Source organism: Ambystoma mexicanum, chromosome 3q (assembly GCF_040938575.1).
Source record: "Ambystoma mexicanum isolate Mex_15411 chromosome 3q, UKY_AmexF1_1, whole genome shotgun sequence".
Taxonomy (NCBI): domain Eukaryota; kingdom Metazoa; phylum Chordata; class Amphibia; order Caudata; family Ambystomatidae; genus Ambystoma; species Ambystoma mexicanum.
Window position 1 is genome coordinate 939640438 of NC_090926.1, and position 144179 is coordinate 939784616.

The following is a 144179-nucleotide window of genomic DNA, read 5'->3' on the forward strand; positions in this document are numbered from 1 at the left end:
CCCCTGTAATGAGCATCCGCTTGAAGCCCAAAGCCATGTGCAACTTCTGGTATGACTCTGACCTCGTCACCCTTAAACACAAGTGTAGGGTGGCTGAGACAACATGGCTAGCTTCCTGCACATCCTCTGACAAACTGGCCTGCCGCCTGCTCCAAAGGCAATACCGGCTCTCTGTCCATGCTAAGAAGAGAGCCCACATCCAAGCCCGTATCTCTATGGCATCTAACAACTTGGCCGAACTCTTCAAAATCAGCAAGGATCTGGCAAATCCTGCTGCAGTCCCTACTTCTCCTGTCCCCTTCAAGGCCCTCTGCATGGCCCTGGCTTCTCATTTCATCTCTAAAACCTGTGGAGTATTTTTATTTACGCCACTGCACCACACTGCATCTATTGCCAATGGGGAAAGGAAATTGCCAAGAATGGAGGCAATAACCCCTGTGCGCACTATGCAAAATTGTGCAGAGTTCATAACCCATCAATGAAGCTGCACGCCCTGCCAAATACAACGGCAAAGTGGTGTAAAAGCAGGCATCACTGCTGGTATCTGTCATCTGCCATCTGTCATCAGTCATCTGTCACTGGAAACAAGCCCACAGAATGGCTAAAATCCGAAGATGCCCCTAAATACAATTTCCTAATCAAGGGCAACCTTCAAAGTGCTTTTTTGGTGCTAAATTCAGTTATTTTCCCCCGTGAATTATTGAAAGGAGAGTGTACTGGAATCATGGATCCTCAAGGCAGTCAGAGGGATCCAGACATCACAGCCTGACAGCTGCCTAAAGAAATTGGCTGTGAAACGTAGCTTAAATGTATTTCTTTGTCCTGAAAAGTTACAAAATATACTATTTCAAGTATGTTGGTGAAGAGCTAATTCTTTCAAAATGGTTAAATCCTTTGTGCTCTGTACTTATATGTTATATGTGAACTAAAAAGAGTTTAATGTCACAGAGCCCAGTCGGAAGCCAATCCACAGTGGATTCTGCTCTGACAGGGCCTGACCTTGGAAAAATGACATCTCCTGCTAACACTTCCTTGAGAACAGGAAGACTAATGGCTGTTAATGGGTCATGCATAATCCCAGCAAGCCACTCAAAGGAGTTGCATTAGACATTTCTCTGCTGACTAATCAAAGAACAAAGGACATGCTGAGAATTGGCCTCTGCCAGGAGGAGCAGGATGTGGGGGAGGTTCCTCAGTGAACTTCAAAGGAGTGGCCATCTCTCACTTTGGGAAGCAAGAGAAAAAAAAAACCTGGACTGGATTTTGAATGGAAATTACTTGTTTTTGCCTAAGAATTTTATGACATTTAACATGACAGCCAAAATAAGTATACAAGTGAAAAATACAAACTTATAAGTCTGAATTCATGCTAGACAGTTGAAGCGGTCGTAGGAGTTTTTACTACACCAGGAACCAAAGATACACTAAAACACTGATTGTGGCATAACTATTAATGTTGAAAGCTTAAATCTGTATGTACACGATCCACTGATCAGTGCCCAGAGGTGTATCGAATTAGAAATGATGAATCCAAAGTGTTCTGGGTAAAATTGATGAAAATCCATAAAATGACCAATACAGCTCTCACAAAGATCGAAACTGGATGTAAATGTAGACAATCAAATGTGAAACATATGTGTCTAATCTTGTGGGGGTAAATAATGGAACAAATGTACATTTGTGCAAAAGTATGTTTTGAGTAAAAATCCAGGTGAGAGTTCCTAAATCCTGTCTGTTTAAGCTGCCAACCAAAACGAAGTGCACACCTGTAGCCACTCACAGATAGGGAGGTGTGTTCTGAAGTTCTGCCCATGCCGTAAAATTTATAATGGCTAAATATAGAAGGGCATTACACTCTAGGCCACACATTGCTTCCAGAACACCCTGCTTCCAGAACCCATCCAGATGTCCATGCAGCAACTTATTCCAGAACATTTTATTTTGCAGCTGACTCCAGAATACTTTGAGAGATCCAGACTGCATTGTAGAATCTAGACTCTAGCATTGCAAAATTATAGCTAGCCTGACCCAATTGCAAAAATCCCAAACTGGAAGGGATTTCATTTTAATTCAGCTTGGCCGGCAACCACTACGCTTGCCCAGTTAAAACTTGTATCCGGCTATCCACCGCGTCCAGCCACCAGAAGGGGCTCTTCCAAATCCAGTCTGAAGTGCAGTCCCAACCTGACCAGAGCCGCGTCGCTGACTCAAATCCCTCCAGAGGTGTCTGTTTGCCTGTGGACCTGCCAATCCCTGACCCGAACTGACGGTCCAATTTAATGAATTATTCTGTGAGTATTAATAGGCAGAAGAGTGACCCATAATATATTTGCATTGTATGATCCCTATTTTAAACCTATCCCATTCCTAATGCAGAAACATTGTGTTGCTAGAACTATCTTTGCACTGACTCTTTTCTCATCTGTGTTCCTTAAACCTAACTTTTTATTGATTGATTAAGAAAAGTAATTCCCAAACCAACTGAGTACTAGAGTATAACACATAACTGTTATGATCGGCCGTGAATGACCTTCCTGTGTGGCATTCTCCTTTTTGTAGTCTTTTATATAGCATAAGAAAATACATCTGTCATTTCTAAACCCGAATCTCTGTTTTCCATTTGCGTGTCTATTTTTACAAAAACGACCTTTAGTAAAACCTCTATAACTCCATCCGTTTTTATGATAGAAATGAAATTTAATCTCCTACTTGCACCAAACATCCGAAACAGTGTGATTCTCCGATTATTCGGAAAATCACACAAGGAAAAGTGTGGCGTGATTTATAAAATTTGAAAAGTTTTCCACGTGTGAAATAGCTTTAAATTGTTTCTTGCTTGGACTTTGAGATTCCAAATGCTTTCTTTGGACTAAATCATTGTTTTTGACTGTGTGCAACTGTTCAAAGCAGCTCCCATAGGAATTTATAACCATTTGTATTTTTGATCCCATTTGGTGTTTTTGCCCAGTCAATTCCTTAGACAATTTAAAAGCCAAACTGACAGCTGAAAAGTCAATTCTGTTTTTCTCTTGTGTTTGAAGGGGGAAGGTGGGACTGATTTTCTGTCTGATTTATGCTACTCCTGAATACCTGCTCTCTCCTCACATCTATTTAATTGCCTATTGCGGGGTTGAGGGGTGTTGCAGGGGGATCCTCTAACCATAGTGCCATCTGTCCAAACCAACACAAAAGTATTCATTTCTGTGCTGCATTTGTGTGTTCATTCCTTGATTCATAGTGTATTAAAGATATTATTCTGTGTACTGTCACCCCATTGGTGATTGTTGTTTACCTATTAAAATATATTGTGATTAAATTTGAATACATAAATAAACATTTACCTTTTCAAACTTGCCTGATTCCTGGTTCAGTGTGACCGGGGGGGTCTCAGGAGAAAGGTGTGATATGAGTGGTATATCGTTCAGACTACTGAACTTATAGATAAAAATCAATAAGGGTTTCAGTTGCGCACTACATGCTGGGTGAGACTTGGGTGCGTGCCAGATTGAAATCACTTACAGCTTGGGGGCTCGTCGCGAGATCCTGAATTAGACATACCACTCGTGACAGTCTATCATAGCCTGCTAGCTGACGGGGTACATACACCCTGTTGGGTTACCACACTGCGCTACACTGTACAAGCACTGCTCAAAAGAAATACTGAAATGAGTTTGGCCTGTTTGCAAAAGTAAAGTAACCCTGAGATAAGCCAGAAGGAAATTCATATTTCCAGAATGGCGACCCCAGTGGAAATTAATATTGCAAGGGAACACTCACTGCACAAATTGTTTGTCAGGGGTGAATGGCTAGAACAGGACAAACAGGTATGGTTGCAGGGAATAAAACAAGAAATCACTGAAATCAACTTTAATACCTGGCAGGATAAGAGTGAGCTGTACATGGCCCCAAAAATAAAAGAGGAGCAGTGCAAAGTGCCCAAAATCACGGCCTACCTGTACCTCCTCATAGGAGTCATACAGGAAAAGTACACAGACCATGTAGATTTCACAAAGAGGCATGGGGAAGCCCTGCAGAAAATCCAGAGTAATCTGGACTCTGCAGAGCAAAGGCTCCAGGGTAGCCAAGTATCTGAAACAGAGGCTAGGCAGTATACCATCACACTCCAAGAAGATCTGGCTCTCTTACTGCAAAAGAATCCAGAGCAAGGTACACAGGTACAGACACTGCAAAAAGAGTATCAGGAAAGGTTGGACTCTTTAAAATGGAGTCAACAAAAGGTGGCAAAACAATTAACTTTTAAAAGAGTCTGTGCACAACAGTTCAACGTCTTACAAGACCAGATAGACAAATTAAAAGAGGAAAACAATACATTCATTATTTAAGACCTAGAATCCCAAGCAGTGTTTGATGAGGAGCGCAAGAAAGCTGGTGCATTAAAAAAACAGAGGGACGACCTGGCTGAGAAAATCACCCAGCCCTTCAGGAACTTGGTGAAATCAAAATGGATTACAAAAAGCTACTAGAGCACACCAGGTGGGTGGAGGATGCCTTGGAAAAGAACAATCAGACCGGTAATGACCAAACTCAGGAGGTGAGTCTCCTGCAGCAAAAATTGGCCCAATACTCCCAATTCAGGCAGGAAGCACAAAGAGGCAATGAGGCTCTCTGTGAAAAGAATGACATGCTCCACAAACAGATAGCCATGCAGAAACAACTCATAGAGACTAGTAAGGCCTTAATAGAGGAGCAAAAAGATCATATATCGGCATGTCATCAGGAAATAGGGGCTGAAAAAGATGAGGTAAAATGGGAGAGAGAAACCCCTGAGCATAACCTCAGGAGTCCTGGCATCAGGGAATGTAATCCCTTCAGTTCCTTGGACTCTGCCACCCTCATGTCCAATGGGTCATATGAACCAAGTGCCATGGGGATGGCACAATGGGAAATATGGGACTGACAGATCAACGCCTCCCAGAAATGGATGAGCGGAAATCAATGTACAGGTTCCCAAATGCTAGGACCAGCTTCTCTGATCAGGGAGCCTCCTTTGAGGGAGAATCAGAGAACTAGATCTTCAGGAATATCAGCTACCAAGAGATCAGTTAGTCAAATTTGGTGGGGAATTCCATGAAAATAGACCCACAAAGAGCATCTTAACAACCTCTTCCCAGCTGAGACAGTGTGTGGGGGGGGGGGTACTCAGCCAATCCTGGGAGCAAGGGAGAGTCAGAAGACTCTTCTGAGAGCCACAGGTCTCAAGCGACTAGGCCCCCACATTCTGACAGCCATTCCCAAGCATGCAGAATCAGGGAAATGTATCACGCCCTACCATAAAAATGCCAAATATTCAGTTTGGGAGCATCTCGAGTTGTTTGAGCAAATGATGGAAACGTTCCACCTGAAGGACAGTCAAAGTTATATTCAGTATCTCAAGTGGACATTTTCACCACAATACTCCAGCTTCTTTGCGGGGCTGGAGGATCAGAACCACTTAAGATGGTCCACATATAGGGTGGTCATCTTAAAGCATTTTTCAATCCATAGAAACCCTCAAGAGGCCCGCAAGGCAGCCTACAACCTGCAATGTGGGGAAGACCAGGCCCCAGAAGAATTTGTTCAAGAGCTGAAACGTGCCTTTGCGCAGACCACCAGGAGGGTGCGCACAGACAGTAGGGAGTTTGTCAATACCTTCTTTCATGCCCTCCCTAAATACATTATGACCCAGCTGGTGAGGGACTTTCATGAGAAAAGATCACTAGACTGGGCCATTGAACAAGCAACCCGCATTTACGAAGTGCTGAAGCCATTAGAGAGTAAAAGTGCTAATAAAAGCCCAAAACCAACCAACACACCTGCTGCTGCTAAGGTGGCGGAGGTGAAGGTTGCCCCCATTTTAGATCTGGAGGTGGGGCGGGGCCTAGAAACATTCCTGTGCAGAATCCTACTAACCCAAGACCCAGAAGGCTCTCTGGCCAATCCCAAACAGGGAGTCAGGGAGGTAACCTCACAAATGGGACCCCTAACTCCCTGCACTACATCAGCTCCCATTACAAGGGCAACAGACCCATCCTGGGCTATGAGTGGACTCCTCCAGCCCTGGGGGGATCCAATCAGGCAGCTGCCAACCCAGGAAACTTCCCTTCTCACTTTCCTCAGGAGGGCCGTAATCCCCCAAATACCGGGTGAGATTCTTTCCCCGGTACCTGCCAAATATCAACCCCCAAAACAACCCTACTTTAAAGAATAATTCTTCCAAAAGAACATGAGTACTTATTTCCCCACTTTCCTGAGCCCAGACAGCCCAATTTGGGAGAGGGGAGGCCAAGGGTGGAGGGGTACGAAAACTACCCCAACCAAGGGTCTTATGGAAGAAGGGATAGTTACCCTTCCCGTGATGAACCCAGTGTAACGCTCACCTGATTCCCGTAGAGGCGCCGGTCTTGACTGGGCATATACCGTATCTTCAAAGGTGATGTGTAACACATGGCTGGCTCTTTGGGCTGGACCTCTGTGCACTGTATGTTTGACTCGAAGGGTAAGATGTCTGCAGATAGAAAATATGGGATTAATGAACTGGGTTATTGAATGTCTCTCTCTTCTTCCCTTTCTCTTCTCCTGTAGAACCCCGAAGGTTAACGCTCTCACCTTAGGTAAGTGAACGCCGTGCTCTCCATCTGCCTCGGGGCAGGGTGCTGTAACCAGTTTCTTTACTGGATAAGGGGAGCAGGCCTCTTGACTTCAGAGGACTGCTGTCCATCGTTTACTGCACGAACGGTAAGTTTCGAGTAATTCTAATGTCTTTAAAGTCTTTAGTAATGATGTCTCTTGTTTTGCAGGGTTCCGGCGATGGTGGATGACGGGCTGAAGTGAGTTGAAGATGGAGCCCGTGTGATGAATAGAAGCGCCTGGAAGCACGTAAGTAAGCGCTTGTTGCCTGCTTCACGATGCGCTCTAACTGTCTTTTTATTTTGCAGGTACAAGTTCGGAGCGGCTGCAGGGTGCCGGAATACCCACTGGGTTAGATGCGGAAAGGAGTAATGGCACGTGAGTATTAAAGTTCCCCAATGTCTTTAAACGCACCTTGTTTTGTCTTTCAGATGCGGGATGCAGCGCCGAAGGCCTCCGGAGCGTGCGAAGAGTTGGTAAGCTTTTGTCTTTCAGATGCCGGAATGCAGAGTGAAGACCTCCGGAGCGCACGAAGAGTAGGTAAGCCTTTGTCTTTCAGAATGCAGCGCGAGGCGTTGGTGACAGCCGATGGCCCAGGTAAGTGAAGAGCTGTCACTGAAGACCGTAATGCTAACCTGTTCTTTCTTGTCTTTATAGGTGTTGCTGAAGACTGGATTCAGGATGGTAAGCCTTTTTCCTTAGGCCCAGGATCAGATGCAGAAGACACGATGAGCGTTCTGCTGCAGAGGATGCAGAATAACGCAAAGCAAGATTCATCCATCGGGTGTGGTTTAAATAGCCTCCTGTAGTGCTTAGGTGTCTCCTTCCACAGCCACGCCTAGGTAAGAAAAGAGTTCCTGCTTTCCAGAAGAGTTCCAGTGTTCTGAACCTAGGGAGTGGCTCCTGCCCCACCCAACAGGAAAAGTAGTTCCAAACAGAAGAGGATCAGAGGCTCAACTGGCAGGCATGTAAGCAGCATGGTCTGCTGCAGGTAAGTCCACCCAAGCATTATGAGCCCGCCGCTTCCAGCGCTGGGACTGGGCATATTTATGAGCCTGGTGCCACTGGCGCCAGGACTGGGTCCAAAAGGTCCCAATTGGGACTGGTTGGCACTCGGAACCTGGGTTATGAATCTGCTTCCAAGGGAGTTGGGAAAACCCTGACCTTTTGGAAGCAGAGATCATGACATTACGCCCCCTCAAGGCCCCTCCCAAACCGGGCTTCTCCGGGGGTTTTGGCTTGTCAGGAAATGTTCGGTGAAATCGTTTGATTAGGCGAGGAGCGTGGACATATTCAGCAGGTTCCCAGGATCTCTCTTGGGGGCCGTAGCCTTTCCAGTCAATTAGGTAAAATAGTTTAGATTTGGAGATCTTGGAGTCCAGAATGCTTTTGACTTCAAACTCGAGTTCCCCATCAACTAGGATAGGTTTTGGAGATTTAGTTAGTCGGGTTTGAGGTTGCACGGGTTTTAATAGAGAGACGTGGAAGACCGGATGTATCTTCATGTGCGGGGGCAAGTCCAACTTGACCGCTACTGGGTTTACTATGGTAGTGATGGAATAGGGACCAAGGTATCTTGGGTTGAATGTGCGTGGCCCTTTTAGAGGTAGATATTTGGTGGATAACCAGACTTGATCCCCTACTCGATATTGAGGGGCTTCCTTCCGATGTTGATCTGCTCCTTTCTTGTATTGTTCTTTAGCCCTTTGAAGGTGAGAAACAGCTTCCTTAAAGGCTTGGGTGATTGTAGAATGCAAGTAGTCTACTGCTGGTGTTTCAAGAACTTGGAGGGGATCCAACTCCGAGGTTCGAGGGTGACTGCCGTACAAAAGAAAAAACGGGGTTTTCCCAGTTCCCGAATGGACAGAGTTATTGTAGGCATATTCGGCTATCCAAAGGATGTCTTTCCACGTTTTTTCAGTTTGTTGCAGCATGCAGCGTAAATACTGTTCCAGAGTTTGATTGGTCCTCTCGGTTTGTCCGTCGGTCTGAGGGTGGTGACTGGTCGATAGTCTCACATCAATTTGAGCCGACCGACAGCAACTTCGCCAAAAATGAGAAATAAATTGACTACCTCGATCCGAAATTAGAACCGAAGGAAAACCGTGCAGTCGGACGATGTTTTCGAGAAATTCTCGGGCCAGAGTTGCTGCTGTTGGCAAGCCTTTGAGCGGAATGAAATGCGCCATCTTGGAGAATAAGTCCACGATTACTAGAATCGTATTGTATCCGGAGCATGGAGGTAGATCGGTGATGAAGTCCATAGAAAGCGTATGCCAAGGGTGAGGTGGGATGTCAATAGGGTGTAAGAGGCCTGCTGGTCTTTCCTTTTGACTCTTGTTTTGGGCGCATACTCCACAGGACATTATAAAGTCTCTGATATCTTTTTTCCAAGACGGCCACCAGAAGTAGCGCTTGATCTTTTCTGAGGTCTTGGCTATACCGGGATGTCCTTCCTTTAAAGAATCGTGATAACAAGAGATTACTTCTTTCTGTAAATCTGTGCTGGGTAGGTATAATCGTTCTTGGAAATACAATAAGTTGTCCTTTACTGCAAAGTCCTTTCCTTGCAGATGCCAATTCTGTATGTCTGCTGGAGTTACAAGTTGCCTGGCTTTATCCTTAACTTCCTCTATGGATTGTGTGGTGATTACACCCAGAATTCTTTGTTAGGGAATGATTGGTACAGGTTTAGGGTTGATCAAGTGTTCTTCCACTCCCATCCGAGAAAGGGCATCAGCTTTACCGTTTTTTGTACCAGGTCGATAGGTAATTATGAAGTCAAACTCGGCAAAGAATAATGCTCAACGGAGTTGTCTAGAGGATTGGGCTTTTGCGGTTTTCAAATATTGCAGGTTTCGGTGATCCGTAATCACAGTAACGGTGTGTCGGGCCCCCAGCAGATAATGCCGCCAAGCCTTAAAGGCAGACTTGATAGCCAGAAGTTCCTTGTCAGTAATCGTGTAATTGATTTCAGGAGGCGAGAATTTTCGGGACCAAAATGCCACGGGATGCAACTGATTGGTTACCGGGTCCTTTGTGATAGAACTGCCCCCATGGCAAGGCTTGAAGCATCAGTTTCCACGATGTAGGGGAGTTCGGGGCAAAGGTGTTTTAAGATTGGTGCAGAGATAAATTTAGTCTTCAAATCCTGGAAAGCTTGTTCCGCCTCGGTAGACCATTCAAAACGTTTGTTTTTCTTTAACAAGGCAGTGATGGGCTGGACTATTCGAGAGAATTCGGGGATAAACCTGCGGTAAAAGTTAGCGAAGCCTAACATGCTTTGCACACCTTTTACGGAGGATGGTGATGGCCATTTGAGAACTGCATCGACCTTCTTTGAATCCATACGCACTCCGCCAGGTGATAATATGAATCCCAAGAATTCAACTTCAGTCACATTGAAAACACATTTTTCCAACTTAGCGAAAGGTTTGTGTTGATGCAATCTTTCGAGGACCATTTTCACGTGTTTCTGATGTTCAGATTCCGATGAAGAATAAACGAGGATGTCGTCAATGTAAACAACAACACACACATCTATGAGCTCTCTGAGGACATCGTTCATAAAATATTGAAAGTCGGCCGGGGCATTGCAAAGTCCGAAGGGCATGACCTGATATTCAAATAGCCCATACTTGGTGCGGAAGGCCGTCTTCCATTCATCGCCCTCTTTTACTCGTACCAAGTGGTAAGCTCCTCTAAGATCCAGCTTTGTATATATGCATGCTTTTCTGACTTGGTCCAGGAGTTCAGGGATCAAAGGTAACGGATATCTATTCTTAACAGTGATCTGGTTCAGGGAGCGATAATCTATACAAGTTCTAAGGTCTCCTTCCTTTTTTGGAACGAAGAACAAAGCTGAAGAAGCAGGGGACTTGGAAGGACGAATAAACCCATTTGCCAGGTATTGATCCAGGTATTGTCGAAGGTGAAGGTTCTCAGGCTCGGTGAGGGCATAAATTCTACTACAAGGAGGAGTAGATCCAGGTATCAGGTCTATCTGGCAGTCATAAGACCTATGAGGAGGTAGAGAGTTAGCCTGATCCTTCCGGAAAACATCTTGGTATTCTAGGTATTCGGGAGGTAACTGGGGAGTCTCTGAAGAAATTGCTGCCAGTGCAGCACCAGGTGGAGGATGACAAGTAGAGACACATTCTGGAAACTGGACCGTTCTTGCTCGCCAATCGATCAGAGGATTGTGTTTCTCTAACCAAGGTATTCCTAGAATAATCTGAAACTGAGGGGCCTTGATCACATCGAACACGATCTTCTCATGGTGTCCATCTTGACTTACTAGCGTCACCTCTTGAGTGGTATGCGTTACTGGCCCGGAGGCTATCTCCGTACCATCCACCGTAGTAATGACGTCCTTTACAGCCTTGGGACAAAGAGTTAGATTCATCCTCAAAACCATTTCATGATCCACATAATTGCCGATGGCACCGCTGTCGACGTAAGCTTCAATTGCATGTAATCGATCCGGGTTATCAGGGCTAATGAGGACCATAGGTATCACGAAATGCGAGGTCACGGAACTGGTTTTCACGCTCGGCAAGAGGACCTCTATTCTTGTCGGGCGAGGTCGTTTCCCTGCTCAGAGTTTGTAACTTTGGTAACTGCAGCTCCTACTGCCTTCTTAGCAGGTTTCACCGGACAGTCTCGAAGAAAGTGCCCTGAGTTTCCGCAATAGAGGCATAATTGCAACTGTTTTCTCCTTTCCCGCTCCTTTTGTGTTAGAGGACCTTTCAGACCCCCTATTTGCATGGGTTCCCCGGAGTCTACTCCTTTGGAAGGAGTTGGCGGTTTGGAAAATACTCGAGCATCAAACTTGGAACGATCGGCCTTCCTGTTCTGCAGTCTGTGATCTATTTGAACGACTAAGTCTATATAGTCGGAACAATCTTGTGGGGGATTCACTACTTGGGCTAACACATCTTTGAGCTCTCCACGTAGACCTCTATAAAACAGCGTAATCCTTTTGTCCTCAGGCCATTGAGTTTCCACTATCAGTCTATTGAAAGCCGCAATATAAGCCAAAAGGTCTTGATTACCTTGTCGCAACGAAAGAAGCTCATTGTCCAAGGCCTGCCCCTGTGAATGTCTTGCGAACAGTTTTTCCATACTGAGCTGAAAAGCTTGAAAATCATGGAGGACCGGATCATCTTGATTTACTAGAGGGATCGACCAGTCTGCCGCATTGCCACTAAGGTACGAAAGCACGAAAGCTACTTTAGCTTGATCAGTTGGAAAGGCTGCTGGCCGGCATAAGAAATGCAACCGGCACTGATTGATAAATACTGCAAACCTCTTTGGGTCACCAGAAAATCATTCGGGCGGAGCCAGAGGTACATTCCCAGGTAGGTTGATCTGCACTGGATTCATAGAGGATGTAGAAGGAATATTTCCCCCAGATGCGGGTAACGGGGTCTGTCCGGCTTGTGACTGTAGCAATTGTCTAGCGAGATCATCTGTTCGCTCCTTGGAAATACTCAGTTCCCTTCTTAGAGCGTTTGTTTCCTGACGGGCTGCATGCACTTCTGCCCTTAGTTCCCCAAGTAACTGGGCTAGTTGGTCGGTATCCGAGGTTTCCATAGCACCTGGATGGGAGTTTTGTGGTAGGCTTTGCGTTCTGTAACGCTCACCTGATTCCCGTAGAGGCGCCGGTCTTGACTGGGCGTATACCGTATCTTCAAAGGTGATGTGTAACACACGGCTGGCTCTTTGGGCTGGACCTCTGTGCACTATATGTTTGACTCGAAGGGTAAGATGTCTGCAGATAGAAAATATGGGATTAATGAACTGGGTTATTGAATGTCTCTCTCTTCTTCCCTTTCTCTTCTCCTGTAGAACCCCGAAGGTTAACGCTCTCACCTTAGGTAAGTGAACGCCGTGCTCTCCATCTGCCTCGGGGCAGGGTGCTGTAACCAGTTTCTTCACTGGATAAGGGGAGCAGGCCTCTTGACTTCAGAGGACTGCTGTCCATCGTTTACTGCGCGAACGGTAAGTTTCGAGTAATTCTAATGTCGTTGAAGTCTTTAGTAATGATGTCTCTTGTTTTGCAGGGTTCCGGCGATGGTGGATGACGGGCTGAAGTGAGTTGAAGATGGAGCCCGTGTGATGAATAGAAGCGCCTGGAAGCACGTAAGTAAGCGCTTGTTGCCTGCTTCACGATGCGCTCTAACTGTCTTTTTATTTTGCAGGTACAAGTTCGGAGCAGCTGCAGGGTGCCGGAATACCCACTGGGTTAGATGTGGAAAGGAGTAATGGCACGTGAGTATTAAAGTTCCCCAATGTCTTTAAACGCACCTTGTTTTGTCTTTCAGATGCGGGATGCAGCGCCGAAGGCCTCCGGAGCGTGCGAAGAGTTGGTAAGCTTTTGTCTTTCAGATGCCGGAATGCAGAGTGAAGACCTCCGGAGCGCATGAAGAGTAGGTAAGCCTTTGTCTTTCAGAATGCAGCGCGAGGCGTTGGTGACAGCCGATGGCCCAGGTAAGTGAAGAGCTGTGACTGAAGACCGTAATGCTAACCTGTTCTTTCTTGTCTTTATAGGTGTTGCTGAAGACTGGATTCAGGATGGTAAGCCTTTTTCCTTAGGCCCAGGATGAGATGCAGAAGACACGATGAGCGTTCTGCTGCAGAGGATGCAGAATAACGCAAAGCAAGATTCATCCATCGGGTGTGGTTTAAATAGCCTCCTGTAGTGCTTAGGTGTCTCCTTCCACAGCCACACCTAGGTAAGAAAAGAGTTCCTGCTTTCCAGAAGAGTTCCAGTGTTCTGAACCTAGGGAGTGGCTCCTGCCCCACCCAACAGGAAAAGTAGTTCCAAACAGAAGAGGATCAGAGGCTCAACTGGCAGGCAAGTAAGCAGCATGGTCTGCTGCAGGTAAGTCCAACCAAGCATTATGAGCCCGGCGCTTCCAGCGCTGGGACTGGGCATATTTATGAGCCTGGTGCCACTGGCGCCAGGACTGGGTCCAAAAGGTCCCAATTGGGACTGGTTGGCACTCGGAACCTGGGTTATGAATCTGCTTCCAAGGGAGTTGGGAAAACCCTGACCTTTTGGAAGCAGAGATCATGACACCCAGGTTAGACTAGAGGACCCCATACCAGCCAGAGTAGGTGTCCCATCTGGAGCGCCAGGTCCAGAACTTGGTACAGGATCTGGGTTGCATGTTGGGGGCTCAGCAGAACCCTCAGATGAACATGGCGACTCAGAACCCCTCAAATCAAGGGTCTGGTGCTCTCAGAGCAATGACGGGGAGAGAACCCCTGACAACCCACTGGTTCCCAGGGAGGAGGCACAGGGGGAAGGGGCGTGTAAAGTCTTAGAGGAAGCTTCCTTCCCCACTGGTGAAAAGCCCCTGGAAACCCACCTGTAAGGCTAAGAACCTCGGGTCATCTTCGACTCCACACTCTCCTTTTCTTGTCAAATCTCTGACATCTCTAGTAAGTCAAACTACAAAATGCACCTCCTCAGAGGTATTCTTCCTTTCCTTTCCTTCCCCCATAAGCTCACTGCCTCTAGAGCTCTGTTTCCATGTAGGCTGGAATACTGCAACAGCCTGTTTCTAAACCTGCTTGCTTATACTCTCCGCCCTCTGCAACTCATCCAGAAGTGGACTGTGAACCTTGTCTTTTGCCTCAAACCCAGGGATCGTAGCTTTCCAGCAATGAAATCTCTGCATTGGCTCCCAGTGGCTGCAAGGATTAAGTTCAAGACTCTTTGCATTGTCCACAAGCCCTTCTGGGGCCTTGGTCCTCAATACCTCAAACTCTCTCTTCGTAATTACATTCCTACTCGGGGCTCTTTACTCCTCCACCTCCAACTCCCTCAGGGTCAGTCACTTCTCCAAGCAACGAGTTGGTGGTGGACTAGGAAAAGGACAGGTCCAACAACCAGAAAGAATGAAAACATCAAATTATATATCCAAAGACCCTTCTACATTTTTTGTTGAAATACCAGAAGAATACAGGCTTTTTAGCTCAGCAGAATCCTTTTTAGCGTCTTTACTCTTGCTGGGAGTGTAGACCGCCGCGAATGTCAAATGGTTGCAAATAGTAAGGTGGCAATTGGTCCAGCCTGCGAATGAGGGAGAGAATGGGTTCAACGTGATCAAGATCGAGTTTCGGGCATTGAGACTTATGACAATGCAAAATCGTTACATGCTGGACATGTTCCCAGCGATGGAAGGTGGGGTTTCTAAAACATTTGGCGATTCCTGATGTACATTCGTTCCTCCAGTGGAAGCAAATAATGCATTATTATCCCACATTATTGTAGAGTCCGTGGCATGGGTCTTTGCATGAAGGAGGAGGGAGGAATACAGGACAGTGATTCGCTGACTTTGGCATTTAACTGGGCCCCTTCATTTTTCGGAGCAGTTGTCAAGATGTACCCATCATTGTGTTCATCCTGGTCATTAGCACAAGAGTGATGGTTTCAATTGGGGTTTCAAAAGCACCTTGCAAAACAAAAAATACTGAAGTACAAACTGATATTTTACAGGATGTCCCGAAGTATGACATGTTCCCCATTCCATATGGAGCTGAAGTTGATCCTCTATACAACACTATTATTTGCCAACAATTCCCAACTAGTATTTTTTCCAGCCTCCTGACCCATAACATTTCCCAGATGTTTGGGTAGATTTGGCATGGGAGGGGTGATGTATTTATATGACTTGCTCACCTGAAGAGTACACGCATAAGGGGGGAGAGTTTGAAAATAGTGTTTAGGGCCTGGGTGCCAATAAAGGACACTCAGCCATATGTTAATGTGGAAACGGGGGAGCAGCAGCGCATAAGCATTCCAGAGTTTGTTACTGTAGAAGTAACAAAAGGGGGGATGTTGGAGAGGAGACAGCCCTGCCACTCCCCCCTAGGCACTTTAAAGTGAGGCGAGATGCATTTTAGGAACTGTGATGCGCCAGAGGGGAGGGGTGACAGTGAGGGGTATGCTTCCCATCTAACAGGATCCCATTTTATATATAACCAATTACAGTCTAACTACATAATATAGCCCAAGGCACGAGCAGCATTGCCATTTTTGTAGAGATATTAGTAAGTAGAATAGAAGGCCTGCACAGTAAATGCAACACTGAAGACCTACGCCCATATTCACGAGACCACACAAATCTCAAGCCATGCCCGAACTCCTATGAGGACAGTTCGCACCCCATAACTCCAAAATGTCTGTACATTGTTCTAACAGTGTTGCAAAGATGTGTTTTCTACCCAAGAGGAATGTGCCCTACAAGGCTGAAATCAGAGGCCGGCGTCTGGTGGCCAAACCCATTCCCGGGTGACCACGAGTTATACCCTATATAATTGACTACACCTTAAGATCCCTGAATTCCATGGCACCAGGTGCCCTTTGACCGCAAACTCCAATGTAACAAGTTCCAAAATGTTCAAAGAGAATGGACAGGGTATATCATTGAAGTGACAATCGTGTGATTTGTATTGCGAGGTGCTGCGAGGGACAAATTATAGTTGAAAACGAGGTTGGTGACCTTGGAGCCGGATGGTGTGGAGGGGAGTGAGTGAAATGTGTGTGTGAAGGTTAGAGTGCCCCAGAACCTCCTTGTGTGCCCCATTAAAGGCCTGCCAAGTGCACAGCATGAGTGATAACATATTCATAAATAATTTGTTTTCTGACCTTTGACGTGAGAAGAAGATGTGCACCACAGCACCCACGTGATAAAGGATGGATGGACTGGGCTGGGTCCAATACACCAGCACCCCCAATGAGTAAAGGTCTAATATGTATAGGGTCCATCCAATAAGCTGGGCAAGTGTTTACTGTATGTTGTTGAATCATTATGATGCTGTGAATCTGTAAGGGTTTCTGTTTGTACCTCTTTTCGGCAGAACGTTCTACAGCACCCACGTGATGGAGGATGGATAGACTGGGCTGGGACCAATAGACCGGCTCCCCTTATGAGTAAAGGTGTAATATGTATAGGGTCCAGCCAATAAGCTGGGCAAGTTTTTACTGTATGTTGTTGAATCATTATGATGCTGTGAATTTCTAAAGGTTTTTGTTTGTACCTCTTTTCGGCAGAACGTTCTTGACAACAGTATTGTTTGCTGTTGCTCTCATCTGCGTGTGAGATTAAAACTTGTTATCCTTACAATATCGACTTGGGCCTTTCTTCCCTAGTGGGTTGCATTCTCTCTGGTGTGAGCGTTTAGGGGCGTGCCTTCAGTGCTGTGTGGGAAAAAGTGGCATTAAATTGTTTCCGTTACTTTTTCTCCAACTCCAAATTACAACTTTGGCAGAATTAACACAGGACGAATTAATGAGTGGTAATTCGACAATTTTTTGGAGGAGCTCCACTTTTCCTCTAAAATTCCATCGAATTACTGAACCCGTAGACCTTGGACCCTTTGAGACGAGGTGGCAATACTGAGATGGATGGGAATTCAGCATTTACTTAAACATCAATAATCAAACCGACTCAGGAAGTTGGCAAAACTTGGTCTGTTTTATTTACAATTGCAATTGTCTAAAACAGGGAGTTACAACGGACAACAACAGGCGTTCGCTTGGTTTCTCTCAGCACATATTATAAAAAAACAACATTTTTATAGTCAATACTCATCATAAGTGACGACACACTACATGGCAAACTACGAAAACCTACCTGGGGATGTGATAGGGTTACAGTGTACATCTAATTATGCATTCCATACTGACGGGGGAAGTGGTTGGTTCTCTACTGTCAGGTTGGTAACGAAGCCCATCCCAAGTGCACGTCATCTTTCGTGTCACACTAATACTAGACAATATATACGGGGGAAGTGGTTGGTTCTCTACTGTCAGGTTGGTAACTAAGCCCATCCCAAGTGCACGTCATCATTCGTGTCACACTAATACTCAACAATATATTGGTTACACAAACTATAGGGCTCTTTGAAACATGACCCTCTATTATTGGTTTGGCACCATTGTACCCTTCTGTAATATTCCACATGCTAGCAGCACACATACTGTACCAGTTAGCCCAACATATATCATCACTCTTGCAGTCTGCCAGTCAATTAAGGCTTTGAACTTGGCCTTGTAAAAGCTCTCTGTGCCTGAGAATAAAAGGAGTATCTTCTTGTTTTCGGTGTAGCTCGACCCAATGGGCCTCATTCCGAGTACAGCGCTAACCAATGGCGCTATTAACGCCTTGGTTGACGCCGTACCCGGACCGGCAGCTCCTTGGTGGATGGCGGAATTACCGCCCCATTCCAAGGTTGGCGGGGCGGTAATTCCCCATTCACCAAGGCTCTTCCCCATTCCCAAATGAGCCCCCATAGGGCTCAATGGGAATGGGGAAGATGCAAATAACGGTGACCGTTCATTACGGTCACCGTTATTGGCTTGGAGGCCCCTTTGCGCCCTCGACTTTAACACCTGCTCAAAGCTGGAGTTAAGGGCGAGGGCGCAAAGGGAACTCGGAGTATGGCGGTAAGGGATCACCGCCACCGGTCTCGTTACCAGTGGCCGCTATCCCTTAACGCCATACTCGGAATGAGGCCCAATATCTACTTTGATCAGACCATTTGAGTTGGAAACTGCATTTTTGAGCTCTTTGCATCATTGAATTCTATTAAATAATTAACTTTTGACGCATTAAGTGTTTTTCCATTCCACCTCAAACAGAAGTTTGTTTCTTTCTCATGTTCAGTTAACTACTGGTTGGACAAACAGGCTCACGGTGGCCTCGACTTCTTGGTGCTGGACCAGGCAAGACTTCTTAAATTTTACCATCGCCTTTATTATTTTCCAACTGTGCCACACTGAAAAACCATTTCCAATCACAGGGTTTCAAGCCTTGCTTAAAGTGCATTGTGGAATATCCAGGTGCTATACATTCCTATGTATTATACATTGGTGCATCACCGCAACTATTCACTAAATAGCCATTCTTAAGATCACTTTGTCTACGTGAGTTACTGCATCTGTTCAAGTGTAAACTGATTTGTATTTTCTTCAGCTTTTCTGGAGCATGAGCATCTTCATCTTCATCTTGAGCCCAAAATGCTGCCCACCTTTACCATCTCATCTCATACCAACGTTCTGTCTCCTAAACCTCCTGAACCATCCCTCCATTTATCTCTTTCTTCCTCTGACTTTCCTAGTTACTTTACATTTAAAGTTGCTAATCTTCGTTCTGCTTTTGCTTCTTCCCCACTACTCCTCCGTCCGCTTCTTCCAGTTTACCATCATACTGTTTATCCTCATTCTCTCCTCTTACCGATTCCAATGTTTCATCCAACAGCGTCTCCTTCTGACCCTCTTCTCTCTTAACCCTCATGTCTATCCCTATATTCTTCCTTACCTTACTTCACTCATTAATTTGTCTCTTTCTAACTCATGTTTCCCTGCTACCTTTAAGCGTGTTCTTATTCTTCCGATACTGATTAAAAGACTCTTGACCCTTCCACTCCTGTTCATTTTCGCTCAATTTCACTTCTTCCCTTTCTCACTAAAATTCTTGAGCGGACAGCAAATGCCCAGATTGCTAGATTAATAAACCTTAATTCTCTTCTACTACCTCTTTAATCTGTATCCTTCCTTCTCATTCTAGTGAGAATGCTCTTTTGCATATCTCGAACTCCCTTCTCATCATTATAACCTTTCCTCTATACTTATTCTTCTTGATCTATCTGCAGGTTTCGATATTGTTGATCAGATCACACTCTTCTTATTTCCACCCTTTATTATTTAGGTATAACTGGGTCTGTAGTTGAATGGTTCTGTGGCTATCTAGCTATAGGAAGACTTGTGTATGTGCACGATATAAATAAAATATCATTTCATTTAATTTAATTTCATTTCTCAGCGGTCCAATTAAGTAACGTGGGCTGGACACACCTCTTCCTCGCTTCCTCTTCTCTATCGTGTCCCTCAAGGTTCTGTATGTGGTCTGCTCCTACACTGCCCCACTCTCTGCTCTTATTTCTTCATTTAATCGTTCCTTTAATCTTTACACAGATGATAAACACATCTTTCTCTCTTTTTCTTCCTTTTGTCTATTCTGCACTCCAATGTATCAACTTGCCTTTCTAATATCCAAACATGGATGTCTTCTCATTTTCTATGCCTCGATCCATCTAAGTCTGAGGTTCTGTTTATTCTGGCTTCCACTATTCTGTCTACCCTTCCTACTCTGTTTCTCTGTTTTCCTCCTTCCTCTCTGCCCTTTTACTCTTCCACACACAATTTGGGGGTTATCTTTGATCCCTCCATTTCCTTTAAACTACATATCTCTTCTATTGCTCACTCCTGTTGTTATGCCTTTTTTAACATCTATCGTGCTCACCCCTATCTCCAATTCATATGCTACCAACCTTCTTCTGTTCTGCCTGGTCTTGTCTCGTATCAGCTACTGCTCTTCTCTTCTTCTTGGCCTTCCTGCCTCACATCTTCTTCCTCTCTGATCTGTTTATAATTCTTCATTTCAGCTACTCTTCTCTTAAACATTTTGCTCCCCTATCACATCTTCTTTACTGTCTATTTGATTGCTTTCCTTTGAATCATGTCTTCTCTACCATTTTCTTACTATTGTTTTTAAATGTACTCACTGCTTGGCTCCTCCTTATATTTCTTAACTAGTCTCATTCTATTCTCCCTTTCTGCTTCTCTGATCACACAATCTGTTTCTTTTTGTTGTCCCATATCTCCCTGTGTTCTTCCTGTTTCCTATATTTTGCCCTCTTAACCTCTAAACACTGAAATTCTCTCCCTCTCTCTTTCCACTGTTCTTCATCTCTTCTTATTTTTCAACGTAACCTGAAAGCTCATTGTCTCTATATTCTTTCTACTTAGTGACTTTCTGTTTCTCTCCCCCACCTGTTTTTAGTTGTTTATCATTATTATAACATTTTGTAATATTGCTTTTGCTGAAAAGCGCTTTATAAATTCAATACATGAAAACATGAAATGAAATGAAATAATGAAATGGATTCAATGTTGTCAATAAAATCACATCATAAGTTACAGAGAAAAGTGCAAGGGGAAAACGTAACCAATAAGAAGGAGCAGGGCGAGCCATTTATTGAAATAACAAATGAGGAGTCCATACATGTAGCGATCAGACCAAAGAATGCATGTAAAAAAGTGTGTCAGCCTCTTAAACGGGCAAAAAAGAAATCTGGTAATCTGACCTTGTGGCTACTGACATGTGAACAAAAATGAAAAAAGGTGAAAATGTGAACCTCTTGCAAAAAGAAGTACAAATCCCTGCAATCCAATGAGGACTCTTGTGAATCAACATTCATAGGGCTCCATTACAAGTCAGGTGGAATGGGTTAACGGGGTCCGCCAATGGGTGCGGACCCGTTATTCCAATTCCGCCTGATTATGAGGTCCCCTCGCGGGACCTAGGAAGGACGCCTGGTAAAACCAGGCGTTGTTACCGGGTCCCGCGAGGGGACCAGGGAGCTAACAACAGGCCTGTCACAATCGGCCCGTTGTTAGCTCCCTCTCCAATTCCCATTGAGCCCTATGGGGATTCGAATGGCATGGGGAAGGTCCAGACCCGGGTTCACTGAGGGAGGAATTACCGGGCCCTCCGAACTCGGAGCCCGGACCCGGTTTTGGAGGCAGCCATGCCGCCAATAGCGGCATGGCTAACGCCAAACCCGCAATGAGGCCCATAGAGTCTCTGGACACTTGTATAAGAAAGTTATTAAGAAGACAAAAAACAATCTTTTTCCAAAGTTGCAACCTACCTCTCATTAATTTTCCCATAGATAAATAAGGTACATTTTAGTTTGCAAAGAGCACAGCCCAAACTGCTGGACGGATATGGGCCAAGTCCAAAACAACTTGGGCATGAAATGTTGTTTTACGATCCATGCAAGATTTGCAGTTATATAGTTCAGTAGTTATTTAAATATTTGACAGAGACAGAGAAGGGGGTGCCCCCTTCTAAAAAATTGATAGTTATATCTCCCATTGTGCATTGCAGGATCATAGTTTTCAGGAATGAAAAAGCTGCCATCTTGTTTTTCTCTCAATGAGAGAGATATTCAAGGGTGTAGCCGAGGAAATGGAAAAATGAAACGCAGGAAGAAAGCTATTTGCGGGTCAAAAGACATGCAAATGCCAACAGGCTGGAGGTGGGGGTTGGCTAGAGGGCACCAAGTGAAATTTGAGAATCGGAGGGGGTCTATGGTTGAGTTTTCAACATAAAGCTTTCTGTAGCCTCGGCTATAGCCACAAATAGCTGACATCTCAAACTAAACTGCATCACAGAAACAGCAAGTGTTGTGGGGGAAGGAAGAGGACAGGGGAGGTGAGGAGGCCATCTGGGGAGCTGGACAGGCACTTGATGAGGCGCTGGAGGGGTGGGGGGGCAGGAAATCATTTTTTTAAATATTCTGGCCGTTTTCCTGTGGGATGTGGTTGTGGGTTTTTGTTTTCTTTCAGTTTGAATACATGATACATCTTCTTCCTTATCCCAGTTATCTGGATTCTTACTGTCCATTAATTGTCTTACATTTTGAATGCCCTTTTATTGACTGTACTTCTTTTTGAACATTATTTAATATTTGTTTTAATTCTTTTAACACATTCATGATTAGTTTTGTGGGTGGTTCTTTTTGTGCTTCTTGTTTAATTCCTTGTGAACCTTGCATAACTTCTTCATCTGTTTGAAAATATTTGGAATATTTTTAAACTATTGAAGATATAATACAATGAAAAATATTTCTGTAGGTTTCATAGATATTTAAAAGTAGTTAGATAAACTATATTTGTTTGGTGACTGACATTTGTTCAATAACATATTAATGTTAGTCTCATTTTACATAAATATAAATAATGGACTTTCCGAGTATTTTCTTCTGGATCCTTTTCTTCTTTTTTAATGTCTTCTTCTGTAGGATAATACTCCTCCAGCCGTTCCATGTAGTTTTCCATTGTACTGTCATAGAAAGAAATGCTGCTTGTCACCTCAGATATTAGAATTAGAAATGGAGGAAGATTACATGAGGAGAGATGGTGGAATTCCTTTTTTTAATCTGATTGATAGTTTATTGTTTGTGTGGTTAGTTAGCTGCCAATAGGATGTCAAGTGCATCAGATGTGATTCAACTGTTGTACCTATCTAAGAATGTACTTTTTATGAGTGATGTTTACATGTGCCAATACAACTGTAGATTATATTGCAAGAGTTTTTATATATATTCCCATAGGAAGAACACTTTTTGGGCGCCTTATAACTTTGTTCCCCCTGGACGAATCCTCACCAGACTTTTGCAAAAAAAGTATATGGGACACTCTGAATTTCTCTACAAAACTTTGCGTACGCCTACAGCTCAAACAGCTGGACAGAGTTTCACCAAATTTGCGGCAGGAGCAGCGACATCGTCCCGAAAGCGTGATTTTTATTAATTTGGTGAAAATCCGTCCAGTAGATTTTTTTCTAAAAATATCAAAAATTAGGCCTCAAAAAATTAGTGATATCTATGTCCACTCTGGGGACATACTTTCCTGTTCGCTCCGCGGGCAGGACACCGATTGGCTAATCGGCTCGCGTCATGTCCGCTGACACGCAACCTCTCTGCCGATTGGCTGGAGTGAGGCGTGATGTGCGTCAGATTGTTCTGATGCGCCAGCCATCTTGGATCCGTCGACAGCACGTCGGCGAACAGGGGTGAAATTCAATTTTGGGGAGTGTTTTGGTTTGCAAGATTGCTTGGGGAGATTTGGGGAGTAAGAGATGGGTGAAATACTGTATTTGTTTAGATGGCAGGTTCTACTGATATATTCGCCATGCCCGAGCTGTCCAGGATGTTCATAATTAGTGAAATTGAGGGGTGTCCTAAGGATCGTATTTATAAGCACTGAAGTTATAAGGCACCATGGGTGTGATATGCTGCGGTGGTTGTGGCCAAGACTGAAGTTATAAGCAGCAAACTTATAAGTCACCATGGGTGTGATATGGTGTGGTGGTTGTGTGCAGGGCCTAGAGTCTTGGGTGCATGGCCAAAGGCCATGCACCCAAGACCAAAGTTATAAGTACTGAAGTTATAAGCCAACATGGGTGGCTTATAACTTCGCTTTCCTGGATAAATTCTCACCAAACTTTGCAGAAAGTGTGATATGGGTGGGCTCATATAGACAGTTAAAATGTTTGATTATATGGGTGTGATCTATGGGTGTGATATACTGCGGTGGTTGTGGCCAGGGCCTGGAGTCGTGGGTGCATGGCCGCAGGCTGTAGGCCGTAGTCCATGCACCCAAGACTCTAGGCCCTAGCCACAACCACTGCAGCATATCACACCCATAGATCACACCCATAAAATCGAATATCTATCAAATGTTTGCAAATCTAGTTTGTGTACTGTTTGATTTGTATAGTTTATATGTGAAGTTTTGGCTACGTCATGTCATTAAGATTGTAGAGTTTGGTAACAAGCAGTGTAGTATAACATATCAATGGAAGTGAACATTTTGTATTATGGTGTATGGTTAGATGTTTGCTTCAATGGTTCTGTTATGCAGCAGTATTTATGTGTTCTATTAGAATATACTTACTGTTTGATTTTTTGAGATTGGATACATTGTGTTCATGAGTTGGGTAACTGGAGCACATATTCTTTTTCAATATCTGTAATAAAAGAAAAAAACATGTTAGTGTATGTATTTTATAAAACTTATTACATTGCATAATAGATATTTCAGCTTTTTTTTCCGACCCTCATATTTAGTAGTTTACAAACCAGGGTACTGTGCAATTTCCTCAGTTTCTGTGTTTGTTTTTCAAATCATTGGGTCTGTGGGAAAAAAATCCATGTCGGATTAAAAAAAAAAACTTTTTTTGTTATGCTACAGTCTGTTTGTTTTCAGTGTTCACTTGTTGTTTCTGGCTAATGTTCTATCTGTTGGCTTGTTGCAGATTTTTGGAGCAGTTAGATACCTTTTGGCATATTCTAGCTGTCTATTTTATGTTATAATATAGTTGTATTGAATTATCTGTTTGGTTGTTGCAAAATCTTGGGGCAGTTAGATACCTGTTTGAGTATTCTAACTGTTTATTTCTTGTTATAATTTAGTGGTAATAATTTTTCTGTTTGGTTGTTATAGAATCTTGGGGCAGTTAGATACGTGTTGGCGTATTCTAACAGTTTATAGTTTTTTAATTGAAGTTTTGTTAATGTTTAAGCACAGATTCGTTATTACATTTTGGTTTTAAAAAGATAAATAAGTGTTTGTAAGATTTGATGGTAATCTCTGCTTTAGAGTAATGGTACTATCATTACATTCGAACCATCCACATTTCTTTTTTGTACATGCAGTGTAGAGACCTCTATTGGTTGTGGCTCCTGCGTGGTAGATTATACCTATTGTTGTGAAGGTTTTCTTACCAAGTGGTACTTGACCATGTGTGAATCCAGTCAAGTTGCAGTTGTTTTTGGAACCATCTGCATTGTAACGTAGAAACATTAGTATTACGTATTTAGTATGTGTTTGTATTAGTAAGGTGGAGCTATTATCTGAATTGCAGCTAGTACATAATCTATCATGGTTTGCATTTTGTACAAGTTGCTGAAATGGAACAGATTCACAAAGGTATGGATACATACACGAAGCGCTCATTAGGGATTGGTTCCTGTGTCACATTGTTGCAGAGAGTGCATGTATGTTTCCACATATATGAAATCTGCAAGATTTCATTTATAGGTATGCTTTTGTTTTCCAGTACTTGTCGTAAGTACATTAGAAATTCTTGTGGATCTTCTTGTGAGTTTATAGTGAATTTCACCATTCCAGCACAGTAGTCCAATTCTTGTCTTATTCCATAAACACTATACGTGTTGTCAGGATTGGTGGTAATTGAAATAAAATATTCATGGCTACATTTGCGTAACAACTTACACCAGTTATATTTGAAAATTTGAATGGACCAGATAGTTCTGTGTCCAAGTCATTTTTTCGGGGTGTATGTTTCTTCTTTGAAGAAGTACCTGAGTTACTTTGAGTAATAGGTTCTTCTTTGGTTGTGGTAATTGATGAAGTATTAGCTTCTTTTACTCTCTTTGGAGGATTTGCAGTCAGATCCTGTTGCATTTCTGTTTGAATTTGTTTTCTTTTACGTTTTCCTTTTTGTGGAACAGGATATGTTTTTAGATGGGGGGTGTATAGTGAACGCAGTCTATCATATTCTAAAATGCAAGGAATATCAGCGTTTACTTTACTTTGATTAAAGTTGATTAGAAATAGTAAGTGTGATAGTGCTACGCAGCTCATGCCTTCTTTAAAGACTGTCTTACCAATATCTATTAATGCTTTGTCTAGGGCAAGACCTTGTGATTTATGAATGGTGACTGCGTATGCTAGAGTTAGAGAAAATTGTTCTCTGCGTACATACATGTCTTTGAAGAGAAGGAATCGAGCTGTTGAGCGCCCTATCCTTTTTACTTCTGAAAGTGTGTCAAAGAGAATATAGACAAACTGAATGTTATTGTCATGTGGGTACGTTTGAAAGCCAACAACTGTACCCAGTGCTCCATTAACTAGTCCCTGCTCCACGTCAATGTTACGTTTAAGCATTACTCTACAGTTTAACTATAATTTTAATATTTTCTCCAAACCAGCTGTGTTGGAGATAGAATTTTCTAAGGTATGTTGTCTTGTTGTTGCTTGTTGACACATGGGTAGTGTCATACCATGTACGTCCACTTTCTCCTTGGAGCAAATTACAATTATTGATTGCATTTCTTTTTTCATCCTTGTTTCATTGAATTTGGAACAGCTTGCAAGAGTTGGCATAGGACATACAATTGACATTTTTGTGCGCTAATTGTTCCATAACATCAGTAGCACATGAGTAATGGCCATAAAGTGCATGGATGTGCCAGGTTTTTAATAATGATTGTGCTTCTTGAGATAGTACACCAACTCTAATACTTTTTTTAAATGTTGGCATAAGTGAGGTCTGCAGATTGGCACTTGTTTTCTGTTAATTCTCTGTACTGGAAATGTAGCCAAAGGTTGACATTTCCTATGCTGCCAACAGTTTTACAGCAGAGTTTGTGTCCTAAGGTTTAAAAAATAGGTTCACCTTTCACTGGTGTCAATTCAAGAAGATCTCCGAAAACAATAATGTGTTTTCCTCCAAAGAGCTCTTCGTAGTTTGTTTTAAGTTCTTCTTGCAATCTGAGGTGAATCAAAGGCAACATTAGGTTGGAGACCATGCTCACTTCGTCTATTAGTAGCATTTTCATGTGTGTTACCACTCTGCGTAGTTCCATTGCAGCTTCTGTAGAAAGTTTGTAATAGTCTAATTTGTATTGGTGTTCTACTGGAAGGAGTAGTAATCGGTATGAAGTGACAGTGCCTGTGTTGTAGGCAGCTAAACCTGTGGGGGCAGTTACAACAGCTGACAGTTTGTTGTTTGTCAATTGTTGAAGGAACTTGCTGATGATTTTGATTAAGAATGTTTTGCCTGAACCAGCTTCACCACTGACGTATAGTAGTATAGGTTTGTAATTTTGGCAGGCACATTCTTTATTTTCATGTTGTACACCATGTGCAATTTCTGTTGTTACTTCTTGAAAAAAGGTGCGCTGCTCTTTGTTCAGTTTTGATTGTAGTGCAGTTAAGTCTTCTGTATCTTCTTCATAGTGACACATGGTGTTCTCTACTTCTGTCATAGCTAATTCTGCCTTATTTGCTATTAGTGGCTGTCCCAGTGGTTCTTGACTTCCTGTTACAGAAGGTTGACTACTCTCGGGAGTGTCCTAATCTAGTTGGGCCTGGAGTTCTTCTTCGTGTTGCTGTTCATTGTGCACCATTGTTTTGTACTGAATAAAGCTTATATTGGTGATAGTGCTTTCATTTGCTTTGAAAGTGTCTTAATAGGAGTCATAGTTTTCTAGTATCGCTTCTTCTTTTCTCCATGGTTTAAAAAGTTGTAGCAGGGACATGTAATATAGTTATTTCTGTTGAGGAGTTTTTAAAGACTATCTGATATGATTAATTAAGCTTTGTTTGGTAAGTTTCACTAAGCTGCCTTCACAATCTGTCACTCTATATCTACCTTTTTTTCATCGTTTTTTATATTATTTTTGTACGTGACGTTTTGGTCTATGTGGTATAGACACATGGTTTCCAAAGTGGTACTCCTGTTCAGGTAGTATGTGTCTAGTAAATTGTTTTTCAAAATGTCTTGTCTGTTGGGATCATTTTTGGCTATTGTTTCTATGTCCTCAGATGATTTGAGAACTCTTTTTCTAGATTTAGCAGGGCCAAGACTTAGCCATACTATATTTTTAGATTTTCCATACAAAGCAGTACCAGTTAAACGATCTGCAGCTTCATAGGAGCCACATTCTCTATGAGAGAGCATTTTTATGCCTAAACTGTACAATTTCTGAGATAGTGTTTGTCTGATGATAGGTCATTCCAGAGGTCTTGAAGCTCTGTTTTTTTCTGCTTTAGTTAAGTAGGCTGTAACATATCATGCAACTGCAGTGGAATTGTCTGCAATGTACTGCACATCTATGTTTGCATTCCATAAGAGGGCAATGATTGCATTGCAGTCATTGATATATTTTGATTCGTCTGTTCTTTTTATGCAATACGTGTTCTTAGATGATTTACCTTTAACACGATGTCTAACTGAAGTCATGCAGTTGTTCACTTCACCTGTTTGTGTAACTGGTCTGGGGAAACCAAAGCGGCATTTGGTGTAGTATTTCCCTTTGTTTTAGTATTTTTGATGACAATATTTGCCATATTTGTGTCTTTGAAATTGTATAATTTGTGCATGAAGATCACTATTTGTTGCTTTTAATGGAATTTCACAAGTGACATATTTTTTGATAAACTGTAAAACAGTGGAATCACTGTCTTGACCAAATTTATGTGCATCTTTAATCCATAAAAGCATGTGGATATGTGGATATGTGGTGCTGCTCTGGCTTGGTATTCTTTTCTCCAAAAGAAGTGTTGCACTTCTCCGAGGGGAGGAACAGTTTTATTACAAATAAAGTGTAGTATAGCAATGAAACGATGATGGAAATATCTTGAAACATTAACAGGATCTAGAGAGCAAAGTTCTCCAGGTGTTAGTATGTCTATGTTTGTTTTGTTTTTGTTTGATATGCATAGGAAATCATGTAAATCTTCCCGAGCATATTGTGCCAAGTTAATGTAACAAACCAAGTGGGTGGGCCAAGGTTTCTTATCATACAACGTACATCTCCGTGACGTCGTAACCAGTACTCTTTCATACCACGCATGTTTGCTAACAGATTTGTAATGCTTGATTGTAAAACCTCATCTTTTTCTTGCACTTTTTGTATTAATTGCGTAGCTGACATATTTTGAAAGTGGGTTCCTGATTTCAATATTTGTGCAACTCCGTAACATAGAGTTGCTAGTTCACTTTGAAAGAGTAGGTGGAATATGTATTCCACATTTTGTCTAAATCTGGGATCTTCAGAATACATTCGTAACAAGCGGTATTCTGATGCTGTTATCTGAGTGGGTCTATCATCGTACATTCCTCCTTTTCCATAGGAAAGAGTAGAGGAAAGGCATGTGCTTCTATACTTTTTTCCCATATGCTGATTGGTGATTCTTTGGTTTGTCGCATTTTGTACGTTTCTAGTGCATCATCTATGTTGTCATTAGAGTGTAATGGATGAATTGTATAATGGTCTAAAATATTGGATACATGCTGTTTTGGAATGTAAGGGTTTCTTTGGAGAAGGTTATGTGAAGATTTTAGTTGTGAAGTAAGAAGAAGAAGGCCCCCAAAAAAATTAAAAATAACAGATGTCTGTCAGGCTAAAACACGTCTCTTTTCAGAGCCCACCTCAAAGGGGAAAAGGGGCACACTATTTAAAAGCCCCCTTTTAAGTAACAATCTGGAACTGCAGCTATACAAAAACATCAATGAACTCTAGCCCTGGGGGGGTTATACTAAAATAAAATGTTGAGTATTATTTAATTTGTGTATTTATATGTGTATTTATATGTGCATGGATACTGATGTATGGGGCTAATAATAATAATAATTCTTTAATGTGGTATAGGTTGAAAATAAATTCAAACTTTACACATATTACAAATTGCATATATAAATAAATAAAAATATTTATATATAATAAGTAGTCCTTAAAATGACTGTTTTGGCATACACTGAGTATAGTACTTTAGAACATTTGAAGTATTGTTTTGATGATATGAACAAACTCCGCATTTCCCTCATCAGTTAGGTGCACTCAATCATGTCTATAGAAATTGGCCATGTAGAACTGCATGTTGTTGTTTGAAATCCATAATTGGTTATGGTCTCTTGAATGCTCAATCTATTTTATTGACATTTCTCTGTGATTTTTTCAATTTTACCATTTAATCTGGTGGTCCATCTCCATTTTTGCCTCTGAGTCAGACTGGAAAGGATAAAGATGGTGTGTGGAAAATGTTCCATCCGTTTGCCATGTCTTGTTTCATCATTAAAGTAAGGAAAACACCTTGTACATTTCCCAAATCATTGACTCCACAATGAAGAAGTATGACTTCTGGCTGCCCTGTACTTCTCAGACGAACAATTTTAGAAAAACTTAGAACCAACGCATTCCCCACCAATATAAGCCATTTATTTGCAAACTTAGGTCTATTTTAATATTTAGGCCCATATTCTCAGAGTGTTTTACAATGGGGATTTGCCATTATAAAACAGCCAACTGTCTCCGATCAGCCACACAGTTTTCAAACTAGGCATGATATCTGCAGTCTTTCTCTTTTTCCAGGAAAATGTTTCCTAGTTTGGATTTCTAGTAAATTACATGATGTGTCTGATTTGGTGTTTGTAATTGGTTGATGTTACTGTTGTAATTCTGTGTTTGTCTGTGGTAGGGTACACTCAAAATGTGTCGGCCATTTTAGTATTTTGGTTAGTAAATATAGTCCTCTTTTTGTGGGTTGGATTTTTGGAAAGGGGAGCAGGAGTGGGGGAGGAGGGAGGGTGGTGGAGATCAAGGACAGGATATCCTGAGTTGTAGATGTGAAATGGGAGGCCAAAGCAGTGTCGAGAACCTGTGAGGGGAGGAGAGATGTGGAGACTGCAGTTGGATTGGTGAGGACCTTGCAGATTTTTAAAAGTTCAGTCGTATTGTTAGTGGCTCCAGAGATAAGGGCATGAATGTTGGGCTTCTTCTTGGAGTGGACAGAGACATGATTTTGTCTTTGGAGCAGGCAACAGGCCAGTTTGTCAGAGGATGAACCCGAAGATTTCCACTTCTGATCAGCAACTCAGCACCTACATTCAGAAAAGCTAGATCAGAGTCATACCCTCTGTTGTATTTGGAGACAGGCTTCAGGTACATCCTCATGCCAGAGGCAAGGATGTCAAGGTTGTTAGAGATGGATAGGTGAAGGTTAGCGAGGGGGAGTCTGAAGCAGGGGTCAGTGGGGGGATGAAAGTGGAGGCCAAAGCAGCGACTGGCACTACATTCATCTGTTGAATGACAGCAAAGAAGGCTGGCTCAGGAGGTGGCTTAGACATAGGGCTGAGGGGTCGAAAACTCGGAAGAGAGGAGAGAGTGGCAGGACCAGGAGTCAGGGTGGTGACCTTGTTAGAGATAGGGATGTTACCAGAGATGAAGGCCCCCAGAGTGTTTTCCTGGCTGTGTGTATTGCACCTGAAGGAAGAAGTAAGAGAGAGGGAGTTACAGAGGTCAAATAACCATAAAGTGGCTGATTCAGGAGAGTCAAGAAGGATGTTGAAGTCACTGAGGAGAAGGAGTTTGGAAGTAAAGGTCAAGAAGGAGGAGGCGAGGTTGGCCAATTCAGAGAGAAAGAGAGGAGTAGGGCCAGGGGGCCTATAGATGGTAGTGAAGGTGAGTGAAAGAGTAGGAGAGACCCAAAGCCCAAAGATGAGGCATTCAAAAGAGGTTTTCGATTGAGTAGGTATGATAGAAGCAGGGACCCAATCAGGGAAAATTAGGGTCACTCCACCGCCAGGCAAGTTGGGCCTGGGTATGGAGAAGAGTGTGTAGCCCACAGGGAGGATAGTGTCAAGAGCAGTGGCAGAGCTAGCATTGAAGCAGGTCTCAGTAAGGGTGAGGACGTTGAGTTCAAAGTCTTCAAGAAAGAGACAGATGTCAGAGGAGTGTTTGACAGCAGAGCGAACATACAAGGTAGCTAAATGAAGTTGATTACCACCTTTGAAAGTTTTCTGAGGAGGTTTACAGGGGCGTGGTACTCAAGTTGGTGGTGGTGGAGAGTTTAGAGAGGAGGAAGGAGCGGTAGCAGAAGAAGGGAGGAAGTTAACAAGAGAGGGCAGATGCCAGTCAACAAGGAGAAGAGTGGGTTGAAAATAATGGGCCATGATAGTGCCATTGTGATAAACATTAATGATGCACCTAGATAATGCAAAGTATGTTAAGAGTACATCCCATCTAGTGCAACCATTAATGGGTGAATAGGAGAAAGGCGAAATAGTGGAAACCAAGCGTGGAGTCCAAAGGTCTGGGATGGGACAGAAAAGAGGATGTCAGTAATAGTCTGCCTGGAAGTAGCATTGACGTGGGTGTCAGAGATAGGTAGGACTGGTTTAGAGGCCAGGAGAGATTTTTAAAGCTTTTTTCTTCCAGACTTTGTGAGAGAGGTAGGATAGATGATAGAGTAGCAGTTAGAGTTGATAGGGGAGATAGAGAGCACCATGTGAGTGATCGGGAATGAGGGAGGAGGGAGAGAGACAATCAGGGGAGCTGCACAGTGCAGAACAAAAACTCACCAAGTGGCCTAGCAGCCAACAGGCACATGAATAAGGTCCTTAGAGTAGAATTTAGTCAAGGTTAACATAATTAAGAACACAAAGGTGAAACTCAGATGTACAGGGAAGTACCATCTTTTCAACAGGGCAGCAGAGGTCAAAGAATCCTGGATCTGAAAATATAGTCAAAATGCAACTTTCAATAAGGCTTCCAGTTAAACAGTACCTATTAAGCAGAGCCAGCACGTTAAAAAGACAGTTGGATTCGAAATTTTACACAATGCAGCTGACAAGCACCTTTTAAACAGAGCCAGCAGGTTAAAAGGACAGTTAGATTCAAATTGTACACAGTCCAAAAAGTACCTATTAAGCAGAGCCAGCAGGTTAAAAAGACAGCTAGATTCGAATTTTACACAATGCAGTTGACACATACCCTTTAAGCAGAGTCTGCAGCTTAAAGAGACTGCTAGATTCATATTTACACAATGCAGTAAAAACGCACCTTTTAAAAAACACATAGATTTGAGTTTCCTCAACAGTCACAAAAAGTATGCAGTTCAAGCCTAAGGCACGTGGAGAAACACACTTTTAAAAATACACAGCGAGCAAACAGGGACTGGCAGATTCAACATTCCCACCTGTGGGATGTATTGACCCACTCAACTATGCTATGCGGAATCACCCTGCCAGTTATGGTGAAAGAAACAGCAACAATGGCAGAAAAACCCTTGTGCGCGAAAAACCTACAAAAACCATGTGCTGCAACACAACAAAAAGATGGATGCACAACCTGCCACCCATGATGCATATGTGGTGCAGAGAGAGAAGGAGCGCTTTGCAAGGGAAACCCCAAAATGCGCCTAGAAATTACATTTGCTGTGTTGCTAAAAAATCCAAAATGCCTATAACACAACACTTCTCAACATTGAAAATCTTGCCTGGTGCTAAAATTCATGTATCTAATGAAGTATTGTAAACATACAAAGTCCTAATATGAAGAGCAAAACATTCTTCAGACTAACTGGATTGTCTTTATACTGACAGCCCATGCCAAAATCTGGGTAGAGTACCCTGGACTATCTGAATGACAGCTGTCAGATGATTTACTGATGAATCTTGAGCTAAAACTAAAAGTCTGCTGGATTAGCAAACATAAAAAGGATTGTTGCCAAAAAGGAATTCAGATCTTAGTTGTGTTTTTGATCCCACAGAATTTAAGGCTAAGAAAGTCATGTATTTATGGTTGATGCAACAACTTTGTTTTTTGCTGGATTTAAGAAGTTAATTAGCCTGGCTGAGCTGCAAGAACTGGAAAAGCAGATTTCTCCGAGAAGGAGGAACTTCCTCTCAGCAGAAACTCACTGGGAGATGTTAATTGCGGGGTGGAACAGACTCTTGTCTACAGAAAGAGAAGGAACAATGACGAGCCTTTCAGCCCAGGAAGCAGAGGTGTGAAGGTGGTCGTAAATGGCTCCTGGAAGGAACAGACAAGGAGGGGGATGCTTCTGGACTGCAGGGAGACAAAAAGGCATGTTCAAAGATAATCCCACAACAGCGGCTTCCTCCCTTTAAGCTAGAAGGTTGTGCCTAATATCCACCTGACACATACACACACTTTTTCTATTCAACACAATTCCAGAGACAACTCATATTTATCAAAAATAACATACATATTTTAATATTTATACATTTATAAAACATATTCATGGTAAAACCATACTTATAAAAATAATTGTACAAGTGGTTCACACAATCAAAACATTTTTCTCAAAACACTATTTCATTATTAGTGTATATGCATCAGAACCCAAAATGTTTTTGTAACTAAATGTGCCAACATCAGATCTAAAGATAATTTTAAAGCCATACTGACAGCTGAAACGTCAACTCCGTTTTTTTCTTGTGTTTGATGGGGGAAGGGGGGACTGATATTCTGTTTGATTTGTGCTATTCCTGAATACCTGCTCTCCCCTCCCATCTCTTTACATTGCCTAATGGGGGTTGAGGGGTGTTGTAGGGGTAACTTTTAACCATAGTGCCATCTGTCCAAACCAACACAAAGCATATTTTTCTGTGCTGCATATGTTTTTGGTGCTCATTACTTGAATCATAGTGTATTAAAGATATTATTCTGTGTTCAATCACCCCATTGGTGATTGTTGTTTATCTATTAAAACATATTGTGATTACATTTTAAATACATAAACAAATATTTACCTTTGCAAATTAGCCTGATTACTGGTTCAGTGTGACTGGGGGGGTTCCAGGACAAGGGTGTGATATGAGTAGTATATCGTTCAGAATAGTGAACTTATAGACAAAAATAAATAAGGGCTTCAATTGCGTACTACATGCTGGGCGAGACTTGGGTGTGGGCCGGATTGAAACTTTGCTAACATCGTGAGTGGTAATTGCGAGGCATAGTAATTGCCGTAGATGGGTAGAGGGCACACAAAGTACAGCTGGTTTTGGGCAGCTAGTGAAGGGGGAGGTAGGATGTGGTAGAACCCCGAGGTGAGGAGAGTCAGGTGGCAGTGTGTCACGAGAAAAGTGAACAACTCAGCCTGGGAAGCACGCAGAGAGAGGGAAGCTCAGCAGAGAGTAAGGTGCACAAGTGCAGGTGAGTGGTGTTGCACAGGAGGTTAAATGTGCACAGAGCCTGGGAGGTGAAACTTTCATTAAGGCTTCCAGTTAAAAAGTACCTATTAAGCAGAGCTAGCAGGTGCAATAGATTAGGAGCCTTAAGCATAGGCATAGGACTATCTGCGTTTCCCCCTTATGTCCATGTCAATGGCAGTACTGTGTGTGGAGATTGGGGAGGAAGGGAGGGCTTACCCAGGCAGCGGTCCGAGAGGAGCCCCAGGCAACAGGGGTAAGTGTTCAAATTTTGTAACACAGGGGTAATGAGTTGAATTATGACTTCAGATGCAAGTAGCAGAAGATTCCATGATATAACCATAGTCTTCATGGGTTTGTTCAATTTGTGACGAATAGGCATAGTAATTTCAAAATGTGTAAACACATGATCAGATGATAGCCATGATAGCACATCTACTTCATTAATATTGATGTTAATCAGTGAAGGATGTTTCCTTTAACATATGTTGGTTGCTGAACATGTTGAATAAAACCTAAATCTGCCAGAGTGGATTATGTCGCTGCAGCAGATAATTCTGCATTTTTAAAAAGCCAGAGATTGAAGTTATCATACAAGGTGAATCTGGATGTGGGTTTGAATAATGGAATCAACATAGTTAACAGCTGTCGCTGAAAGACCAGTATAGTAGATAGTGGTCTATATAATAGCAATAGATTTTTAGTTGTGTTTGGTTCTGTCATGATTTTGTAAAGAATGATCTCACAACCCAATATTCCATGTGTTTTTACTTCATGAATATTGAGTGAAGTTCTAAATATCATGGCAACTCCCCACTGCCCCTGTATTGTCAGCTCTATCTGCTCATAAAATGTTAAAACCTATAGACAGCTGCACTGTGCAGCCAGGTTTCTGATATAGCAAAAATATCCACCTCATAAGTGAAAATATAGTCAGCATTCAGAAATGTGTATTGTCAGTGTGTTCAAAATTACACACTTATAGTATCCATAGATGTTAATGTAGTGTTGAGTTCTGATATCTGATTGGTCCCAGGAATATGTTTTTGATCATTCAGCAATGCCTTCGGAGCATCCTAATCTTGATCTACATTGTTACTATCCACAGACAATTTATGACTGACTTGACTAGGTATTTTATTATTCTTATTTGTTTTGCCTGTTCAGCGCGTTGCCTTGGAACTCACCGGTAAAAATTACAAAGTTAGTCTAATAAGGAAGGTACAGCGGTCAAGAAGTAACGAAATTTATTCTAGACCCAGTCGCAGCTGGGAAAGCAAAATTCAAACAGAATGCGGAACAGAACTGAGTGACGAGTGCTGTCAAAGATATGCCTCAAAAACAAAAGCTCTTATAATCTCATAAACTAACTGGCATTAAAACACATTGCACCATTAGGACATTGCTCCATGGGCAATTAATTGGCGGGATTGTGCCATTCCCCTATAGAGGTACATACATTATCTCTAAATTATTGAGTCTCACAAACCTTACCACACTACCCTTGTCCACCCTTGTGATGTCATAATCCAGCCCCCAATTCCCACATTGGTAGTGCCAATTTATTGAAACATTTGAAAAATTTGGGATATGATGTGAAATGATGAGTCATTATTAACACGCCTGTACACAAGTGTTTCTAGGTGCAACAAGACAATGGAGAAAGGACAGAGGGAGAACAAAACAACAATCTTACTAGGCCTTGTGTCATTCAGATTGTGCAAGTGCATGGGGAATGGGAAGGAAGTGCCAGGGGGGACCGAGGGGTAGGGAAGAGTGCAAAGTAACTAGTAAGTGCAGATGGGAGGTGGCTCATAAGTGCAGAGAATCAGGGTATTGTAGGGTTGCAGATACAGTCCCTTTAGTGGTTGGGAGGCCCAGAGGCATTGCAAGGGCATCCGGTCGTGCAGGATCCTGGTCCCGTAAATTCACTGGGTGGCCAGGTAACCAGTTTGCACAGCAGACAGGGACATCAGCAAGGGAGAGGGAGATAGAAAGCGGCATCAAAAAGGAAGGTCTTGAGATGCTTTCGGAACCTTTGGTGGTCATGCTCAAGTTTGAGAGAGGCAGGTAGACTTTTCCATAGGGAGGCCCCAGCCGAGGACAAATCTACCCCACTCTCTGCTAGGAGATGCATCTGACCCTTAGAGAGTTGGAGGTGGATTTGATATGATATGATATAGCATTTGTAACACGCCTATACACAAGTGTTTCAAGGCACGACGAGGCAAGGGGGGGAAACAAAGGGAGACAGACAACGATCCTACTAGGCCAGGTGTAATTCAGATTGCGCAAGTGCAAGGGTAGAGGGGAAAGGGAGAGGGGAAAGTGCATTACAGGGTCAATAGCATACGGGAAATAACAAGGGCCAACTAGTGGCAGTGCAAGTAAGATAAGTGCTGAGAAGGGGGGGCTGTGGGATACAGACACAGTCCCGTAGTGCAGGGAGTGCCAGGGAGGCAGTGCATGGGAGAGTGGCTGGGCCAAGGACCGAGAACGGCGAGTGGCCCAGTTGCAGATCCAGTAACTTTAGCAGGGGAGAGGGGGAGAGAAAGCGGAGGCGAAGAGGAAGGTTTTGAGGTGCTTCCGGAACCGGAAATGGGCAGAGGGCTCGAGAAGGAAGATGCCTAGGAAGAGAGAGTTGGATGTAGTGTGAATCCCGGCCCCAGAAAGCCTTGTGGATGATGCTGAGGGTCTTGAAATTGATCCTTACAGCCACAGTGAGCCAGTGTAGAGATTTCAGGGCAGGAGAGATATGATCCCAGGGCTGGAGGCCCAGGACAAGTCTTGCGGTCCTGTTCTGGATGACCAGTGGATCTTTATTCAACTGCTGCCGATCATCCCCAGCTGTCTTCTCACGGGAAGGCATTTGATCATCACACTGCTAGAGCCTTGAACCACCAACAAGTTACCATTTAATGTTGCATCTTAGGAACTCTTTGAACTTCTTCTCCGGCTACAATGTGCTAAGGGGCAATTTGAGACTGCCATAGGCATTTTGAAACCATCAGTAGACCAGCTACAAAACTAATATGCCGAATTATAAAATGATTGTTCATTCATTGCTTTTTCCAAGGGACCCATAAGCTCTGCTTTCTAACCACGAAAGTAACAAAGACTTAGCTTCCTACCGCGTGATCCTGGGAATACGTCATGTTCAATGTGCTGTCAGCCTCTGTGGCTACTAAGCAAATTAATGTAATGTGAACATGTTTCTAAAGAAAATGTATGCTTCGAGGCCTGTTCACCGCACCTCATATTAATGTTACCTTGTATTCATACCTCTAACTTAACTCTATTGCCTATGTGTTGTTAGCGTAAAACACAAGTAATTAGGGCATTGTCCAGCCTAGTGCATATAACGGTGTGGCTATCAATGAAGCCTCCTCCCCTTTTAGTGGGCTAATCCCGCAGCTGGTAAATTCATGCCTTTTTACCATGCTGAATGAGCCGTGTCTATGTCAGATAGTTTAGAAGAAATAGCAATGTGGAGTATAACAGGACTTGTCATTTCCCTCTGAATACACAATGATATTGTCTGGTTCATTAGCATATTTTGTTTAAAGGTGCCACAAGAGTTAAGCTCATCATGACATGAGTTATACCTTGTAACTATTAGGATATCTGGCATATACATGCAGACCTTCGTTGTATGATTACATGCCATCTACATAGGTTTTCGGATGCCTGCATTGCTTTATATTTCAGAGTGTGTGCTTACAGTACGGTTGAAGCATTTGTTAACTTGACTAGCTTCTGTTGATTCGGGAATAGGAAACCCCAATTAACTAATATCATTACTGATCTTACACTCTCGTGCCTCTTCAGACTTAAGTCCCGAGATACTCATCATGTTTATTGTGACTGCTGGACTTGGGAGTTCTTCTCCTGTAAAGGTGCAGTGAGAAATTCCAGGGAGAGATATCGCTGTAGGATATCAGTTGTTCGACTATTAATCAAGCGTAAGGTCATTGATTTCTCCTTTTTTTTATTTAGGAGATCTAGTAGATTATTAAGAATGCTCACGAGATTACCATTGGTACCCTGAAACATGTTTAAGCAGAGGCGGGACTAAATATATTAAATATATCAAGAGCAAGAAAGAAGACAAAAAACAGCTACTTACTATACTAGCTCTCACTAACTCCGGCCACTTACTGGATCATTTCCGGACCTACAACACCCATAGCTAACGCACCACCACTATTGGGCCTGGAACGTAGATGAGAGGGCTCAAGAGTCCCTGGGAATTGTAGTTTCAAGAAGCAATAATAAGCTTTATAATGAAAAACATGCTCGTTCAGTATATAAAATTCAATTCAATTCAGGTTGTGGATTTAAATTGCAATGTATAAAAAAAACAACTCTAACAAGGATTTTGATCTCCATGCTTTAAATTTGCCATGCTAACGAACGGCTGACACACAGCAGTGTTTTTCAATCACGCGAGTACATTCAATCTAACCTGAGCATCCTTTAAAGTGGGCTTTACAAAAAAAACTCCGGTGCACACCAGCACAAATAGGCTTGCCAACGCGCCTGCAACGTAGATAAGAGGGCTCAGGCATCCTTGGGAACTGTAGTTTCAAGAAGCAATAATAAGCTTTAGAATAAAAAACATGGTCGTTCAGTACACACATTCAATTCAGGTTGTGGATTCAAATTGCAGTGTATAAAAAGGCAGATCTAACGAGCATTGTGATCTTGTCATTTAAACTTTGTCATGCCACGCAACGCGCGACACACATTCGTGTTTTTCAATCTCACGAGTGCATTGAATCTAACCTGAACAGCTTAAAAATTGGGCTGTATAAACCTCGAATGCACAACAGCACAAACCAGCTCGCCAACGAGGCTTTGCAATATGTTCTTTATAGAAATGTTTACAATGCCAGTGTGAATTATCACCTGCAACAGAAGCTTTGTGTGGATTCCTTACTGATGGTGTAACTAAGCAACTGTGCAAATAGTCCGGCAACACTGTTAGTGATTAACCCGCAGACGCGTTTTGTGGTCTCTTGAGCTGCGTAAACAGTTGTGATTTTGTACAATGAATAGTTTTCTAGGTTAACTGATGCACTTTTACAATTAACAGCTGGCTCTGTTTAAAGGCTGATGTTGAAAATCATCTCAAACCGGCCACTGCAAGCTACTTCTGTTATAAGCAATGGAAATAATCTTCATTTTTACGCAGGTGCATTTGTATATATATCTGGCAAGGCATGGCGCTGTCCAGGTGCTGATTGAGATTTAAGCCGTTTGTTCAGGATGCTGCACAGACCCGAAGTGTCTATCTTCTCTCAGAATTCACTTATATTTTAGGAAATGCTCATAGACATAAGCGTTTCTAAATCTAAGGATCTGTGTTTAAGACAATGGGCCTCATTACGGGTCTGGCGGTAACCCTGCAGGTGATACAGAGGGCTTGCCACCAGACCTGAAAAAAATGACTGGCGTCTGACTTCTCGGTAAAATGGGGGTATTACAACCCCAGCGCCCGGGAAGACAGGCGCCGGTAATTCTGTTAATCCCCATTCCCACTCTATGGGATTGGGGACCACGGAAGCAACGGCACCATTATTAACGGTGCCAGTGTTTCTGTTACGGTCTGCCTACCGTGGCCACTGTGCCCCGCAGGGTATGACCTGCCAGGCACAGCAACTCCGACAGGCAGACCCGTAGCGTGCTGGTCCAGTAACAACCGTGCAAGTAGGCTTACCGGCACCATTGTTACCAGACCGGCACACTTGTAATGAGGTACAATGTGTGAGCCCGTGGTTGGTTGTACTCCTCCAAATGCAAAAGCATCTTATTATAGGATGTGAAAGAATAATATTTGCATACTTTTTTCTAGCTTCAATATCCAAATGTATGATCACAAAAAATGTCCAACATTAAAAGTGAAATAAGTGAAAATGGGCCCGCATTTTTTTACTAATACAATTTATGGAGGATGCACACAAGATATTTTTATTTTATTTTAATTTGATTTAGTTGATAGACAACTTTTAAAATATATACAGAAATACACAATTATACAAAAGCAGTAAAAAGGAGAAAAGAAAAGAAAATCCCAGGGGTACAAGAGATAAACATATTATACACAAACAATGAATAAAAACAGAATGCTTTACATTTCTTGTACCTTGCAGATCATTTGAATACAATATCAAAAGAACAAAAAAAGAAAAAATAATAAAGGATAAAATGACCAAACAAAACGCCTCTCACAAAATTAATTTGAGGCAGCTACAACAGGCAGAACCATTCTTAAGTATTGAACAATATCGATCTGTACTTTTTCTCTTGAGGTAGAAAACATAATTTGCCATTTGTAGTCACTTGAAGTGCATGTGTGAAAGGTGATAATGTTCTGAAAGTATCTTTCTCTCACCAACATTAAAGACGGACAATCCACTAGCAGATGTTGCAGAGTTCCTTTTGCTGTAAATCAATACAATATCTGCAATAGTTCTGTTCCTGCGGGATCAGTTTCCGTCTAGATAATACATCTCTCGTACCCCATAGATTAAATCTAAACCGTTGGAATTCGGATCGTATAGCTGGAGATGGACATTTCAGCAGGTACTGAGCAATGATACTGTAAGGCTTGAGACCAAACACCCAAACATTGAAATCTTTATAGAGTGAGCACTTCGCTAAAGTCCCCGCCCAATCGGCGCGATAGAATATTACTTAAGCACGGTCAGGGTTCTGGAGTAACAGCTCTATTGTTACATTTGCCTCACTCATATGGCTAAATACACACTTCCGCCATTTCTTCAGTATGTATTACATGATTTTAGCAAGGCCGAGGCTAAGACCTCTAGAATTGTCCCACTAATTATACCCAACAGGCACTTCTGTAGCAGAGCACACTGTCTCCACCTTGCCTGTGCATACAAAGACACCAACCCCAACTCATATCGCACCATAGTGATCGAGGTCGCTTTAGGTAAGCCTAAGATAGCCTTCCAATACTTGGCCTCTAAGGCCTCCCAAGGTGAGCCTTTGTCTAACACCATACTCTCCACACCATACAATACAATTGGGACGACTTTCATTTTGTAAAAATCCACTGCATGTTTCAGGGAGAATTTGCCAATTTTTTTAATGATGATTCTGGACTGTGAGGTCAATTGGAGTAACTTACTCTGTACCATTGTTCCTATGTCGCCCTTGGATTGCCTCTTTGAGATTTCTATCCCCAAATATTTGTATTCCGGCACTTTTCCAACCTGATGTCTTGTATCGACCATGTGTGTAATGGGGGACCTCCTTTTACTTCCCCACTTGGGGGGACAGGTAATTACTTGTGATTTACATTAATTACCAATCTATTTTCGTGGGTGTATTCCCCAAGCCTGACAAGCAACCGCTGTAGACCTTGTGGGGTCTGGGACAAGAGCACAAGGTCGTCTGCATACAACAAGTATGGGATCTGCTGGGCCCCAAGCTTTGGCGGATCGCCATTACAATTCAAACATTAATTTCCAAGATCTAAAATGAAAAAGTTAAACAAGAATGCAGCCAACGCACAGCCCTGTTTCAAGCCACGTGATGTTTCAATTTCTGGAGACAGCTTCCCATCTAAGCTCATACGAACCCGCATTGATGTATTAGAGTGGAACAAGATGATCAGGGACAGTAGGGATATCGGGCACTCATACGCTTTCAATTTGTTAAACAGCAGAACGCGATCCACAGAATCAAATGCTGCCTTGAAATCTATAAAGCCCATATATAGAGGTTGAGACCTCTCTAGCTGCTGTGCCTGGAGGAGATTGAGTAACATTATGTTAGGAATTGTTCCTAGACCCTTTACAAAGCTGGATTGTAATGGATCGACCAGTTTTTTTGATGAAACCCAAGCTTGCAGTTCCTTCAGAATTAGCTGACAATATAATTTTCCCGGGACATCGAGCAGCGAGATTGGCCTATAGCTGCTCGGTTCCAGTCTATCTCCTTTTTTTTAAATGGGGATAGTTATTGCTTGTGTCCACGAGCTTGGGAGACACTGCAATGCATTTATGGTCTTGAAGATTTTATAAAGGACTGTCGCCCATGTTTTAGGGAATTTTTTTAACTCGAAGTTTGACAGACCGTCAGGACCACAAGCTTCTGAGTTAGAGACAGTAACAATCAGATATATAATATCATCTAAATCAAATGCTAGATGAAAGGGCGCCAAGGGCCTGGTGACTTCGCTAATGAACGCAGGGGAGGGGCAGGCATAAAGAAGGGAGAAGTAATCAATCCATTTCTGGGTAGACACTCCATTCACCTGTAAGCTTATCTGGGAACCTGTGGTTGCATGACTTATGGTTGACCACATTTTCGCTATGTTCTTACTTGCTAAGGTTTTCAGCATGCTGGCCCCATCCTCCTGGTACAGGATCGCACGATGTCTTCTGCCCTAATTTCTATACCTTGTTTTCAATCTTATAATCAGCATTTTCCTGATCAGGAGAGGTGCATTATGGGCTACTCTTAGTTCATAACGGAGTCTTGATTTCATTTCTTTTACATCTTTGTCAAAGACATGAAGATGTAGCGATGATTGCTTCGATTCGGTGCCTTGTTTTCGGGGCATTTGTATTAAATCTGGATGTTCCTTCAACCCGTTTCTAAGCAATACGGTGTAGTCATGGTGGCCTTTCTCTAACAAACAATCAAGGGTAGTTACATCATTCTCTGACCATCATAGTTTTTTCCCCCCTGCATAGACTGTACAGACTGAGCCCTTGTATTTATCTACTTTTGAGCCCTTTAGCGGATTCCATCTCCATTGGGTCTCCAGTTTATTATGGTCGCTCGCCTCTGTTTTTGACACACAAACATTCATTACCACAGGCGAGAGATCCATGCTTACATAGATTTAACCAATAACCGATTTACTGTCTCCTTTTTTCCATGTCGGGGCCGGATGTATATCAGATGGGAAGGCACCATTAAGGAGAATCAAACTTCTATCCTTAACGAGGGAGCCCCATCTTTTCCTTCTGTTTTTATTTTTGCTACCCGCCATACTCAAACAGTTTAAATTTAAATCACCCACCACTATAATTCCCCTTATTTTTGGGTACAACACCACGAGATCTAGAATATTATTTAGATCTTTAAAAAAGGCATGGCGATGGGGTTCCAGTAAATATTCACAAGAGCATAAACCTCTATCCCAGCCGTTAATTCTGCCAACAACATGTAGCTATTTGGAATGGCCCAAATCTCAGAGCTTATGCCTCTGTCCCTTTTCACAGCTATCAACAGTCCCATTTGGGGTTTCACTGCGGGATTTAGGTGTAGGTCATAATTATCCCATAGTTAGACATGTGTGAGCCACGTCTCCTGTAAGAATACAATGTCATATTTACACAACTCTTCCTGGTCGTTGTTTATGAGGTGGGAAACACCTCTGGTGTTCCAGCTTACCATTGACAACAACTCCTCCCTCCCCCCATCCTCACACTAGTTCGGTCCAGTGGCCTTAGACCTCAAACCATGGGGCAGGCCCTCGTTTGGTGTGTTCAATAGCGGCTCAACCACAAATCCCAGTACGAACAACTCATCCTTGGCCTGCCAGGTCACATTTTGTACCACTCTTGATTTGAACCACAAAATTACTGAATTCAAATTGGCGCGCACAGGGAACTCCACTAATGATAAGTCCGATGAGACTATATCCTGTAGTTGATGGATTTCTGAGAAGATAGCCATCCCCGCCCTCCTATTAAGATCATACTGCGTGCAAGGAGGACTTCTGCATGATAACCTCAAGGGAAACGAAGTAGGCAGATTTTTCACAGGCGGTTTAAATTGGGTATTTTTCATCTGCTTTCCCCTAACCTGCATGGGCTTTTCTTCTATATGAGCTTGAGGACCCTGCAGTCTCTTAAGGGCACTTTCAATCAAAGAAATGATCAGCCCCGTTATTTGTGTCAGATCCCCAATATTATCTTTCTGGGCCATATTTCCTTGGGGTTGATCTGGCAGGCCAATCACTTGGGGGTAATTCGCTTCCACGGCCCTTTTAGGGCTATGGGGGGCTCTAGCCTGACTTACTTTTTCTAAACTCAGATTCCGCGGTTGAAATGGCTCAGCACCCACAGCTCTTTCCAAGGCCAATTTACTTTGCCCACTGTCAGTCTTTTCAATTGCACTCACCAAGCTCGGTTTATCAGGTGGCAATAGTGTAGCGTGTGATGCTTTCGCCATATAGGCATCTACCGCTTTCCTGATCTCTGCCCGGTGTACACTAAGGGCCAGATCCTTGGCTTACAACTCTGACAAAGAATTAAGGGGCGGGTTGACTGAGTTGGGTTCCCGGGAAGTCAATTTTTATTCTATACCTTTATCCGAGATTGCCAACTCCCCCACTAGATCGTCTAAGGGTGGGTAGTCCAAGGCTTGAAGGGGGCGAACATTTAAAGTCCTATTGTTTCGAACAAGGGCTTGGGCTAAGTATTTTTGTTTAATGGCCTCTGATGCAGCTATAGTAGGGCTTTTGGGGAGTGAAATTACCTTAAAAAAATGTTTGACTGACGATTTTCCTATCGTTTTAGGGGTCTGCTAGTTTTTGGTAATTTTTTCTCAGGTATTTTTGGGGTCTGTTTTCCTCGCTTGCTTTTCTGTTTGTCGGGGGATATATCTACTTCAGGCATTTTAGCTTTCGGCTGTTCCCCCTGAATTTCCTCAGTGGATGATTTTAGCATTTTTAAGCTATCTTCCCCTTGAGCCAACTGCCCACCTCCCCGCCTCGAGGATAGATATATAACATCATCAAAGTACGGAATCACTGATTCAACCACATTTGATTTTAAGGTCACATTTCTAGCATGATTCTCTCCTGTGTTGAAGTCGGTAGGTGTGTCAGTTTGAATCGCTACAGAGATTACTTGTGGTTTCAATTCCCTTGCAGCTACCGAAAAGTCCCAAATTTTGGTTAAGACAGCCTCATTCAGGACTTGCCTTTTCATAATTATTTCCATACATGTACTCTGGAGGTTTCATTTCTGTTCACCTGCTAACAAAGAACTTGACATTGTGGCTAAAGCAAGGTTCATAGCCTGTAAAGCGATCCCCCAGCCATTTTCCGACTGCACAACTACCACCGACGTGTTCATACTCTGATTGTGGGTTGACTGAGTTTACACTTCTTGTTCATCATTGATGGTATTAGAGTCTCTTACTGACATTGCTGACTCATTTTCCCAAGCTTGTTCCTCACTCCTAGAGTGGGCTGCACTTATAGAACTCTCCGAGAACATTACCGGGGAGGCTGATAAGTTCTCAGGGAGTAGACTGTTTGAGAATACAGAGTCGTTTTGCAGTAACCGGGTGCCAGGGCACCAGTTGCCGGTATTGATTCCAATAGGGCTGTACCTGATATGGAGGAATCCTTCGGCGGGCACTCAATAGGCGGCTTCAACAGTTGGTCATGTGTTTGAAAATCGACAGGGTTATAATTTAATCTGTAATTCGGGCCAGCTAGGTTACCACTCTCACCACCATCCTTCTCCGTAGGTTTAGGTGTCGAGGACCCAGATTGTGCCCGAAAGGCAGATAGTGACCCATTTCAGAATTTACGTATATCTGTCTTCCCTGGTGCCGGGTCTCTTGAGCCTCTCCGCCTCGGGGTGGAACAAGACAGGCCAGTGTCACCCTGTTTTCTGGTGCCCCCAATATTCATACTCTTTAGTGGGTTCCGTTCTGGCATACCCGATTTTAGGGATTTGAGGGATATGCGCATCCTGGGTCACCTGTTCCTCTCGGATGAATCTAGTCAAGTTGGGGCTAGGACCCCCCCCTCGTCAGGGATGAGCACAATTAAGTAGCCCCTCCCAGCAGTGACTAACAAAAAGCTTGCTGGAAGTTAAAAACTGTGGGAATCGGAGAACAGCTCTGGATAGATCCACGTAAAAAAGGTTCCCCGGATAGATCTTTCTATTGACCTCCGGTCAAGCCAGCTATTGGGTCAAAGGCTTCGAGGCCCGCAGTCCCCAATGAATGGCTACAGTTGTGCCGGAGATCTGGGTACTAAGGCGCCAATGAGCCACAAGACAGGGACAGCCAAGTTTTGTCAGGCAGTGTGTGTGGCACTCCCCTCACAGGCACCTAACCCACCCCTAGCCTTCACTCTTAAAGCACGAGGCAGGAGGCAGAAGGCAGGTGGCAGGAAACTCTCCTCAACTCACCTGTTGCACACCCGTTACACTCTCATACTCCCCCACTATTGGGTGGCCGGCGCTGAGGGGAGATCGCTAATGGGTCCTGGGCACTTGTATGCCCTCATATGCCCTCCAGTGCTCAAGCGCAATCCAACGCAGGGCCTGCCGAGGTGGAGCTGATGGAGCTGATGGAGGCTCTTCTCTCGTCACCCGCCCCCTCAGCTTTCGGCTCACAGCTCGCAGCTCCGTCTCCGCTGCGTATCCGCTGGTCTCACGCCCCCGAACCAGGAAACAGAGGAATGGACCCTCTAGCGTAGGGAATCGCAAGGAGATGTGTCCCACCCCACTGTGTCAAGCCGCACCTCCACCTCCGCCACGACTCACAGACTCACAGAGGCCGCTTCCGACACTGCACAAGATATAGAGACATAACAGATATAATATTTCCAGGCTTTCATAAGCTCTCAAATCACCACTTACATGTGGAAGGCCTTACCAAGCATGCACCAAGCCAAGCACCTGGAATCACTGATTTTCCGCAAACTCTGCCTTTCTTCTGTAACAACGCTAAATCGAGGACATCTATGCAAACTTGAGCAAGTTTGATTCACTTAGAGATTGCTCCGCCTCCCATAACGTGAATCTACAAAAAGCAGATTGTCCACGCACCAGCCCGCGTGCACCAAGCGAAGCACAAAGGGAAGCACCTGGATGTACTGCGTTGCCGCTTCGCCACAGCGTCGTGGCTGAGCGGTGCTGGTGTCTTCAGTAACATTTAGTAAATTGTAATACAGGCTTTGGCAGTTAGTTTTGTGTGGTATTTTGGAGTGTATGAGGCATGGTCCCTATACACTGCGCTCCGATATGCCGCCAATGGAGCCGGGTCTATCCCTCGGCACCAAGAGAAAGTTTACTGTTTCTGCTCTTTGAAAACGAGACATAACTCAATCTTGCTCAACTCCAATATCTCGTACCACCAGATGGAGGATTGCAGACAAAAACAAAGGATCACTAAGTACAGATATGCGGTCATTCTGTCATGATAAGAGTGATAACGCTGCCGTGGCTGTGAGCCAGGTACAGACTTTGAAAACCAATGCCCACATTGTGGGGCCTCTTGAGACTGTGGATGTCACCCTCTAAGGCATTGCAACGAAGAAGGCTCTGCCACCGTTCTTGAAAGGTCCTTCTGCTGATGCTGCAGTAAGTGCCATGATCTCTAAACTACCTGTAAGTGCAAAGGCAGGTGGAAGTATTTGCAATGTGGATTTGGGAAAACTAAATACAGTGTCATATAATGTTTCTCTGTCAGAGAAAATGGTACTCCAAGGGGAGTCCATGGCACCTGAGTTGACTAATGATGATGTGAATTCCCAAGAGATAATAAGTGATATGGCTGTGATTGATCTTGAGTCCAACAAATCTGGCTTCTCCGCACAGGAACATTCGGAAAAACTATCTTTGAGCCCGGACTTGTTTCCGAATATAAACCAGGCTGAATCGGCAATAGACATCTCATATGTCGCCCCAACACCGCAAAAAATGTAATCATTCTATTATTCCAATCCCAGTTGACTCTTCAAACAAGCTAATTGAAATTAGGTCAAATGCAGTGAATATGACTTTACATACCTTAGTCAAGCTTTTCAAGTCACTTAATGACAAGATGATATATCAAGCTTCACAAATAGCTTCAATCCTGGCCTGGCAAAATGACCGTGAGTGATGCTCTGAACGAATTAGAGGAACAGCTTTGGTGGGATCGAGATCAGTACAACAGCCAATCTAATATTATTACGTCGACAGTGTGAATTCAGAAACAATGGAGTGTTTTCCTAACTCCTTGAAGCCGACTTCTCCAACTAAACGAGCTTATACCATCTTTTCTAATGTGACCTCTTGCCCAACGAATGATCATATTAAAATAAAATCTAAAGACTCTTTCAAGGGGAAGAAAACCAAAAACCACAGATCCATTAACAATATTGCTACTTCGGCTAACAAGCAATTTTTTAAAGCTGTAAAATTACCAACAAAAGGCGCTATAAAAGCATCTAATGCGGTGTCCAAAAAATACACACTTTTGGATCATGCACGCAGGCAAAAGGCTCCTAATTGCACTGATCCAAATATTCAGCTCTAGGCTCCCTTGGACGATTTAATTAGGGCTGTTAATGAGCAACATGACATATTAAATGGAAAAACAACACCTTTAAAAAAAAGTTGCTTGACATGATGCACACAGCGCCCAATACTGCAGCAGAGCATGCAGCTATTGATCTTCACCAACAGGAAATTAGAAAAGAAGTGGATGCATATATTGCAGGATTTAAGCCTCCCATGTTGCATAATGCGCCAATTCTAACTAAGAGATGTGTGAAGAATAACAGCACACTTCTTCCTATTCAAGAGGAACCACCAACTACATTTGGTACACCTGCGACTAAGACGAATGGTATGACTGTGTCCTCACAAACAATAGGTCCGGAGACTCTAGATCATAATCATATGATCATGAGCTTACAAACGTCAGGAAGGGGTGGCAAGGCAATACAAAATTCCACTTCTCCTGCTAATAATGTCATGAAACATAATCGTTTTAAGGGAACACTGCGTCCTCCTATAGAAGAGGATTGACAGGCTCAAAGTGTCACCCTGAAAGTTATGCATTCATTAACCAAAAACGACATTGAGTGCAATCCCCTGCTTCCCTTAAAAGTAGATCAAGGACGAACCTTTAAAGAACAATCTAAAACCCAGTTCAATCTACTTTCTCATGGGGCTTCTTCCTTTTCGCTCATACTTGGCTGCAGGCCAGCTCCATACTCTCAATATGATCTGTATCGTCAGAGCATTATGGAGTTATTCTCTGACGTACCAGCATTGGAGGATGTCGGAACCTTTGACATTGAGCAAGTTGAATTTATAAATGATAAAGTTTTGAGTAACATCAGAGTATGGTTAAAATCACGGGTGTTGCTGAATACCATTTGGCTAGCCAAAACTCAACTGTTTGATTTGGGATTGATTCTTGTTGGATTCTGCCACAACCACAAAAATAAACTAGAGCAATTTGATGTGGTGATGTTACAAGAAACGTGGTTAACTGTGGCTCCTGTGTGGGACGATCATGATATTTATATGACCCCGCCAGAAAGGGGGTGAGAGGGCATCCCACATCAAGGCTTTTGACTAGTAGTAGAATCAGCTCGAACATGCGATTGAGTCCTTTGGCTGCGCCGAATGCATTCATGCAGTTAACTACTATACAAGATGGTGATACTCTCTATTCATTGGTAAATTTGTATTGGAATCCAGTGGGGATTAATGAAGAACAATTATTCCATGATTTAACTGAGATACTGGATAAAATCATTGTAACTTCTTGACTCTTGCATACCATTGTTGCCAGCAATTTGAATCTACACTGTTTGGATCACGATTATGTGCAAAATAGGGCAAGACTTCTGCAATAGGTTCATCTCATGAAATCTCACAATCTGTTTATGGTGAACGGTGCATTTCTGGAAGACATCCCGCCTCACCATGCGTGGCAAAGAGGTAATTTAAAAGTCATCATTGAGTATATTTATGTTGATGCAGACCTTTTTTCGCAAATTGTACAGTTTCAAGTTCAGTTAACTGAATACAGTGACCATCAAATGCTAACACTGAAATGGACTGCCGATGATTATCACACATTGCCCCATTATTCTTCTCTATTAGGGACTGTGAGCATCAATATCAGCCTAAATCGTATTACCTGGTCCGAGAAATCGCTGATGCAGTTTAGCTATTCCCTGGTTTCAGCTTTTCATAAATCGCCATAGGGCTTACTAAACTGTGATGTGACTTATTACGATCTATTGCAATTGCGTTGTTGTAATAATCCCTGCAATTCCATTGGACCAGAAACCTTGTATTTCTTTGATTCAGAAATTAAAACAAACAAAGCGCTGTTTGGGACCCACAAACGTGAGGCACTGAAACTACCCTTATCCTTGAGATTCTCTTTATTACGCAAGATCAAAACAGCCCATAAAATTTGGATGCAAGGACAAAAGGCCTGACTATTCCAGAGAGATGGGGAAAAGATGTTAAAGCTAATATATTCTACAAACACGGCTAAGATATGGCTAACCCCTAATCTCCTTAAACAATGATTCAATCAAATGGTGTGGCAGAGAAAGTATGGATAAAACATTTTCCCAAATGTATGTAAAACCAGTCTCTTTATGGGGGTTAGTAGTAGCACATAAGATGACACCTTTCCATCTTGTATTCGATAGAGAGGATATTTTGTACTTTATTAATAATGTGAGTCAATCTAGAGCCCCTGGACCTGATGGTCTATCAAATAGGATTTTAAAACAGAATCCAGAAATGTGGGCAACTATTTTGTTTAATATCTTCATGCACATAAACCTTGCTCAATGAATACCACAGTCTTGGAAACACTCAATTTTTCTGCCAATTTATAAAAAGGGTGACCATAAAAATTCTGAGAGTTATTGGCCAATAGCCTTACTTGATGTGACAAGCAAAACCTTTAGTCACGTCATGCTGAAAGAATTAAATACTTGAGTGCAGACAAAAGGGATCCTTTTCAGTCGGGATTTGTTTCAAGCCTTGGTGCTTCCCCAAATATCATCACATTGAACATGTTAAAATCTAAATATCTCAGGCGGAATCAATCTATATGGCTTTCATTCATTTCCGCGTAGCCTTCGATTCAATCGATCATGGATTAATGAATGTTAACCTGCGAAGATATGACCGTCCATCCTCACTTTTAACTCTTATAAAAAAATTGCACACAGGTACTTCTATGCAGGTTAGGCTCACGCTGGAGGGTCTTGTATCTGCATCCTTTGGTACAGAATGAGGTTTGAAACAGGGATGCATATTGGCCTCCACACTTTTCAACCTATTTAACCTATTTATCTTGGATGCAGGTGAGAAATTTGTGGACGCGATAGCCGACGCCCCTAAACTGGGCTGTCAGAAAATAATGTGGTTGCTATATGCAGATGAGTTTGTCCTCTATTGAAAAAGCTAAATGAATATGCCAATGAAAACAACCTAATTATAAATACAGAAAAAACACAAATTCTGATCTGAGGGAAACGAGGAGGAGACAAGATGTCTACATTTCTGTGGTCCTTACAGAATTCCAAACTTATGTTAGTGGAACAATATAAATATCTGGGAATTTCTTTTAGTGGTTCTTCAACTAATAATGCCTATCTGTTAGGTTTGGATGTCAAACTTAGGAATTTGACATCTCAAGGGAAAAATTTGACATATTAATAATACACCTATACGCATATACAGGCCGATTCATGGAATTAATGTGCGCTGAAAATATCGGCGCAAGCGTGCGAAAACGTGCGAATCGCAGTGAAAGTGCGAAAATCGCAGTGCAAGTGCGAATATTGCAGGGAAACCAGCGCACATCTATTCATGGAAGTCCGTGCGTGAGTAAAATCTGGGATGTGCGCTGAAAAAGTGAGCAGCGCACAGGTCATCTAACGGCGTGCGCTGAGGCCACAGCGAAAGATCACATAGCGCGGCGCACATAACAAAAGTAGGCCAAACACGGGGCGTGACACACGGAATGGGGAACAACTCGTGAAAATGTGGGCGTCACAGGGGAAGTACAGGAGGCAAGTGCGCGGAACGCCCACACGCTCGCCTACAACACGTATTCATGGAATCGAATAGGGCAAAACAGCGCACGGGCAAAGACGCGCACAGGCCTAAACACGTCCGCCACACGAAGGCAGGTGGTCGCGTCCCTGCGCATGAAAAAAATGTGCGCCAAAATGTGCGCCCACAAAAAGCAGGTATATACAGCTATGTAGAATGTCCCATACTGTGAGTCTCTAGGACAAATGACGTGCAACGGGGTACGCGCAAACTCGGACACCCACTGTGTGAAAAATAGCGTGTGCGTGTATTTCGGGGGTTCGCATGAAGTTTCACACGCGATAGGCCTTGGTCGAGCGGGGTACATGTAAATCTGGGGTTCGCGGGAAGTTTCACACACGATTGGCCTCAGTATGTGTATTTCAGGGGTGCGCCTGAAGTTTCACACGCGATTGGGCCTTGGCGAGCGTGGTACGACTCACCCTCTGCCTTGCGTGTAGAAGAACGCGTAACCAACACCCACCCGCTGTGAAGTAATAGTTTGTGAACCCCAACGCCTGGAAAACACACGCACCGCACCCCACCAAAAGCACGTACAGGCCCGTGCGTGATACGTCACAGACGCGCTTACGCGCTGTTAGGCAGAAACCCATCAGTTCCCTTAGGGAACACTGCAAAAGATTTAGGACTACAGGTGTTAGCAGTAAACCCACTTAGTAGCAGTCTGTACCACCCAGAATTACTTGGTAGCTGTGGCTGAGCAGTCAGACTTCTCTCAAGAAGAGTTAGGCAGTATGCAAAGTATACACAATAGGCACTCAGACACACCAATACAAGCAAACACTGACCAGAGCTTTGGTATCAAAGTATATCATTATTTATTTAAAAAAACACTGTTTGAAACACTCCAGCACTCTTGTTGTAAAATATTCTAAACACAGTTACTATTGTAATATATACACCCCTTTTTCCTTATCAGATAAGCCTTAGTAAAACACCACTTATTTTCATACAGATGTGAGCGCTTGACTAGCACTCCAATAAGTTTGTGAAAAAGGGAGGGAAAAAGACAGAATATGGAAAGGTACACCACTCTAAGATTCAGGAACACTGTTAGCAAGACAGAAGAGCAAAAAGTCACTGGTGAGCCAAAATCCAAAGGCTGGGCCCACTCTTAGAGAGATCAGAGCACAAATGCGCCCAATATCACACAGTTACACTAGGCTTAGAAAGTCTTGCAGAGAGTTCAAAAAGAGTTTAGAGAGGCTCAGGAAAGTTTAGCCATGGTGTCCCAGGCTAACCCAGGTTCGAAAGCCGGGGGCTAAATCTACCCCGTACAGTCGGTAGCAAGGGAAGACAGGAGGGACACAATACCTTAAGTGGGAAGGATCCTCCAGCGGTGGCAGTTGTTCCTGGCAGTGGGTGCAAGTCACGTCGTCATCCAGGGGAAGAGAAGATCTCGACTTGGAGGAAAGATGAAGGTCGTTGCACTGCCAGGGAAGAAACCAGCCGCAGAGTTTTCCGGTTAAAGGTGGTACCTTTTATTCGCGGTCGTGGTAAAACGTGGTATCCCGGTTGCCGGGGTGCTTGGCACAGGCAAGGCGGCCACGAGGTACGTCGGGAAGGCAAAAAGACAGTGAAACTGGTTATCCCCACCAGTCAAAGGAAGAAGACTCTCCAGCGGGAGATCTCCTCTGTCGTTGGGAAAAGTGGTGTTGTCGTGGCAGGTTGGGTCAGCTTCTCCCTCGCCGGATTCTTAGGTCCTGTGGCGACTTCTGAAGTTCCAGTCCCCAAAGCCCTGCTTTTATGCAGAAAACCCCCATTCACTCAGCCTAGCTGTCACTCAAACTTGCTAAGTAGTGAGCCGGCCGGCTCACCACTTGGACCAATCAGGATGGAGTGCGACTTGAGTTGCCTAGGCAACTCAGTCCCGGGTGGCTAAATCCCCCTCCACCCCTCCATAGTACCCCAGAGAGAGTGGCACCACTTTGGAGGGCTTCTGTGGAGAAACTCCTCTTCTGGGTTGGAGTCACAGAAGAGAACACAAACGCCATTTTATAATCAAGTTTTGGCAAAAAATACCAACCGGAGAATTATTATTAATGAAATAAACCAGCGGTATGTTCGAGGCTACCGTAAATAATTAAATAAAGATAGTAGCCTAAAACAATGGGAAATCCCATAGGAAAATATTCGCGGTTGAATATAAAAAGTAGTATCCACTGCCACCAGCCAAAACTCGATCAGGGGGGACGGAGACGTGCCCCCTCGACTAACAGACCCCAGGGCAATTGAATTGCCCCAGCCAGTACGTCCACAATATGATTGTTTGTACTGGTTTTGTTCAGAATTTAAGACTAGTAAAGTCAATGGTGACTTTACATGCCCTGGGAGACAGTAGTCAGTCCCAGGGTATGGAGTCTATACTGGGGGGTCACTATGACAAACCCTGTGTTACTGCACTGAGGGTGCTGTGTAACACACATCACAAAAACACATGAAGCCCTATGGGGTAAAAGACGCCATAGCCCATTAAACACATCTAGATTCAAAGAAACACACTCAAATCATGCCCAAGAGTGAGGGTAAAAGAGTCTCACTCTTGGCAGGAGACAAAAATAAACCCCAAAAATCCAGCAAAGCTGCTGGGGGACTCACTAGGTTAGGAAATTCAGCCTAAACAGAGAATTCTCCCTAACACGCGCTGAGGGTCTTTGGTCCAATGAAATCCCGTATGCGTGCTGACACGCTTACGCGCTAAGGGCCTTTCCTCGAATTACACGCTGACGTGCAAGAATTTCACCTGCCAAATGACTCTGTATCAAGCTGGCCACGCGAAAACACACGGAAGACCACGCTCCTGCCCAAAAGGCCGAATTACTGCCCCCCAGATCCCCGAGCAGCCTCCCACGAGCCATCTGCTGCTGCCTGCCTGCTGCCATCGTGCCCTGCCATTTTGTGCCTGCACATCTGCCATCTGCAGGGGTCCAGTTGTTGTGTCCACCCCTGCTGGAACAGAAGACTCCCGACTGGAATACCATCGCTCCACAGCCCAGCCCCAGGACCCAGTTGCCCACCCACGCCTGCCTCGGGGGTCGCCATGTCAGGGCAAACACCATCTGAGAACACTGGCGACCCCCAGCCAGAGGGGCAGAGGGCCACCATCTTCAGTCAGAAGGAAGTTGGTGTCCTGGTGGAGCTTGTCCTGGGACATTATGATGATCCCTCTTCGGATCATCACGCGCCAACAAGGAAGGACGGGACAGGATCTGGCATTACTTTGTGGTTGCCATCAACGCGGAGGGGGTGGCAACCCGCAACATCAAGCAAGTCAAGAAGCGCTGGGAGGACTTGAGGTCCAGGACCCTCTTAAAGGCCCGGCGCCTCCTGGAGGGGGGCCGGAGCCGCATGAGTACCATCCAGCTGAGGGTCCTGGAACGCGTACGCCCAGCACTCCACGCCCAGATCCTTGAGAGGCAGACCCGCCTGGAGTTGAGCAGTAAGTGGCCAGGCATTGCTGTGTGAGACAGGGCATCTTGCAGTGTGCTGGTTGTCTGATACTTGCCTGTATGTGTGACATCGGCCATGTACGTATGTGTGTGTGCAGGGACATCATGGTCATGCATGTGAGACCAGTAATGTGTGAACCACATGCTTGGTGCATGTGTTTAAATGCAACATGGGGAGCTCTATGCGGATGGACACATGAGAGCATGCCAGTCTCTGTTCCTGGACATGGGTGGGGGTGAGGGATGGGTGCTGATGCCATGTACATGTATGGTGTCCATGTCTGTGTGTCTGACCTGCATGTCTGTGAAATGTGAATGCCATGGATGCATGACACATGTCTGTGACAATGTTCAGATTCACTGATGCAGCCTAGTCATCCTTGTATCCACTGTGTATGGGGTGTACGAGGCCAGATGGATGAAACTACGGTGAAGTGTGTGCATGTGATAGGCATGACCCATGATGCATGTGAGTCTCAAACCAACATTGTATGTTTCAAGAGCCCCTTGTCCATAGCATGTGCCATGCCTGTTACTGCATGTGTTTTGCCTGCACTGACCCATGTGTTGTGGAGGGACATGATGGAAGTGATGTTTGACAGTGCCACTCATCTGCTATTGCTTCCTGTCTAGGGGACCATTGTACAGTACCCTGATGCTTGTGTTCTATGTCTCCCTCTACACAGCAGAAAGTGAAGAAGAGGGCGGAGACGGCGCTGTGGAGCAAAGCGGCGGGGATGCCCCCACGGCTGCAGCGGAAGGGGTGGGTGAGCCCCCACAGGGGCTTGCAACGGCGGGAGACGGTGTGGAGCCATCCAGGTGGGTGGTTTCCACAGAGGAGGAGGAGGCCGCTACTGAGCTGCACATGGGGCCTGGTGGGGGTGGTACCACTGGTGAAAGTGGTGCAGTCCAGGGGCAGGGGCAGGAGGCAGCACAGGTCGCCGTGGATGCACCAGCAGGGATGCCCCATCCCAGGCTCGTCCGCAGGTAGGGGGATGTCATGTCATCTGACACTCCTCTACCTGCGGACGAGGGGACCCCTGGCTGCATGGAAAAGGTCCTGATTGGTGTCGCGTTGCGCACGGGTGTCATTCGTGATGACGTGCATGCTTTCCGGGGGGAGCACACACGTCATCACGAAGAGCAGCGTGCCAACGTGGCCCAGTTGGGAGCGACCATGGTCATAGGTTTTGTACATGTGTCGGCCACTCTGGCCACTCTGGCCTCTGTGGAGGCTATGCGCCAGTCATTCTCCATGCCGTCTTCCAGTCCAGATGCCACCAGGGCCCCCTGTGGACCTGCCCCGACCAATGCAGCCAGCTCGGTGGGGCTCCCATCCATGCCACAGTTGGGAGTCGGAGGTCCAGCAGGGGTGGACACACCAGCAACTGGACCCCAGCAGATGGAGGATGTGCCGGCATCATCGGGCAGGGCACGTGCACGACGGCGTTGGTGGATTCCATCAGCTTGGATGCCGTCATGCTGGCAGAGGCAGTTGTGTCAGAGGCAGCGGCAGGCTCGACGTGAGAGGCATCATGGCTCGGGGCAATCTACATCAGAGGGGAAGGCATCGGCCGGAGGGCAGGAGAACCCTGGAATGGGAGTGTCTTCCGTGTGGCAGTGGTTGGGCCAGCAGATAGGTGCGGAGCGGCGGCGGGCAGAGGAGGAACGGCTCACAATGGTCAGGGCGGAGAACTCCATGCACAGGGCGCTGAGGCTGGCTGAGTGCCTCGAGGGTATTCGCAGGGAGTTGGAGCTGGACACCGCATTATCCCTGCGAGACCTCAGGGCCAGTGAACATGCCCGCCTCCAAGCCATTGATCAGGAGTTTGATGATGCCCTAGCCCATGACATCAACCAGTGAGCCGTTGGACTTGCCCGCTGCCATTGTATATAGTTCATTAGTGTTAAGTTTCTGTTCTTTTTTTCTTTCCTTTGGGGCACATGGACTATGCCCCTCATTTTTGTACATAGTTGTTTCTTCTGTATGCTTTTTTGTAGGTTTCCTTTGGACAGTTGGGCTCATGGACCCAGGATTTCATCCTTGTAAATAGTTGGAGTGTGCATTTGTCGGCTTTTTCTTTTTTGACTTTTCCATGGAGCAATGGATTTCACTTTTTATTTTCCCTTGGATTTGATTTTTTGAACTGTGACTTTGGACATTTCTTTTTGGATTTCTTATGCTTATGTTTACTTGATTTTCATAATTTATGGGACATGGACCATTTCTTTTGTTATTCCCATTGTTGTGTGTTTATTTTGATTTACGTTCATTTTATCTTTAATATATATTTTTTTATACTTCCATTTGTGGTATCATCACATTGGTTTCATGCATGTCATGATATGTGTTTTGACATTCACTTGCACCCATTGTGTGTGTGTGACGGACGTGTGTTCATTTACATACTTGCCATTGGGGTTGTATCATGTAATTTGCATTTCTATGTGGGTAGATGCAATACTTGGGTGGGTCTTTAGCATGTGGAGGCTGGCCATAAGGGCCAGGGATCTAGATTGTGATGATGTGTTGGCTGGAGGACATGTGTCGGGGCCTGCTGGCAGGTGGCCCGCACTGCTGGAGGGTGGGGGTGCAAGGGGACATGAGTGGGGGCCTGCTGGTAGGTGCCCTGCACTGCTGTGGGGTGGTGGTGCAAGGGGGTAATGCTCTGGTGATCACTAGTGCAAGGTGACATGTGGCTTGGCTGGGGGGCATGCCCATGGTGGATGGGCTGCCTGCGGGACATGCTCAGGGGTGCAGGGTAGTCCCCTGTGGTGTGGTCTGCCTGCAGGGGCCGTAGAGGGTGTAGAGGGAACACCTGGGAGTACCCACACTGCCAATTCACGTGTAGGACTCCCCTGTACCCCCAAAATACACGTATCTCACTCGCACAGGGCCTATCGCGTGTTAAACTTCCCTGCACCCCAGAAATACACATACCCTGATGAAATCGCGCGTGGAACTTCCCACGCACCCCTGTAATACATGTACCCTGCTGGAATCGCATGTAAAACTTCCCTGCATCCCAGAAATACACGTACCCTGATGAAATTGCGTGTGGAACTTCCTGCGCACCCCTGTCATACACGTACCCTGCTGAAATCCCGTGTTAAACTTCCCTGCACCCCAGAAATACACGTACCCTGATGAAATCACATGTGGAACTTCCCGCGCACCCCAGTAATACACGTACCCTGCTGAAATCGCATGTAAAACTTCGCCGCACCCCAGAAATACACGTACCCTGATGAAATCGCGTGTGGAACTTCCCGCGCACCCCTGTAATACACGTACCCTCCTGGAATTGCGTGTAAAACTTCCCCGCACCCCAGAAATACACGTACCCTGATGAAATCGCGTGTGGAACTACCCGCGAACCTCTGTAATACACGTACCCTGCTGGAATCGCGTGTTAAACTTCCCCGCACCCCAGAAATACACGTACCCTGGTGAAATTGTGTGTGTAACTTCCTGCGCACCCCTGTAATACACGTACCCTGCTGGAATCGCCTGTAAAACTTCCCCGCACCCCAGAAATACACGTACCCTGCAGAAATCACATGTGGAACTTCCCACGCACCCCAGTAATACACCTACCCTGCTGAAATCGCGTGTTAAACTTCCCCACACCCCAGAAATACACGTACCCTGCTGAAATCGCGTGTGGAACATCCCGTGCACCCCTGTAATACACGTACCATGCTGAAATCACGTGTTAAACTTCCCCGCACCCCAGAAATACACGTACCCTGCTGAATCGTGTGTTAAACTTCCCCGCACACCAGAAATACACGTACCCTGCTGAAATCGCTGAATAGGGAATTTTGATGGCTTTTCCTTGCGCGAGGGCGTTCTTGGGGGCGTAACTGGTGCTGCTGCAGGGTCGCTGCGCCACTCTGTGCCACGGCTGGTTTTGGAGGCTAAAATCCATGGATACGCTGTGCGCGGATATCGATTTTAACACACGCGGCTGGCACAGACATTCGCACGCGCACACTGTGTGCCAGCCGCGTGCGCCACTTTTGTGCGAAATTCTATGAATTACCCTGTAAATCTATATCCAACTATTGAAATTTTAGCAAGGAGACATATCATACCTAAAGATCAAAACTTTTGTCGGTTTTGCAAAGATTTGACACGAAAAGAAACTCTGCTGCATATAGTGGTAGAATGTTGTGCCTTAAATGAAAAGCGAGAAAGATATTTGAACTTGAACACTATTTGGATGCAGTGTTGCCGAAACCTCTTAATGTGGTATAGGCAGAATTCCTGAATAATTGTTTATGCTCTTGCTATGTTTTGAGTAATTTGTTTTATTGTTGTTCTTTCTGGTGTCTTTTTTTATTCTGATGTTCAAGATAGAAATATGAAGGTCCTGCCATTATTCATCTTGTCTTAACAAATCACTGAGGATCTTGTACATATAAATGTATATATTTCAATGTAAAGAATGTAATTAATCTGTTGATAATTGAATTTGAAAGGTTGATTAAATCAGCCAACCAAATAAAAAAATAAAGAAATATGATTTTGTTTTAATGTTTTGCTGCCGCAAGTTGTTAAGTTAATAGCATATTATTACAAGAGATTCAAAGTCAATTGATTCAAATTCTGGGTTCCCATGCTTCATGTTTTCTGAAGGATCAGGCAGATTAAATTAGCTGGTTATGGGAAGGCTTCATTATGTATGTACGACGAGGTTTGCAGTATATGCCTGATTTTTGTGCACATCAGCATTACCTGCTGGACAGAAAATGACAATGCAGGGAAGTTGGCAGAGCATAGTATATGCCTAGTGGGCATTGTGACAAAGTCAGCACACTGACTTTATCCCAATGTCATGAAAATAGTATTTGCAGCCTCTGAAATGGAAGCAGAGGAGAACTACGAGCGAGTTGTGGAGAAGACCAGTTGCTTTTGATTACCTTTGACAGCAGCATCGATGATCCCCACAGAGCCTGTAATGGTTTAAACGCTCTAGCGCCTCTTTGCGTGAGCACGTTTTGATACTAGTGGGTGCAGTCTATGCTGTCTCTGAGTTGAAAGCAGAGGAGATCTACGAGCAAGTTGTGGAGAAGCCTATCTCTTTTTAGTTACCTTTCACTGCTGTGTCAGCAATTCTCATAGAGCCTGGAAAGTTTTAAACCCTCTAGTGTCATGCATATGTGCAAGCGCGTTTGGCAACAAGTGGGTGCAGTCTCTGCAGTCTGGCAGGATGGCAGTCATGGTCGGGCAATGAAGTAATCAAGGACCTGCCAGAAAAATTGGAAGTAAGTGAGCTTATATTTGGGTAGAGAAACCTTGCAGACATATGTTGCTGAAAGAGCTGACCATGTAAAAGATGAAAGATATGACGAACGCCAATCACACAAAGAAGGGAAAATACAACCTGCGGTCTAGCTGCAGGGACAAGAAGAAAGAGGTAAAGAACTATCCATGCTGGGCGGTGATGCTAGCAAATGCCCAGCTCATAGAGACAGTGCATAAAGGTAAAATCACTTGCTTTTTTGTGCTGAATAGATTGGTTGAAGGCAATAAAGATGACATAGAAGCCGTCTGGTATGATGGAAACACTCCTGGTGATGAAGGTACAGGTAAGTTTATTGGCAGGAGAACCATGTAACATAGGATGCCCCGCAATTTCCTCTCATCAACTGCTGTCCTGTTTCATTCTCAAACCCAAAGGGGAGTTCCAAAACCACATGGGAGATCAAACCAAAACATCTACCCCACATAGTAATACATACACTAAAAAATGTACATTGCAGCTGGGGAACAGAAATGGGGAATGGGTCGGAGAGCAGGGGAAGGACAAATTTCACAAAAGTATATAGTAAAATAATTGATGTCTTGAAGATAACAGACAGTTCATTGCTCCATATTGAATAAGATTACTGAAAATGTCATTGCTCAATAAAAAATAAAGTCACTCTTGTGTTTGTGGATAATCCTTCTGTTTCTGAAAGGCATCTCACTTGTCGGATTATTACTGCTCGTTGAATGTTAATCAACCCTCCTGGATGATAGTCCAGGTTTGGAAAACAGTCTTGTATTTTCAGAGGAATGTACACTATCAACAGCCCATCTCTTCCCATCATCCAGTGTAACACATTTCCTTCCTACCTTTTTGACCCTCTGTGTACATCTGAATTTGGAAATACCCTTGAGGACTCACCGGGTTACTTCACACATACCAAATCTCCTTCCTCAAATTTAACATCCTGTGTACCTGCATTTGTAGTTCATTTGTCTTTCCCTCACTTTCCTGAGCACATGCTTCATATTGATTCTCTTGATATTCCTCATAGATAACCATGTCAGACACAATCTGTTGCATGGCAACCTATCCCTCATCCTAACAAATGGTTCCACATTTCTGTTGGAATGGGGGAGTCACCCTATTTGCATTTAGAACTTCCTTGAGAGTGTCTTTCCATGGAAATCAGTTTGTGGCTGCTAGTTAAATTATGCTTTTTACAAAACATTCATGCGCTCTACTAATCCATTCACCATTGGATGGTAAAGTGATGCTTACCTGTGCTCAATCACTCAGTCTTTCCAAAAGGACTGAATTTTCTCAGAAATAAATTGAACACCATTTATTTGTAACTATTTCTTGAGAATCTCCTTCCCTGGTGAAAATCCCTTCCAAAAATCTCACAATTATGGTTGACGTTACCATGTCCTCCATTGCTCCCCATTCAACCCACTTAGAGGTATAGTCCATTAACACAACTATGTATATTGTATGTGCTTCCAAATTTTCATAAGGTCCGGAATGTACATGGCTAGTTTCCTCCAGACAGGGGGCCTCATTATGAGGTTGGCTGCAACCCACCAATGCTACCGCGAATTGACGCCAACTGCGTAACACCCAGGATATCCCATAGGACTCCATGGAAATGGCGACATGGAAGCACCAGCACTGTTTCTAACAGTGCTGGTGCTTCCATGACAACCATGCTGGTAGGGGACTGAACTCTGGTCAGGTCAGGCCTACCGGGGTATTAGTGGCTCCTACCAGTATCATTGTAGTATGGCTGTCCAGAAAGGGTGCCAGTATGTTGCACACATTTGTCTGGACCACCATACTTGGAAGGAGGGCCAGTGTCAGGAATGTCCACCAGTTGTAGAGGTGTAATATGAGCCTTCTTGCTCTTATCATTAATAGCACATGCTTGGCAGTATTTCACTATTTTCTCAACATCATCCAGCATCCAAAGCCACCAATACATCTCTCTAGGTCATCTTTTCATAAGATTCCTTCCTAGGTGACCTTCATGCACCAGGCTCATGATCTTTTCTCTGAGACAAACTGGGGGAATCATACAATCTTCTCTAAATGTGCAGATTGTGTTCGCTGATATTTCAACATGAATCTTGCCATATTGATTGAGGATATTCCCCACTGCCTCCCATACCACATGGATGGCCTGCCATAGAAGCTTCTGCTCTGGGACATCTTTATATGCTCTGATCCATTCTTCCTTAGATATTCCTGGTTCAATGCGTGCAACAAAACATTTCCCTTTGGTTTGGGCACACTGTCCATATTCCACACTTTCCCAAGGCAATCCAGAAAAATAGTCAGCAATTATGTTACCTCTACCTAGAGTATACACCACTCTTATATATTACTGCATTATGTCCATAATCCATCTGCATATGTGTGGCTAATCTAAGTGTGGGTTCTGAAAATTCAGGATGTGAATTAAGGGCTTGTGGTCTGTCTTTAAGATTAATGGTAAGCCCCCAATTAAAGTCCAGAAGTTTTCCAAAATCCACTTCACTCCTAATTCTTCTTTCTCTATAGTCAAGTAATTCAACTTTGCTGACTATAAATCATGAGAGCCAAACACATTTGGTAACGTCCCATTTTCCTGCACTTGTGCCAGCACACCACCCAAACTTGCATTGCTGGCATCAACTCTGATGATGTTCGAGGCAATGCAGTAGAACTTCTTTAGGGTTGGTGCCCCATTTATAGGTCTTTTAACTCACTGACTTTTTAATTAATTCTCTCATATGTTGAGTTTTGTCAGTGAAGCATGGAACAAATTTAGAATAGTACAATGCCATGTTCAGAAAACTTTGCAACAGATCCTTGTTGCTGGGAGCCGGCATGTTAGATATTGTTGCTACCAAATTTTTCCTTGGTTTGCTCCTTTATGCATTAATGATGTGTCTTAGATATGACACTTCCTCCACTTTGATCCTGCATTTCTCAATCTTTAGTGTGAGACCCCCTCATGTTGTATCATATGTATTACCCCCAAATGTTTGGTCTCATGTTCATCCTCTGCCAGGGATGCTATGAGAATATTGTCCTGAAAGTTTCAAGCTCCCCCCAAAATGTGCTGCATGAGTCCCTGGAATGCAGCTGCTGCTGATGCCAGGCCAAAAGGCACATGTTTGTATCTGAATGCACAGAGGGGTGTAATAAACAAGGCCAGGTTATTTGAGTCCTAGTCCAATACTATCTGGTGGTATGCCAATGATAGGTCAAGAGATGTGAAGTATCTGGTTGGTTTCATAGTCACTAGAATCTCATTTATGTTTGGCAACTGATGTCTTTCTACCCAAATGTTGGCATGTAAGTCCTCTAGGTCCATACAAATTCTTATCAAATTGTCAGGGTTGTGCACTATGACAATCGAAGATAGCCACTTTGTATATTCAATGGGTTCAATGATACCATGTACAAATAGTTTTGCCAGTTCCTTTTGTAAAGCATCCTTTGTACCAATGGGACAACTTCTCACTTTCTGTATGACTGGTGTGGCACCCCTCTTCAGTACAATGCAATGCTTAAACCCCTTGAGAATTCCTATTTGTCCACTGAACACCATAGAAAATGAAATGGCAAACCCTTCTTTGGAGTTGAAATTCTGGTTTATCACATAAAGAGTTGGTCTCCGTTCACCTGGATGTATTTTATTTCAGGATCTGCCTGCTCTCCTCATACCACAAAAGAGTTAAATTTTCAGCCATGTATATTTTGCACAACGTTTCTCTGTCCTTAAATTTGAGATGAACCCACGTGTACCTAAGGATATTGTTAGGCAAAATTATACACAGTACAGAAAAATGTGTCTGATGAAAAGCTTTCACCAGAACTTGGGTCGCCAATGCTGTAGTAAAAATGACCGAAACATATTTCACTCTTTCATTTGATACTTAATGGAACAAATGATAATTGTTAGACTTCCATCTAAAAAGATAGGCAATGATCCTTTATGGTTTTGCGTGTGGCTTTTTTAAATTTGCAAAAGTTCATTTTAGTTGAGGAAGCAGAACTCCAAACAATTGCCAATGTGTTTCGGACCTAACATAATGGTCCTTCATCAGGATAAATTCTACAGTACAAAAGAAGACAAAAAAACAAAAAAACAAGTTTTTTTGTTAGTAATAAGTTTTGACCATTCTTACAACAACTATTTCCAAACAAAAGGATTATACATGCTGCTCGAGTTCAATATGGTACACTTGAAATTAATTTCAATTACCTGTGATTAGATGAACCTTTGCCACAAGTCTTTATGCGGTATAAAGCTGCTCCAAAACATTTACAACTTGAGGGCTGACTTGATTCCTACTCAGTCAATACACAATTAAACAATTATGTTCACCCATGATCCTAATGCAGGTTTCACTGACACCCTCTGTCTGAAAAATATACAGATAAGTAGTGTGTTGCCCATGTAACCATTAATAAGTAAAATGCATTGCTTATATCTTATTACATCTGGTTGACACGCTCCTTTCAAACAAACAATGCATTCTGGGATTGCAAGTATTTAGGTATATATGTACATTTGTGACTCACTGAGATTTCAATGATAGATCAGAAACCATAACGTCTCTACGGGTCAGTCAATCACGCTATTTATCAACAATACTACCCAAAACAGCAACCTTGTTAACAAAGAGCTCCAGGTTGAGCCGTGACATAAGGTATTCATAGTTCATAACTGGCCTTCATATGTTCTGATCAAAGTTTGAGATGAGTCCAGATTTAGTAATATTGTTATTCATGCTCAATCACAGGTTGTTTATGTACAAGTACCATCTCTTCATCCTTACTTCATAGAAGAGATCAACAAGTCTGACAACAAGTCTGACAACAATCTAACACACTCCTAATCCTTCATTAGATGCGAACAGTCTGACTGTACCAATACCTTAAACAATTTCAAGTCTACATGATTATTTGTGAATATGATTCATAAAACACAATGTAAGTCCAGTTCTTCAATTAATCCTTGAGGGGATACTGTATCTGGCCTCTCAATCTAGTATGCCCCTCGTTGTTCAAGTTTCTTTGTCACACTGGTCCTGATCGTCATAGTTTCTATGACTTCCAAGATCTGGAAACACATTTGCGAAACTTGATGTTTGTCTTCATTAAAATAATTATATGCAGCACACTTTGGGAACACACACACAATTAGGACTACAAGTGACATTACAAATTCACCTTTGGTACAAGCCTGTACTACACAGTAAAGTGGTAGTGATGGCTGAGCAGCCAGACGTATCTCAAGAGTAAAGTGAGCAGTATCAATAGTTACACAAAGGACAGCAATTACTATGATTCAAACAAACACTGACTCAAGGTTTCTGAGTAAAAGAATATACTTTTATTTACAGATCAGTTATTAAATATGTCACTATTATCAAGCAGTTGAAAAATCACAATTCTAATAAACTACACCACACCCAATACATTCTGGACAAGTTAGGCTCAGAATGAAGTGTGAGCAAAATGGCACTCCAGTAATTTAAAAGGGAGGGAAAGACAAAGTTAGACAGAAGTTGAGCATCACAACACGTAAGTAAGCAGGGCAATCTAGAAAAAGGAACTACAGTGAGGAAATCAAATCAAGAGACCAGGCCAAAGTCAATGGACCAAAGTCTTTGCAGAGGATCACACAGTTCAGGGTAGTTCAAGGTTAAGTCTTTGCCAAGAGTTCATAACAAAGTTGGTCGGATGAAAAGTTACTTTAAAGAATAGAGAAAGACAAGCTCTTGGATTGGCGAAAGATTTCACACACTTTCACTGTGGCTGGACGAAACGAACAACCGGTTTAGCACAGTACCTTTAGAGAAGAAGAATGATGTAGCTAAGGCAGATGTTCCTGGCAGGTCCTGCAGGCTCACAGCTCCTGAAGTCGGACTGACAAGAATGAGGGAGACTGGAGGGTCCTGCACTTCCCAGGGAAGAAAACAGCAGTGGAGCAAAGCGACAAATAAAAGGTGTGCTTCTTAAAACCCAAGCAGGGTCCAACCTTCCTGGCTATCCAGTTAACTGTAGCTATGCACAGCAAATTCGACAGAGGAGGGAGCCTGGCTTGCAGTTTGGCAAACTGGTTGTTCCCACCAACTCAAGGGGAGAAGATTCCTTGCAGATCTTCCCTGTCGTCGGAGTTTGAAAATTCGGATCCACAGCAGGGCTTAACCGGGAGGTTCATTCATGGTAGAGGTCCTCTTCTGTCAGCTTCTCTTTGGTTCTCTCAATCCAGTGGTGACTCTGCCTTCTCAGTCCCAGCCTGGCTGTCAATCACACATCGGTTGGCTGTCCCGCCTGAACAGTCACCACAGCCAATCATACGACATGGGTCTCCAGAGGTCTCAGACATTCAGGTACCTAAGGAGGACTTCTGTGCAGAAGCCTGCCAAAGTTTGGTGAACAAAGGAATCAAACCTGTTTTGGCCCACAGAGTAAAACACGAGAAAAACTTTTACAAAAAGAAATGGCGAATAAACCCATCCAGAACTGTATACAAGTAAAAATGGGCCAGTGGGTTTAAGTTCGAGGCTATTAAAATATGATATGATATGATAGTTTATTTATATAGCGCCTATACACAATGTGTTTCAAAGCGCTTCAAGGAGGGAAGGGACATAGGAAAATACAGTTACATTCAGCAAGAGTCCTTGAAACAATACAGAATGTGAAAATAACTATCATAATAGGCCTGTCGACATTTCTGATAGTGCAAGTGCACAGACAAGTAAGGCAAGAGGTAATGGATAGGAAGGAGAACAAAGCAAGCAGTAACATTACTATGTCTGACGACAATTTACGCAGTGAAGGTGGTAACAAGAGGCGGGCGGGAGGGGGGAGGCAAGGGGACGGAGGGGGGAAGGAGAACAAGGCACGCTACTGAGCAAAAATGTCGGTGACAAATTTGAAAAGAATGGGAGGCGGAGGAGGGAGAGAACAAGGGGGAGGAGGGGAGACAGACAAGCTGCTATCAAGAGTCACGGAACAGATGATAGGAGTAAATGCTAGAAGGGGGAAGTCTGAGAGGAGGGAGAATAAGAAGGGGGGAGTAGGAAGGTAATGGAAGAGGATGGAAGTGAGGAGGGGGGAAGGGAAGGAGGCAGGAAGGGGGGGTGAAGGGCAGAGCAAAAGAGGGGGAGGAGAAGCAAGGGTGGGGGCGAAGAGACACTCACAGAGGGGCAGGGGGGCACACAGACACTCACTGAGGGGCAGGGGGGCACACAGACACTCACATGGGGGCAGGGGGCACACAGACACTCACGGGGGGCAGAGGGGCACACAGACACTCACGGAGGGGCAGGGGGGCACCAGACACTCACGGGGGGGCATGGGGGCACACAGACACTCACGGGGTTGCAGGGGGCACACAGATACTCACGGGGGCAGGGGGGCACACAGACACTCACAGGGGGCAGGGGGCTCACAGACACTCACGGAGGGGCAAGGGGGCACACAGACACTCACAGAGGGGCAGTTGGGCACACAGACACTCACGGAGGGGCAGGGGGGCACACAGACACTCACGGAGGGCCCGGCGATCCGGCATACCGCGGTGGGCCTTCGGTAGTGTGGCCGGCTTCTGCCTCCCGGTAGCTGCCATTGGCTAAAGGGGGCCAAGGCAACCAATGGGAGAGGGAGGCAGGAGCTGGCCCAGAAAAAGAAAGCACAAAGACAAATACAGCATCAACAACGTGCAAATGGCCATCTTGGAAAGGCCTTCTGGCAGCAGGCACGAATAGGGCATAGCACATATGAATCCCAAGTGGGATGTGCCCTGAGCGCAACAAGCAGATGGAAGAAAGCAGCGTGCACGCACGACCGAAAAGTGCATTTCCAGTCATTTTAGATGGTCGCTCGCAGCATCAGCAATAAATGTCAAAGTGTCTTTTTCCTTACCCCCAGCCATACGCAGCAATGATGGCAGTCCGGCGCAGGTGGAAAAAGCTGGGGAGCAGAGGGAAAGGGGCTCCATCCGGGTCAGGAGATAGGCAGAGATTGAAAGTGGATCTTAGAGAGCCTAAAACAATACCAAGGCTATTTAAAATAACTGCGGAAGGAATAATCGGGTAGTTACCACTGCCAACAGACAAATCTTAATGAAAAGGGAATAAAACAATGTTCCATGAGACACAGGGCCTCATTACACGGTAGGCGGTAAACATGGCGCTATTAGCGCCATGGTTGGCGCTGGTATTTTACTGTGTCCGCCTTGGTGGATGGCGGAATTACTGCCCTATTCCAAGGTGAGCGGGGGCGGTAATTCCCCATTCACCAAGGCACTTCCCCATTCCCATTTTTGCCCCCGTAGGGCTCAATGGGAACGGGGAGGAGCTAATTACGGTACCGCAAATTGTGGTACCGTAATTAGCACCAAGGTCCCTTTGCAGGCCCGTTAAAACCAGCCGTTAAGGTCGGGTCCCGCAAAGGGACCTCGTAGTAAGGCGGTAAGGGTTTACTGGTACCGGTGCCCTTACCAGTACCGGTAAACCCTTACCGCCTACCGTGTAATGAGCCCCACAGACAAAAAGGGATACGTATTAACCCTTTCCAGAACTCTATGTAAGATAGTTTGTACTGGGTCTGTGAGTTTTAGAAAGACTAATAAAGTCAAGGTCAACGTTACATGTTCTGGGAGACAGTAGTCAGTCCCAGAAAATGGAGTCTGAGTTGGGAAGTCTAAAACAGACAACCCTGTGTCACTGCACTGAAGGTGGTGTGTAACACATAATAAAAAGATGATGCCTATGGAGAAGGTGAGGCTCTAAAGTCTATGAACACTAACAAATGCCAAACACACAAAGCAAAACACATGTAGAAGTGGGAAAAAATGGCTCACACTCTTACCAGGTGAAAGAAATAAATCCTAGAAATCCAGCAAAGCTGCTGAGGGACTCAGTAGGTAAGGGAAATTAGCCATTCTGGAGAATTCTCCTTAACACTCACTCTCCCCCCCCTCCCAACTAAGGGACAGGAGGATTGAATCCACTCCTGGATGAATCTCATCACTCTAGTCAGTTATAAACATCCTAGAGGGACCATCAGCATTTTGGTGACATCCTGCTATGTGCTCAATGGTGAATTCAAACCCTTGCAGGCAGATTGACCATTTTAGAAGTTTTGGGTTCTCACCTTTCATTCTCATTAACCATCATCTCAAGGGTTGGTGGTCAGTTTGAATTTCAAAAGTAGATCCATACAAGTATGGCCTAAACTTCTTCAAAGACCACACAATGGCAAAACATTCATGCTCTATGGTTGCCCACCTTGTTTCTGGTTCATTCTGTTTCCAACTGATGAAGCAAATTGGGTGCTCCCTACCTTTTGCATCCAGTTGACTAAGGACTGCACCTATACCTGCATTGGATGCATCTGTCTGCACAATAAAGTGTTGGTGATAATCAGGACATTTTGTAGAGGAGATCACATTCAAGGGAGAAGCTATGGTCCCATAGTTCTCTATGGAATTCCTGTAGTACCCAGTTAGACCTATGAAGGCTCTCACTTGGGATTGAGTAGTAGGGGTGGCCCAGTTTTGTACAACTTGTACTTTTATAGGCAATGGCCTTATTTCACCTCCTCCTACCTCATGACCAAGGTAGACCACTTTGCTCTGTCCAATTTCACATTTGCTTGCCTTTATGGTCAGATGGGCCTGCTCAAGAGACTGCAAAACATATCCTAAGTGATCAATGTGTTCTTTCCAAGTAGGGCTGAACACTGCATTGCCATCCAAGTATGCCATGCAGAAGTCCTCCACCCAATTCAGAACTTGATTGATCATCCTTTGGAATGTAGAAGGTGAATTTTTTAATCCAAAAGGCATAACCTTAAACTGGTAGAGGCCTGCTGGAGTTGAGAATGCAGTTTTCTCCTTGGCATGGTCTTTCAAGGCTATTTACCAATAGCCTGATGGCAGATCAAATGTGCTGAGGTACGTGGCTGCACCCAGTTTGTCCACCGGTTCATCTGTCCTTGGCAAAGGATCAGCATCAATCTTAGTGACTGCATTTAGAGCTCTATAGTCCACACAGAATCTCAACTCCTTGGATTCTGCCTTTGGTATTAGAACAACTGGACTAGACCATGGACTTGTAGAGGGCTCTATAACCCAGAGATCAAGCATCTTGTTGACCTCTCCTTTGATGTGGGATCTCACATGTTCTGACATTCTGTAACCCCTGCTTTTCACAGGTAAACATTCACCAGTGGGAATATCATGCTGGCCTCAAGGGGTCAAGCCTGGTGAAAGTGAAAACAGGGAGGCAAACTGATTTAATAGAACTTTGCACTCCTCCTGTTGTTCAGATGACAGTTGAGACGAGAGATTGCCTCCTTCTATGTTCCCATCTAAAGGTTGGTCTCTGAGGAGGTCAGGTAGAGGTTCACTCTCCTCCTCCTCCTGAGCTGAAGCTAGAAGCAAAGCTCCCACTTCTGGTCTCGAGACATATGCCTTCAAATGGTTGGTGTGAAACACTCTGGGAGCCTCCTTAGGTCTGCCTAAATCCACCAAATAGTTCACCTTTCCAAGTTTCTCCACAACCTTGAAGGGTCCTATCCATTTGTCCAGCAAGGCCCTCTGCCTTGTTGGCACCATAACTATTACAAGCTGGTCTTGAGTAAACTCAACCATGCTGGAGTTCTGGTCATGCCAATGTTTGACTAGGGCCTGACCTTCTTTTAAGTTGTCACTAGCTTCTGCCATCATGTGTGACATTCTCCTCTGGAGACCTATCACATAGTCAGTCACCCTGACTGGCTTGGGGGAAGGAACACTCTCCAACCCCTCCTTAATCAGGGCCAAGGGACCTCTGACTGGATGGCCATAGAGAAGTTCAAAGGGACTGTAACCAACTACCTCCTGAGGGACTTCTCTATAAGCAAATAGAAGGCATGGCAGTAGAAGGTCCCACTTTCTTTTAAGGGGTCCCTCTAAATCACCTATCATGCTCTTCATAGTACAATTAAACCTCCCTACCAATCCATTTGTCTGTGGATGGTAGGCTGTAGAGAACTTGTAAGTGACACCACAGTTTTTCCACATGGCGTGCATGTAGTGGGACATAAAATTGGATTCCCTGTTGGATATTACATCCTTAGGAAACCCTACACTGATAAAAAATACCAAGTAGAGCCTTAGGCACAGCATGAGCCATAACAGTCCTCATATGTATTGCTTCAGGATACCTAGTAGCATGGTCTACTACAATCAGGATAAACCTGTTCCCTGAAAATGTTGGAGGGTCAAGGGGACCAACAATGTTGATGCCCACCCTCTCAAGAGGAACTCCCACCACTGGGAAAGGCACCAGGTGTGCCACATTCTTGGCTCCACTCTTCCCAAAGGTTTGGCAAGTGTGACAGCTCCTACAGAACTTGTGCTCTTCTGAACCCATTTTAGGCCAGAAGAAGTATGAGGAGAGCCTTTCATTGGTCTTTTTGAAACTCAAATGACCAGCTGCAGGACATGGAGTCTGTTTGCTAGGGGCACTACAATTATTTTGCAGTCCCCAGGGATAGACTCAGTCGGTTCACTGTAGAAGAGGTCATCTTCCCAGCTCAACCTATGCTTTCCAACTTCTTGCCCATCAAGTTGAGAAGCAGCCTGTTGTCGAAGACCTTCGAGAGTAGGGCACTCTCTTTGTCCTCTGCTGAAGTCCGCCCTGTTGAGTTCACCTTCTGCCAGTAAAGACTGCAGCTCAGGATGGTCAACAGGGTCAAGATCCCCAACCAAAACACTGTCTTCTTCCAGGTCTGACTCTTCAGAAACTTTCTTATCCACACATGGTTGTACCTCACACTCTGCCTCAGTAGGTGGAGAGGTCAAAGGTGTGACTTTGGACAATCTTGGGGATGTCCTTGTTGGTAGCACAGGTGTGCCATCTGACTTTTACTTGGAGGTCTTGGGTTCCTCCTTTGACTCTTTCTTTCCAGAAATAGCAGTGAGCAACTCCTATGGAGTGAGGGTGATAGCTTCCTCTATGAACTCCTCTGGAAAGCCTCTCGAGGTCCTCTCCCTTGCCGGCCTTGTGAGCTCCTGTTTCCTTTTACTGGGAGGCCTGGGGGTACGAGACACAACTCCAAGAACTTTCAGGTAATTACTCAACAGGACTCTCCCAGGCACTTCACTCTGCACACTAACAGTTATTTTGACAGTCATATTATTACACTGGATGAGAGCTGGTAGCTGGGGAATCATTTGCACAGGGCCGCCAGCTAACTTGGTGAGGCATTTGGGTGCCTTAGCAATATCCTCCACTTTGAAAAATTATTCATCCACCACAGTTATGCTGGCTCCAGTGTCTCTGAAAGCAGGAGTCTCATGGCCATTCACAAGAACACTATCTTTATAATACTCTTTTGTATTATCTGGGATGGAATTATAGACATCTAAGTTCTGTTGTTCCCACAAGTCCAGGGACACTAAAAAAACACTAGATGAGACTCTCATGGGTTCATCACCCAGTAGGTGAAAGTTTCCACTTTCCATAGGTACTCCTCCCTTTGAGGAGAAGGCTAAGGAGACAATGCGGACCCCTGAAGGTTTACCCTTACATCTGGGATCCCCTTTCACATGGTCAGTTGACCCACAAACATAACATTTCCCAGATGTCTTTATGAATGGGGGTTTGTGCCGAACTCCATCTGGTTTGGGTCCAGATGGTACACTAGCCTGAATGTGGCTTAACCTTATGTTGCAGTTTGTGGCCCTCTTTTGGATTGGAGGTATTGGAATTCTCCTTGTTATCTTTCTTTGGCTGTTTTCCCTCATCCTTCTTCTGAGTTGTCCCAGAATCCGTGTGAGTAGCCCTGTTGGCAACCCACAAGTCAGCAGCCTTAGTTAACTTCTTAGGATCTATCTCCTTAGAATCAGCCAAGTGCTGCCTGAGCTCAGGAGAGCAGGCATCATAAATTGACTCCAACATAACAAGATTTCTCATACCTTCATAAGTGTTCTGTTACTCACCACACTTGACATCTCGGGGCAATGAGTAAACAACCCAGCAAGGAGTGTAGCACCAGAAACGATAACCAGTCTTCAGTACACCAGTACTCCTGAATACAAAGATTCAGGCTTCCTCTAAAAGGGGCTCTTCTTTACAACACACCTCTCTGCTATTCCAATGTGGACAGACAGAGGAGTTCACCATACAAAAGAGCGGGGAAAATGCGCACCGCCAAACTAATGCTGCAAGAAACAAGGTAATGGGTTAACAAAAGTAATTGTTGCTGGTTATTTACTATCAAGAAAACCCACAACCTTGAATACCTGAATGAAAGACAGCTATGGCTAGGAAGGTAGATTACTGACTCGGTTCAGGACCTAGAATAGAAACCCCACACTATAAGCTGGACAACAGGTAAGATTAGATTCTTTAAGAAATGCCTATTGATGTTCACTAACCTGAGGTTCAACTGAGTTTGTATTAGTAAATACTAGGTTAAGCAATGACAAGGAAAAAATAATAAACAGGAAGGTTAGTATGGGGTAATAACCCGACTGGCACGAGGGACGCACTAGTCACGGGATGGTGCATGTATCAGCAGAGCGTTCGAATATGCACAAAGGAGCTGGGAGATCACAATGCAGGTCTGGGTTGAATCTGCAGTCAGAAGTACAAGTTCTCAAATAACGATCTTTAGATATGAGATGGATAGACAGAGTCTCACGGTAGAAAGGACAACTCTCTGTGTATAAGCGAACAAGAAGTAACACATAGAAATGATAAGAATGACTTACTTAGGTGCAGTGAAGTCGGAGGCGGTCCAGGAACATTCCGCATCAGATGCCAGGTGAACAGAGACAAAGCAGGAAGGACAGAGGCAGTCCAGGGACATTCCACGTCAGATGCCAGGTGAACAGAGACCAAGCAGGAAGGACGGAGGCAGTCCAGGGATGTTCCGCGTCAGAACGCTAGGTAAGCAGAGTTCAATCAGGAAATGGACGAAGGCAGGGAAGTTCCGCGTCAGAAACCATGATTGGCAGAAAGAGTTCTTCCGATAAGGAAATCGGAGGATGCGTCAAAAGTTAATGACTAACACCACAATTAGCAGCGCCGAGCTCCTCAACAAAGCCAAACTTAAACCCCAAGGGGAGGAGCTAACGCGTATGTCCGTTTGCAGTATGCACGTGATGTGTTACGTGACGCTGAAGCATCTTTCTTGTAAACAATCTCCACGTCAACCGATGCCTGTGCCAGATGGATGCATTGGTGCAACGTTTCCAGCGTAAAAAGGAGGTAGGCCACAAAGCACTGGAGGAAGCTTGTGCCCGAAGTGTAACATGTTCACTTTGTAACCCTTAACCCAACCATCTAAGGTTTTCAAACATTCACATACCCAGGTAGCCCAAGGGGTACCATCTTGCTTTTTGAGGGTCCTAAACCTGGTAAGGTACTGGGAAGGGGTATTCCCATATCTAGCAATTAAAGCTAGCTTCACACACTCATAATCCATCCTATCCACCTCCCCCAACTCCATCACAACATCAGATGCAACAGTGGGTAGCCTAGAGAAGAGCCAAGGAAGCAACTGATTCCCTGTAACGTCTTGAATCCCATGGTTATATTCAAACATTGCCAACCAATACAAAATATCACGCTTAACCTCATACATAGCCACAATTTCTTTAGGCATACAGGGTCTCTTAGGACTGGAAGACCTAGAAAACTCTGGGAGAGAAGCATTTTCCAAAGACAACTTTTTCATTTCTAAGGCATGGTTCATCTACATTTCTCTGAGCTTAAGTTTTTGATGCTTTTGTTCAGTTTGAACATTTAAACATTTAAATTCCAATTCAAGCCTCATCTTTTCTAGAGCAACACATTCAGTATTGAATGTAGGACCTGTAGGGATCCCAGTGGACAAAGGTTGAGGTTGCTGAGCAGGTAACGGGGCAGTGAGGCCTACATTGTGGGACACACCTGTTTCATCTAACTCATCAATAATATCATCCTCATCATGTTCCACATTTGCTGAGGGGTTAGGTATTTCAGACCCATCCTCCAGACTTTGTTTCTCTAACAACTTTTCAATCAATGCAGACCTTTTGCCTTTAACAGAGAGATTCCTATCTCTACACAGATTTTTCAGATAATCCACAGTTCAACTAAGGAGGGTCTCCTGACTGTAGCTTTCCATATCAGACATGATTAATATTGCTTTTTAGTGATGTTTAGCCTTGTGGTTAGTTTATCCAAGGTAATAGCAGCACTCTAAGTATAATCACTATACTTGATCCTCACTGCTGTACACCACTGTTAGGCAGAATTATATGCAGTACCCTTTGGGAACACCACACACAATTAGGACTACAGGTGACAGTACAAATATACCTTTGGTACAAGCCTGTACTACACAGTAAAGTGGCAGCAATGGCTGATCAGCCAGATATATCTCAAGAGTAAAGTGAGCAGTATCAATAGTTACAAAAGGACAGCAATTACTATGATTCAAACAGACACTGACTCAAGAGTAAAAGAATATACATTTATTTACACATCAATTATTAAACATTTCGCTATTATCAATAAGTTGAAAAATCATGATTCTAATACACTACACCACACCCAATAGATTCTGGACAAGTTAGGCTCAAAATGAAGTGTGAGCAAAATGGCACTCCAGTCATTTAAAAGGGAGGGAAAGACAAAGTTAGACAGAAGTTGAGCAGCAGCAACAAGTAAGTATCAGGGCAATCTAGAAAAAGGAACTAAAGTGAGGAAATCAAATCAAGAGGACAGGGTCAAAGTCAATGGACCAAAGTCTTTGCAGATGATCACACAGTTCATGGTATTTCACGGTTAAGTCAGATTGGCGAAAGATTTCACACACTTTCACTGTGGCTGGATGAAATGAACAACCGGGTTAGCACAGTACCTTTAGAGCAGAAGAATGCTGCAGCTGAGGCAGACGCCCCTGGCAGGTCCTGCAGGCTCACGGTTCCTGAAGTGACTGTCGGACTGACAAGAAGGAGGAAGACTGGAAGGTCCTGCACTGCCCAGGGAAGAAACCAGCAGCGGAGCAAAGCGACGAATAAAAGGTGCACTCCTTAAAACCCAAGCAGGGCCGACCTTCCTGGCTATCCGGTTCACTGTAGCTGTGCACAGCAAATTCGACCAGAGGATGGAGGCCTGGCTTGCAGTTTGGCAAACTGGTTGTTCTCACCAGCTCAAGGGGAGAAGATTCCCTGTCGTCGAAGTTTGGATATTCAGACCTGCACCAAGGTTTCACCGGGAGGTACAGTCATGGTAGAGGTCCTCTTCTGTCAGCTTCTCTTCGTTTCTTTCGATCCAGTGGCGACTCTGCCTTTTCAGTCTCAGAGATCTGCTTGTTGTGCAGTTTTCCCCCAGGCTGTCAATCACACATCAGGGTGGCTGTCCCGCCTGGACAGTCACCACAGCCAATCATACCAGAGTGCAACATGGGTCTTCAAAGAGACCCTGTGCAGGTAGTCTCAAACCCCTCCCTCACTTCCTGTCCCCCACAGACATTCAGGCGCCTAAGGAGGGTTTCTGTGCAGAAGCCTGCCAAAGGCCGGTGAACAAAGGAATCAAACCTGGTTTGGCACTCAGAGTAAAACACGAGAAATACTTTTACAAAAAGAAATGGCAAATAAACCCAGCCAGAACCATATAAAAGTAAATATGATCCAGCGGGTTTAATTTCGAGGCTACTAAGACAGCTTAAAACAATACTGAGGTTATTTAAAATAACAGTGGTAGGAGAAATAGGGTAGTTACCACTGCCACCAGCCAAATCTTAATGAAAGATGCAGGAGTCAATCGACCTACAGGGGGCACAAAAAGGGCCAGAAGGAAAGATAAAAGAAAACAAAAAATGCAAGCAGGAAATATGTAACGCTCACCAGTTGGTTTATAATGGCTGGTGAGAACTCTAATGATAATAAGGAGCCTACTGATAACGACCCAACCCTGGATGAGGTTCCCATAGAGTTGGAAAACTGCTGTACACTCGACAAAACCTTACAGTTCAAGGCTTTGGCCCATCAGAATTTATTAGTTAATTCCATTGATGAGAATCCAATAAGAGAACGAGTTGAGAAGGACTATAACAAGTTTATTAGAATACATTTGTTCTCAGCTAATAAAGATGCTCTGTTAAACAGATATTATACAATCACGACACTATATCCTGCAACTTCGTGTTTTAAAATCTAGTGATTTTGAATGTATTGAGTTAATTGAGAACATGTATGTCCCTACCTCGAAGGTCCGCTGCTTCGCATGTGCGACATTCGATCCAGTTTTTTTAAAGATGGGTTATGATGTTGATATAGTAACCCGTAGGATAGAAGAGTGTTGAGTGGTACCTGCAGGCGATAATCACTGGGGAAGGGTTGGCCGACAAGCCTTTAACCACTCTTTCTGCCTGGTGAGGATATTCCCTCTAGCAGAAATAAATTGGAGTACAATAACTACGACTAGGACGGGGAGGAAATTTGTGAGTGAGAACATGGAGGAATAGCATATGGCTGGAGCCCAAGATAGCGATTGGCTCACTGGCTTCCTACCCAGGAACCCAATTAACAGATTATGATTTCTATCCGTTCTATCATGGAACAGTAGGGTCTACAGCCATCTTTGTAATGCCTTTCGTGGACACACAATCCTGCATGACAGCAATGTTTTTCTTATACAAGTGAGTTGGCTGTTAGCCCCTACTTATATGGATGGATGTTTCAAGTCAAGGTGACTCAGGGAACAGTGGGGAGTCCATTGGGTGGGACGTGTGCACACCTATTGGAGGTCCTGGATAATCAATATTATATTATGGTGGTAGTGGTTGCCTATAATGATAAGGAGGGCCAGGAGAAGATTTTAATACTGAATGTCTATTATACTCTGGGGGGATTACTCATGTGAGAGATCCAGGGTATCATATACAAAACACTTGCAGAGTGGAATACAATTCATGTAGACATGCCAGTGTTAATTGGATGCGACTATAACGCTCATTGCGTGAATGATGCAATAACTGATGACAATGTTAACATCATGGCAATTTGTACTATGAAACAGCATAACTCCAATGAACAGGGGAGACGATGGTGTGGTTTCATGAAAGAGTGGGGCTATGTCATGCTGAATGGTAGGAAAAAGGATGATTCTCTCAGTCATTTTTCTTGGCAGATGGGAAATAAGCCGCCCACGTTAGATTATTTATTTATAAATAGTTGTATTGATTTTGTGGAGACTTTAAACATAAAATTCAATCAATATAGTGATCATGCATCTTTGAAGTTGATTCTGAAGTTGGAACGGACATTGCCTTGGCAAACAAGTATTGGGTATATCAAGAAAAACATGACGTAATGAACACCCTGGTGCTGGGTAAGGAAGCTACGCACATATGTAATTGATCTGCTACCTCGGCGACTGACATAATAAACTGGTACACAGAATTAAAATTAAAGTTTACTGTCTCATGTAATAGATATATTCATAGAGAAGGCATTGAAGTGTATATGACCCTCCGATAAGTGTGGCTAAGTGCCAGCTAAGAAATGGCCAGTGGTAGCGTAAGCTAGGCATTATTCAAAATGGTGACTATAATAGACTGTGGAGAAACTTTAAGCAAATCACAGAGTCCAAGACAGGAATAGTCATCAACCCCATAGATGAGGCTACATGCAGAGACTATAGAAAGAAAAAACATGTGGAGGAAACAGTTGTATGAATGAAGGCAGTGTTTAAAATATTACATTCTCCCTTTAATCTCAATTTTGATAAAGCAACAATAGAAATAATAATGAAAAAGCTAAAAAGATCTAGAGTGCCAGGACCAGATGGCCTTGCAAATCCGGTCTTGATAAATAACCCTGTGGTTTGGGTTGATGTCCTATTTTCACTATTTGGGAGAGTATGTGAGGAAGGCCCCATCCAGGACTCATGGAGACAGGCAGTATTAATTGCCATTTATAAAACAAATGTGCGTCCAGAGCCCGAAAATTGCAGGCTAATATTATTACTAGACATGCCAGGCAACATTTTCACCAGAATTGTCTCGAAAGAAATAACCAGTTGGGTAGAAGACAGACAGATTTTGGGGCCTTTTCAAACTGACTTTAGTGCTGGTTCCACAACGTCCCGAAATATATTATTAATGAACAGCTTGAAATGTATGGATTTACAACGTGATGCTCCCCCACTGCACATACTAAGTAGCATTTGATTTTTTTGAAAGGCAATGGGCCTCATTATGACCCAGGCGGTAAAGGGTTAATGGCGCTGATAGAGTTGCCGGCGCCGTTAACCCTCTACCGCCTCATTACGAGGTCTGCTCGCGGGTCCCGCTAAGGACGTCTGGTAAAACCAGGCGTCCTTAGCGGGACCTGCTAGCAGACTAGGATGCTAACAACGGGCCCGTCATTAAGCCCTATGGGGGCTCAAATGGGAATGGGGATGTACCGGGTCCGGGTCCCGGGAAAGGGAATTACCGGGCCCTCCGTGGTTGGAATGGCCCGGTAATTCCCCATTCCAGGAACCCGGACCCAGTACCCGGTATGGGAGTAGCCATGCCGCTAAAAGCGTACATAATGAGGCCCAATGTCTGTGGTTCGCACTGGAACCTTGGGGGATCCCTCCCAATTAGTTATACATCTTAAAACAGTTCCATGAAGATACTTGGGGCAGGGTCAGGTTAGACAGCCTGGGGCCTGCACAAATGAAATAACAACATCTAAAGAACTGCGGCTATGTGCAGTCTCTGGCAGTCTGCTTCGTGCCATTTTGCTGTGCTTTTGGATTGTTTAAAGCTGCTGGATAAGACTGTGTTCCCCCTGCAACGTGAAGGACCTTACTGTGTGAAACATTGTGCGGAGGTCTGCAGCGCGAGAAATATCATTACTGCTGCTTTAAGAAAACTGTCGTGGAAGCAGGCACTCCGCCTCTCTTGAAATCTCTTCTGCTCTTAAGCCTTCTTCCTTCGTGAAGCGACACGAAGTGAGGCTAAGTGCAGTCTCTGGCAGTCTGCTTCGTGCCATTTTGCTGTGCTTTTGGATTGTTTAAAGCTGCTGGATAAGACTGTGTTCCCCCTGCAACGTGAAGGACCTTACTGTGTGAAACATTGTGCGGAGGTCTACAGCGCATGAAATATAATTACTGCTGCTTTAAGAAAACTGGCATGGAAGCGGGCGCTCCACCTCTCTTGAAATCTCTACTGCTCTTAAGCCTTCTTCCTTTGCGAAGCGACGCGAAGTGCGGCTAAGTGCAGTCTCTGGCAGTCTGCGGCAGGAAGGCAGAGAGGCAGCAAGGTCATTTTGAGACCCCTTTTTTTTCTCAACTACTCGTCAAACACGAAAGTTCACACGCATTACTTATTGAAAGACTTGCATATCAACCTGGTACCTCTGAAATTCCAGTAAATTTGGCCAGGTTCTATTGACTAACTGCTTACAATGGTCGACTCCCCGGTTCTAAAGCCTTCGCCACACAGGACAGTGGGGGGTTGCTACCCCGAAGTAGCCATTGCATGCAGTACTGCTTCGCATGAAAACATTTTACAAATGAATGTGGAAACGGCTGAGGAGGTGGTGAAAGGAATTAGTTCAGGAGAAGGGGAAGGCTCCCATACACAGCTACATTCACAGCTCCAACACCCTTTACAGATCCCGGAAATATCGGTGCCACCCAAAGAAACTGGAATTTGTGGACTTTCAAATAGTATGGTGGCCATTGAAGACATGGGTCAGAGTACGGAACCACAAATGGGACCGCCCCCTAAGGATACAGCGCGGGAGGTTTCCCCTAATTTGACTCCCTTAAATTCTACTCCCTCCTCTCCAAAGGACTCGGGTGAAACTTATGATGATGAGACGGGCTCTCCAAGGTCAACCCCCTCTTCAGATGTGAACCCCTTTGTCTTTCGTTCTTTAAATAGGACCAAAAGAAATCTGCCCCTTGCAAAAAAGCGGGATAACGGCTGGAAACCCTTTGGGATTTCCTTACTGAACACCAAATTCCACACAAACTACTCTAGTGTGGACCAGCAAAACAGGGTGACCACTCGAAATGAACATTTCAGGGTATTATACATTTGTCCCCGAGCGCAAGGGGTCACCATCAAATAAATGGGGGGGGGGCTCTTGCCTCAGTTAACAAAACTCTACCTCTGGGACCCTCACAAAGATTCCACAAAGGAGTATTCCCCCAGCAAGCGCCGTTTCCAAGTAAACGGCAAAGAAGACAACCTTCTCCTACAGACGAGGACCTCCTGTCCATCTTGGAATCTACCCAAGGAGATGCCCCTTCTAAAAAGGATCCTCAAATCGATCCTGGAATGATTACAGCATTTGCTCTCGTAATGGCCCCCTTGAAACTTATAGAGTCGCAAAATGATCAGCTTTGGGACCATACGACAACAATTGCAATGCTATTTTCTAAAATGATCTTTATAGAAGGCTTCGTCTCTGCAATTCAGTCGAAACTCGAAAAAAAATTACAAACATACGACTGAAATTTTGAAAAGTATCATCGAGCCGATTATAAAAGAAAAAGAAATAAGGAGATCGGAAAGGTCAAGTCTTCGGTTAGGGGGTGCAGGTGGCCCAGAAAGTGGTCCGTCAACTCTGGAGCTGTCTCAAAACCCGCAGGTGGTTTTGCCTACAAAGAGTACTTTTGAGGAAATTTCCTCTATTAAATACATGGACACTTCTACCAACATGGACTCTTCTGTGTGGGCAATTAGCCCAGCAGTGAAGGAGGGTAGGCGAGTACCGAAAGAAGGAAGTTCAGTGACTTCCACTGCAACAAATACTTTGCCCCAGGTTACACTGGATCAGCCCAAGGCTCCACTGCCAACTAACAACATCAAATTGTTTGACTTATTTAGGAAACCCAAATCAGGTCTATCCGCTTTGAAGGAAGGTTCACTCAAAGTAAACAAGAAAGGGGACAAAAACTATGGGAAAATGGTTACATTAACGGAAAAACCTATAGGACAGAGGCCTTTGCCTATTAGGAAACCCACAATGAGATCCAAAATTGTTACTGGTCTACCCCTTCCAAGGAACTTGGCATTTCCCTGCAAACTGCCAATTTACCAGAGACCATTAAAAAAAACAGACAATGCTTCCGCCACCCACCCAAAAGTGTGTCCTGACGAGTCCCCTCGCCCTCTGGACATCAAGACGGCGAATGAAAATATGGATATTTCTCTTATGGACGTATCTGTTTACTCGGACATGAACACCTCATGGGAGGGGAGGTCGGGATCAAACACTTCTGAAATAGAAAGTGGTACAGAGGATGAAGACCCAGAAATATACAACAAGATCAAAGGTGTCGACTCTAAAGGGGAGACGAAGGGTCAGATGGCTAAAGACAGGGTGGAGCGGCAAGTGTCTTTCAAAAAGCCCTAATGCCTACGTTGTCGATCCCGAACCCGGATTTCGACAAAAAATTCAAGTGGAAATCCAGAGTGCACTCTGGTAGAGAAGAATCGGCCAGCCCCCCAGAAAAAGAAAGGATAGCCACATGTCCATTCAATGGCTTGGCCTACACAACATTGGAAGACAGAAGGAACTTCCTTGTCCAGAGATACTTGGAAACTAACAGTAGCAAAGGAGTTAGCCCAGATGCGACAAAAGAAATTAAAAGAACAGTGTCATGGGCAGAAACGATTGAGAGTAAGCCGGTACGTGGGCCTACCAACCAGAACGCTCACAAAGGATCTGGGGCAAAAAATGCCAACGAACACTACAGAGTTCTACTGGAAAGAACTCTAGGTTATGAAGACAACTTAACTATGAATCGGGCAAATGTTATGAGGCTCTTACAATCCCTGGACCATCCCGATAAATTAAAATCAAGGGATTTAGATTGGATTGAATTCCACAATGAACAGCGACACGACAGTGTGATTCTCCACACAGGTGATCAAAACACCAAAAACTCACTCTTAGAGCTGGGTCCAAAACTCAACCTATGTGGATTCGTGCTTAAGGAGTTGGAGGAGGAAATTAGAACTGATCGTGAAGGTCCAAAGGATTTGAAACATCCACTAAGTAACTCTTTAATCTCCACTACCAAACCCAATAAGGAACAGGCGATGAAAGTGGGAAATAGTGGTAGGGGGACCCGAGAGGTTGACAGTAGAAGAGACCAAGTGCACATTCAATCAGACAAAGCAGGATTAAACCTGGGGAACAGTCAAGAGGATTGGAGTTGGCTGGCAAGGGCTCTATCTGCTAAATCATAACGCCAACATCTATCTAAGAGTGCCCAATCCAACTCCCCGCCAAAAGGGATAAAGATCATGAGTTGGAACACAAGGGGTTACTCGCATTTACTTGGAAATTCAGCAACACATCTGTCCTCCTACGATCTTTTTTGCTTGCAGGAAACCTGGTCGTGTTATCTACCTCTTTTGGACAGGTTTGAGCTATACTTAAACCCTGCAATAAAGGGCACGAAAGGTAGACCGAGTTCCAGTTTATTGTTAGGGGTAAAGCGCACTAGTGACATAAAAGTGCTCTCTTCTCTAAACAGAAACCGCTGGATCCAACTCACTAGGATTTCATCCATGACTAAATCCTCTTTCTTTATCCCTGATTGACAGTTGCTCATATGCAATGTATATTGGGGCCCAACAGCTCGAGAAGAGGACAAATTCATGGAAGTTCTACTGGAAGGCATAGATGATGCGAGGATCGAATGCTCGTCACTTGAAATTCTGCTATGTGGAGACTTTAACATGGAATGCTACGACAAGAAGCAGAGGAAAATAGAGCTCCTGCCTCTGAATGCCTCCAAAAATATAACGAGAGGAGTGACCATGGAGAAGGAACTAATAGCCAGGAACATACACATGGTAAACGGGAACTTGGCGGGTGACAAACCGGCCACCCCTACATGGAAACGGGCAGCCAAAATGAGCACATTGGACTACATTTTTGCATCAGAAAACCTCTTTGGAAAACTAACATCGTTGGAAGTGATCCCCACGATGCAGAGTGACCATAATATTCTGCAACTCAAAACTGAGGCCTGGGATAAGTTCTCATTTGCACCAGGTAAACATCTATCAAACCAGCTTCTTGAGTTAACTTCCGGGGGCAATAGACTACGTATGGGAAGAAAAGAGATGGCCCTGGCATTGGATTCCTTAATCAAGGACCAAGGTCCCAATTTGATAGAATATGCTGAAGCACTGAAGATCTTTCACCCAAAGGTAGTTGCCAAGGGAAACTATGAATGCAAGCGGCACTGTTACGATAATCAAGTAGTGACAAAAAAAAAGTGGTAAGAAAAGCCAGGAGGTTATACTTCAAAACCAGTGCACCAGCCGACCTAGTCCTGTATAATAAAGCTAGAAACAAATACAGGAACTGGCTTAAGCAACATAAACATCAAATAATCCAACACGACAGTGAGAAGATGCTTCATCTACTATCTACCAAAAACATCACTGGTATTTGGAAATTGTTTAATGAAATAAACATCCCTTCTGATTCAAAAATGGCGAACCCCATAGCCTCAGAAGTTTGGGAAACTCACTTTCGGAACCTTTATTCTATGGGGAAAATCTGTGGTCCCACCTCATTCTTACCATCGAATGAGTCCCGGGACTTCAAATTTGGAAAACAAGATATCCTAGACCTCATTAAACACTCCAATTCTTCAAGGGCCGCAGGACCAGATGGTCTTACTAACGGCATCCTTAAAAGGGACCCGGAAAAATGGGCTTCATTTATGTTGGTTTTGTTCAACGACATAACAAGATTAAAAAAGTTAACTAAATCTTGGACGACGTCCATAATTGTGCCGATTTTTAAGAAGGGAGACAGGTCCGCAGCCAAGAACTACAGACTGATCGCCCTTTTGGATGTCGTCAGCAAAATATTTGCAGCAATTATCTTGAAACATCTGAATGATTGGAGTCGGTTGGCAGACCATTTGGACCCTTGGCAATCAGGCTTTCGAAAGTGCATTGGAACATCCCTAAATGTGCTTATCATAAATATAATTAAATGTATGGTTAAGGACAAGAAATACAAGAACATCTACATCGCGTCAATAGACTTGGAACAGGCATTCAATTCTTTTGACCGCGGAATTCTATGGCAAAAACTGAGGAAATGGGGTTGTCCGAACAACCTGAGAGAACCTGAGTCTGCACACTGGGACAACCCTCAAAGTGAGGTAGGACAGACAGGGCAACCTTTGAAACAATGTGGAGGCCTTCAATGGTCTGAAACAGGGCTGTCGGTTGGCTCCTGCTGTTTTTTGTCTTTTCATATCCGATATGCAGGAAGCTTTCGAAGCAGTGAGATGTTTCCCCCCAAAGATCGCGGAGACCTCTGTGGGAAGGCTGTTGTTTGCGGACGACCTCCTGCTGCTAGACCAGACGGCTGTCGGATTACAGCAGCAATTAAAGGCACTCGAGTTATACATACAAGGAAACGGCCTCCGTATAAATCCGAAAAAATCAAAGATCTTGAGGCTAGGACCTATCATTGGTGTGAAAAATCTAAGGTGGTTCCTATCAGGGGAAGAGGTACCAGTGGTCTCGACCATGGTATACCTTGGAGTAACCTTAAACAACAGCATCCAAGATGGTCCGGGTATCGTCAGGCTTAGAAGTACAGTTACAAACTTAGCTTCACAAGCATTGTTAATTAAGCGACGATACAGTTCCTTCTCCCTTCGTCCTCTGATAGATTTTTACAAACTGAAAGTTATGCCTCTTCTCACTTATGCGGCGGAGGCGAATTTCTTCATTAATTCAGAGGTTTGGAAACTGTTGGAGGGTCTATTCTGGAAAAGAGTATTGGGCTTACCGACATCAATTCCAATGGAAAGTGTGCGCAAAGAACTGGGCCTATCCTCCCTTTACATATCCATGGTCTGGAATTCCTTGACACTCCTTGGCAAATGTCTGAACCCACAGGAAAGAAGCGGATTTGTGGCAATTAATGAAGCAATCAAAAGAAAACTGATCCCGGTTCTAACCAAGTGGCAATTAATCTGCTCAGAAATTCTGAATACCATAGCATTAAAACTAGACAATCTTATGTTAAACCCGCTCATGGTAAAGAGGAAACTCTTGGATTGGGATTGGACAGTCACTCTGGACAGGCTTAGTGCTTTGCCATCAATAACTCAGGGTATGGACGAGCACTACTGCAGAGGTACCGTTCACCCGTATTTGGATAAATTTCCTTCAAATACGGAAAGGCAGCGGTTTCTAAAATTGAGATTAAACTTTTTCCACACAAGAGAAGTCCTAGGGAGAAGAAACAAACAAGAGGAAAAACCTAGTCTACTGTGTCGAGGCTGTGGGCAGGAGGCTGAAACCTTACAGCATCTGGTGATGAACTGCGTTACCTTATCTAAGCCCAGAGAGAAATGGTTGGGGTTGCACCTTTTAAACCTAAGTACTTTAACCTTGCAGGATAGGTGGTCAATCCTGAGAAGGGGAGAAAAAGTATCTATGACTTTGGCTTTGTTGAATTTCGTGAGAGAAATCTTTACAATTCTGGATATTTAGTCATTCTTGCTTAGTTATACTGTTTTCTCCCCTATATATAATTGATGTAATTGTGTGTTTTTAATTTTTATTCTTTTACTTCCATTATGCATTTAAAGTTTCCTTTGGTAACTAATTGATGCAATAAAATAAAAATAAAAAAAAAATAAAAAAAAGAACTGAAACAAGGTTGTGTCATAGCTCCCTTGCTCTTTAATCTGTACCTGGCTTTCCTTCCAGAACCATTGTCTGGGATAAGGAGTTTCCCACCTTGTGTAGGAGATCAACATACACTGTGGCTGTAATAAGCTGATGATGTGATGAAGATGGGCCACACGCTGGGCGGGCTTATAAGAGCTGCAAATGTGGTAAATTGATTATCAAAGGACAAATTATTGATCATAAACTATGACAAAACAAGTTTCTGAGGGTGGGACAGGGCCAGAAGATAGGGCATAACCTTCACCTGGAGGAAGGCTGTATAGAATAGGTAGCTGCAGACAAATAGCTGGGCCTTCATGTGAGTAATGATAAACAAAATCTGGATATGATGTAAACAAAAAAGAACACCCTTTGCCTCAATGCTATGGAAAAAGAAATTGCTGCTAGAACTGCTGCCTATAGACTGTGTGGAGTTATGTTAATATATAAACAAAGTCTCATCCCTGTGCTTATATATGGGCTAGAAGGGGGGTAGATTATTCACACAAAATGGATGAAACTGATTGAAGTTATAATCTACAGGCACCTTTTGGGGTTACCCCAGTGCGTGCCCATTTAGGCTATAATATTGGAGTTGGGGTTGACTGCTGTAATGGGACATCTTTACTTTAGAAGTGGTATCTTATACTTAAAAGCATTAAAATCTCCTTAGTGTCATTTACTCACACTATTAGGGGCCAATATGAAGCCGCAGAATGGATGTGCAGCAAGAGAGTTCATAACACTGAATACAGATATACTTAATATGATCAAGTGCAGTCCGACTTCCATCAGTTATCTAAAGAATTCTCCAGCAATCGAATAGGACTGGAGATACCATCATAAATGCCCGAGTAATCTAAAACGTACACAGATTATCTGGGATATCAAACGACATTCCTACAGCCACAACAATATCTCAAACTCTCCCCTTCTCTCACGTTACATAGGTTTGTTCTTTTGATGTGCCTCAATCAGATACCAATTCTTGGGGTACAGGGACCTAGAAAGGGGATACTCCAGCCCCCACCCAGGGGAGATGGTGCAGGATGTGCAAGCTTAGTCACTGTAGCAACCACGATTAACAGGCAACAGCCTCATGAACATATACTGACCAACTTCAGACCTATGCCATCCGGCATTACAACTTTGTCAATGGGACATTACACTCCCCCACATACCCGACCCTCTGGAGTTAAAACACGTGTCGGCTGACCACTGTTTCTAGACAATTTTGTCTACACAACAAATAAAAACATACTGCACAGCAACAAGTGTCAGAACCTTACTAAAGAGTCATCGAAACAACTATATAGTTGCAAGCTAACCATGACTTTTCTCTCATTATGAGTATGGTGGTGTGGGAACAAAGTGGTGGTAATGGAGTTTGGCCATTGAGTGGGGTTTTACCTCCAGCGGTAAGTCTGCCGAAATCCCCAATGGAGTCCTATGGATTCCAAATTAATAGGGACTAACACTGCCATCGCCACTTGTAATCCGGCAGTAAATCCCCCGGATCACGTGGTGCTGGTGGTAATTCTGTTGGGTGGTATTCCAGCAGATTTACTGCCAGAATATCACCCAACTCGTAATGAGGCCACATATGTCTTATTAAGAGTGTGAATGGTAACAAATATCTTACTGATTGTGAGGGCACACAATCAATTACTGAGAGTTACATGTTCAGCCTATCCCTCAGTGGTCCTTAGAAGAAGTAGACCCGTCCATATCCTCCTGGTTAATTAAAAACATTAATCCGGGTGTAATATCCCTGTGACGAGGAAGTATGGCAAAGACGCAGCTGGCTGCTATACACATTTGTGCGTCTTCAGTTTAGAGAACCAGGGGTAGACCAGGATCCCCATAAGGACGCAAACCTTCACTTAGTGTGGAAAGTGGATTGTTGGCCAAACACTGAATGTGAGAATGAGTTGGAAACTTCTTTAAATGGCACATTGTGAGCACATGTCTAGAAAGCGCTCTGTGCTTAATCTGGTATCCAATATGTTTTTCCATTGGATTTAGAGTCTGGCGTGGCGTACTTTACCATTAGTTGGATGTCTGTGCAAGAAAGTGTTACAGACCTGGTGAGCTCTTAGTATATGCCAGAAAGAGTCTCGCATTGGTATGAGGAGATGCATGTGAGAGGGTATACTGACGACAAAAAAACATAACAATTAAATTCTTTGGGGATACTCTTAGTGTGAACCTCCAGAGTCCATGCCAGTAACTTGAGGGGGATTTCACTATATATGAATGCTAGGTGAATTTGTTTCCTAGTTAGCTAGGATTGGTAAAGAAACCATTGGAGCTTTAAGTAGTAACTAGTCTTTCGAATGTGCTATTCTGAAAAATACTGAAATATTTGGCACACAACATTTGTTGGTGGAATGGATGAAAAAAAGATGTAGGTAATCAACCAAAACATTTCGTCAGGGAATCCTATGCTGCATGCGTAACTCTCCATCCAATCCCATGTACATTTTTAATTGGCAAAGTAGCTGGGTCAACTTTTTATTTATGTATCAAACCCGGAGGCACCAGGGCGCTGTTGTGAACCAGTTACATGATACATAAGCTTACCCCGGCAGTGTATGAGCACACCGGGAACATGCAGACAAACAAACCGTCAGTGTAGGTAATGAAACAGCAATAGTCAGCTTTTTATCACAGGTGAAGGAAGGGGTCCGTTAGGCAAATAGCCACGTTTTTAGGGCCTTACGGAAGGATCAGTAGCAGTTTTCAGCTCTCAGAACTAGGGGGAGGGCGTTCCATTGGTTAGATGCTACAGCTGCAAAGCTCACCCCACCTCTTTTGGCGCTTCTAACTTTTGGTAGCGTGAGTCGATGGGCATAGAACGATCTGACCGGTATGATGGATTTAGCTCTTTCAATTTTCTGAGACAGGTATTGCGGGCGGTATTGCTCAAACATAATAATCCTTTCCCAGATAGGTAGCCAGCTGAGATGTGGTCTCTTTTGGAGATGTTTAGCGCTGTTGTAAGGTACTTGTTGAAGTGAGAACCATTCCATAACAGTATAACCTTGCATCTCACAACTGCCTGGTATGAGATGTTACTTACTTATAAATAAAGGTACGTTGTGTCGCATATAACATGTAACCTGCTCGAAAAAGGTCAGAGTGGCATCCTCCATTGTCTCATCCTGCGAACAGCAAGAAGTGGATGGGTTAGACCTCAATGAAGCAGCTTTCTAGTGCTTTCCCTGCAAAGAAATGTGCTTGGACTTGTGTGACTGTGAGAGCACTGATTAAATGTCTCGCACATTTGGACCTGTGTTTGATCTTTCTATTGAGGATGATCCCAAAGGCTTACTTTATTTTATTTATTTATTTAATATTTGTATTGCGCCGGTAGCCTGCGGGCCTCGGGGCGCAGAGACATGAACACATTACAAAATGACGGAATACTTTGCAAAACGGGACTGACAGAGAGGATATGCAAGGGGCCTAGTTATAGGTTTCCACAAGAGATTATCTGAAGATAAGAGATTTCACTTGTTTGTGAAAACGCATATAGTTGGTTTCCAGTCTAATGTGGATAGGGAGATTATTCCAAAGGCCGGCTGCCAGTATTGGAATGGATCTGCCAAGGCCGCATTTAAGTTTATGCGGAGCCACTGTGATGTTGCCAAGATGGGTAGATCTTAGTGTTCTGCCTGGTGCAGAGGATTGAATCCTAGATTTTAAGTAAGCCGGGGCTTTTCCATGGATGCATCTATGTACGATTGTTAAAGCCTTGAAATGTACCCTGTCCTCGATTTTCAACCAGTGTAGCTCCCTTCTAGAGTCACTGATGTGTTGTGATCTGGTTTTGTGCTTACCGATCCTTACCACATTATACTGGACAACTTGGTAGATGTGTAAACACTTTTTGGATGGATTTTAGTCATCTGAGATGGTAAGCACATTTTTTTTTAATGTATTTTGCATGCGCATTGGTCCCCAAGGATGCTTCTAGCCTCATACCCAGAGTTTTGACCTTACTCAGGACCTGAATCTGTGTGTCTTTTATTTAGAAAAATGTGTACAGGGTACAAATTCAATTTTTTATAGAAACCGTAGGAGAGCTGAAGCATACCTCAATCGCTCTCTTTTTGCAAAACTGGGTTGGAGATGTGTGCCTGGAAAGACATAGGGTGTTGTGTCTCTCTTTGTCTAAAGCATAGCAAATCAGGCTTCTCCTCATTGAGGAAACCCAGCAAAGCTGAACCTGACTAAGATTGATGGTCTGTCCATGGAGATGTGATGTGATCTAGCAGTAAGCCATGGGCTTCTCTTATTGGTGGTAGTATTAATATTAGTTTGCATATGACTGTTCCCCTTCTACAACGGCGCAGAAGGACCAAATAACTGTGGCCAGGAAGGTCTCCCAGAGCAATGCCCATCCCTCAGATGTATTTAAAACCTTTCACCCTCTACATTAGCCTGCGTGAGGAATGGATTGACTTGCATTGCTGAGCCGTATTGGTAGTCTGCATTTGAGAGAGTATTGGAGCTGCCTCCACGCAGCCCTTGAACCTGGGTGCTGCAGGACCAAGGTTGGGGCGGTCATGCTCTTCTTACCACATACATTGAGTGAGTGATGCTTGTGGGATGTAAGATGTTATTATGACAATGTTCTGAGAAGGTAAACGTTGCAAAAGCGTTGATCTATACTTGTCCAGGCAGAGATGAGCCATGTGAACGTTAACATGGATTGCCTATGGGGTAAGCATTACCCCATGTGCACGTTTTACTACAGCTTGTCTGGTCAAACCTTGTGGTGTGAACACTGAAGTATTAGGTAAACTGGCTGACCTTCTCCAATTAACCACCAGCAAACACACTTTGCACATTACACTGGTGTGAAGAGCAAGTGAGAGGGGCAGAGAGAGGTAGGGACACTCACCCTCCCTGGTATGTGGGTGGACCCACTCGTCTGAAATCAAAACAAGAATCCAGGTTCCCTGTCCACATCCTAGGGAAACAAACACTTACCCATCACCATGGTATGAATTAATACCACAGGTTTTGTGGTTCCTGCCCTGAACCAAAGCATCATATTGCAAACAGAAAAGAATAATAATAATAATAATAATAATAATAATAATAATAATAATTATTATTATAATAATTATAATAATGCTCATTATAATAATAAGGATAATCCGAATAATAATAATTATTATTAGTATTATTATTATTGGGATGGCAACACATTTCTGTCAACACATTCTAGGTGTTAAACTAGACCTGTTTTTTATGGAACTGACAACTGGATTTAATTCGCAACACAGAATGATAAGGCTACCTTGCGCAGTCAGCTAGAGACATTTCTTGCTGGTGGCTTACAATTAAATCTACCAGATCTGAAAATGTGGGCATCTGCGTTGTCCCGATTTATAAATAGAAGTGTTTGATTTGAGTTCCATGAACATGATACTGCAAACAATCTCTAATCTCGTCCAGATGGGAAGCCCTGAAAAAAAATAAATTAAAAAAAGAATGAATGTGTCTGATGCTTTTAAACATCGGGCTAAATATAGGTGACGCTGCAGTCAGATCCTTCCAGTGTGCTCAATGTCCGCTGAATTTGCTTTCACTCTTTGGAACCAGTTAAATATTGGGTACTCCCACTGTCCAGACCAAACTAACAATTAGGCTAGAATTTAAATATTCTCATTGTAGAACTGTATGGCGCCTTAATTAGTTGTGATACTCAACATGAGTCTTCAATATTATCTGATGAGGTTTCCATTACCCACGTATTCATTCGTTACTATCATTACCATTAGGTTTCCTGGATGATAAACAGAGTATTGCTTCTCCGTACTCATCACATAGTTTATAGGTTACACTCCCAAAAACCTCCTTTCTTGAGAAATAAACTGAGTTTGTAATCCCTTCCAAAATGTGTAGAGATCGGCTTTAATGCACTATTGTGGAATTGTGTAATGAAGATGGGGACGCATGGAAACTTGTACAAGCAGGTACTGTATTAATACTATGTTATAACAGCTTTTAAAAGGATAAATTAAGGTTCATGAATTGAGCCCCACGGAACGGCTTCCTTCTCTAGTCTTCAATCTCAACCGTCTCTGTGCTCCCTCCCCTGTATCCTCCGTGTCACTGCATTCCAAACACTTTCATCACTGCACATTCTGTGGCGCACGTGCTTACAGGCCGGTGCTACACATCCTCCTCTCTTTACAGATGATTGAACATTTCACAGCTGTAGGCTTCTTCAATCACACACATATTCAACCAGTCGTCGTGGTCTGTAGTAAGATCTTCCGCATCCTGACTGGCAAACAATTTCTGTGTTATTATTAGACATGGAAATATCCAAATTCTGTTCATTTCTCCTCATGACACTCTCCGCATTCATTTTGCGCCTTCCATCCATCTGAACACTCTGACTACTCTCATTCAAACTTGTCTTTATTCTTGCACCACTAGAAACATCCAAAACCTTGGTCTTACTTCTCACTACACACACTCTTTCCATATTCCACACACGACCATCCTCCAGTCTCACTGCATGTTAAAACACCTTACAAATCACTAGCGGTCTGGACCACCTGCATGGTCCATTCCTGAGAGCGGGCAGGAGTTTTACCCTGACAGTGTCTCCTACAACAAATGACCTGTCCTTTGTTCTCATCATTCCCACCTTGTCATTTGCTGCCTTATTCTTAACTTGGCAACTTCTGATGTGCTCAATAAGTCCCTCAGGTTTTCTTCCTGTGGTGGTACTCCTACCTAACCAAGCTGGTACAAGTTTGGTGTTGGCTTTGCATCCTCGACTAAGTTCAAAAAGTGAAATATCCATTGTACAGTGTGGGGTGAAACAATGAGCTACAATGGTATCTCTCACGGCTTTCTTCCATTCCAACCCATTTGACCACCCCCACTGAATGGTTTCCATGAGAATGCGGTTGAACCTCTCAACCACACCATATATCTGAGGGTAATAAATGGCACTAAAACTGTGTTCTATGGAGTGCACCTTACAATAATCACGCATCTGTTTTTAACGGAATTGGGTTCCATTATCAGTAACTGTAACCCTCTTGTTCACTAATCTCCTCCAAAAAATGAATCACTAATCTCGTAATGATGCATGGTTTGATCAAAATGTCTGCCACCTGGTGAGTAAATCATTCACCACCAAACAGTATTGTTGCTCACCATCACTCCATGCCGGACCTAACACATCCAGAGCTATTTTGTCCCATGGCTTCTCAGGTATATCTGTCAGAACCATGGGATACTTGGAACCCACACACACCTTTTCACTAATACAACAAAGGATACAGTTTCTCACTACTCTCTCAATTTGCATTGCGCATCCAGGCCACCAATAGCTGCTTCTAATTCTTTGTTTAGTCTTCATAATCCCTTGATGAACTTCGTGGCCCAAATCTATCATCTTTGGTCGTACATTCATGGGTGGAATGACCTTGTCTTTACACACTAACAAACCATCCTGATTGTTCAAATAATCGATGACTTTCCAATAAGGTGCTAAGACTGACTTTTGAAAACAGTTCCTCTTCAGTGCGCTGGCACTCTGCATTGCAGTTTTTAACCTGTCGAGTGCTTTGCCTGCTCTCATTGCCTGTTCCCATTCTTCACGTGGAATAGGTGATGTATTTACATTAAAAACATCTTCTTCATTGCCTCCGTCACCCACTTCTACCACATTTGTATGTCTGGATAGACAGTCTGCTGTTCTATTCTTGACACCAGGCACATATTTGACCACATAATTGAATTCCTGTAATTGAGCAACCCATCTAATTCGACCTGACACTTTTTCCAGGCCTTTTGATGTACATATCTTAACCAGTGGTTTGTGGTCTTTGTAGAATTCAAACTCTGTGCCCCGTATAAAATTCCTAAATGTATAAGCTGCCCATTTAATAGCCAGAGCCTCTTTCTCAATTGTAGCATTTGATATTTCTGCATTCTTTAATAACCGAGACGTAAACGCAATGAGGAACTCTTTGCCATTATCCTCTTGGGTGACGACTGCACCCAAACCAACATTGCTAGTGTCTGTCGTGATGACTGTTTTGCGATAACCTCTAAAACTTTTTAACGCTGGAGCCACAGCTAAAGTGATGTGTAAAAATTCTTCTTCACAATGTTCAAACCAGGCAAAAGTGCTCCTTCCTTTTAAGAGTTCACGGAGGGATTCTGTGTGCTCAGCAAAATTTTGAATGCATTTAGAATAATATTCAGCCATACCTATGAAAGTGCAAACTTCATCCTTTGATTTAGGCTTGGGCATGTTTTCTATTGCATCTGCCAATTGCTTTCTGGGCCGCACACCTTCTGCCGAAATAATATGTCCCAAATATTTGATTTCTGTTCTGTCAATCTTATACTTCTTCCTACTTATAGTCATGCCAGCCACATAGAGTTTCCTGAGGACATGTTCTATCTCTCATTGTGAAGCTGCACGCTATCTGCATACTCAAGTATATCATCTTGAAAACATATTATTCCGTCTTCCCCATCAAATAGCTTGTGCTTAATTTTCTGAAAACCTGAGACTGCTGACACGAGCCCAAAAGGCATTCTTTTGTACTGAAATAATCCATCAGGGGTGATAAATGCAGTGAAAGTTCTGGATTCTCAATGCAACTTGACCTGATGATAGGCCGATGTTAGATCCAATGAGGATAAACCCTTGGCAGAACAAATCATAGAGACCATCTTTTGAATATTGGGGAGAGGATGTCTTTCAGGAATCACGCTTTTGTTCAGCTCTTGCATGTCAACGCATATCCTGATCTTCCCAGTCTTCATCCATAAAACTACAAGTGGTGAAACCCATTCACTGGCATCTATTCTCTCTATGACATTGTGCTCTTCCAATTTCCTTAATTCAGCTTTGACTTCATCTCTCTTGGATAATGGTATGCCTCGTAACTTTTGCACAACTGGTCGATGATTTTCCTTCATCTGAATGTTGTGGACAAATCCACACAAACACCCTATCTCATTATGGAAGACTCTTTCTTTAACGCTTTGTATATCCTTGACACTTTCATGTATACCGCCATTTTCTACTGTGAAGACAGCGTCTGTAGCATTTGGATCTAGTCACACTTTGAGTTTGTGCTGGTGAGTCCAAATCAATAAAGGGGGCTTACCCTGCTCTGTCACGAATACCTTTCCTTGCGTTGTTCTCTCCTTGAATTTTAAAGTGCCCCAAAACCATCCTAATATGTCAATAGTTACACCCCCATATGCTATGGGGTTAATGTCTGATTCATGTAGAAACTCATGTTTAGGTTGATCCCAACATTTTTAAAGTAGGAGTGTGTATTTAGCACCAGAATCTATCATCATAACTATTTTCGTGCCATCAATGAACACGGAAATCTGGGCATTCAATTTCTTCCTCATTGTTGTTATTGTGTACACACACTCCTCTACTTCTTCTTCACTGTGCTCATCTACAATGTAATTGAGAGAGGATTTTTTCATTCTGCAACACTTCAACAAATGTACTTTCTCTTTGCATAGTTTGCAAATGATTCTCAAGGCAGTATGCAGCGAACAATGCACAACATTTGGTGATTACAAATCTGATCTTATGTTCATTTATTTTTCCTGTTTCCGAAAATCTCTAACCCACAATCCTGATCCCCATCCCTTTGATTTCTGTGTTTTTATTTCTTTTTCTTTATATTTTAAATGACAAATGAAAACTGTTTAGACATAAATTAGCCCTGATTTGATAAAGACACTGCTGTGTTGAAACACGTGCTATCCCAAAAGGGCACTGTTATTTTCACTTCTATTTGTGTGAATTTGAACACTAAAAATATCTTTTCACAAGGAACAAGTGTGGCACAGTTCTTTCTTGTGTGAAGTCCTTTGGTTCTTTCTGACATTACATTGGTGTACTAGCTCGCGGCTGTGATTGGACTATGCAAACCTCGGCCTCGTCCCAAAAGAGCTTGCGCATTGTGCGCAGAGTAATTGAGAAATGCAGAAAAGGGTTGCGTTAGTGTCCATATGTAGAAGCTGCTGTAATTTATGAAAGCGTCACACATGTTGTCGGGAGAACTGAAGTAAGTGGATGTGTGCTGGAAATGTGATGACGGCTCAACGCTGCATCGTCGCAGGTTGCTAGATGGTGCTGCGGAACTAATGGATGATTCTCACCTGGAGACCACGGTATTACAGTTGCAGTGGGGCTCTTTGATACTTCCTCGTCAGCACTGTAATGAAGATGGGGATGCAGGGAAACTTGTACAAGCATCGACTTTATTAATACTATGTTATAACGTCTTTTAAAAGGATAAATTAAGGTGTATGAATTGAGCCCCACGGAACAGCTCCCTTCTCTAGTCTTCACTCTCAACCGTCTCCGTACTCGCTCCGCTGCATCCTCCGTGTCACCGCATTCCAAACACGGTCATTACTGTACGTACTGTGGGACACCTGCTTACAGGCTGATGCTATACATTTGTACTATCATAATATATTCGTGTAATAACATTGTTCTGGCTATGGACATGTGTGAATGTCAGCAGTACAAACCATAACAAATTTCCAATGCACTCCTATGTTATCGAATACGGTTAGTGTTGTCTATCTGGAAAATAGTATACATTCAATCAAATGTAGATGAGAGTTCACTTCAGGTGCAGGGAGAAAACCCAGGCACATGGACTGTAGTTCTATGAAATACCAAAGAGTATGTTCCCAAAGATGAGGGTTTTATGATGTACTTTCCAACCCATCCGTATTCAGCCTGTTTTGTGTCCCACAACTTATTTCTCCATCATTCTCCTTCCCTGCCTTTTTCCTTTGTTCTGTCAGGAGTATGGAACCTGACAACATTCCAGATGTATTATGTATTAGTTTGAAGAATGTTTTAGTGACAGTTATTAGAGCTGCTTTGATGGAGATGGCTGCAGTCATACCTAACACCACTTAATCAATAAATATCTTCATGCTGAAGGTCCAAATTCTGTGGTGTCAGTCATTTCACTTGCGATGAGGACTGTCTTCCTGGCTGCAGCGAAGTTGAGAGTACATTAGCGACCTGCGTGTGACTTCATGAGTCATCTGCCAAGCAAACGCCCCAGACAACCCGGTTTGGTTGATGGATGGACGAGAAGCCCCCAATGGGGTCTTGGAAGTGTGGAGGGACAAGGACAGCCCTGTCCAGCGAGAAAGCATTCTTGGAAGTGCTTCAGGGAGAAAAGGCGAGTCGAGCTTCACTGCGAGCTGCGACCCCCCACACGCTGTGACAGGAATTGGTGGACCACCAGCTCATTGCAGTCCATTCCAGGGGCAGTGTAGAACGAGAAACTTGGTCTCGACTCATGTCAGAAGGCCCGCTAGAGGAAAGGACCGTGAACGTCATGCACTGCGTGCGCTGGACAGCTTTGTGTTGCTTTTGGATCGCCATCTGAACCCAGCAGAATCTTTCACGATCACCTGCTCGCTTGCAGGACAAACAGAGACATTTTCCCATGTGGTGTGCATGTTCAAATTTACCTGTCATCTCATTAATGATTATATACGTGTGCTGTCCTGTTTGCAGTGGCATATTACTCATTGCAGTTTTCTTTTCTTTGTGCAAATTGTGCGGAAAAAATTGGGGATTTTATTTCTTTGACTTCCTCGAGTCACCATGGCCAGCATACCAGCACCAGTTTTTTTCTTATACAGCCTGGTGAACAACTCATCAAGAGGACATAGTGGAAGGAAGACTTCTGTTTTATCAGTTTATGGCCCAAATGACTCTGTTGTGAAAAAGGATGCTCCCCTCTATCATTGTCGAAGTTGTGCAGGGCAGGATGTCTTCATTAGGCATTTAGAAGCAGTGCAACCACCGGATCCCAGCTAATGGAATAGCTTTGACATAAGCATTGCCAGGCTTGACAAGCATTACAAGGACAAGGAGAACAAGATTTCGGCGAGGTACCATTTTGGGACCAGAGAGCAAAAGAATGGAGAGACAATTAAAGATGTTGTCACAGTGTGGCATGAGCTTGCAATAAAGTGCTGTTTTGGCCACTGCCATGATGAGCATTTCCGTGATTAATTGATGATCAAATGCACTGATCACTGGATCAGGGAGGAGCTGTGGAAGGAACTTGACCCAAATTTATAGAGTATGATAGAGATTGCTCAGCAAGTAGAACATACTGCACAGTGTATCAAATAGCTCAGTTTGGAAACTGAGAAGATCAGCATTGAAAAGAACCATTTTGGAGTCAGTTCTGTCTCTGCAGGAAGGAGTAACAGGCAGAGGAACAAGAAGTCCACTGAGTCGAGGGTGGTTGACTATAGAAGTCCAGGATTCTGGGAGGAAGGAAGGAGTACAGTGGGTTTCAGAGGGGTGAGGTGCATGATGACGACCCTCGCTGGAGGGATTTGTGACACGCAACAAAAAAAGATGTTTCTAATGTCAGAGCTTGCAGCACCTTGCCAACTCACAAGAGTGTACAGCTGTGTATGTTGAATGCCGTGTGTGCAGAGTATGGTGCACAATGGCAACCACTGAAGGAAGTGTGCATGAGAATGAAGGTGATGAAGACAATTCAGATTGCAAATTTGTGGGTGGAGTGTGAGTTATTCAAGGTATAAATGCAGTCACTGGCGTGAGATTGAAAAAGCCAAGGTCTCTAATCAAAATTGATTGGCGAGAAGTTCTCATTTTGGTTGACAGTGGTGTTGACTACAACTTTAAAGGCAAGGATACATGGGAGAAAGTATTTTGGAAGTGTGTGCTCAATAGAGCAGAAAAAAATACAAGCTTTCAAAATACTCATCCACCTCGAGCAAAATGAATAGCAAATGTTCAAACAAAACTAATAATACAGTCAGTCAACAAAACTGCTAGCACTAAAAAAACTAGGACCCCTCTTCCAAAAAGTAAAAATAAAAACAAATATATAAAGAAGAATAAAACTGCTAATAATGCTACCACTATGTCTACTAATGTTAAGCATTCTAGAAAATAAAATTTACATACTATGTTCCACTGTAGTGTACTTCAAAATCTTATGAAAACAGCAGAAAAGTCATGCTCAACCCTTAAAGATTACCGCAGAAGACTAATCCAGCTCAATGCTCCTCAAAAGAAAATTGTTTACATTCATTTTAACCCAAATGAACCCACTAACAAAATGAATCAGTAAACTACAAAATGTGCTTCTAAACATGTGCAATGTCATTATAGATACCTTTGTGAACTTCTGTGCAGGTGAATGGATTCCCACAAGCAGCACATAACAATATTTGAATGAAGAGGGTTTTAAACAAGAACAGAAAATCCAATTGCCATACAGAGTAGTGGATGAGGCTATGAAATGCTAGACAACACCATTATTGCACAAGAAACCCTTATTGAAAAATCTTCCCCAACAAACTTGCAGTCACTTTTCCTTCCACCCAACCAATCTGTCGAGTCTACAAATGGCCATTCACCTCAATGTGTAACATACAGAAACATTCCTTCACATCTATACAACAATTCCTCAATTACTATGTGAAATTAAAAGACAAAATTAGAATAAAAACTTTACAAACAATGGGCTCCTGTCCAGTGCTCAATTACAGTGGACTCCGAGGACATTTATTAGCCTGCATTTCGGGACCTGCTTGCAAAAGCACTTTCCACCACATCAAAATGTTAGCACCACATCATTCCACTATGCAGAATCTTCTCCAGATACTGAACTATGAAAAAGTCCTGCTTTACAACAGCATCATTTTAATAATGGTCTCCTGACAGAAGTTTAAAAGCAGATCTGCTGAACTACCAAACCCAGTATTTGTGTGTTGTATACATTTAATAAAAAGAGTACAAAAACTGTAGAATATGACTTACAAAATAGAAGACAATGAGGAATCCCAATGGTTCCAATTAGCTCTATATCTCATAACAAAAAACAAATACAAAATAACTGACCCCTCAGTACTTTGCACATACTGCAATGCAAAGCTTGATAATTAGCAAATGCCTTCATGGGCTATCACCAATAACTTGTAAATGCTCCCACTTCCAAACCTCTCCAGCAGCTTAATTGGTATGAGAGCATTATAATCCAAACAGTGCACCCTTTTCAAGCTATAATATGCCTTCAACACAAAACAGCCAAATTGCCTCCTTCAGAATTACTAAAAGGGCATTTGTGGTAAGGTAGTTTATATGCCATTAGATCTTAGTGAAGATGTATAAACTCTAGGAGTGCAACAGCCAATATATCAATCCTTAATTATTCTATTTTATGGTGTACCAACGAAATACAACAACATTTGTCAACAACTAGTAGACTTAATCAAAGTTAGAAAATCCCTACAATATCTAAATGAAAACAATGACTACTACAAAGATATAAACATTGAACAGAATTTAAGGGAAACCCCCCCAAATAATTCAGGATCCCTCAACAACTGGCCCATTTGAACTTGGGGATCCTATTATGGCATCCAATATTTTAAACCATAATACAATTCACCCATTACACTACAAAGACACCATAGATGATGCATTAGAAACATATCAAATGTGTCAAGACAAAGGATCTCCGATCAGAATATGGCAGAAAAGTCTGGAATCACAAGCCTTTCCTTTACTCTTTCCTGCAGGAAAATGGGGAAGATGTGATGAAAGATGCAAACAAATAACAGCAACAGAATACCACTCGTTAGTGTATTCTGAAAACCCCAGATTCAGACAAACGGCCTCATCACGACTTGGGTGGTAACGGTAACACTATAAGCACGGGCGGTATTAGCCGTACCGCCGAACTCCCTGGTGCTTATAGCGCCGGATCACGAGTTTGGTGGTAATGTAAGTCCCCATTCCCCACTGAGCCCATTCAGGAATGCCCCATTCCCCATTGGGCTCAATGGGGAATCTTCGCGCTAATACCGCCGGCGGATTTCCCGCCGGCGGTAGTAGCGTGAATTTTCAGCGGATTTCCCCCCAGCTCAGAGCTGTGGCGAAATCCGCCAAAGGCCTGATTCGGCGGACCCTTAAATCTGTCGGTAATAGCACTACCGCCGGATTTAAGGGTTACCGCCGAAGTCGTGATGAGGCCCACAATGTTGAATACATATTCCACCTCCTGCTCCAAAGTGACTAGCAACTCTATGTTACGGAGTTGCTCACACATTGAAAACAGGTTTCAATTTTTTAAACATGTCTGCTACCCAACTACTTCAAATGATAAAAGGCAAAGATGAAGTTGTGCAGTTAAGTATCACAAATCTCTTGGCAAACATGTATGGTACAAAAGAATACTGGTTTCCACATCACGCTGATGTACGGTATATGCTAAGGAACCTTGGCCCACCCATATGGTTTGTCACTTTAAGTTGTGCAGAATATGCAAGGGAGCAAGGGAGGACTTGAACAGCTCCTATGCATAGTAAACCAAAACAAACCAGGGATAGACATAGAAACACCAGGAGAACTCTGCTCTCTTGTTCCTGTAAATGTATCAATATACTTTCACCTCCACTTTATTGGCATGCTGCACTTCATCTGTGATACAAATATTCCTCTCCTCAGAGAAGTGGAACACTTCTTTTGGAGAAAAGAATATCAATCCAGAGGAGCACCACACATCCACATTCTTTTGTGGATAAAGGATGCTCCTACGTTTGGTCATGACAGTGATGTCACTGTTTTGTAATATATTCACACATGCATAACCTGTGACATCCCTTTAGAAACCACACATAGTGAGCTACATACACAAAAGTGTAGCAAATACAGCTGATGCATATATAAAAACACAGGTAAATACTACACCAAATGCTGTTTTGGTTTCCCTAGACCAGTTTTAGCAAAAGGACTAGTAAACAGCGTCATGCCTTCTGTCACAGTGTGAAAGACAAATCACCTAAAAATACACACTGCATTAAATGAAACAAAGCTTCAAAGTACATCAATGATTACAATGTAATCATTGCCCTTGTGTGGAAATGCAAACATAGATATACTATATATATATATCTATATATATATACAATATATTGCAGACAATTCCACTGCTGTTGCAAGAGATGTCACGGCCTACCTAACCAAAACTCAGAAAACAGAGCTAAAAGACCTCTGGGATGACATATCATCTGACAAAACACTATCACAAAAATTGTACAGCTTTGGCATAAAAATGCTCTCCCATAGAGAATGTGGATGCTACAAAGCTGCATACCGTTTAACAGGCATAGCCTTATATGGCACATCTGAACATATAGGGCCTCATTACGAGGTTGGAGGTAAGGGATTACCGGCACCGGTAGGGGCACCGGTGCCGGTAATCCCTTACCTCCCGACTACGAGTTCCCTTTGCAGGTCCTTCCTTAACGCCTGGTTTTTGCAGGCGTTAAGGACGGGACCCGCAAAGGGACTCTAGAGCTAATAACGGTACCGCAATTTGCGGTACCGTTATTAGCACCTTCCCCATTCCCATTGAGCCCTACCAGTCCCCCCGACCTCGGAATGGACCGGTAATTGCTCCATTCACCAGGGCGGAGTCGGAAGGGTTTTGGAGGCAGCCATGGAGCTAATTGCTCCATGGCTACTTCCAACCTCGTAATGAGGCCCATAGTCTAGCTAAGCCTTGGTCCAGCTGCATCTAGAAAAAGAGTGCTGAAATCATACCAAGACATAGAAACAATAGCAACAAATATTCCCAACAGACAGGACATTTTGAAAAACGATTTATTAGGCAGATGCTACCCAAACAGAAGTACTACATTGGAAAACATGTGCCTTTACCACACAGCCCAAAATGTCTCTTACAAGAATAATGTTAAACCATATGAATAAAGTGGGAACTATGTGGTCTCAGCTTGTGAAAGAAGGGTTACCAAACCAAGCCTAATTAATCATATGAAGTTATCATTTAAAACTCCTCATCATAGAGAACTTTACTAAATGTCCCTACTCCTAAACCATGGAGAATTGAAGAATATTTGTTAGGCACCCTTGACTCATTTGAAGCTGCATTCAATGTAAATGAAATCAGATTAACAAATGTCAATTTCAAGCAGTACGAAATTATTTTGGAGAATGAGCGCCAACAAGAGGAAGAAGTTCAAGCACAACTAAATGACAACACTCCTGAGCGCAGTCAACCTTCTGTTACAGGAACCAAGAACCACTTGGAGAGCCAATCATAGTAAATGAAGCAGAATAAGCCATGACTGAAGTAGAAAACACCATGTATCAATATGAGCAATCAGAAAACAACTTGGCACTGCTGAAATCACAACTAAATGATGAACAACTGAGCATTTTCCTAGAAATGACTAAAGAAATTGAACATGGTTTGCAGTATGAAAGTAAAATGTGTAGCTGTCGAAGTTATAAATGTGTACTCCTCTATGTAAGTGGTGAAGCTGGTTCTGGAAAAACATTCTTAATACAAAAGTGTCTGCAAATTCCTTCAAAAGTTAACAAACAACATCCTTTTAGCTGTTCTAACAGCCCCCAGAGGTTTAGCTGCCTACAACATATGAGGTGTTATTTCACACTCACTACTGCTCCTTCCAGTAGAACACCAAAACATATCAGAGTACTACAAACTATCAACAGAAGCTGCTACTGAACTTTGCAGAAATTTGAAACAAATTAATATGCTCCTAATAGATAAAGTAAGCATGTTATCCAACCTATTGTTGGCTCTAATTCACCTCAGATTACAAGAAGTCCTTAAAACAGACTACGAAGAAATCTTTAGAGAAAAACACATTATTGTTTTTGGAGATCTCCTACAATTGACACCAGTGAAAGGTGAATGTATTTTTAAAACCTTAGGACACACTACAGTGTCGCAACACACTTGGCAGCATAGGAAATGTAAATCTCTGGCAACATTTTGAATACAGAGAACTAACTCAAAAACTGTGTCAGTCTGCAGACCTCACCTATGCTAACATTTTAAAAAGCATTAGGACTAGTCTTCTTTCTAAAGATGCACAAACTATCTTAAATAGTAGACTCATCCATGAGCTGTATGGGCATGATATTTGGAAACATTAGCACAATAAAATGTAAAATGTATGTCCTTAAAGCCAACCCTAACAAGCTGTATGCAATTCATGCAATTCACTGAGACAATGTTATTGAAATTCAACCAATAGTGCATATTAGCTCCACAGACAAATTGGACGTGCATGGCATGACACTCCCTATGTGCAACAGCATGACTAAATAGCTTAGGAAAAATGTATCTCCAACACAGCTTGCTACTGATATGATATGATATGATAGTTTATTTATATAGCGCCTATACACAATGTGTTTCAAACCGCTTCCAGGCAAGGGAGGGATCAAGGGAAAATACAGTGACATTCTTACAGGCCAGGAACAACAAGAATGCGAAATAACTTTTGCACTCGGTGTAGCGACATTTCAGATAGTGCAAGAACTACGACACAGAAAAGTAGGGAATGGGAAACAGACATGCGTCTACCGTACTAGGCCTGATGACATTTCTGGTAGAGCCGGAATATTACAAGAGGTGAGTGAGAGAGGAAGAGAAGGAAGGAGTGGAACTAACCAAGGGACTATCGTACTAGGACTGATGACATTTCAGATAGTGCTGGATGGGGATGGGAGAACAAATATGGGAGGGGGAGGAGACAAACAATGATTGCTATCATAATAGGTCCAAGGACAATTCTGATAGAGTAAGTGCAAAGGAAAAAGTAAGGGAGAATAAAACAGTGAAGCAGAGGGGAGAGCAAAGTACAGTTGCAGAGGTGAATGAAACAAATAATGTTGCAGGAAAAAAAAATGTAGGCAAGGATTCAAGAAGACGATGGGCAAAGCATGTTTCAGGGCCATCCTAAGTACAGGATCCAGGGGGGTTCAGCATGAGATTTGGGAAGGTGAAGCAACAAGTCATGTGTCCTTAAGTCAAATCCAAACATTGGCAACAGGTCGGAGATGGTGAAGCCATATTGAGTCAAGAACTCATGCAGTGAAATGGTGTAGGGGAAGAAGTGAGCTGGACAGCAGGGGGTTGGGGGAAGGATAAAGAGAGGCTAGGGGGGGCAAGACGAAACATCAAGGGGGGGATTTGGAGAAAATATTAACATTGGGCCTCATTATGAGTAAGGCAGTCCGGGAACTACGGTACCGGTAAGCATGCCGGTACCGTAGTTCCCAGACCGCTATACTACAGTCTGTGCTCGCGGATGCCTGACAGCCCGCCAGGTTTTTCCTATGGGCCGAATGGGGATGAGGAGTCCCATGTTACCGGCACCCTCAAATCGGCAATTACCGGGTCTGCTGAGCTCGGCATGACCCGGTTCTTGCCCATTCGTGGGTGCCGGGAAAAATGCAACTCCATTTTTAATGGCATAGCTACCACCAGAGTTGTAACGAGGCCCATTGTGTTTAAACTGCAGAGTAATTCTGAAATGTAACCTTGACGTGGAGCATGGTTTAGTCAATGGAGCAATTGGCACAGTTGTTGGCTTCCAGACGTATCCGCTTGACCACAACATTCAGTTTGTCAAGATCCACTTTGCTAAACTTTCAGAAGTTAAAAGGATAGGACGCTCAGAGAACAATTATCTCTGTTGCTTGCAGTCACTATTCACAAACACATGGTCTAGATCAGGCATTAGTTGACATTGGGAGCACAGTCTTTAAACAAGGTATGAGTTATGTAGCTCTGTCATGTCTATGTATACTTGAAGGACTATTTCTAGTCATTTTTGATGCAAACAAAGTCAAGGCTGACATCCCTTGCATTGTAGAGTACAACAGACTACACGCACTCTACACACCCCATCTCAATATGTACCCAGCTCCTGAAAAAGGTTCATTTGTAAAAGAACATTAATGCAAACAGGACTTATAAGCGATCTCCCAACATTACCATCAAAGCAACTAAAAACATCTGCTACTCTATCAAGTAGTACAACCACAAAACTATCTAGTGCAAACACAACTGCATATCCATCAGCAGAAAAAAAGAGAAACATGGCTTCTAAAAAAACAAGTGGATGTCCAGCAAATGACACAGAGACAGAACTCTCCGGTCCATTTAAATTTTTAAACACAACTGTTGTGAACTGTTATGTAAATGTAGCAATCAATCTTCTGTTCAAATTGCCACCAATTGTTCAAAACATTTACTTGTATGGCTCAGACCAGTTGTGTTTGCAAATGCTTGTTCTTCATAGAAATGCGACAAATAATCCTGACAACACTTACAGTGTCTCAGGAGTAAGGCAAGAATTGGACCAATCTGCAGGAATGTTACATTTCACCGTAAACACACAGGAAGATCCAAACACATTTCTAATGTACTTATTGTAAGTACTAGAAAGCAAAGTTATACCTATACAGGAAAACTTCCTGATTTCATAGACGTGGAAGCATACATGCACTCTCTGCATCCATGTTGCACAAGAGCATCTCCCTAATGTACAATTTGTTTTTTAATTGGGAATCCATTCCATTTCATCAGCTGGTGCAAAATCCAATCATGCCATTGTATGCATTTTTGGCAATTCAGGCAATCATTCCACCTTACACATGAATTCACATAGCCAATATGTTACAGTAATGCTTTTAAAGTACAACGTAGATGGTACCAAAATCAACTGCAAGCTTACTAGCTTCACACACGGGCAAGTATCTCTTTGCAAGAAAACCTTCACAACAGTAGACATAGTTTACCACACTGGTGCCACAACCACTGCACGTCACCATACTACATACATTACAAAGATGTGGTTGGTTGAATGCATCATACTTCCATTACTCTAAAACATAGAATATCAGCAAATCTAACAAATGCCTACTTAATATTCCTTAAACCTAAATTTACTCACTGACCTGTGAAACTATCATAGGTGTGTGCACTTTAGACACCAACAGGTATCTAACGGCTTAACAAAAATACCCTTCAGAACTGGAAAACTATAAACAGTTAGATTACGCCAACTGGTCTCTAACTACATCTATAGTGCTGCAATGCTGTTACTTTCCAATAGTGAAATAGTTAGAATCTGCCAACAGGAATCAAATTGCTTCAAATATTACCCTCCAAAACTGAAAAACTATCAACAATTACAATACGCCAACTGGTATCTAGCTGCAGCCATACTACTGCAATGCTATTTTTGAGTAGCAAAATAGTTCAAATACACCAACAATGATCAAACTGCTTCAAAGAATGCCCTTCAGAACTATGAAAGTATCAACGGTTAGATTACACCAACTAGTATCTATCTACATCCATAGTACTGCAATGCCCCTTTGCAAATAAAAAACAGTTCCAATACGTCAACAGATATCTAAATATTTCAAAAATTCCTTTACAAAAAAGAGAACACAAGCAGTTTTGAAAAGCAAAACACTTAAACCATTACAATTCTTCCTACTGCAACACTGCTTTTAACAACAAATACACTTATTTGTACACCTTAAACATGCATTTAAGTACTTCACACTTAAAACAGACTTAGTGTGACACACACCGTCAAATAAATGTAGCTTTTTTGTATCCTACATGTATTTCTCTTCCAAATTACCCAATTATTATGCATACAACAACAGCAACTGTGCAAAATGCAGAGTAATGTTGTTTGAAACACAGTACTTGAAATGCACTAATTGTGAGTGTCGAAACAGTACATGAATATGTGAGATTGTATGCAATGCGACATTTTGAACTATCCTACCTAACATATTATGCTATTTTTTTCACAGAGAAAGAAACTAAGATTTCTTCTGCATTATCATGTACAAAAAAGTCAACCTGTGCACCCAATGATATATCAATCATAAGTACCTTTTGCACTTCACTAGTTTTGTGTCACCATGTTACAAAAAACTATACACTGCCCACACACTATGTATAATTACTATACACATATTATTATAATGGTTGTTTCCAATGTCCAAATTCCATTTCTGTACACATTTTATTACAATGGTTGTGGCCAGATAGAGCCATGCACCCAAGAATCTGGCCACTGACCACAACCACATACCACAACTTGCCCTTAACTTGCCAATTCAAATGCCATCTGCAGACAGCAAAATAGGCTGCCAACCCTATTTTTCACCAATGCCAATATCGCCATATCATCTAGATTCCACTCCTGTACTCTACCAAGCCCTCTTGTAGTCACCAAATAACCCCAAATGTGTTTCTCTAACTGCCCACCGGAGACTTACTATTACAAAGGTTGTGGCCAGATTCTTGGTTGCATGGCCGTATTATGCTGTGGTGGTTATGCCAGTGTCTAGATTCTCGGCTGCATGGCCTATATATCACCTATGTAAACATCCCCATATCATCTACATTCCACTCCCCTACCCTAATAAAGCCTACTTGCAGTCACCAAATAAGCTACCCTCCAAAGATCCTGTCTGCAGACTTTTGCGGGGTCAGCGGACAGCCGTGTCCCATACGCTCTTCTTCCACCTAAACAAATAACCCCATGTCATCTTTTTTCACTCCCCTACCCTTCCCAACCCCTCTTTCCAACACCAAATGAACAAAACATGTCTTCCATCCCTGTTCCTGACCACGCTGTCTGCGGACAGCCACAGCTATCTGCAGATAGAACATGGCAGGCGTTTCAGAAAAATATGACGCACCTCACGCTTTTCACTAACCAATCAGTGGTCGCGACATTTGTCGGCAGACATCACGTTGCCCTCTGAACCAATCGTGGGCCTGTCCACGAAGCAAACAGGGAAGTGAGTCTGCGGACCAAACCCAAATATCACTAATTTCTTTGTACCTCGTTTTCGCCCATTTTAAAGAAAACTTCTGGATGGATTTACACCAAATTTACAAAAGCACGGTTTCGGTACCAAGCCACCACTACTGCCACACATTTGGTGAAAATCCCTCCAGCAGTTTGGGCTGTAGTCATGAGCAAAATTCTTTTTCCATTGCGTCTATGAAGAAAATAAATGCGGGAACCCCTATGACTTTGCCCCCCTTGAGGAAACCTCACCAAACTTGCCAGAATAATCCAGACTGGGCCATATACTTTCTTTGCAAAATTTGGTAAGGATTCATCCAGGGGGGGGGCAAAGTTATAAGCCGCCCAATAAGTGCTTTTCCTATGTGTTGAGCAACTTAACCATAACAACAGTGCCGCTACCACACACCCTGTAACATATGCATACAGTCTATCATTCTAAGTGCTCGACATGGATTCAAACCCATGCAACATCCTGTTCCCAATGTACGCGTGTTGCAGATGTAGTCCCAACAGATGATGTCTGTACCCAACACTCAATGTACCCGACACTCAAACTCGTGTAAAAGTGGGCCATCTCTCAGCTTAACCTTCATTCCAATTCTGTTGGCTGTCTCTATGACCACCAGTCTGGCTTCAGAGCTGCCAGAAGCCAACCTTCACTCTAACATTCCATCTGTTCTCATCCTCCTCGATCTCTATCTGCCTTCAAAATGGTCAACCATACCATCCTGCTCAACCGTCTCCGGGAAAACCTGGGTATCACTGATCAGGCTCTGGCCTGGCTGACCTCTTTCCTCTCTGATCGACCCTCTCAGGTCCAAATTGGGTCCTTCCTATCATCTATCTTTTTCTCTACCTGTGGTGTTCCTAAGGGGTCTAAACTCTTGCCCTGGCTTTTCAACCAATACCTGATAACTCTTGCCCACTGCATTGCCATTTTCTGCTCAAATTTCCAGTGCTACGCTGATGACACTCAACTCATTTTCAGGCTGCCCTCAGCCACCTACTCTCCCTCTCTCATCTCTGATTACCTAACTGCCATTCAAGATTGGTGTGCCGCCAATGATCTTTGTCTGAATGCCAGCAAGACTGAGATCCTCCTCATTGGCACACCTTCACCATCCTTTCCCCTCACTCTCTGTCCAGCTTCCCTTGCCTCTCCTCCTACCCCCAATGGCGAGGCTAAGAACCTCAGGGTCATCTTTGACTCCACCCTTTCCTTCTCCGCCCACATCTCTTAAGTCTCTAAAAAGTCAAACTTCCTCAGAGGTACTCTGCCTTTCCTCTCCTTCTGCCAGAAGCTCATGGTATCCCAAGCTCTGGTTCTATCTAGGTTGGACTATTGTAACAGCCTCTTTCTAAATCTGCCTGCCTCTACTCTCCGCCCTCTGCAACTAATCCAGAACAGGACTGTGAGACTTGTCCTTGGCCTCAAGCCCTGGGATTGTATCTCTCCAGCTCTGAAATCTCTCCATTCGCTCCCAGTGGATGCAGGATTAAATTGAAAACCTTCTGCATTGTCCACACGGCTTTCTGGGGCCTGGGTCCAAATTACCTTCAGCTATCCCTCCACAAATACCTCCCCTCTCGAGCGCTTCGCTCCTCTACCTCTAACTCCCTCAGGGTCAGTTGTTTATCAAAGAAACGATCTGGTGGTAGATCTCTGTCTTCAGCTGGGGACTCCCTCTGGAACAGCCTCCCTGCCACTCTAAAACTTGAGGAGAACCATCTCCAGTTCCGGAATCACCTCAAGACCTTCCTCTTTTCTTCTGCCTTAACTCACCCTCTTCCCTGATGATCTGTTCTCTCTTGGCACCATGCACCAGGTCACCCTCTGTCCTATGGGCCCAGGTACCTGCTCACCCTGCCACCCTCCTGCACTGCCTCCGGGCCGCCCCTTGCACTGGGGTCTGTATCTGTACCCCTACAGCCCCCACTTTTTTCTTCCTGCACTTATCAGACCTACCATGTCTGCTGCCTTAAAACTAGCACTTGCAAATTGCTGGCTGCACTACCACTGTTTGTTGCCTTTATTATTTAGTTATTTGTTTATTTATTATTATGTATCTGTTTCTCTTCTGCTTCGCACTTTCCACTTCTCCCCCATTCCATGCACTTTCCCCCTCCCCCTCTCCCATGCACTTGCGTGTTCTCAATGTCACTGGACCTAGTAAGATCGCTGTTTTGTTCTCCCCTGTTCCCCTCCCTTGCCTTAGAAATAAAATATCAATGTCAATGCTGGACTTTCACGTGTTTGACTCCACTTGGCATTTAATGGTAGTAGTGACCTCTATGAGGCAGCATCTGGCATGAGAATGCATCACATTTACATTTCAGTAAGTTCCTCTGCGAATTTTGGCTGTCATTCATCAATTGATACTTCAAGTGGAATTAAATATAGCCAGATGCATTGCCTTTGTACATTTGTGTTTTATTATGCCTCTGATGAACAACCAATCACCATCCCCTGATTCTGCTCGACATAATCATCTTCAGGTACCTTTTCCGTTCCCATCTATATTGTCACTGACTTTTTTTAAATGAATTTTCAATTTTGCAATTAGCCCTTTGCAGAATATTTGTAACCAGATATAAGCTATTCGATTTACAACACTACCACCATTCGCTTCGAGGCCCTAGGGGAGGGATTAATGGGGGGACGGTTGCAGGTTGGTTGCAAGCAGCTCTCTGCTTGCTCGGAATGCGGGCTTGGATTCTGAGATGCAGCCTGCAATATGATCAACCTGATGATCTGCGACACCCACCCGGGTGCTAATAGCTTGGTTTATAACGTTGCATTGGCTGCCTTTGTTATGGCTCTGACAGACATATTTATTTCAGTGTCTGCAGAGAGATACATATTTTCTTTAAGCTGTTATGACTGCTATCACACACCTTGTCAAATTACTTTAATTTGTGAAAAGCTCAGGACCAACAGTTAATGTGAAAACTCTAAAAATAAACAAATGTTCCTCAAACAAAAAAACAGGCATAATTGATCACTGAAGCGTAATAGAAGACAGGCATTCCCAAAGATTACAGTTTTGGCTTTTGTGCAGGTGTGAAATTACTATGTGGTGTATTTGCTTTTATGAATTAAATGTATTGGGACATTTTAAAAGTGTGTCATATTGACACATTTTATTTTTCAATGCTGATTATAAATAATGTGTGCACTACAGTGTTTATATATGGTGTGGCAGAATGACATCTTCGAAGTGTACAGTCCTGATGTGGTCCCGGTTTTCCGGCCGTAACGCAGCCCAGGGAGAACTCATTCCTGGCCTACTTAAGTGAGGGACCATCCCCATGGGAACCACCACGCCCGCTGAATACGGAGGGGTACTGCACATTTAGAATACAATTGCTGTTAACAGTAGATGGGCTACACCCTGAGTTCATATCGTGCAAAATGGTCACTGACACCAAGTTGAATTGTATAGGGATCACAATGGGGAATCCTCTTTGTTAGAGTGTTGTTTTACTTAGTTCCTAATGTGCGTGCTGATATGTTATGATGTCACAAATGTTCTTAGATTGTTGTTTCTTGAGGGGATTCTATGTGGGGTCAGTTGGTGCCTGCTGCTGAGGGCAGTGCCTGCTGTCACCATGTATCCAACTGAATAAACTACATTCATGTTGATTTCCTGCTAGGACATTAATTCCTAACATTGGCGACAAGGACCAAGGACCCACCGTGCAGTCGCCTTTCCTCTTCCGTGTGCTGTGTCACTTCGCGGCCTTGGTTGGGGCCCTGCTGCCTTTCCCCCTCTGCGCAGGTGCCAGCAGGCGAATCTGCAGAGTGGAAGACGGACGCCGATCCCGTCAAGTCTCAGGCGAGTTGGGGGTGTTGTTCCGGCCAGTCAGGGGTGCAGCGAGTGTGCCGCGTGGACTGCTACGCCCCCCCTCCTTAATCTCCGCGAGGAGAACGTGAGGGCCAGGTGGAGCGCGGCAGTCCCCGAGCCGTGCAGTGCGCGAGCCCCGCCCACGCACCCCTTGGTCCTGCCCCATTTGGACGACGACGAAGCCACACGTTAGAAGGAGCACGTCAGTGGAGGAGTGCCGGCCCTCCTGCCTTGCCTTTGTGACGTACGTTGCCTAGCAACGTGTTCTTTCCCCTTGGCCCCGGCGCTTGGAACTCTTCCATTGTTTTAGAGAACGTTCCTTCCATCCCTGAGCCCCGTTCCTTCAGCATCACAAGGATTGTCACAGCTGAATGGAATTGAACGCTCCACACTGGCAGAACACGAGTGGATTTATTACGTTTGCAATATTTTTTTTTTTTTACATTCATTTTTCTTTTAGCATTCATCTGCTGTGTTTGAATAGAGCGTTTTTCCACCAGATAACATTAAGGCACTTCTGATTTGCAGCAAGTAGTGTGCTGACATTGGTGACGGTGACACTGTCAAATTTGTGTATCGTGGCTCAGTGAAAGATTTAAGGGGGACAATCTTGGCCGACTTCCTTTCCCCTTTCAGTTGCTCAGTTTGTACCCATTCTGCATGGTGGCATCCATTGCACCCCCCTGTCCTTTTTAAATGAGCCTGGTCGGCCCGCCACCAGATGGGTGACAGATTTTCGTCTGCATGCAAGAAGGCTCTACTTCTTCACAATTTAGGTGTGAAGGGGCGCAGAATATTTGATGGCCTGGCTAGGAACCAGGTGCCGGAAGCTGGGGACAAGGATGAATATGCCTTGGCTCTTAATCAACTGCGAGACCATTTTGAGCCAAAGAAGAACATCAGTTTTGAAAGGCACAAATTCTTCCAGAGAGTGCAGGAAAGGTCGGAATCTGTGGAATCTTATGTTGCCTGTTTGAGGTCCCTATGTTATTCCTGTGAATTCGAGCAGTTGGCCGACTCATTGATCAGAGATCAGTTGGTCAAGTGCACCAACAATGTTAGAGTCCAAGAGAAACTCCTTGCCAAAGACATGAAATTGGATGAGGCAGTGGAGTTGGCCAGGAGTATTGAACAAACGTTGCAGTACGTCAAAGAACTTAGGATTGATAAACCTGTTGTTCCATCGGTGTCTTTGTGTGCCATTGATCAAAGGAGGAAAACAAACTTCCCCACAGGAAAGAAAGGGAACTGGAGTACGAGAAACTCTTGTTCTCGCTGTGGGAGCACCAGACATGGCGCCAATTTCCAGTCTTGTCCTGCTAGGTTCGCGGAATGCTTCAAATGCAAAGGCAGGGGGCATTTTGCCAATGTCTGTAAGGCCACTTCTGTTAACCTTGTAGAACTCAGGGCAGAAGGCAACAAGGAGGAAAGCATTAGAAGGGGATATGACATACAAGAAGTGTCAGATACGCAAGAATCAGCCCCCAAGTATGTCTTTGAAATATCGGCCATCTCTGGGGAGACGAAGGACCAGGGGACACTTTTCTTATTGATGGGTGTGAACTCATCATGAAAGTAGACACCCGTTCTCCTTGGACTATTATATCCCGAGACACCTTAGTGGGTGTTTTGAAGAAGAGTGATGCAATAATTCGCCCCACCAATATCAGGGCTTGTGGTTATGGAGAATCCGCTATAGACATCCTGGGTGAATTTCCTGCAAGAATACTTTACAAGGAAAGAGGTTGTCAAGCTACGGTACTTGTAGCAAAGAAAGGTACCTCCTTGTTAGGTTGGGAGGAGCAGAAGGATTTAGGTTTGCAAGTGCAGGCAAGTGCACCAAATCCAGTCACTATTGCCGAAGTTGAAGATATCTGGACTAAAGAATTTAAAGAGGTGTTTTCTGAGAAACTGGGGAAACTCAAGAAATTTGAACATCACATAAAACTTAGAGGCAATGCACAGCCTGTTGTGCACAAAGTACGGCAAGTACCATTGAAAGTGAGAGATCAACTTAGAGAGAAGTTGAATAACTTGGTCAGCAAGGGAGTGATTGAACCGGTGGCGGCCACTGAATGGCTGTCACCCATTGTACTGGTAGCTAAAGCGAATGGGATGCTGAGATTGTGTGTTGACTTGCGCAGCCTAAACCAGAACATAGTTATTGAGAGGCATCCCCTGCCAAACATTTTCGGAAACACTTTCCACGTTGGGGGAACCAAAGTTGTTTTCCATCATTGATCTATCATTAGCCTATCATCACATTCCGTTGTCTAAAGATTGCCAGCACCTAACCGCCTTCATCACTCCCAAGGGTGTTTTTAAGTACAACCGCATGCCATTTGGTTTGGCATCTGCGGCGTCTGTTTTTCAGAGGGTCATGGAGGAGGTGCTCAAAGGTTTAAAGAAAGTTACTGTCTTCCAAGATGACATTCTTATTTTTGCTGAGAATTAACTTGAACATGATGAAATGTTGAGAGCTGTGTTAGTCAGACTCAAAGAAGCTGGCTTGACAGTTCAGAGGGAGAAGTGTAAAATTGTCGTCAAGGAGGTGGACTATTTAGGTCATAGAATTTCATGTGATGATATTTCTCCTAAGAAATCTCTTGTTGACAGTATTAGATGTGCTCCCCAACCACAAGACAAGGAGCAGTTACGCTCATTCATGGGGCTGGCAGAGTACTATCATAAGTTTGTTGATGGTTTTGCAGCTGTGTCATCTCCATTGAGAGAACTGCTTAAAAAGGGAACAAAGTATGTGTGCTCTGATGAGTGTCAGGACGCTTTTCGAAGGATCAAAGAATGTATTGTGAGAGCGCCCTCTTTGGGGGGATTTGTTGCTGGTAGGAGAAACGTTTTGGCTGTGGATGCAAGTACCCTGGGCCTTGGTGCTGCTCTGTCCCAATATGATGCTGGAAAGGTAAAACATGTTATTGCCTTTGCCTCTCGACCTTTGAGGGGGGCAGAGGAAAATTATTCTGTTGTAGAAAGAGAGGCCTTAGCAGTCTCATGGGCTGTTGAGCATTTCAAGTTTTATTTCTGGGGTCAGACCTTTACTGTAAGAACCGACCACAAACCATTGGTCCAATTCTTGGGTAGTGTGGACTGGGCCAAAGGTTCTCCTGGGATATCAAGATGGATGGTTGATCTACTAGCCTATGACTTTAGGGTTGTGTATATTCCCGGAAAGGACAATGTTGTGGCAGACTGTCTGTCAAGACTACCTGTACTAGACAAGGATTCAAGGGAAGTGAACTCTGAATATGGTTTGAGTATTTGTGAAGTTGAATATGAATCCATAGGAAGAGATGAGTGGAAACTTGCTGATGATGCAGATGAAGTGTTAAAACAAGTTAAATTGTGGACCAAAACAGGTTGGCCCAGGAAGGATCTCATTGAGAAGAAATATGATGGTTATTATGGCATAAAGGAGGAATTAAGTCTGTCAGAGGATGGGCTTCAGCTCAGGAAGGGAGTGACGGTGGTCCCTCCCTGCGATATTAGATCCAGGTTAGTGAACATCGCACACCAAGGCCATCTGGGTATTGGGGGCATGAAAAGGCATCTTAGGCAATCCTTCTGGTGGCCAGGAGTTGACAGCGAAGTTGAGAAGTGTGTGAGATGTTGCAGAGAATGTGAAAAGAGTGACAAGAGTAAAGTCATTAGAGAGACTCCCATAAAACCTGTGAGTGTTCCAGGGGAACCTTGGAAAAAAATTGTGGTAGACTTAGTGGGCCCTCTGCAAGATTTGGGAGACGATCTCAAATACCTGATTGTTCTTGTTGATTACCACTCGAAGTGGATTGAGTGGAAGGCGATCCGAGAAGCTACCACCTCTCAAATGCTTACATTTTTTGAAGAGGTATTTTATAGGGAGGGATTTCCCACAGAACTAGTATCGAACAATGGTGTTCAGTTCTGTTCTGACAGAATGGTGGATTTTCTCAGGAGGTTTGGCATCAGGTGGATGGCTGTTACAGAACGGCTCTCTACCAACCTAGGGCCAATGGTCTGGTGGAGAGGGTGAACAGGTTTATAAAAGGGGGGCTACAGTTAGCCATGGCATCAGGCTTGAAATGGCAGACAGCATTAAAGGAAATGGTGTGGAATTATTGCACAACCCTGCATACTGTTACCAGAGTTTCTCCCTTTATGTCCCTCAAGGGCAGGCAACCAGGGACGAAACTCTGTCCGGGATGGTTGGATTTGGCAAAGAGTGTGTATGTAGACAGTGTTAAGATTATGACACTAATCAGAGAAGCCCAGGATGAATACAAGGAGAGGGCAAACTCTGAAAGGAAGTCCAAGGCCATAGTTTGGAGAGAAGGTGATATGGTTTATGTCAAAAATCCCAGATTGTCTCCTAAGTGTATTGAGAGTAAATTCATTGGACCAAAAAGAATTTCCGTAGTGAGAGGTAATGTAGCCATCATGGAGGGAGGAGAGTGTTGGTCCATGTCAAGGTTAGTAAAGTGTAACAACAATGGTCTGGCTGAGGACCGTGAAAGTATTGAAGATAGCAATGACGATGACCATTCATCTAATTCAAATACGAACAAAAGTGTATTGGAGGATCACAATATGAATGCGAATTTGGAGAGGATAAGGAGCAAACCTCTATGGTTAAGAGACTATTATCTTGAATGATTTTCAACATTGTATGGGAGGAGATGTGTTAGAGTGTTGTTTTACTTAGTTCCTAATGTGCGTGCTGATATGTTATGATGTCACAAATGCTCTTAGAGTATTCTTTCTTGAGGGGATTCTATGTGGGGTCAGTTGGTGCCTGCTGCTGAGGGCAGTGCCTGCTGTCACCATGTCTCCAACTGAATAAACTACATTCATGTTGATTTCCTGCTTGGACATTAATTCCTAACACTCTTCACTTGTAAAAACACTTAAACATGTGTAACCCCCTTCCAAACCCCCCCTGTCATGATTACCATCAAAATGGTGATCTGCCATGTCAGCCCACCATTCATTGGAAGGGTCTCTTGCACATATAGTATAACTCGGATGCAACAGATCCCTTCCCTAGCTACAGGTAACACCCACATGGAGTGTAAGGTAAGAGGATGGCTTCTGTGGGTGCTCCCACATCCCCAGGCTGCTTCAGGCAAGCTACTGTTTCCTTTGACAAACCTCACGCCAGGATATCTCCCCTTTACCCACTAATATAGTCTTAACATCCTACATAACATTCGAGCTAATACTTTTCCAAGCATTACTACCCCCTACTTAATAGTTTCACTGTCTATACATATTAACACTACACTACTTAACACACATAATACACCTCACTATACATAACATATATAAAACACACAGGGCCTCATTACACGGTAGGCAGTAACCATGGCGCTATTAGCGCCATGGCTGCCGCCGGTATTTTACCGTGTCCGCCTTGGTGGATGGCGGAATTAATGCTCTACTCCAAGGTGAGCGGGGGCGGTAATTCCCCATTCACCAAGGCACTTCCCCATTCCCATTTTTGCCCCCATATGGCTCAATGGGAATGGGGAAGGCGCTAAATACGGTACCGCAAATTGCGGTACCGTAATTAGCACCAAGGTCCCTTAGCGGGCCCGTTCCTTAACGGCTGGTGAAACCAGCCATTAAGGTCGGGTCCCGCAAAGAGACCTTGTAGTAAGGTGGTAAGGGTTTACCGGTACCGGTGCCCTTACCGGTACCGGTAAACCCTTACCGCCTACTGTGTAATGAGGCCCACAATGTTTTATGTCACGATGGGGTGGACTAGTGCAGTTAGTCACCCGCTTCACAGTACGTGCTGTCCCTTGTGATGGGACTTTACGTGCTGAATATGCCATGGCCCATGGTGATATACAGGGCCCTGCCCCACTTTTTCTTTTTCTTCTGGGTGGCCCCGTCCAGAACCTGGCACCACCCATCTCACCATGTGAGGCCTGTGCCATCTGTTATGTACTTCTTTCTTTATATATAATTACGAGCTGACAACACTTGTACTTCTCAACGCCACTTTATTCCTCTAACTAACCTCCAGAGATCTAGTGCTAACATTCTACCATTCTAAATTCTACCTACGTTGCAACTATTGTAAACTAATGCAGATACAATGCAAAACACCATCCATGTCCTTGGGTGGCCTCCTGCAGAGTGGGGGCTACCCCTGTTCACTGCTGCATCCTGCTGCCTTTGTTGATCTTCAGGCTGGACCCATCTGCAAATGGGGCCGCCTGAGGTCACTGCAACACTGGCAGCCACATTTAACTTCTTCTGGGCAGCCCCATTAACTTGGGGGCCACCCACGTCATTACAGTGGGCGTGACGCCAATATTCAGTTAGCTGGTGTCTGTGGCGCTGCCCGATGACGGGGCGTGCACGTGGCGGCGTGACGTTGTACGCCGCCGCGTGCAGCATAAATAAACAGGGCGTTTCCCAGCCACGTCAGAGCGACCCGGAAGCCCGAACCGAGAGGACGTGTGTGAGTGAGTCCTTTGGGGTATGGGAATTACGGACAGCTCCGGGGGTCGCAAGCAACCCCCAACAGTGGCAACGAGTGGGGGAAACGATGCCTGGGCCCGGCGGTGAACATTTCTGCAATTTTTTCACTGAAACAAAGTCCTGCTAAGGCTTCGTTTCGAGCCGCAGGCCGTCCGTCACCCATGCGGCTGGCGGCCATTTTACCTATCAGGCCGTGGAGCTTCACAGAGCTCTGGTTTGAGCTCTGAAGTGCATCCAGACTTAATTTTTGGAAATCCTGTCAACAGGCAGCTATACCTGCATACACATGTGCCCAATTTGTGGTTTTTTCATTTTCTTGGGTCTCCTACGTCGAGTGCAAGCAAGGAGGAGGGCTACAATGGCTGGGCCTGCATAGCCCATTATTCTTTCTTGTCTCAATTTTTGGAACAGTGGAAGACTGGGGCCTTCTTCATCCTCTTCATCATCAGACTGGTGGCCCTACTGTTCTTCATCCTCTTCATCATCACAGAGGTGTGTTGCAGTGACTTTTCTTCTGCCTGGAGGTGGCTCAGAGTTTGAGTTGCGGCCCCCATTTTCCACGCTGGGGGTGCCTGTGCGCTCGAGCTCATGAGTGATACTGAGGATCAAGAGGGTGCACAACCAGCAGCGGTGCAGCAGCCTCCACGTGCTCAAGTGGTGCTTCCAGGCCCATTGCCTCCAGTGCAGCCGGTGCAGCAGCCTCCAGCTGCTCAAGCAGGTCCTACAGGTCCGTTGCCTTCTGTGCAGCTGGCGGTAGTACTGGCTGTCCAGCCAATTCCTCCTGCTATGGCACAGGCCCATGCACAGGTGGCCCTGCAGCCCATCCCGGAGTTTGATGTCTCGGGCCCACCTTCCAGCTTGGGGCCCAGATGGAAGAGGTGGGTCGACCACCTGGACATGTACTTTCGTGCCACCCAAGTGGTTGATGATGACACCATGCTGGCAAGCATGTTATACTCGGCAGGGCCCTCAGTTCCGGAGATTTTTGAATCACTTCTGCCGGGGGATGGATCCTACGGTCAGGCGAAGGCCGCCTTTCAAGCTCATTTTCTGCCTCTTGCCAACGCGGACTATGAATGCTTTGTGATGCTGTCCGCCATACAGAAAGAGGACGAGACTTTGGACACTTTCTATGGGCGCCTGAGGCGCCTGTCGCTGGCCTGTGCTTGGAGTGATGCAGAAGATATGATCAGGACTATGCTCATCCAGGCGTGTTCCTCAGTAAGCTTAGGTGCCAAGTATTAAGGGAGCCCGGAATCACACTCCCACGCATCCTTGAACTGGTGAGGTGCCATGAGGTGTCCGAGGTGAGGGCAGCTAGAATGGAGGCTGGGTCGCGCTCCATCAAGACCGAGGAGGTATGTGCGATGTGGTGCGGTGGCAGGAGCACCAGAAGATCTGGCGGTGGTCCCCGGTATAGAGCCGGGAGGGTAAGGGAGGCTTGCCAAAAGTGTGGGTATGACCTGCCCCACCCAACGGAATGCCCTGCGGCCGGAAAGACTTGTGGACGGTGTGGGCTGCCAGACCACTTCTCGAGAGTGTGCAAGGCAGCAATGCCTGTGTTGGTGCCACGTGGCCCAGCCCGGTCTGTTTTCATTCTCCAGGGTCGACCGCCCAATGTCGCTCAAGTGGACCAGAGTGAGGAGGATGCCCAGGTGGAAGAAGCAGACGAAGAGGAGGAAGAGAACATTTTATTTGTCTCGAGCGTGGAGGTCCTGAAAGGAAAGAACAGGAGACAGCCAAGATGCGTGGTGGAGGTAAACCAATCTCCAGTCCTGGTCCTGGTGGACACGGGGGAGTCTGTCAATGTAATGGCCCGTGGACACTATGACGCTATGGATTGGCCTCCCAAGTTGGTCGCACCCAAAGCCCGCATTTTCGCATTTGGTAGTCTGGACCCTACCCCATTTGATGGTGTTTTTGTGGCAAAGGTGGAGCATGATAGATCCCAAATCACTGCACAATTCTATGTGACACCGGTGAGCACCAATACCTTGCTGAGCTGTGCAGTGGCGGAGGCCCTCGGCATCGTCAGTTTTGCATACTCCGTCTATCTTGAAGACATCAATGATTTGCTTGAGAAGTATGCCGCACTATTCAAGGGGATTGGACAGATGGCTGGTGACCCAGTGAGGTTACATATTGACAAATCTGTGCAGCCCATTGCCCTGAAGCATCACAGGGTACCTTTTGAACATGTCGACAAGGAGCTGGACAACTTGGTCGATCTCGACATCATAGAGAAAGAGGAAGGTCCAACCCCCTCGGTGTCCCCAATTGTGGTGGCACGGAAGCCTAAACAACCGGATGCTGTCAGAATCTGTGTTGACATGAGGTTGCCAAACAAAGCAATTAAGAGAGAGAGACACCTCACCCCGACGATAGACAATATCATTGCCGAGGTACAGGGCGCTCGCTTCTTTTCAAAGCTGGACCTCCGAGCGGGCTACCACCAGGTTGTCCTCCACCCCGAGTCGAGGTATATCACCACCTTTACCACATACCGAGGGCTGTACCGTTATAAGAGACTGAGTTTCGGTGTGTCCTCGGCGGCAGAGGTGTTCCAAAACATCATCCGGGGCGAACTAGCAGATCTGGAGGGCATTCTAAACATCAGTGATGATATCCTGGTGTTTGCCAGAATGGAGGTAGACCACCTGAGACGGCTGGCGAAAACGTTTGAGAGGATGCAGTCCCTGGGCCTTACCCTCCACAAGGAGAAATGTGAATTTCTGCGACCATCAATAGAGTTCTTTGGCTTTGTATTCAAAGAAGGGGGGGTGTCACTAAGAAGGTCCAGGACATAAAAAGGGCGTAGCCTCCAGAATCTGTGTCGGATGTGCGGTGCTTTCTGGGTATGGTTACGTACTGTGGACGGTTCATCCAGAATCTTGCCTCCAGGACGGAACCGCTGAGAGCACTGACCAGGAAAGATACCACCTGGAACTGGGGCCGTTTGAACAAGCAGCTTTTGACGACAAAAGGGGCGCCCTGGCAGCAGAGGACACCATGGCATTTTTTATCCTGCGTTACCATCAGAGGTCATTGTCGACGCCAGCCCGTTTGGCATGGGTGGCGTGCTGACGCAGATTGACGGTGACAGGGGTGTCTGCCCGGTGGCTTATGCCAGCAAGGTGCTGTCGGAGGCGGAGCAACGGTACTCGCAGATTGAGCGTGAGGTGTTGGCCGTGCTCTGGGGCTGCAGGCACTTCCGGCTCTACGTCCTTGGATGCTCGGTGACAATGGTGATGGAGCAGAAGCCGCTGCTTCCAATCCTGGCGGGGTCCTCATCCAAGCTGCCAGCAAGAATTGAGAGGTCGATGCTTGCCCTCCAGGAATACAGAGTCACTCTGGTGTACCGGCCGGGGGCGAATAATGCAGCAGACTATCTCTCCAGACACCCTGGGGCACCAGGAGTGGAAGACCATGCCACCTATGCGGAGGAGGCAGAAGAGCATGTCCGGGTGGTGGTGGAGGCGGCCACACCGAATGCCATGCCCTTAGGGGAGCTTGAGATAACTGCAGCGGACGATGAGTGCTTCAAAATCTTAAGGCACTCCATGCGACAAGAATCCTGGAAGTCGGTGCTGGAGGCCCTGGCGGGGCGTACTCAAGACCCCAGAACTGGACTTGAGCAGCTATGGAAGGTCCGGGAGGAACTATCGTTTTCAACATCCGGCCTTCTGCTCTGGGGAGATCGACTTGTTGTGCCCCAGTCGAAGATGGGGGACGTGATCGCCCTTGCACACCATGGTCACCAGGGCACCGCCAAGACCAAAGCCCGCTTAAGGCTGAAAGTGTGGTTTCCGGAACTGGAGCGGAAGGTGGATGACTTTGTGGCGGCGTCTCCCCTGCAGCGTGAGGCTGTCATAGAAGCGTTGCCTCGGGGGACGCATCCGTGGGAGGTCGTTCATGCATACTTTGGTTCCACCACGATGGGCACCCCCTTCCTCGTGCTGGTTGACGAATACTCAAGGTACCCCAAAGTGGAGTTTGTGAAGTCAGTGGCGTTTGAACACATCGTGGTGGCCGTGGAAAAGGTGTTTGCGGCCCATGGTTTCCCCCACACGCTGTGCTCGGACAACGGGGCGCCGTTCCAGAGTGAACGGTTCTCGGAACTGATGGAGAGCTATGGGGTGTTGCACAGGAAGATCACGCCTCTCTGGCCAAGGGCAAACGGTGAAGCTGAAAGGCTGATGAGGACTCTAAATAAGACCTTTAGAATCGCCCAGGGCCAGCGGCAGTCCCTCCAGAGAGCCCTTTATCAGTTCCTAAGGGTGTACCGTACCACGCCGCATGCATCCATCGGAGTGGCCCGGCAAAAGCGTTATTCAAACGGTGCCCTCGAGAGCTGTTACCGGAGGTGGGAGAGAAAGAACCAGGGGTGATCGACAACCAACAAGTCGAGACAGACCGGCGAACAAGGATTGAGCAGGAGAACATCCGGAGCGGGCTTCGCCCGCAGAGGCTGGAGCCGGGTGATGAGGTCCTCATTCGGAATAGACACCCCCAAGGAAAGCTCTCCCTACCGTATGAGCCCGAGCCGCTGGACTTCGTTGCAGTCAAGGGATCCATGGTGACTGCATCGGACGGCCGGTCTGCGGTTACTCGCAACGTGAGCTTCTTTAAGAAGCTACGGGATCCAAGGACTGATCCGCCCCCTGAATCGGACTTAGAGGTGGTCCCTGAGGACGAAGGAGAAACACCATGTCTGCCTGAGTCCCCAGCCCAGGAAATGCCTTTGGACAGATAACCCATGCCGGAGGTGAGTAGGAGGTACCCCCAGAGGGCTGGGCGAGGGAAACCTGCTCACCTCAGCGACTACATCTTGAGACATTTGTCTGATCATCCTGACGATGAGAACTGTTAAATAAGGGGACCCGGGTGGATGTTAATAAAGGGGCATTTCAGAACGGTGCATTTGAAATTTTATAGGTGTAGTATGTTTTGGTTTGCAGTGTGTAGCTTTTGAGTATTTGTTGTTTGTCCGCCCGAAAAAAGGAGGAGTTTGGCGCTGGCCGATGACGGGGCACACATGCGGCATAACTAAACGGGGTGTTTCCAGGCCGCCTCAGAGCGACCGGGAAGCCCGAACCGAGAGGACGTGTGTGAGTGAGTCCTGTGGGGTCCAGGGCTTACGGACAGCGCCGGGGGTCGCAAGCAACCCCCAACAGTGTCCCTGTTGGCGTGGCAACACTGCTGCACTCACATCCGGTTGTCATTTTAATGTCGGCCGGTGTCCCTATAACAACTGAGATACTGCCATGGTCACTGCTGTGACTGCGGTTCAATCATATTCTGGCTCACATCAGAGAGTTGCAGGGGGCCGGCTGCTGATGATTCACCCAGGCTGCTTCCTCATAGAAGTCTTTACCCGGGCTGTCATGAAGAGCATCCTGCTCTTCTCTCAGGCTGCCCTGCAAGGCAGCCTGGAACTTGAACTTCCTGTTTCTAAATGTCCCTTTTCAACTGTCGTTTTCAAAAAAATCATCTTTAGATTCCATCTCTCCCTTTACAAGCCCATACGTGTGCAGAGGAATTCTGTTCCTTTGTTCTCCCTTCTTTCTTTATTAAACATTCCATAAAACCCCATGGTAGGGAGGAATGGACTTTCCAAATGAACACAGACACAAACCTTATGTAAAGCATTGTGTATTACCCCTGATGTCTGCATCTTTATTTTTAAGTTCTATTTTAGGGGTTATGCAGGTAGTCCCTACTAGCCAGGCCATATTTGTTGTAGTGCTCCTTTACACATCTATTTTTCTCAAATGTGGCTGTAGTTGTTAAACTTGGGAAGGCTTTCTCTTACATAGGGGCGCATAAGATACATAGATACATATAAAGGCCTGCTGTGCATAGTCTCATGAAAAGCGATGAACTGTAAGGAAAAGCACACTTGAAGAAGAAACAAAGTTTGATGCAGCTAAAATGTCCTCATAAAAAAGGGTGTATCTACCCTTAAAAGTCCTCAGACATTAGGAAGATCATTTAATAGTACACAGATGTTGGTACACCTGACATTATCAGTACAAAACAATTCTGAGAAAGTGTCTCATTAATCAGAAAGACTACTAGGCCCAAACTGTGCCTGACAGCAGTGGACATTAATTCCACATAATGTGTGTTGATCCTGTTACTCATTTGTCCCCTGTATGCCTTTGAGTATTTATCCCTTGTGTGGGAACATAATTAGTCATCATGTTAAAACTCCATTTGTATATTAGTGTTCATTCATACCTGGTGGAAATGTTCTGCCAACATGCACATGATTTTAAGTGCTCAAATATAGCGCAAAATAAAACATAATATTGCCAATCGGATATGCTGTGGTCTGTGCATGAGCAGAAACAAAAACGTATAGTCATAATAGTGTAACACTGTTTGCTAATCTTGCACTTGGCACTGTGTTTATATGGGGTGGAAAGACCTCCTAAACTAGATAACTTGTTGAACACTAAACAGCTCAAAGACTCCATCCAGTACGTGAAAATCCAAAGGGGAGATATACCCTTTTCTTAAAGTCGCTGGGAACATGAGGGGCACTCGCTGGACGAACTAAGGACTGTGCCTGCTTCTAAATACCAGGGATCCAAGACAACCAGATACCAACAAGGAAACCATGAGAATGGAGGTGCATCAGCGACCTCAGCATTCTAGTTTATGAGAATCTTTGGACAAGAACCCACAAATCCACTGAGCCAAAAAGTTCAGTTTCTGGATGTTGCAGTTAACCAGAAGGCCCTTCAAATCAAATCAAGTGATCAAACCATCAAGTCAGCATCAAACCACCAGCCAAACCAGCTTTCCCCATAACCATCTGAAACATGATCAATTGAATCCTATTTTCCATTGTTGAATTGCTGATCAAACTAATTGAACCTGCTCACTCCACCATTCTTGTCTCTAGAGCATAGCTCAGGGACAAAGTGCTCGCCTTGGAATCAAGACGACACAGAGCACCAGATCCCCGAGTTCATGCCTAGAAACCTCTGGGAATTAAGCGAGTTTTAAATAACCTATCATATCATATCATTCTGAAAGAGCACCATTGATCCAACCCAAGTGCATTTAATCACCCTGTCCAAACCAACACTCGGACACCCACAAAACCAACACTTTGACAGTGCAAACAACCAACAACAAATATTATGTTAGTGGAACTAGTGGGCTAGGTACCTATCAAGGTACCCTAAATTCTCAGTCAAACAGCACTTTCCATGTCTTTAAAGACTGGTTTTTACCATGATCCCAATTAAGAAGAGTTCGTAAAGACATTTTTTTTTTACTTCACTTTTTGATTAATCGCCTGTTTATTTAGATGTCACCCTGCAATTGAGTTCCTAAACATCCTAAACATCCAGCATATGCGTCTACCTGACTTGTTTCTACACTTGACAGGTTGGTGTATTTTAGCACGTTTACAGTATTAGTAATTATTTCTAAATTTGTATAGATTATTGAATGTTTTAATTGTCTGGTTTGTCCTTTTGCTTTGCAACTGCCTTTTCTCTCAGCGGCAGGGAAGTGGATGACACAGAACTGGTTAAAAATGCCAATTCCTGTTGGACCTCTGACTACTGGCCTGCCTGCCTGGGGACGTGCCCAACGCCATCTGGGGTTGTCAAAAGCCTCGGCATCAAGGTTATGGCCTCTGGCTCCAGAGAGTCTCACATCTCTGCATTCTGCAAGGCTGGGTTTGCTAAATTGAAGACCTTAAAGAAGGTTCTCACCTTTCTTCCATATGAGGCCAGGACTAATATCGTTACTGCTTCCATTATGGGGGCTTTAGATTATTGTAACAGCATCTATTTTGGCCAACTAGAAATGCTAACTCAGAAGCTTCAGATTCTTCAAAAATGTGGCTGCCAGACTGGCTCTTAATGCCCCAAGGCTATCCCATTCACACAATCTTCTCCACCACCTCCACTGGTTGTCAGTCAAATCTAGGGTGAAATTTAACAACCTATGCACAGTAAGCCGTGCCATTCACTCTGTGGGAGCCAAGTTTGTTCAATCTAAGGTTTCACTCTACCAACCAACAAGAGCACTCAGTTCTGCTAACCAATTACTGCTGTGTACCCCGGTAAATCGGGCTGGAAGCAGATTGTTTTCTGTGCTGGCCCCGTGATTATGGAATACTCTTCTGCAGCACATCTGGAGCAACCCTGTCTTGTCCAGCTTTTGTAAACAACTCAAACATTGATGTTTTAGAGTGGGTTGCTTCCCCTCTTCCTCCCTGCTTCTACTAGTGCCTAGACGCCTTCTGGTCCTTGCAGCGCTTTACAAATATTGTTACAATACAATAGCCTTTTCTATATTTTTCAGAGTCTGGCACAATTTGGGGGCAGGCCAATTGTGTTCATTTGTTTTGCCACACATACATTTGCTGACATAAAAATTCTTTGTTAATTGGTGCCAAAGTCACTGAATGTATGAAAAATGGTACAAGCGCAGAACATTCCATTGATAAAGCAAATATAAATCCAGATACTCCAAAATAAGGCTGCCAAACATATCTTTTGGTTAATACATAGAGGTACTAGCATCCTGCATTAATGGCCCTACACTGGCTCCCAGTGGGCCCCTGACCACTTATAAAACTCTGCCTGACTGACCCGGCAATTGGCTGGTGTTTTCACAGAGGTAAGAGCAAGCCCACCAAGGCCCTGCTAATTATCACCAGTGTGTGGGGCCATTTACTTGAAGTACACCAGTTTGAGGGGAATGTATTTAAAAGTGTACATGTGCACGTTTGTTTTTCCCTTTTCCACGCTCCTGCGTCCTAGCCCGGCCCTGTGACTGCCTCTCTCCTGCCGCCCTGACCCTGATTGGCTAATCGCCACCTTAATATATACATAAAGATACATCCCACCATATTTTCTCAGCGGATAAAAAAGATTTGGGGTGAGCACTCATATATTGCTTTACAGGTGACCTTAAGGTTGCATCAATCATCTAGCAGAATTGTTTCTAGACGTCTAGAATAACTGAGCTGGTTGGAGAGAGAAAACATTTTAAATAACATGTGCTTTTGAATACATAAATACTCAGTGCTCAACATAGATGTCCGTAATGTATTCCATAGTGTACATATCATAATCAATAGAAAAAACATTTATCTTTCTGTTTCATCACAAAAAAAACATTCAACAATCTGACAAACAAAAATTAAAATTTCAAAATGTGACATTCAAAAGTGAGTTTTGAAAGGGAAAAACTTGAATTTATTTCCCTGATTTGACCCCATGTGGTAGTTATCTTTAAATGAGCTCCCTATTTCGTTTCCTTGTAATTATTCTATTTTGGAAAACGAAGCAGGAGTTAGTGAGGGTTCTAAGAATTGTTCTGGGGCTTTGACTTAGCCACGTATCTGGGTCTTATCTGGTAAAAGAATTCTTTGCCTACGTGGGGCTTGGTTTACAACCAAACTTTCCACGTTTCGGCGGTCAGTCTACTTTATTTTTCGTCCGCCTTCATCAGGGCGTCTTATTTTGAAGACCCGGTATGGATATGAAAAAGAAAAGAAAAAAAAACGTTTTTAAGATTCCCTCTCTCAATGTTCGTCAGTATATGTCTGACTCAATGCAATGGGAATGAAAACCTCTGATGTATCGGTAGTGGCTTTTACCTGCCGATAGCTAGATGCCAAGTCTTGGGTCGTGTTTGTTCTGGCATCCTAGGCCATCCCTCAACTTAGTGTTCAGCTGCCGTTACACTTTCGTATTCCCAAAGTCCTCAAATTGCCACCTTAAAACACATCCTCCCAAGGCAATCCTCTGCCTGGGCAGCCCCAGTGGCTAAGAGTCCCAAGGCAAAGGGCGGCTCCTAAAGCAACGGCTCGAGACAGTGTCTGCAGGTGTCAGCAAGGGAGGCCAGGGGCAAGCCACTAACATATACCAAGTGCATACCACCTACAATCACCCCCCTCCTTCAGTGGCACAAAACAACGAAAGCACTCGATGCCCTTTCACGTACTTTTAGCTCAACACACTAAGCACAATAGAAGACCCTGCAATGCCCCCACCTGAGTCCCCGGGCACAGTAACAGTGCCCCCCAACAACAGCCAACAACGAGGTGACTTCAAAGGTATAACCCACCCCCAAACCAGCAGTTGCAGCCAGCCGCAATACCCTAACATGACACACGGTGCACATACTGCCGTCAACCAGCATCAACGGATAAGGAAGGAACAATTTACAATTTTACAACATACACAGATACTGTTATACGAAACCTAGACCTCTCCCTGACTATACAGGACTCTCAAATCTAGGTGTGCACTCTCCTCTACCCCATACTGTATTGTAAAACCTAGGCCTCTCCCCCTCTATATTGGACTCTCAAATCTATGTGTAGCCTCCATACCTGCCTATTATATGGTGAAACCTACTGTATTGTGAACCTAGGCCTCTCTCCTCTCCCACTCTTCAGGAATCTCAAATCTAGGTGTGCTTTCTCCTGTATCCAAACTGCATTGTGGAACCTAGGACTCTCTCCCACTTTACAGGCTCAAATCTAGATGTGTTTTCTCCTGTATCCAACCTGCATTGTGAAACGTAGGCCTCTCTCCCACTATACATGACTCTCAAATCTAGGCGTGTTTTCTCCTGTACCCAAACTGCATCGCGAGACCCAGGGCTGTCTCCCACTATACAGGACTCTCAAATCCAGTTGTGTTTTCTACCGGTACCCAAACTGCATCGTGCAACCTAGGCCTCTCCCCCATTATACAGGACTCTCAAATCTAGGTATACCCCCCATCTCTACCTATTACATGGTGAAACTTACAGTATTGTGAGACGTAGGACTCTCTCGCACTATACAGGACACTCAAATATAGGTGTGTCCTCCACCTCTGCCTATTTTCTGTCGAAACCCTCTGCACTGTGAAACCTAGGCCATTTCTGCCTATTCGAGTGTGAGACCGACTGTATTTGAAACCTAGGCCTCCCACTATACATGACTCTCAAATCTATGTGTGTGTTCTCCCATACCCAGACTGCATTGTGAAACCTAGGCCTCTCTCCCAGTATACAGGACTCTCAAATTCAGTGGTGTCTCTCCCGTACCCAAATTGTAACATGAAACCCAATATACAGGATCCCCAAATCTAATTTTATCCACCAATAACTGCCTTTATAAAGTAACACCCAATTTATTTGAAACCTAGGCCTCACTTCACCCACGGTACAGAACTCTCAAATCTAGGCCTGTTTCCTCTGCTGCACTGGAGAAAGATTCTTCCAGCTGAACAATTCCAAAGCCTACCCACCATATATCTCACACCACCAATATGGACACAGGCCACAGGCACGGCCAAGCATGCATGCACCGTTCTGCTGCTATGGATAGGCTCTTCTTGTCTAGCATCGCATATAGCCATCCAGACGGAAACACTAGTCGTACCTCAACACCTCTGCAACTAGCATACAGCAACTACCCACCAAAAGGAACTCAATATAGCTGGCCACACATCGACTCTCTCAACAATAGGCCTCTATCACAAACCACCAACAGCACCCACCCATGTGCCTGACCTTTTTGGGCTGCTTAGTTGAGCCTAGCCAGCCACCTAAGTCCTAATCCAGCGAAAAATGCGCACATGGATCTTCTAATTTAAAACTGTTAGAATCGCCAACACATTGACTACGGTCATTGAGGGTGTTCCAACTACAAAGTGCATTGAGGCCATACACATGGGTAAAGAGAGCTATATAAATAATCAAATATAATACAATGCAATGTATTACTAAGCCTACGGCAGCTGTGAGCCTACTTATCTGCAATGATGTCTCAGGAGGATAGCTCAGGGGCAACGTGTTCATCTTGGAAGCAAGACGGCGTGGAGCAAAACAGGTTCGATCCCTGGGTCCGCACTTCGTAACCTCTGGGTATTTAGCGTGTTATAAATAACCAATTACAATGCATGTTTATTTAGTAGAGGAGAATTATGGGGAACAAAAGCAGCTGTCAGGAACAAACAAAAGACCTCAGTGTGGCATGCCTACTGCTCCACTCATAATTGTCAGTTCTTTACTCCTTTCCACCAGCTTAAGGTTTTGAGTAAAGTCAGTCTACCTTGGTCTAGGATTTCTGTTGACATGATCCAGCAGCTCCAGAATGCTCCATCCTTGCTCACCACACTGTATGCATGGGAACCCACACTTCAGCCTGCTTCCGTTTTGTTCAATGCATTTGTTCCTTGATGCAGGGCAAATGCATGGAGTGGGCTAACAGTGCAGAGGAACCCAACCTATGGTCCACCTATGTTTATTAAGCAGTTGATGTATGTTCCTGACTATATCATCCAGGATACATGCATGTGTCACACCTTAGGTTTGTATGCAATGGTCTCTTGCATGTTTGCCTGTTTTCTGCTGCTCTGCTGACTGTGCTGCTGGATTCCTACGGCCCCATTCGTCTTGGAGCTTTTAGACTTGTGCTTCATACTTCTGACCTCAATTCCCCTTTTGCAACTAGCAACCAAGCTGAAAATAATGTGACACAAATAGGTTTTGGCCATTATAATTGGGGATTCCCTGAGACCATCATGTAAGAAACACACACTGCTTATATTTAGAATTACATCGGCCACCAGGCTCAGTGAATTATAGAATGTTGAATCAGAGCTGCCCAATTTAAAGGCTGAACTTGGCTGTTTGAACTTTGGTTTCCATCAGGCTGTTGGCAGGAATGCACATGCAATTTTGAAGCTGCCACTTTGCAGAAATGCAAGCCACCTTCTATAAGGTGCCACTAGATAGGCACAGCAGAGTAGCACTAAACCTTTCATCATGGAGCAATATGAAAGCTGGGTTTGATTTTTAGACCTCACTTTCAGAGACAGAGTCCTGCATCATGTTATGTTAAATATCAACATAGCTCAGGCTATTCCACAATCAGTGATTTGATTCTGTCACGCTCACTAAATCATATGGGTATTGCTGTTTTATGCATGGCCAAGAGAAAGACATTTAAGAAGACAGACACTACGATGAGTGTCTTTCTCTTGAATACAATCTAGGTTTCTTACATTTGGACTGTTTAGAAAATACTCAAACTTCATGTATACTCTGTATTACCCTGATCTGAAAGATAGGAGAGGGTAGGGCAAGGTGAAGAGAAGGAGGGGTCTGGGTCCTCTACGTTTTGCAACTTTTAATACCAGTTAAGTGTCATCTGTGAAAATATAGAGACAAGTCAACTACAAAACAAAAAATAAAATTATAATAAAGAAAATATTAGTGGAGTAGAAACCAACCTAATAAAAGAATAACAAAGTGCAAAGTGCAAGTAAGTGAGAACAGAAGCAAATGTCTATGTGGACAGCCTAATCTGGATGAAAAAGCAACATAGCAAAACACAATCCAGACGTCGACAAATGAGGTTCATGGTGAAAAGGTGAGCTTGATATGTTATGTCTTCAGCCATTTCTAGAACTGGACATAGTGATCCTATGCTCTCAATGTGACCGGGCAATTATTCAAGAGGGTCACACTTGCTATGTTTAGTAACTTGCCCCAAATGTCTTTTTCCTGGTCTGGTCTGGTGAACGGAAGAAGGAATTACCTAACCTTAAAACCCGGTATGGGAAACGTTTGGCAAACATCTGTTGGAGATAGGCTGGTCTTTAGGTTGAAAGGCAATATACCCCACCAGTATTTATTTTGTAAGAAATATCATATACTTGTTTGGCCCCAATGATCTATAGATGTGTGTGGAAAAATATCCTTAAAAATTCAAAGGTCTTTAGAATGTCAGATTGGTGTATGGTGCAAGGAGCTGAATGTGCAGATGTTGAAAAAAGGGCATTCAAGAATTAGCATTTTAAAGCAAACTAGGCAACTGAAGTATGACTGCTTGCCAATTTGAATAATCTGGTCAACAATATAGAGATACGGTGGGGGCCACCATAGGCAAGCATTTCAAACATAAAGAGTTCACGTATATGAGTCAAAGAGCAAAGGGACATTGTGCAAGGTTTTCAAAGCACCTCCAGAATATACTCAGCAGCGATTCCAGTGGGAGCTGGTGGGTTAATCCTCAGTGAGCGTCCTCAGAAGTGATCTCCAGGCTCTTTCCAGTCTCCTAGTGACATGTTGGAAAGGTTTGCGGATTCCCAAGGAGTCTTTTCCGAGCCATTGTCTGTCCAATTCTTCTTTAAGCACCTTACGTATTATGGGACGTTTGGGAGATGTTTGGGCAGGTTTCATTTGTAATCTGGGAACAAAATGATATGCAAAAAAGTTTAGACGACCTCAGGAACGGCAATAAAGGTGGTTGGGGGAAAATAAAAGGTTGGGTGAGGCCGATATCAGGGAGGGTAGCAAGAAGAGATTGAATTCTGTGTATCTGTGAATGTTATCCAAGTAGTACTGCACATCAAACACTGCAGGTTTCTCTCCAGATGAATGCACCATTTGCAGAGGTCCAGGTCTATTTAACCTGCATGTCCCAGAGTGAATATGTATAAGAAGTACTCAGCCTTTCATCCTTCATGCAGCTGATCAAATTAAAACATTTGAAGTGGATACATTTATGATTGCATGCTAGATCGGTAGAGTCTGCCACATGCCCGCTGGACCAGAAGAGTCAGTCACATATCAGTCATGCCAGGGTCTGCTTTTCTTCATGTAGAGGTTGACACATTAGTGACAATTTTTGTTTGTAACATTACAATATAGGTAATTGATAACATGCACAGCACTCCGAAAAGCCTATTGAACTAGGGAAGAACAGTCATGGAGTCAGTGCATGAGGTTTAATTCAGCTGAGTTTGCTACTGCTGGGACAACTGATGTTGTTTATTGAATAATAAGGCGAGTCTATGGCTGCATTTCAATGACCACAGAATGGCCAGTAAGGCCGAGGCAGTCACATGTTAAAACATTCATGATGTAGACTCTGGCTTTACTTAAAGGAATGCAAGTTAGTCAGGCAGCATTGCTATGTTATAAGCTTTGCATCTGATAATAGATGATATATTCCTCCAGCAAGAGGCATATTCTCAAAACCTCTGTTGGCACTGCTGGTGAGATGTGCTTGGTGTCTGCAACGTTGCCTCTCCAATTGTTTGGGTCAACAGCTTCCATCACCCTTGCCAACATAATAAATGATGAAGGATCATGGGAATTGTAGTCCAAAGAAGCAGCTGGTCGACCCACTCGTTGCAGAGCCATGCGCTAGTGCATCTCATCACTTGTATCAAAAAAGATATTCCAAATTCAATAAATGCCTTTGAATGTGTGGCTCATAGATGCACATATTTACATTACGTTATTAATTCCTTTAAACATATACACAAATAGGTGACAATAGTGCACATTTTAATGCACAACCAGCAATTCAGAAACGGGATACATATGGAAATGTGCAGAAAACATATACATACTCTTGTGCCTATAAAGTAGAGGTGCAGAGGCATTGAAATGCATGACAGGGTCATTTCTGAACTGGTTTATACATTTTGGGTTAAATGTGGAACAGCAGCAGCCACAACCGACTGTTGTTCCACTTACATTAGTATCCATAAAAACAGGGCTCTGCAACCACTGGCTCTCTAGATATGTTGGACTACAGTTCACAAGTGTTCAAACCAGCATAGCCAATGGTGAGAGTTGTAGTCCATAACATCTGGCCAGCTACATGTTTGCACAACCCGGCCTTAAACAGTTACTGAAACATGCCTTTCCTTTTCTACACATTTTAAAATGACAGGCTCTCTAGGGAGAATCTACCACTAGATCCAGTATCTATGCAGGTGCAAGAAGCTCCATCCCTGCTCTGGTAACTAATTTAGTTGGCCAGATCATTATTTCTGCAGCAGTACCGTCCCCTGGAAATATAAGGGCAAACTTCGTGAATAAGGTGCCCTGCACATTTCTCAAAGTGATACACATAAAACAATGCATTGTCTCCTTCCTTACATAACATTGTGTGAATTTGACAATATTTGTTTTAAAGATTTCCAACCAGCTGCAAGCAAAGCATTAATTTTCGTGTCTACATTAATGAAGCAAACTTTACACTGAAGAGCAGGAAGTCCCCACGCTCTAGAACAGGGAATTACCAAATCGATATGTTCTGAAAGGAGTATCCAAAGGACAACATTTATAAGAAAGTATATGTATTTAGAATGATATAAAATGGTTCATGAACGAATCATGAATAAATCAAAAGAAGCCCAATTCAATGCAGGTTAAATCACAATTATAAAAATACATCAAGGCTGACATAACATTTCTTTTACATTCAACACAGACTATACAAAACTAACCTAATTTATTCCTCCAAAACCAACTCACCAATCATAGTTATGCAAAGAAATGAATACAACTGTCATCTCAATACATGTCAACATCAATGCAATACAATAATCGACATCATGGGCCTCATTCCGCGTAGGGCGCAAAGGGATACTGGGCACCGTTAAGGACATTGGTGCCGGTAAAGCATTTGCGCCTTACTACGAGGTCCCTTTGCGGCCCCGTCCTTAACACCTGCTTTTAGCAGGCGTTATGGACGGGATCTGCAAAGGGACTTCAGTGCTAATAACGGTACCATAATTTATGGTACTGTTATTAACACCCTCCCCATTCCCATTGAGCCCTGTGGGGGCTCAATGGGAATGGGGATTGTCATTTTCAATGGGGACTTACCGGTCCCGCAAAGGTTGGACTAGACCGGAAAGTCCCCATTGAACAAGGGCGGAAACGGTACCGGTAATGGTGCTAGTCATGGCGCTAATAGCGCGATGACTAGCACCGACCTCGGAATGAGGCCCCATATGTGTATTTCTTTTTCTGAACTCGCAGAGGATCTTAGTAGTTATCAAAAATAGGACCAAAGCATATTTCCAAGACTGTAACAAAACTGACCAGTTTCGACATGTAGGTGTAATTTCACCACATCTTCATCAGGGGACAAAGGACATTTCTAAGAGAAAAAATATACATATAAGTGAAATGCGATACCATGTTAACCAAGCCAATATATGCCATGAAACAAGGCTACCTACTCCGAGCACGTGGGTGACAAAAGACATGATACCCTAATCACCACTTGAAGGGGAAACCACAGTGAAAAATACATGATGACCCGCTAACTCTAGTGCCATCACCAACTGTGCCTTCAGTGAGCTAGTGTTCCCAAGCGATGGGGGAAGGTCCAACACCAAGACAAGAGTTAAAAAGGTGTGGCCAGGGTGACAGGGGTTGAAAACTCTCTACCTGGTATCTTAGGCAATATCTTCATCTAGTTTGGGTAAGCCTTAAGTTAAACATCTGGTCAGCACAACTTCACAGGCAGAAGGATTTAAATTGCTGCTGCAGCTGCAGTCTTTGAGTTTAGTGCATCTCTTGTAAAGATCAAGGAGTGAAGAATTATGAATAGGCATGTGCACAATCACCTATGTTTGATACTTTCTTATAAATGTTGTCCTCTGGATCCTCCTTTCATAACATATCTATATTAATGAAGCAGCCATGTGCAAGCCATCAGCCATTTAGACACTTTGGCCCTCTTTACAAGTCAGGCGTTAAGGGTTTAACGGCGCCGTCGGCGCCGTTAACCCTTAACGCCTGATTCACACTTTAACACCTGCTTTTTGCAGGCGTTAAAGTCCAAGGCGCTAATCGACCTTGGTGCTAATTACAGCACCGTAATTTACGGTGCCGTAATTAGCGCCTTCCCCATCCGCATTATTCCCTATGGATCAAAAATGGGAATGGGGAAGGGCAAATGGTGAATGGGGAATTACCGCCCCACTCACCTTGGAATGGGGTGGTAATTCGGCCAACCACCATGGCGGAATCCGGCATGGACCATGGTGCTAATAGCACCATGGTCCACCGCCTGACTTGTAATGAGGGCCTTTGCTTTGTTTGAGCATGCCGGGCAGGAAAGATTTGAACCTTTGACCTATTCCATTGGTCTTGTAATTTGTTTTGAACATGGGCTGTTCGTAAAATGTTTTGTCTCTGTCTCCCAATATTCATATCAGCATTTAATAGGTGTGTACACAACTTGAATCTGTCACCGGAATCTCTTAAAGGTTCTATCAGATTTTAATGAAGCACCAAGAAAGATATGCATAGCTAGCCCCATAAAACACATCATACAAATAGCAGAACACTGCATATAGTCAAGTGGAATAGCAATTGGAAGGTGTGAAATGCATGGGAGGAGGGGCAGGTAATGTAAAACAATGATGTACAATTAAAATACACATTTTATTCTAAAGGTTTAGTACTATGTGTTTATGCAGGAGCACATATGTTGGAAATGAACACATACACGTCAACACACAAGAAGCAGGGTTCATTGTTGTTGTTTTAAAAAATTCAGTAGGGAAGCAGAGTTTGTGTTCCTAATTAAGAATGTGAAATATTACATTTCCAGACAGGTAAGCAAAACACGATGAACATGACAAGTTATAGAATAATGAAGTCTTCATGCATTTGTTATGACAAGTATGTAAGCAGATGGAAGTCATTACAATGCTAAACACAATAAAGCCTTTCCAGATAGGACATGGAAGCTTATGTGCGTAGTCAAAGCTAATCATAATTGTTTACATATATATTCAGCAGAGTTTATTAAGCTGCATTTGGCGGCCAAATTGGCTTCCATTGAAGAAACCTGTCAAGTAGCCGATGGGGTGTGCCCGTACATGGCTAATGGGGTCAAATTTGCTGTGGCTCAAAACACACTGGGCCTCATTACACGGAAGGCGGTAATGGTTAACGGCCACCGTTAATGGTAACAGTGGCCGTTAACCATTACCGCCTTACTACGAGGTCCCTTAGCGGGTTGGTGTTTTAACGCCTGCTTTTTGCAGGCGTTAAAAACCAACCCGCTAAGGGACCCCGGAGCTAATTACGGCACCGCAAAATTGCGGTGCCGTAATTAGCGCCTTCCCCATTCCCATAGAGCCCTATGGGGCAGAAATGGGAATGGGGAAGGGCAATGGCGGAAGGGGGATTTACCGCCCCACCAACCTTGGAATGGGGCGGTAAATCCCCTTTCCGCCAAGGCGGTGCCGGTAATTTACCGGCATGGTCCAGGGTGCTAATAGCACCCTGGACCACCGCCTTCCGTGTAATGAGGCCCACTGAGTAGTTCACTGAAATAGGATGAACCTTTATAATGTTAATCAAAAAACAAAGTGGTAATTCTACTAACAAATTATGGTAGCCATGATACCAAGTATCAGATTATTAATGCAGTAAACTTGTTTGGGGCTGCACATACAGACCTACACCAATGGTAGAAGCACTAGACACAATCCAGCATTGTTACATTAATTTAAGGTGGAAAAGGGAAAAACGGAGATTCTGTTTTTACTTATTTCATTTTTTTGGATGCTGAGAACTTCAGGGGTCTTTTTTAAAGTCTTTAATTAGTGAGCAGGCACAAAGATGCAAGTGAGAAATAGAGCCAGACAAGGTATGATTTTAGTTTGAACACATTTCAGAAAGTATCATGATTGTGGAAGCTGTTTAAAACCAATGACTGTAAGTTGCTGTATACATCAGCTTGCTTAGAGCAGGAATCACCTTTGCATTTAACAAGACATATTGAACTTAGCTGTAAGCAGTATTGTGTTAACAGGCTGAGTTTTGTATGGCCGTGGGCCAGATTACATTAGATTCATTGTGTAAAGCGGGCATTGGGGAACGCAATAATGACATGCTTATATGCTAATAGTATTGAGTGTGGAATGGTTGTAAGTAAATATCAGTATGTTGTAGAAACAGAATGGTTTAATAGTAACTTGGAATACATGTCAAGAGTACACTGTTGAACTACTGTTGTAATTTATACCTTAAACAAATGTTGAATTTCACTAGATGTCATCAAGATTATTGTGAAAAGCACTGAGAATGCAGGCAGCACAAAGTGCATAACACGCAAGTAGATGCAAGCAGAAAAAATATTGAATAGACTGAAGGCATTTGCAAATGGCTTATTTTTGTATGTTTCATTTTCTGATATCCTCGACTTTAGCCACGGCTATCTCTCGCATCAAGAGAAAAACAATATGGCGGCTCCTTCATTTCTAAAAAAAAACAGTTTTAGCAATTCACTCGAGATATTGCTATGTAATTTGGAGAAGGGTTCCCACTCTTCTCCATCAAATATTTTAAACATACTGCATGGAATAACCCCAATCCAGGAAAAGGCCTCCGGTAAATGCTTCAAGCACAAGTAGTTTCAGACCTGCTCCAATTCCGCCCAGCGGTTTTGGCTGTGCAGTCCGGCAGAAATAGACCTTGTTTGTCTATAACTTTGCAACATTTTTTTGTAGTTTCATCAAGGTGGGGCAACGTTATAGGAGAGTCCCAAAACATTTGAAATCCTCATAGACATAATAGATATTTAGTTTTGCTCATGACTACAGCCTAAACCTCTGGATGCATTTGCACCAAACTTGTGTGGGGAGCAGCGGCTTGGGCCCGAAAGCGTGCGTTTGAAAATTTGGTGTAAATCAGTTGTTTTTTAAAATGGGCAAATGTAGGTACAAGAAATACTGATATCTGTATCTGGTCCGCAAGCTCATATCCCAGTTTGGTGTCCATGGATGCCTGTAGACCAATCAGAGGGTGGCTGCGAGGTCACAGACATTACATGCGCACACTGATTGCTTGTTGAAAAATGTGAACAGTGTCAAACATGTTTAAATGGTCATCATATTGAATCCATGGACCACAGCCTTTTTCCACAGACATCACAGTGAGGAAAAACTCTGAAAAATACATGTTGGTTTTTTTGCAGCTGAAAGAGTTTCTGTGAAGGGTATGGAAGTGGGGCCGTTCTTAGAGTTGAAAAAGGCTGTGCTGGTGCCGACGAGTTCGAAGTCAATATTTTTCGATAGGGAGAAGTTCTGTGTTTTCGTAGATTTACACATAATTTATTAACGTAGTGAGTGTTAGTATTATGTGTCTGTTTGGAATAAAAGTATAGCTATTAGTTGTTGCTGAAGTGGTTGTACAATAGTTAAAGTGTATATTTCAGTGTGTTGCGAGGTGTTATAAATGTTTGCAGAGTATAGTTGTGATAGTGGTTAATGTGTATATTTTGTTGGGGACATAGTTATATAGTGGTGGCAATGGCTACCATGGTTGTATATTTGTTTTTAAAAAGTAGGGCAAACTGTGGCCGAATGGTAATACAATGGAACTTTGCAGTTGCAGAAGTGCACCAAGTTAATATATGTTGTGTTAAAGTAGTGGTTGCAATCGACTAATCTTTTTTATGTAGGGAAAACGTGTTGTGCTTAGGTATGCTTGTTTTTAGTAGGAATTTGTTGAAAGGGAAACATGTATACATACATTGGCATGTGTACCATGTTTGTGTGTATTGAAAGTATGGAACATGCATTTGCAAAATATTGGGGCCACTGTGTTAAGTGGCACTTTTAATGAGATGTCTATTGCGCCACTTTATGAACCTTGGCAGTATTGGGTAAAAAGCATTTCATGTTGAAATGAAAGGAAAGGTGATGTGTTTTTGTGTAATGCCTACATTCATTTGTATTTTAATAATAAATGTACAATGTTTAGGTACAGCAGTAGTATGACAATGTTCATATTTTTGTAATGGAAAGGAAATGTAGTTGGGGAACACTAGTATGGTACTACTAAGTGGTAGTTAATGTGTTCAGGTGGAGAATGTTTGCACTATAAGGGATGTGATAGCAAAGGCCAGAAAAAATGACTTTTATATGTTAGGAAAAATGTTGTTGTTTTAAAATGTTTCTTTTTAGGAGCATGTACCATGTGTAACTTTGATTTTCCAAGTATGGAACATGCAGTTGCCAAGGGTTTGTAGAACACTGTTAAGTGGCAGTAGGTGTGAGGAAGTGCAATATGTTAGCAGTAGATGTAAGTAAACACCACTTAATGTGAGCAGTTAGAATGTTACAATACATTGGAATTTGATAGCAGCGGTTAAAAAAGAGTGCATGCTTATTGAGATGGTTATTCCAGGGTAAGTGGCAGCAACGCTGTATATGTGTTTATAAAGGTGGTAAAGAAAATGACTCCCATGTCTTGTTAGATGTAGATATTGTTGACACTGCAAATTGAAATCTGGGAGAGTTCCACAGTATGTTTTGATGCAGGAGGTTGTGAATGACTGGAGACATGTACTTTGAGAGTTGAAATGTACATCTGTAGTGTTGAACTGAGGTGACATGCGTACATGTAGAGTTTTTAGATGTGATCAGTGAATGGCTATGTGTCTCTTTGAAATTAGCCAATGAGGAAGTGTTCTACAGATAAAAGTAAAAAGAGAGGAAGGGCTTCCCTGTGCAATGATGTCCATGGATGTCTGCTTAGTTTGCGGACCTGCACAAGCCATCCAGGTCTTTTAATGATGCCTTGCATGGATATAGAACTGCGGAGACAGCGGACAGTCACGAACGTCCACGGACATTGGGGGAATAGCCAATTAGGTTTTGTGGTTGTGCAGGAGGAGTTGAAGTGTACAGGAGCACAGAATAGCAAGTTTTTTCTTTCTTGTGCGATGCGGTGGAAGGATGACTATGGCTATGAAGAAACAGGGTGTGTGGATGCTGGGAGATTCATGGATACATTGGTTAAAGGTTTACACATCGCACAGTGGCATCTCTGCTAATCTTGGATTAGAAGAAGTGAAGGTGTCCTACTATGGAGTTTGTGTGTTAAATTGTGCGGCATTATTACCATTGTGTGAGAACATGGTTCAGATGAAATATCCAGACATCATTATTGTGCAGTGTCAGTTATGTGACTGGAGTATCCTTGCAGTTTGCCATGAAGGATACATATAAAAGGCTAATGG